The sequence below is a fragment of the Beta vulgaris genome, chromosome 2 (genome assembly GCF_026745355.1).
Source record: "Beta vulgaris subsp. vulgaris cultivar EL10 chromosome 2, EL10.2, whole genome shotgun sequence".
Lineage (NCBI taxonomy): Eukaryota > Viridiplantae > Streptophyta > Magnoliopsida > Caryophyllales > Amaranthaceae > Beta > Beta vulgaris.
In genome coordinates, this window is record NC_079203.1 from 43,295,811 (window position 1) to 43,417,706 (window position 121,896).

A 121,896-nucleotide genomic window follows, 5' to 3' on the forward strand; every position below is an offset into this window, starting at 1 on the left:
GTTGCAACAGAATAAAGACCTAAAAGCAAATTAAACATGACAAATCAAGTAGTAGCATATAAACAAAATAGAATTATATGATTAATGCCATCTGTTCTTCTTATACTTGCTACTATACTGTTTTAATATTTAATTGTTCTGACTTATCAATCATAAGCTCTTGCAAATCTTGAAATAATACTTTGTGCGACTTGTATGATATATTAAGTTCGGGTATCCTGACAATGCCTTCATAATAGTTCTGTTGCTGCCTTCAGAATAACAGTATTTTTTAATTCTCTTTCTTTGGATATGCTTGTAAACGCCTAGGCTCACCCACGATACTATTTTCTTAAAGGAACGCTTTGTAATTCCTGATGGTCCTGAATACGAGAAACAAATCCTCAAGCGTGCTAACAGAAGTTGGAGGCATTTTAAACACGAGCTCAAGTCACATTACTACAAACCAGATGACAAGACTCTCGATGAGATGTGTAATTTGCAGCCACCATACGGAATTACTAGTAATCAATGGATAAAGTTGGTTAAGCACTGGCATTCAGAGCTAGGGAAAGTAAGTTACTTAATAATATTAATTTCTATGGAGTCATTAGTTTACAAATAGCATCATTCAAAAAAGCTGACAAGTGATGACATAATTAATTTTATCTTATGGTAATTGGTTTGATCATTTTTGTATGCTGTATGTACCATATCATTCCAATCAAGTCTATAAATAGCCAAAAGGTATAGCTTGTTTCATACTCAGCAGAACACACAATCTTCTATTCTTCTATAGATTATGACTAACTGTATGAATGATTGAATGTACACATGCATGCATATTACATACACTGAACTAGTGAAGCTAATGATTGACATTTGATAAATCTTTGTTCTGTATTTTTGATAAATATTTTTTTTTTTAATATGAGTGCAGAAATTGTCAGAAGCTGGGAAAGATGCACGAGCTTCCCTAAATCAACTTCACAGATGTGGCTCCAAGAGCTTCGCAAACAAGCAAGCTGATATGTATGATTCATGAATATTAACATAAATATAATATATATATCTAGGAAAAATCTTTTTGGAATATATATATGTAATAATCTTGTAGAAATTTTCTATGATTGTTTTTACATTTAAAAAATTATTAGGAGGATGAGCATGGAGAAAAAAGAGTTTATTAACTCTTTGGAAAAAAGCTCATATTGGAAAGGATGGAAGCTTTCTACCAGACACACTCACAGAAGAATTTATGGTATAAGTACAGATTAAAATAAAATAATAAGCGTGCTTCCGTTTATTGTAAACTAATACTTCTTATATTTTATATCTTAATATTTGTGTAGGATGATGCATATGCCAAGTTTGAATCATTGAAGCAAGCAAACCCTTCCAAGTCTGACTTAGAACTTGAAGATGAAGCTTTTGAGCACACCATGTATGATGGAGAGATTCCCAAACGTCCCGTAGGTTATGGACTTGGAGTTCGAAAGGGGGACATTTACGGGGTGCATGGTGTCCTGAAGAAGCAAGGGTGTGGAAGAGTTCGAAAGACGGCCGTGTTCATGGAGAATGATAAAGAAGAATTGTCCACTCTGAAGAAGGAAAATAGATTGTTGAACACCCAAGTCCAAGAGAACAAAGAAGAAGTGTCTGTTCTCAAGAAGGAAAATAGCTTGTTGAAAGCCAAAGTTCAAGAGAACAACTCTCTGCTCAAAACTCTTGTTGGACAATTTTCTCAACTAGTAGGTAAAGTTCGTAAAGGAGAGGCTTCAATGCACCTTTTAGATTGTGCACAAGCAGTCTTGGAAGTGACAAACCAAAAGGTACCTTCCTACTTTCAAACTTTATCTAAATTCCCCTTCCTTATGAATGAGCTAATGTACCAAGCAAGAAAGTTTCTGCCCAGAGTACAGCCCTAGTACTATAACCTTTATCTTTTTTATCAGATACATTATTTTCTTCTTTGACATCAACATTGATAAGTTGCTTGAGTTTTACATGATCATTCTTCTGATCTGAACCTTTCGAGGCGGTTGCACGCAGCATTTACTTTACTCTTGTTTATACTGAAGAGGATTGAGAATTATTGGCTGCAAATCTGTGAACACGCACCCATCTATCTGTTTTAATTTTATCTTTAGTTTGTAGTATTACATGACAGTATATTGAAACAAATATGTGGCTATCTAAGTGAGTTTTTTATTTTTCTGTTTTTGAAATGGATTTGAGTTAATTCCGTTTGCAGTCTCTCATTTCTCCTGCCACCAATTGGGATAATACACAAACTGGGAGTCAACAGCTTGGTTTTTTTTAGGGTGTCTAATGTTTATAATGATGCCAGGGATGCTGACAGCTTAATGAAGTTTAGGACATGTGAATGGCCTTACTGATATGCTGGATGTCACTTGATCTAAACATGTTACTGTTTTTCCTAAGGGATGAAACAGTAGTTTGATGTTATTCTAGGAGGGTAATGTTTATGAAGTTGGAGAATTTTGATATGGAAATTGATTTTGCTAGCGCCTGTAGATGGAGACAGCTTATCTCATGAGACTTGAGTTCTTTTGTTGTCTTTGTTTCTTCTTTATTCTTCTCTAGAGCTATGCACTCTTATGTGATTCTTCTTTATTTAGTAATTAGAAAGTTTAAGACATGGAATGAGTAGAAATTCATATATAGTGATGCCTGAACATTAAATGAAACGAGAGTGGAGTGGTAAGAAACACGAATGATGGTGCTGGACTTTCCATGTGATGCTTTTAAGGTCATCTCATGGCGCTCTGCACACTTTGCCATAATCATCTCTCTACCTGGTCACTTTTCACAACCTTCATCTTTTTTATCAGCCAGATACATTATTTTCTTCTTTAATTTGACATCAATCATTACTATCGTACTGATTATATTGTCTTTTTTTTCTCCTTTTGAAGGTACTCGAAAATAATGAAGGTGCAAAAGATCAAGAACGGATGGCTTCAAAGTAGCTACTATCGTATCGTCATCTATTTTACTAGCGCGCTAGATCTTATTGTTAGCTTATTTTCAAGGTTACTTCACTTTGGATATTTTTATTAATTAGCTAGACTTAACTACGACATACAATTTGCAATTATGTTTGTAGGGATTTTAGTTATCTTAGTATATTTACATTTATAATATATTGATCAAAGTATTTTTTTTTTACCTTAATATATATATATATATCTTCAAGTTTATAATGTTTGTTATAATTTATTCTAGAGTAAATATACGTACATATATATGTGTGTGATAATATATATATATATCTATATATATATATTTATATTATATATATATATATAATTCGGAAAAATAGCAAAAGGGACTACAAAAACGAAAATACATTTTATAGTCATCATGAAATTTTGCCAAATAATTAAATATTAAAATTTAAATCCAACTTCTCTTTTAACGACGCCAAAAAGCGTCCAGATTTAGAGGCAGCAAGGTGCTGCGAGTCAACGGGAACGGTGACGCTTTTACGCGACGAGACAATTGGGGACTATGTTAGGCGTTGAGAATGGCGACGCTTTTACGTGTCGTAAAATACCTACTCAATTGACGCAACGCTTTTAGAAAGCGTCGCAAGCAAATTTAGCGACGCTTTTTGGCGTCGCCAAATGGGTTAAAAAGCGTCGCGATAACACTCCTTTTGTAGTAGTGATTAGACATACGAAATATAATTGTTTTTAGTTGCAAATTTTTTATTGGTTTAGTTTCTGTCACTTAAGTCTCTCACCATTTTTTTTTTACTTTTTAAAGCTAAATTCTATGAACAAAATAGAAATTTTATTGAATTTATTTATGATTTCTAATATAATAATTTTTTAGTTGATTTTTGAATTAAGTACAGTAATTTTCATAGGTTGTAGTTTGTAAGTGAATTTTTAAGTTTTTGTAAAGTTTCTTTATTTTAGTGATTTGCATAACGTAAATTATGCAATTTTATGATTTTAGTTGACTTGTGAGTGATTGTTATAATTATATTTTTGGTATTTTTGTTTGAATCCTCCTTTGATTTGTAAGTGAATTTGTAATTTAGAATGGGAAGAGGGTAACATAGTCTCTTCATTCGGGGACACCATAGCTCCCCCATTCCCTAATATAATATATATATATATATATATATATATATATATATATATATTGTACTTTTATTCTTGATTGATATTTTACATAAGCCTTTTTATCTTGATAATTAATCGCTATTATATAATAAAAAAAGATAGGTCCAAATATATGTAAAAGTTTCATTATATATAGGAAACACTATAAAAAAGTAAATAATCTTTTCCTTGTCTAACTTCTAAATTCTGATTTCACTACAAATACACCTCTATTTTTTTTATCATGACCCACCACTAATTGTGAATGGTTCTTGAGAATAGTGATTTGTAAGTACATTTTTGTAAATGTTTTTGTATGTATTGACGTTCTAAGTTATTAGTTTTAGTTTGTATGTTAATTTTAAGTTTTAATAAAGTTTCCTGATTATTTGAGTGATTTGCGTGAATTTTATAACGTGGTTTTCTCAATTGTATGAGTGATTTGTAAAGTTTCTTCTTTTAAGTGATTTGTAAGTGAGTGTTGTAAATTAATTTTCGGTAGTTTTCTTTGAGTGCCGGTTTTGATTTTGACATTCCTTTTGTAATTTAGAAAGGAAAGAGGGCAAAATAGGCATTTCAAAAGAGGACACAATTGCTCCCCCTTCTCTTATATAATAAAGATAAGGTTTAGAGGAGGTGGGCTGACCATATAGAACCCTTGGAGAACTTGCAGATTCCGAAACTCCTTGTTGTTTAGAGGAGGTGGGCTGACCAGAACTCACCCCTTTCCGTTTGCGAGAGTGAGAGGCGTCAGGAGGTGTAGCAGCGGAAGTGGTCGGAGATCGCGTAGGACGGCAAGGAGAAGTCGCGGACGGTTTTTTCTGGGTCGTATTTTCTTGACCGGAGGTTTTTTTTTTTTGAGTGGTGAGGTGGGGTTTTTCGGTGATTTTGGGAGAGGCGGTGCGGTGATGACGGTGGATCTGGAGAAGAAGTGGCAGCGGCGGTGGGTTTCTTGGGGAACCGCCTGGTGGTCTTCCTTCCCATGGTTAGGGTTTGGAGGTGAGGAAGGAGAGATAGAATGGGGAGGTTTTGAGAACTTGAAATGGGTTAAGGGGGAAAGGTTTTTTTTTTTTTTTTGGTGGGGATGGTGTTTGGCTTAGTCCACTAGCTACTTCTAATGCCTTGCATAATTTTAAAAATTTTGAAACAATTTTTGAAAATTTTATATTTTAAAAGCAACATCAATGATATTTTAGAAAACATGATACTTTTGGAGTTTTTCATAGAATTTTTCTAGACAACTTAGGTGTCAGTTATCAGGACAGCATCAATAGCCTTTTCAGGAGTCTTGGATTAAATCAAAAATCTGACTTAGTGTAGATAGAATCTTTCGAACTCTTAAGCATGTAAAGGGGAAATAAGCACATAAATCAACTAAGTACCAGAAATCAATCCCAAAGCTAATCTAAGTTTTTCAAATCTTTCACGAGCAAGTGGTTTAGTGAAAATATCAGCTATTTGGTCTTCAGTACAAATAAATTCAAGGGCTTCCTTTTTTACATGATTACTTGTTTGTTTTAGGAACCCATATTTGCTTGGGTCCCTTTTTCTTACGTTGAGCATCTAGTATGTCTTTCCTAACCCAGATTTGAGTAACATGTTTGACATTCTTTGCAATTCGATTTTTCTTTTTGTTGAGTCGTCAATTAGATGACCATTATTACCACAAAAATTGCAAATTAGATATTCAGGAAGGCCCACGTATTTTCTCTTTCGAAAGTCTCTTTCGAAGGTTCTGGCACTGAGCCTGGCACTGGGTTGCTGGTCAGTATATCCTAATCCAGTTTTGTTCATGTTGTTTGTGGTGCAAGTTAAGTAATTTAGAGCATTCATCCCATTAGTCCATTTTTCGTGCATCTTTGAGCAATAGAAAGTTGTGATTCCAAAAATTCAACTGAGGTATTTAAATCACTACTTCTTTTTCGGGAAGTCTCTAAGTCTCTTTTAACTTTATCCAACTCTTCTCTTATCTTTGCATCACTAGGCACATTAGTGGAACAATTCTAGATTGTTGTCTTGAGTTCTTAAGTCATTCAACTCGTGATTTAATTTTTCAATTTGTTCCTCAAGACTAGATTTTTCAGCTTCGAACTCAGTGACTGGCACTGAGCTATTTACGAGATTATCAACTAGAGTCTTTTCTTGTTTTAGTGTGTTTATCTCTAAGTCTTTCTCGTCAATCCTTTTCATAGAGTTTTGTTTTCTTTCAATAATTCCTTATATTCTGTTTCTAATCCAATTTTTAGCCTGGTCAAATTTTTTATTTCCTTTTTCATGATCAAAATTATCATTCATGTTTTGACAATCATCAATTACGTTTTCAAGCAATATACAAGCTACTTTTTGGAAAGAATGAATTGAAGGTTTTAAAGAAGTTAGACTTACCTCACTGTCTTCTTCCTCTTCAAGAGGGTTCGAACTTTTAGCCATCAAGCATAGATGTGAGTCGTCATGGCTCAGTGCCGTCTTCAGAGTTGTCTGTACAGCATTCAGACATAATTTTGCTTCGTGGCTCTGAGCCTGGCACTGATCCTCGTCAGAATCCGAGTCTCCCCAGACTGCTGCGATCATGCTTTCTTGTACTCTTCTTACTGCTCTCGTTTTTCTCTAGGCTTTTCTTCATCCACAGAGGCATTCTTTAATCCTGTGATCAACTCACCACACTTGAAACAACCAGAGTTAGTAGCACTTTTCTTAGGGTTAGAAGTAGTGCCTTTACCTTTGAAGTTTCCACTTCTCCTGAAGTTGTTGCTCCTGTTCTCTTTTAAGAAATTTTGAAACTTTCTAGTTAGAGACGCTACTTCTTCATCACTTTCACTATCATCCGTTTCTACTTCAGTTTTTAAGGCCAACCCTTTATTCTTTGGTTCATTTGATTTAGGATCTAAAACAAGTTCATGGTCATTAAAGAACCAATTAGTTGTTCTAGTGAGAGTTTTGTAATCTTTAGCCTCTTGAATAGCAGTTTTTGGGAAGCCATTTATTAGTCAAACTTCTTAACACTTTTCTAACTAAATCTTCAGAAGAATAGATTTTTCCTAAGATCTTAGTTCATTAGTTATTAGTGTAAATCTGGTAAACATATCTTTAATAGATTCGTCCTTATTCATTGTGAACAATTCATATTGTTGGACTAGTAAATCTATCCTAGACTGTTTTACCTCGTTTGTACCTTCATGTGCTAATTCCAGTGTGTCCCAAATTTCCTTAGCTGTGTACATGCGAGATTCTTGAATATTCATCAGGTCCAATTCCAGATTGGAGAATACTCATAGCTTTGAAATTCTTTTCGGCCTTTCCTAGTCAACAGAATTGTACTCATCTTCCTCCTTGTCGATCAGGTTTCCTTCATCATCTTTGTTTTGAATAGGAAGAGGTCCAGTCTTTATGATTCTCCAGCATTGAAAGTCAGAACCTTGAATGTAGATCCTCATCCTAGTCTTCCACCATCCATATCTTTCCCGTTGAAAATTGGACACTTGGAATACTTGTCACGAAAGTCTCTTGTGTGTTCATGTTTCTATTCTCTAGATGTGAGTCTTACGAGAATAGCCTGCTCTGATACCACTTGTTGGAACCAAGGGAACACTCAAGAAGGGGGGGTTGAATTGAGTGGTGAAATCTAATCGATTTTCGCAAAAATCCTTTTAAGCTCAGTGCCAGGCTCTGAGCTGAACACTCGAAAATTGCTAATTTCGTTTTTGCGAATAATAAACTTAAAAGATATTAGATTTGACACAAGATATAACGTGGTTCAATCTCACCTCTGAGATCTACGTCCACAAGAAACAAAAACTCTTTTATTTCTTTGAATCCTAAAATATCAAACTCTTGATACAATACGATTCCCCTCACTACTAACCCTAGTAATGACTCCCAACACTTAACTCTAAGTGTTGACACTCTCTATAATGTAAAAGTTACAGAAAAGAACGATCCTCAAAGATGTGCTTCTTAGTCAAGCAAATAGAGGACAATTACAATTTGAAATAGTAACTTAAACCTAACGCTCAGTGCTATGCTCAGTGCCAAGGAAATAGTTTTCAGCTTTTTAATTAGACTCGATTTTCTCTCTGAAAACGTGAGATTTAAAAGTGAATTCTGATTCCCTTTTATAGACTTGGTTAGGACGAAAATCACTTAAAAATATCTTTATCTTTTAATCCTTGATTTAAGGGATAAAACTTTATCTTTTTCTATCTTTATCTTTTAAACAAAAAGATAAGTTTTCCAATTAGATTTTCTTTTCAACTCAAAGTCTGTTTTATCTAAAAATTATTTTTCCAAATCCTTTTTAGAAAATCAGAAAACATGTTTTAATAAAATCTGTTTTATAAAAATCTTTTATTAAAACACGTTTTTATCAAAACGATTTTTTATCAAAATCTTTTTCAAAAAATCGTTTTATATAAACACGTTTATAAAATCTTTTTCAAAACTTGTTTTTATCAAAATCTTTTCAATACACGTTTTTATCAAAATCTTTTATAAAATTGTTTATTAAAATCTTTTATACACGCAATTTTTAGAAAATCTTTTTCTTTAAAAACTCGTTTTCCTAATCCCTTTTGATTTCTGATTTTGAAAACTTATTTCCTTTTTATATAGAAATATAATTTTAATATAATTATTTACTTTCTTAACTCAAAGAAGATAATAATTATATAACTTTATATTTCTATATTGAGCACATTGCATATTACTAAGCATATTACATTTTAATCTAAAGTTACTATTCTAAGAAATTATAAACTCGAATTCATTCTTGATTCTTCTTTTCTTCAAAGTCTTCGTTTATCAATTTCTTTCTTCTTCATGCATCTGTTGCAACTGTTACATACTTTCATGCTATAACATATTATATTAATTTTCATCATCAAAACATAACATGTGCATGCACAACACATAAAAATCCCAAATATTAGAGGTTTCTTCACAAAATAATTCACTAACTTAAAAAAACTAATTTAAAAGACAATAGCAATTTCAGGTGAATAATGGTGTCGGTAAATTAACCAAATTGATTCCTAATGATCCAATGATGAAAATGTCGCACAGACGTGTACCCAAGTCTTGAGAACAAATTGTCTCATGAAACTTTCGAATTTGTTATTTTTATTAACTTGGGAAAGAGATTTTTATTTACTCATAATGTTTCCAAAACCAAAAAAGTTTCTTAGGATGACTAACAGGTTATTGAGACTAACCACATTAATTACATTTTACGACTATGAATTATATTCTTGATCACTAGTGGAAAAAGGTTGATTTGCGTCGGACCCGAGACCATTATTTGGAAAAAATTTCGAATTTGTTGTTTTTATACACTTGGGAATGTGATTTTTATTTACTTGGAATGTTTTCAAAAACTAAAAAAGTTACTTAGGATGTTCTTGGTTATCATGCTGAGACAAGTTGTTGTGGTTATGTAACATTTTCTACAATTCTGTTTAAAAATGAGTGAATTCAATTACAATCAGTTCGCCAGCAAACTAACCTTTGACACTCACTGAAAGACAAAAATAAAGCTTAATTTGTTGAAAGTGACTAAATCGAAAAGAAACGAAGGGAATATAATATAAGTATTCCAAAAATAGTTACTTAGGATGACTAACGGGTTATTGAGACTATCCACCTTGGTTATATTTTTACGACTATGAATAATAATCTCGATTGGCATCCTAATATCAATAATCTTATGTTTTCCGACTTATATTTACTCGTTTCGATAGTATATATGATTTCTAACGATATCTAAACATAATAAAGCTCATTTCACAAGTTTTTTTACTTCATGAAAAGTGTCTCAAAGTTGTATACCATTGTCTATGATCTTTTCACATTTTGGGACGAAAAACGTTAATTCAAGAATATTTTTTCCTAAACCTTTAGACTCTGTGAGGCGATACATGGGTTATTGGAATAATATTTCTTGATTTAACAATATTTTTTTACGCTCTTTCTTGTATGTTGTGTGTGTCAAACAAATGCTTATTTCACATGTGGTTGCATCGCGTACCCGTGTCTTCAAAATCAGGAATACCTTTAGTTTTTGGAATCAATGTCATCTGTATATATGAAAATTTTGACTAATTTCGGGTGAATAATGGTGTCGGTAAATTAACCAAATTGATTCCTAATGATCCAATGATGAAAATGTCGCACAGACGTGTACCCAAGTCTTGAGAACAAATTGTCTCGTGAAACTTTCGAATTTGTTATTTCTATTAACTTGGGAAAGAGATTTTTATTTACTCACAATGTTTCCAAAACCAAAAAAGTTGCTTAGGATGACTAACAGGTTATTGAGACTAACCACATTAATTACATTTTATGACTATGAATAATATTCTCGATCACTAGTGGAAAAAGGTTGATTTGCGTCGGACCCGAGACCACTATTTGCGTTGGACTTAGGTCCGACAGCACAGGTCTCGACGCGGATGACCTATCAATGGTCTGCGTCGGATGCAGATCCGACGCATATTTTCATCTATTTGCGTCGCACCTCGTATACGGTGTGACGCAGATGGCTATCCCAGCCCAATTCAGAGTAATGCAGAGGGTAATGTGCGTCGCACATTGCCTAGGATGCGACGCACATTAGTGATTTGTGTCGCACCTCGGGTCATGTGCGACGCAAATTACTATTTTAATAAAAAAAAATTATTTTAGAACTAGGATATACTGCAAAGACGATTCTCGAACAGTAGAAGATTGAGAGAAAAATTACCAACTGAAATCGAAGTAGAATTCAACACAACGAAATATACCAACAAAAGTCAATAATTTTATAATTTACAACTCCAACACAAAACATTAAACCACCAAAATTCTATAATTTACAACTCAAACACATCTGCTACTTTATTATATATAAATTTAACAAGTAAACTATACTTAATTAATATTACTCTTTAGTTGATATATTATAATTATATGAAATATAATATTAAGAATTATCACATACTACATCATAATTTAATCATTTATTAGTCATAATCTAGTCTCACAATAATCAAATTGCAAGGATTACAATTTATATAGTGAGTTTTATTATGTTTTTAGTTACTAGCTAATGAAATCGTCAAGATAATTACTTAATCATTTCAAACAGTCCATCCATTTTCTGATTTAATAAAATCAGCCCAAACACTAAGCCCAATAATAAGAGTAATTTAGAATGAAAAATATTGGACTTCAAGTATCAAATGAAGATTAAACATATAAGCAGTAGATGAGGAGGTCCTCATACCTCTGCTTCAATCACGACGTCGAACCAGAGAGCAGAAGCATGAAGCTCCGGCGACTGAAACGGCGAGGCAAGGCAGAAAATAAGGTGGTGGTACGACGGGATGGCGCGGGGTGCGGTGGTGCTGGGCGGTGCGCGCGGGTCAACGACGCGACGAGGAGGGAGACACGAGAAAGAGGGGGAAACTGAGCGAGAGGAGGGAGATATGATGCGAGCTACGGAGAAGGGCGACTGGGTTTTGCGGAAGGTGGTTGGAGGTACAGTGGGTGGTGCACAGGAGGTCGTGGTTATGGGCGTCGGTGGTTGTCGGCGGAAGGTGGTGGTGTTGCGGTGGTTGAACGAAAACAGAGGAGAGAGAGAGAGTTGCGAAAAACAGAGGAATTTGAGGGTGGTTTGGGTGGCGTTTTCCGGGCGATAACTCAAGAGGTTTTAGTGAATGGTTTGAGGGGATAAACATGGCTATTTATAGTCATTGTTGAGCTTCAATTTCTGCCCAATTGGATTGATGAATTGGGTAATTTGGTTTGATTAATGAAATTTATTTGCAAATAAGTTTGTTTGTGTTCAAGAACCCATTTTGATTTAGAAATCCATGGGTGGGTTTTTGTGAAGAGAAAACTGAGAGGGAGCGAAGGAGAAGAAAACTCACGCTTTCTGTTTTTTTTTTCTTTGTTTTTTTCTTTTCTTTGTCTTTTCTCTTTTTCTTTTCCTTTTTATTAACAAAACCAATTTGACCCAACTTGTAAGGTTCAAGTAATTGTTCTGTTTACTATTTTGTTTTCTTACTAATGTAATATTATTGCTTAATCTAACATAACTTGTTATTATATATAACTCTTAACCATACATAATATATACTTCCTCCGTTTCTAAATAAGTGCAACATTTGCATAGTGTTTACTATTCACAGTTTAAACTTTAATTAGCTTTGGTGATTTACATTTTAGGAAAAACATAGTCATGTGGGATCTTGTTAGAATCATCTGAATGTGAATTTTTTAATATCAACTTTTTATAATTTTTACTTATTGATAATTGAAGATATTAATGGTTAAAATAATGCATTGACAAACGTGAAAACAAGAAATGTTGCACTTATTTAGAAACGGAGGAAGTATTATCATTACTTGGACATAAAATAACAAAAATTTTGATTTTAACTTATGATTAAAGGAAAAATTTAGCCACTAATTATTATTATGTAATTTAAGTAAGTTTAAATTTTCGAGATATTACAAACACATTAATTTATGGAGTTAGATGAAGATTCTTTTATGGGGTCGATAAGGACTAATACCATTGAAGTCCAAAAATTATTTATTGTAGCTGATCAAGCACAGATAAACAACTTTCAAGATCTTGTTCATCTATGTATCAGGTATGAGACTCTATTGAAGATTGACCAAAGTTTTAAGATGATGGATGAAGATAGTGGTTTCCTTGTCACAAGTGAGGATGTATGCACCTTTACTGCTTTTTAAGCATAAAATTAGCAAAATTTCTCCTAAATCAAATGAAACTTGGTGGCATGCTATAAAAGATTTATTTTGGAAAGTATTCAGGTATTAAGTAATATTATGCTAAATTGTTTTTTGGAATGGTCGGTTTGTTATGGGTGTTTTACGGGTTAACCTTGTTTTCTTTTGTTTATTAAAAACTAGAGGCGTGAATCGGGGGCTTATGTATTTGTTCGGCAAACACAAATCCTGCGTGAATTTAGTTTTCAGTTCTTTTGTCAATTCTGAATGAGAAGGCAAAATTCTGCCATCTTTCGTAACGGGGAAACAAAAAGAGGACTTAATACAGTTGGTAGATTTAATGCGGAGTGTCATCAAACTTGCACTTCTCAGCCAAAGTGGTATTTCTTTTCTCCCATATCATTTGGAACATTTTTTTTGTCACAGTCACAAAATTTCATGAGTAAGTTTCTATGCATCAAATCTTGGCTGGAGAGTTTTCAACATGTTTACAAAAACCTTTCTGACAATGTGAAAAAACACAAGAAGACTATCAAAAGTTAAAGGAAGAATATTGATATGGTCCAATTTTATGGAGCAGCCTATACTCATATAAATGAGTCGGAGTACAAAAAAGACCGAAATGACAAGGTTTGAGCTTTTGTTTTAATTTGCTATACATCCCAATGCCTTAACCTTTCATCTATGACAATTTTTTTAGGGTTGAGATTTTGTGATGAAAAGATCGAGACAGATTTGGCAGTTTTTCCAAATTTTTATGTAGACATGTTTTGGTGCTTGTCCAACCAGAAAAATATGTAAGTGAGAACTTGATTTTGTTTTAAAAGTTCCACTGTTGACTGATTCTAATTTGTACTTTTTACCTCATGTTAGGGATATAACCGATGACGATTTGAGGGGTTTATCCACAGTTCCTTCTTTCAGTGAGTTTTTAAATTATAGTCAATATCAGCAAAAGCCTATTTTGCCTCTCTCACCTTTCTTTTTCTGTCTGTCTCTCGCAGGAGGGAAGTAAAAGGAGCAGGATGCTGGCACGAGCGGTAATTAATTCTTGTACTCCAAAGGTTATTTGAATTTATTGAACTATCAAGAATTATTTACACGGTTGTATGCTACCTTATCTTACACTATCATGTAGGATAGCAAAGATATTTAATGCTCTCTTTTTTTTCTGTACCTAGGCTGTTTTGTTTGGCTGATCCCACTCACCTTGGGAGCCATTATTTTGTTTCTTTCTGTTTTGTCTTGTTATACAGCTCCTACAATGTTGGTAGGGTTTCTTTGGTGTACATAGTATATATAGGTCTCTCTTGTATAGGTATCAGCAGAACATAGAGAAATATTGTAAAGTTTCATAGATGAATGAAATAGAAAATCTGGAAATCTTTTCCACAAAAATCAAAGCTTGAGTTTTTACTTCTTTTCATGGTATCAGAGCAAGGTTGATTGCTCCTGTTTTTTTTAAAGTTGTAAAAGCTCAAGGTTATTTATCATGGCTGGTGGAGATGCAGCAAAGAATGAAGGAAACAACAATAACCCTTATAAGGATCCCCTTTTCATAGCAGTGAGTGATAATGCTTCTTCATCCCTAGGAAGCATTGTTTTTGATGGAAGCAACTTTATGAGTTGGAGCAAGAGCATTAAGATTGCTCTTGGAGCTAAGAACAAACTGGGTTTTCTTGAAGGAAAACACAGCAAACCAACAACTGGTTCTGAAGAAATTCAAAAATGGATAAGATGTGACTATATGGTCAGATCTTGGATTTTGGCAACAATGAAGCCAGACATTGCTGGAAGCTTAGTTAACATGGATTCAACTAAGCAGCTGTGGGAAGAAATACTGGAGAGATATGCTCAAACAAACGCTCCACAACTGTTTCAATTAAAGAAAGAACTTTGGGAGTTGCAGCAGAACAATATGAGCATCAGTGAATACTACTGCAAGCTCAAAGGTGTTTGGGATGAGATAATGGATTTAGAAGGAATCCCTGAATGTAACTGTGGGGCTATGAAAAAGTGCACATGTGAGTTAGCAAAGAAAGTTATGGACCTTCAAGCTCAAGAAAGATTGATTAAGTTTGTCATGGGTCTAAACAGTGGGTATGACCAAATGAAAACAAATCTGATAAGCAGTGATCCTCTATTAACTGTTAATAGAGCCTATAACTTGATGCTTCAAGTTGAAAGACAAAAACAAATTACAGGAGAAATCACTACTGGTGTGGAAGCAAGTGCTTTAGCTGCCACCAGAAAATTTCAACCTAAAAGCTTGGGACCTCTACAACATTTTCAGAAGAAAGACTATTACAAGAAGTTTAAAGAAGAGAAAATGGGAAGAATCTGTGAACATTGTGGGAAGAAAGGACATTTGAAGGTAGAATGTTTCCAAATTGTGGGATACCCTGAATGGTACAAGAAGCCAGATGAACACTACAAGCATGCTGGAAATGTGATGAGGAATGCAGAAGAAGAAATGGAGGACAATCCACTGAATTTCAACAGCAATGGAAAGGAAGCAAATGTAACCAAGTTAGACAACACTTTTGTGAACAACATTGTTCAAGAAGTGCTCAAGGCCATGACTGAGAAGCAAGCTGGAACAAGCTCCCAAGCTAATTTTGCAGGTAAGCTTTCTAATTCTAATGCTGTGGTTAAGAAACTTTTAAAAAAATCTCATAACTGGCTTATAGATTCTGGAGCCAGCGACCATATGACAGGTAACTTAGACTTATTAATCAATATCAAGAAGTTGAAGGGTAAGATAAAAGTTGGACTTCCAGATGGAAGTGAAAAATATGTCACTGAAATTGGTGATGTGGCCTTAAACAACATGATTACTCTAAAAAATGTGTTTTATGTTGAAGATTTTCATCACAACCTGCTCTCAGTTGCTAAATTATTAAGTGAAGGAGACCTTAAGCTTCTTTTTGATAAAAATGGTTGTGTCTTACAGGGCCTTTCCATTGAGAAGGGTATCTTGTTTGGAACAAAAGAGCAGGACCTCTATAGACTTGTGAAGAAGGAAGAGGCAGAGAAGAATGATGTGCTTTATGATTCAAAGTTTTTGAAGAGTTGTAATAGTGTAGCTAACCTGAATATTATCCATGCTAGGCTAGGCCATGTTTCTTTATCTAAAATGCAACATTTGGATTTTTGTAAGTGTGAAAACTTGAAAGACTTCTTTTGTGATACTTGTTCTATCTCTAAACATCACAGGTTGCCTTTCTCTCTAAGTAAATCTATTGCTAGTAATTCACTAGTAGAAAAAGGACGATTTGCGTCCCTTGATTTGCGTCGCACAGACACGGAAGTGACGCAAAAAACCTATTTGCGTCGCATGACAAACAGAGTACGACGCAAAACATGGGTACAAGTACCAGATACAAGCTATATGCGTCGCACGTGCCTTAAGTGCGTTGCAAAAGATCAATTTGCGTCGCACCTCAATCAACGTGCGACGCACATACCCAGCCCAATTTGCAACGCACCGTATTTAAGGTGCGACGCATATACCAAGGCCCACTCATTTTTCTTTCAAAAACCACGCATGCCCTAATTCTCTTTCAGCCGCGTCATTTTTACTTTCATCAGCCGCATCATTTTTATTTCAAAAGATAACTCTCTCTTCAACCGTTTACTTTCATCAGATCTCCCTCTCTCTCCACCTCCACCTCCCTCTCTCTCCATCTCCCTCTCACTCTCCATCTCTCAGCCGTCTACTTTCAGCCGTTTACTTTCATCAGCCGCGTCATTTTCCGTCGAATTTTCTTCTTCACCAACACCAACAACAACACCGTTTACTTTCATCAGCCGCGTCATTTTCCGGCGAATCTTCAGCATCGAAGACCCGAAAACACCAACATCGACGATTTTTCATCGTTTTTTCACCGACGAGTTCGAGATTTGAAGAAAGAACGAGATTTCATTCTTGGTGATTTAGGTTTTTTTTTTAAATATATTTAGTGCAATTTCATTCTTGTATGTTAGATCTGATTTTGTTTTTTAGGTTCATTTTATTAATTTCGTTTTTTGTATTTTAGATCTGAATATTTAAGTTTTTAGTTTCGTTTTTTTTTTTTTTCTGTTTTTATTAGTTTGGTTGAATTCGTTTTTAGCGAAGGAAGTTCATTCAAATTTCTCTTTGTTGAATGCGTTTTTTCTGTTTTTATTAATTTTTGTATTTAAGTTTTTTAATTTCGTTCCAGATCTTGCTTGGCTATATCTTTTATTAGTATTGCTGAATTTCGTTTATGTATATTGTAATTTATGTATCTGTTATGTAGGCTTTTTAGTTTTGCTGAATTTCTATTCACGAATTTCAGTTTAGATGTATGCGCATACGTTTGCGTTTTGTTATTTTTAGGATTTGTTGTTAGTTTGTTATTTTTTTCTATGTTATAGTTTTAGATCTGATGTTAGTGGTAATGTTGATATTTTTTTCAATTAAAATTATATAAATCCATGTAACTTCTAGTATTTTTTGTTGTTTTTCTTGTATTTTTTTCTTGTATTTTAGATCTGATGTTCTTCTTCTAGTTTTTGCTGTTTCTGTACCACTACCAACTCCACTTTCTATGATTTCTAGTTTTTTTATTAAAAAAAAAAATTTTTTTTTTAAAAAAAATTGCAATTTGCGTCGCACGTGGCCCAAGGTGCGACGCAAATCACTCATCTGCGTCGCACCCTAGGCGATGTGCGACGCACATTACCCTTTTAGCTTGGGCTGGCAAGGTCCACTTGCGTCGCACCGTATACAGGTGCGACGCAAATAGGTGAACCATCTGCGTCGTTTTCGCATACGACGCAGATCGATCTCCCTCATTTGCGTCGAGGGCTTTGGCGTCGCACCAAAGTCCGACGCAAATAGGCGCCTCACATCCGACGCAAATTGCCATTTCTGTACTAGTGATTGCTTTGATTTGATCCATGTTGATTTATGGGGTCCCTACAGGACTAAAGCACTAAGTGGTGCCAGTTATTTTTTGACAATTGTGGATGACCACAGTAGAGTCACTTGGACTCAGCTTTTATCTAACAAAGAACAGGTGAAAGGAATCTTGTTAAACTTCCTAAACCACGTTGAAAATCACTTCAACACCAAGGTAAAAACCTTGAGAAGTGACAATGGTACAGAGGTCTTTCAAGATGAATGTAAGATAATGTTTGCAGAAAGAGGAATTTTTCACCAAAGAAGTGTGGCAGGAGTACCACAACAAAATGCAAGAGTGGAAAGGAAACATAGGTTTCTTCTTGAAACTGCCAGAGCACTAAAGCTTCATGCAGGTATGCCTAACTATTTGTGGGGTGAATGCATTCTTGCAGCCACACATTTAATAAACTTATTGCCTACAGCTGTTCTTAAGTGGGACACTCCTTACAAAAGACTCATGAAGAAAGAACCCACCTATGAACATCTTAGAATGATAGGTTGTCTTTGCTATGCAAGTCCTAACCAAAGGCCTAGTGACAAGTTTGCTCCTAGAGGAATAAGGTGCATCATGTTAGGATATCCCTACTGTCAAAAGGGGTATAAAGTGATGGACCTGGCCACTAGGAAAGTTTTTGTTAGCAGAGATGTTGTTTTTAAAGAGAAAATTTTCCCTTTTTTGCTAAAAAAGAATGCTTCAGGTAATAACATCCATAATGACAGATGTTTCACTGATGAAAGTGAGAATTGTGATATGCAATATGATGAACTAACTCACATTCTTCATGAAGTTAACAGACAAGAAGAAAATGAGATTAATGTGGCAGGTATAAATGAAGAGGAGATCCCTGAAGCAACTGAACCTGTTACAGAGGAAATCACAACCCTTCATCAGCCTGTCACAAGGAAATCCTCAAGAGAAAGTGAGATCCCAGCAAGATTCAAAGACTTCATATATGCAATTCCAGGCAAAGGAAGTACAGCTGGAAATGCCAATGCCTACATAGAGACCATGAAGGATCTGGAAACAAGTGGGATTTTTAGTCCAGAATACTTATGCTCTCTCAACAATGTATTAAGAGTAAGAGAACCTCTTCACTACAATGAAGCAGTGAGGGATGAAGGCTGGATTCAGGCTATGCAAGAAGAGCTAGATGCTCTTGACAAAAATGACACATGGGAGATGACAACTCTACCAGCAGGAAAAAGTGTGATTGATAGCAAGTGGGTATACAAGATAAAATTTCAACCTGATGGAAGCATTGATAGGCTGAAAGCAAGGCTAGTAGCCAGAGGAGACAAACAGGTTGAAGGGAAGGACTACAAACACACTTTTTCACCTGTGGCAAAGTTCACTTCTGTAAGGACTTTGATTGCTCTAGCAGCTAGTCAAAAATGGCATCTTCATCACCTTGATATCAACAATGCCTTCTTGCATGGATATCTAGATGAAGAAGTTTATATGAGGCCACCTAAGGGTTACAAGCATGCTAAAGGGGACTTAGTTTGCAAATTAAAGAAAAGTCTTTATGGCCTAAAACAAGCCTCAAGACAATGGAACATTGAGCTAACTAAGTTCCTCATTGAGCATGGTTATGAACAATCCAAGAAGGATTATTCTCTCTTTACTAAGAAGCTTCAAAGGACACAAGTAATCATCCTTGTGTATGTAGATGACTTGCTTGTCACTGGAAATGATCTTACAGAAATTTCACAAATCAAGCTGGCTTTGGATAGTGCCTTCACTATCAAGGACCTTGGCATCATGAAGTACTTTCTGGGAATCGAAGTTGCTAGAAATGAACAAGGTATTATGTTAAACCAAAGAAAATTTATTCTTGATATTTTGAAAAGTACTGGCACTGAAACTTGCAAGCCTTGCAAATGCCCTTTTCCTAAAGGACTAAAGCTCTCTATTGATCAAGGTGAGCTTCTTCAGGATCCTGAGTTTTACAGAAGCATCATAGGGAAGCTTCTTTACCTAAATCTGACTAGGCCTGATATATCCTATTCAGTTCAACAATTAAGTCAGTTCATGACTCAACCTAGACAACCCCACCTGCAAGCTGCCATACATGTCATTAAGTACTTAGCAGGCACCATCAATATGGGATTATTCTACTCAGCTCAATCTGAAGTCAAGCTACAAGCCTTCTGTGACTCAGATTGGGGAAATTGTGCTTTCAGTGCACGCTCTCTCACAGGTTATTGTGTTTTCTTGGATAAATCTCTTATCTCCTGGAAAACTAAAAAGCAAAAAACTGTGTCAAAATCATCCACAGAAGCAGAATACCGCTGTATGTCTCAAACCACTAGTGAGATTGTGTGGCTAGATGGCATCCTCAGTGATTTGGGTTTTCAGATTCCTACTCCTATTGATCTATATTGTGACAACAAGTCTGCCATTTATCTAGCTCATAACCCCATTTTTCATGAGAGAACAAAGCACTTAAAGGTTGATTGCCACTATGTTAGAGATCATCTCACTTCTGGGTTTCTGAATGTTCTTCATGTTAGATCCTTCCTTTAACTTGCTGATCTTATGACCAAATGTTTAAGTGAGCAGCAGCATAACTTCCTTTCTTCCAAGTTAGGCCTGTTCACCACTAGTCCAACTTGAAGGGGGCATATTGAACTATCAAGAATTATTTACACGGTTATATGCTACCTTATCTTACACTATCATGTAGGATAGCAAAGATATTTAATGCTCTCTTTTTTTCTGTACCTAGGCTGTTTTGTTTGGCTGATCCCACTCACCTTGGGAGCCGTTATTTTGTTTCTTTCTGTTTTGTCTTGTTATACCAGTCCTACAATGTTGGTAGGGTTTCTTTGGTGTACATAGTATATATAGGTCTCTCTTGTATAGGTATCAGCAGAACATAGAGAAATATTGTAAAGTTTCATAGATGAATGAAATAGAAAATCTGAAAATCTTTTCCACAAAAATCAAAGCTTGAGTTTTTACTTCTATTCAGAATTGATAGCTAATGATAAGAGGATGGATAGTTAGCAAGTGCAGGTCTAGCTATAGTTTAATGCACAATTATTTATGTGCTTCTCACTGGTTTTATTCTTTGATTGGTATTGGTTCTAAATTTTCTTTGATTGAAAGTAGAATAGTGTTGGACTACCTAATTTATGGATGAAGCTGTCTTTAATTAAAAATTTCGAGCTAAATATGTTTGTCATTTGCAATAATTTAGCATGAAGATTGTTGGTAACAAATGTAAGCGGCGTATCAAAAGTATTAGTATAATATAAGCGGGAACATTATAATGTTTTACATTTTTGCATTTGAGCGCGTTGGGCTAAAACAAAAATTGATAGTTATTTTTGCGTTACACTTAATTTGCAACAAAGTTGTAGTATATGTTTGCATACACTCCTTCTATAAGAGAAGAGAGAGTGGAGTCTTTGAATATTAAAGAACTAGCCTTCATATGCACGCGATGCGTGCATTAATTTCAAAATTTGTTATTCTATTAGATACTTCATTCGGACTTTATTTATGATTAAACTTAAATGTGAAAAATTCAACCGTTAGATAATTAATTCGCTAATGTAAAAAAATAAAAAGGTTGTGAGTGATTGTTAACATTAATTTTTTGTGAATGAATATTGAACAAAAAGAGCAAAAATAATGAGTTGGTTTAACTAAATTAAAGAGTATCATGTGCACGTTATGTATGCCATACTTTTTTTATAAGGTATAAATATTCTGTCCATTTAATTTTTGATTGAAGTATTTGATGCATATACCATTTTAAACTTGTTTTAAATGGCAAGTTGGAATGAGAATTTTTAAATGATTTGCTTTTGTAATTTTTTTCATTCCATTAATTAGATCATTAAGGATATTTTAGTCACTTCAAAAGAGGACACCACACCTCCTCCCTTGACTTATATAATAGAGATCTGGAAAATTAAGCCCTTATCTTGGATTTCCATTACTTGATGCCTTGACGGTAGACCTACCAAATCTAAAGTGATGTTCATTGTTGATAAGGTTAAATAGAAGCTGGGTTGAAAAGCTGCTTGTCTTTCTAGGGCCGATAGACATACTCTTCTCAAGCCTACTTTAAACACCATTCCCAACTATTGTAGCTATTGTGGCTTCCTGCTTCTTCCAAAAAAAGAGATTAATAGATTAATGGCTAACTTTTTGTGGGGGAAGAATGAGGAAAAACAGAGAATGCACTTTGTTGGAAGAGAGTTAGTACCGCCACTACTAGAGGAGATTTGGGTGTGAGATGTTTGGATTCATGGAAAGAGGGGACAACTTGGCAGCTAGAATCCTGAGAGATAAATTTTTAAAATCTGACTGATCTTTCAAGGCCTTTTCAAATGGCTCACATATTTGGAGAGGTATGGGTAGAATGTGGGAGAGCTACCTTTCAACAATCTGCTGAAAAGTAGGTAAACAATAACCTAATGGAGCATATGTATGAAAAATACTAAGATTAAAATGGAGGCTAACAGGATAAGAAACTCCCTCTACACTTAAAAGACACCACACCTCTTACCAACAGTACATCCCTGAACCACCAAATTCAGCAGCAAACAAAAGCTTCATTCACAACAAGAGTTGATTCACACAAAAATCAAATTAAAGAAACAAAAAAAAGGTTTATGAACGAATGAAATTCCTAATGTGAAACAAGCCATTGGAGAAAAATAAAAAAATCTTACATGTTATGAAAATTGCATTGTAATGAATCATTATTATCAATTAATCCACCGAGCCAACACCAGAAACAATAATTTATTGCCCTCCAAGGTAAACCAAGTAAAACTACTGACAACTTAAATAGAAGGATGATGTCAATGAGCCAGTAAAACTAATACTTCTTCTGTTTTTTGTTTTACTTGCAACACTTTACTAAAAGGGAAATAATTTATTACTTGCAACACTTTCTACTTTTGCTTTTCCTTTCTCTCTATCTTTATCCAATCACATGGGGCCCTCTCATTTTTTTTCCTCTCTACCTCTCTCTCCTACCCAAATTTTGCATTGGAGTTGATGAAAAGAAAGTGTTGCAAGTAAAAAAACGAAGGAAGTATTATAAACCTAGGGACCTTTCATACTCAATATATATCAAAATACAAAACTGCCACACACATGTGACCCAAACCTGAAAGCACGGGATAATCGTATGAAAACATACACCTTAAGTATTTTCATCAAATAAGAACTCAAATGTCCACAGCAAATCACAACCAAAATCCGAGTTATATATTCAATACAACAAAATATTATAGGATAATAGTATGAAAACATACACCTGAAGTACGTTCATCTAATATGAAAAAGAACTCAAATGTCCACAACGAATCACAACCGAAATTCGAGTCGTATATTCAATACAAGAAAATATGAATATTAAGGAAAGAAGAAATGTAGGTAGAAGTATTAGTAACCAACACAAAAAGGAATAGGAACAAATAAAAAGGATTGAACAAGGTCCTCTTGCAAACCTTTTCCTTATCAATCGAGTTGCACTATACTGGTGTCAAGTTTCAAAACCAAAATATTTTAAAGAAGAACCACACAAACGACCCTCAAAGATAAGACTCACCCGAAGAGCATGTGGACAAAATAAAGTCGAGAGCTATTACCGAATGAAGAGAACAACACAATAGGAGTTAGGCTATTGTTCTCCATCGACCTTCCCACATATCAAGGAGCACAACATCTGCAACCAGAAAAACAAGGGAAAAAAACAGTTCGCCTGTAAGTTAACCCAAAAGGCTCCTCAACCCTTATAACCCCAACTAATAATCTACGCCGCTTGCATTAATCAAAAACTTATTAGAAACATGGTGAACTTGGAGATTTCTGCAAACACCAATTTAGCACGGACCTCCAAAACTGAGAAATAGATAGAAGAAGCCTAATTAAGCAGTATGCCACAAATTATCTACTGATCAAAACAAAACCTAAAAGGGGGACCAAATATGTAGAAAACAAAAGTAAAGACTAGTGTTGTCACAAGACCAGAACATGGCCACATGAGAGTAGGCTAATCAAATGAGAGCATTCACAACGTGAATAGAGCTAGAAGCAGGAAAGAAATACGCCAGCACCATATACTCAACTAATAATTCAGTAACATCAAGATCAACACAGGCCTGAAGCAGACGACTAAATTAGGTGCACAATATCAAAATTTAATCAAAATGCATAAAAACTAATATAAAGTTATATACTTAAAAACTTCAGCAAAATTTCCTAATCCCTCAGCATTATAGATCTATATCACTAATCTCATGACAAAGATTTCAAGAAATAATATACGGCACATATAACTCAAACAACTATGGTAATATAAACAAACCAGCTAGTATAGGAAAGATCAGTCAAAGCCAAAACATCATTGCAATAGTCATGACCCACAATCGTAAGATTATGACACATATCAGAGTCACATTCACATGGAACTATGTCTGAGAAATCTAGAACCAAAATCATCTCAGATCAAGATGAAGCAAATCAGAGTCCAGAATTAATTGGAATATCAACAAAAACTATTTCCATATAAGATACTACAGAAGATCTCTAAAAAGAACTGATAATACTCCTTAACTCACAAAGACACCCCCAAGCGTCAATCAAACAGAAGGTGATGATACAAGAATGAACCTGAAACAAAAGGAAAATCCAACCCAATAACTCTGAATGTTTATACACATACCAATTTAAGATAGAACCAAAAGTGAGAGACGGATGAGCAAAGCCCCTATATTAAGCAGTCTGCAATACCACCATCATATCATCGATCACTAGGAATAAATATTGGTCTGCCTTTGAATGCCTACACCTAATCAAGTAAATTAAAAGTAATTGAATGGACAATGTATTTGCAAAACAACTAACTTTATATAGTACTTAAAATTAAAAGTAATGGAGTACTCCTTCTAAATGTACTATTAATTTTTATTTATTTATTAGTCAATAATACGTCAAACTAATAATACATTTTGAACGAGTACTCCCTAAGTAAGTAAGGGAGTATTATTTATTAGTTTTTGTTTTTGCAAATATTGATATCTTTTATTTTAGTTTGATATATTATTGACACTAACATCATAGTAACTTATAAAAAATATATTGTCAGTTAAATTAGAATATGGCATTGATTTGGAAAAAAATTGAATAATTGATTGATATATAAAAGGTACATATGAAACCATTATGAGAAAAATAACGTATGACTCATGGAATTATAATATCATAGTAACTTATAAAGAACATATAATAATAATAAGAGTTCGTATTGTGTCGGACTCGTCCGACACAATATTCTCGTCGGACGATTTCAGGTAGTCTTCATTTTTTTCAGTTAGTCTTCTTTTTTTTCAATTGGTTTCAATTTTTTTTTTCAGTTAGTCTTCATTTTTTTCAGTTAGTCTTCATTTTTTTCAGTTAGTCTAAATGAAAGTAACTTATTAGGTCTAAATGAAAGTAACAGAGGTCTAACTGAAAGTAACTTATGTCTAACTGAAAGTAACTTAGGTCTAAATGAAAGTAAGTTACCTCTAAATGAAAGTAACTTAGGTCTAACTGACAGTAACTTAGGTCTAACTGAAAGTAACTTAGGTCTAAATGAAAGTAAATGAAAGTAAGTTAGGTCTAAATGAAAGTACCTTAGGTCTAAATGAAAGTAAGTTAGGTCTAAATGAAAGTAACTTGGATTCTTAGTTTTATTATTCTTTCATTTAACAACTAACTAATATTAAAAAAAAAACACTAACCTCTTCCTGTCACTTTCTCCTTCTTCTTCATTCCTCTTATAGCTGATTTTTTCCTCACTTCATATGAGAAATCATCTAAGTAGAACTAATATGAAATCACCACGCACAGATATCTAGTTGGGGTTGGAGAAGACCATGGTGGTGTTTGTGTATTATTTTTTCTCAAAACATATATTAGTCTTCGTCGGCGAAGTAAGAAGGACAATCATCATCTTCTGCTGAGCTTGGTCTTCAACCTCGCCATAGTCGACATTGTTGATGTCGGCGAAGTAAGAAGGACAATCAGAACTTGTCGTCCGACGGAAAGTATTGGGTCAGACGGTCTGACCCAATACTTTCACTAATAATAATATAAAGAACATATTAAATTAGAATATGGAACAATGACTATGGAATTAGAGCACAGTAGTAACTTGTAAATCATCCACTAATAAAATAAAGAACATATTGTCAGTTCAATTATAATATATTTATCGACTTGTAAAAAAGCATTATATAATTGTTTGGTAAAAGGTACATATGAAATCATTATGAGAAAAAGAACGTATAACTCATGGAATTATATCATAGTAACTTATAACGTATACATAATAATATAAAGAACATATTGCCAGTTAAATTAGAATATGGCATTGACTTGGAAAAAAATTGAATAATTGATTGATAAAAGGTACATATATATGAAACCATTATGAGAAAAAGAACGTATATATGACTCATGGAATTATAACATCATAGTAACTTATAAAGAACATATAATAATAATATAAAGAGCATATTGCCAGTTAAATTATATATTTTTTTTTAATTAGAGTAACTTATACGTATCAAGGGATTTTTATATTATCTTTTTTTTAAAATCAGTTTATATTATCTAATTTATAGAGATTAATTTTTTAAATTTTTTTTTTCACAAAACATGCGTTCTTTTTTTTTATTAAATCAATTTTTGGTTTAAAATTTTGTTGTGAAAATTTAATCCTATGAGTTTAATCAAACTAATAGATAATAGTATTTACCAAAAATAAAAAGTAATAGATAATATTGTAGTATTTATTTTAAAAAAAAAAATTATAGCGATGTTGGTGGAGTTCAGCCGCAATTTCTACGAGAATTTCAATGTTTTCTGCCATTTTGTTTTTTTTAATTTATTTAAATTCATGGGGTTTTGTCATTATTTTTAATTTATTTAAATTTATTGCGTTTTGTTTGTTACTTTGTGCGTTCCAATACAAGACCACAGTGCACATGGTGGTCTCGAGTCCACCAACAAATTTGCGTTCATTTAAAGGCTTAGTCATAAGACATTGTGACTCATTAGAGGCTCAGTAATAATGTTGCGTGTTAAGGGATCGCATTCAAATATATTTTAATGAACATGAGTCGAGCTAAGCAGAGTTCAAGCGCTACTCGCTCAATAAGCACGCCCCTAGTGATGAGTGAGTGATTCTAGGATAATGACTTAGTGATTTTAGAACAATTATGACTGAGTAACTTTAGGGGTAATATTAAACCCTAGTAGCTCACTAAAGGACACTCACATCTATTATTGGGCTTATAATATGTTATAGCCCAACATCTTAAAACATCGGAAGATTTGAAATATAACCGCAAATGACCACTACTTTTCTCAATGGGTTATTCAGGTTGAAGAGCTCAACCCTAACCTGACTCGTTTATTATGTGAGTTGTGTCGACTCGTGCATTTAAAGAGGTCATGTCACTTGACCCAAACCTGCTAATAACGGGTTGAATTTCAATCTAGTTTACAGGTCTTATCATCATTTAACACCTCGATCGATTTAAATAAAATACTACAAATAATAATTTTTTAAAAAAAATTTCTTGTTTACTATTTCTAAAATAAGAGATATTTACTAATATAATTAAGTTGAACTAATCACGACGTCTCTACTTTGTCGGTCTCGGTCCTTCAATGAACAATCCACAAGATCACAATCAAGTGATCAACTAATAATGGAACAACATCGTACATGGTGTGAATGCATGTGTGATGAAACTGTGGCAGCCTTTAAGAAAAGCAACATGGTCCAAAAGACCAAATCCCTGATCCCTCTTTTTATCCTTCCACCAAACTCTCCTTGCATCATCGTTCTTTAATTTCCATATTCCGAAGACTCAAATCCTCGATCAATATGATGAGCCTGCATGCGTACGTTCATGCACGTAATGAATACAAGTATTAAGCTATCTGATGACATTCTGACTCATTAGAGGACCACCACTACCATCTTAACATGAAAAGCCATGCCAAAGGCAGATTTACGTAGCATGAGAACCACCATTTCCATTTTGGTGGATGGAAAAATGAGATGAAGTCAATCATTGTACGTTCATGGGATCCTAATTGTGTTCCACTAAAGATCAGAAGCTCATGCAGTCATCCACATATCTGTTAGGTTGTCATGTAGGTATACCTATAATAATTATTCCTAACAAAACCTTCTAATAATTTAGCCGGATTAGTAGGATTGAATCTAGTGAAAATAATCATTTAAAATCACCTTATTTCTATGCATTGTAAAAATTAAACTAAGTCACATATTTAAGAATTCAAGGTACATAATCAAACTGAAAAATATAATAGAAAAGATAGATAAAGTAAAAAGATCTAAATAGGACAATGGTCCACCATGCTTATAATTCAAATTCCATTTAAATAAGTTCGATGATTCAATTAGTTAATGAACCTAGAGAAATTTTTAATCCAACAATCAGATATTAATGCTCTCAATTCAACATATCCAGTAGGATTGATAACATGATAAGGATTAATAATTGTAGGCAAGCCTCTAAAAGTCGATCTTCTAATTCATTCCCTAATCAAGCATTGATCAATTGTAAGACTATATAGTTTAGGAACTAAGCAATCAGAAATATCAACGCCTAATTAAACAAACCATAAACAATATTTTAAAGGGTTAATTGGCCTGGCTAGAACAGCACAACCTTTGGCTCAAGTGCAAGGAACGGCACAACCTTAAGCGGTGCAAAGCGTAGCACCAACTTAAATACGTGGTGCAGAAAATAGCATAAATGGCACCGAAGCACACGGAGATTCCGCCGGAGATTCCGCCGGAGATAGGGGGTTATTTAAAATACTTCATCCGTTTCAAATGAAATGCAACAAATGCATGTTGTATATCTCACAAATAGTACCCGTTTGTTGCATTTAATTTGGAATGGAGGAAGTAAAAAAAGTTAGTAAGGGTTCTTTTGAAAATGGTGCAACTTGTTGGGGGTTATTTGCAAAAAAAATCCTTATAATGGAGATGGGTCAAAAGACAAAAATAGAATGGACAGAGAATGTGTAAATGCGGATAAGTAATGAAAAGTGGTAGGTCCCCTCATTAATTAAAAAATAGTAAACGCATGTTTCAAAATGGAATAAAACACAATGTATAAAATAATATGGAACGACTTAATGGAGAAAATGCACAATAAAATATGTAACAGAAGGAATATATAAAATTAGATGAAATACTTAATTAGAGTCTATTGTCTTCAACTTATATAATAAAAATCACACCATCGTTAAATAATACATATAGCCCTAATGCGTTCGTTCAAACAGTTACACCACATTATAACTGCCTTTATTCTAATAGCTGAAAACAAGGCTAGTAAGTAGTACACATATTGTAGCAAATGATATAATCATTAAAGTTGTTGAGCATTAGTTGGTGCAAATCGAAACTTGCCCTTTTTTTCCACGGAGAGCTTAGTAGGAGCCAACGATGGATTAGCCATTAGGGTAAAAAATTGTTGTTTCTCATCTCTAAAATAAGCGTCAAGAAAAGCCACCATAATCCCACCCAATGTTCTTCTCATGGTAGTTTTGGGGCCGAAACCAGAAGTACACATAACTGACATAGAAACAGCTACCGGATCAGTTAGAAAATCATTCAACATCTGCATATGACCATATTTCTCAATCACAAAATGTGAACCTTGTTTCAACTCATTGAAAAACTGCTGGTGGCTCACATTGGATGGCGCGCAAGGAGGGATCAGACGGTTGCGCTTGCTACCCAATCCAGTGCCAATTACAGTGCAAGGAATCGACAAATCGAACGAGTTGTCGATGTAGGTGAGAACATGTGGCTCAGTTTGCGAATGGTTGTCTGGTCCAGCGACAGGATCTACACCGATGAGTGCAGATATGTTGAAGTTTAGCTTGGTTTTGGACATACCAAGTGCAAGAGCAAATGCTGATTTTCCTCCTCTACTGTGACCTGATATTGCAACTTTCTGGAGATCTGCACTCACTTTCGCATTGACATGGTCTCGTAGCACTTCGTGTAGCTTTGAAGGTAACCAGTTTATCATAGATGCTGCCATTTCGATTTCGTCTGCTTGACTTGGCGGGAAGATGACCAAGGGCGGGAAGAGCTGAAAGAATTAGATAGTAGAGGCCAGAGGGCAAACAACACACATTAACACCGATAGGATAGCATGCAAGTTTTACCTCATAAAGATTTGATCTTGATGGGAACATATATAGCCAAAACAAAGCCAAATGATACAAGTTCAATTCAACAAATGATACATTCTTGTTACCTTTTATTATTTTATTTACTCCCTTCGTCCTCTATTAGTTTACCCGTATTCCTTTTAAGGGTGTCTTTTATTAGTTTACCTCTTTCTTTTTTTTTTTGGCTATTTTTGGAATGGGACCACGAACTTTTCATTACACGTACATTCAACTTTAATATAAAATAATGATTTATCTTTCTTTCTATATGACCCATAACATTATTTCTTCTAAAACTCTGTGCAAAAGAAAGGGGTAAACTAATAGAGTACGGAGGGAGTATTATACTAAATCATTTTTTGCCGGAGTTTTCTCATCTAAAAGTAAAACTACACGTGAACAAATTAGGCAAATGAAAAAAAATAATGTGACTCTAGCCATAACCATTTGTGCTATAGAATTTGTCACAAGGGTAATCAAAATAAGGCCATATATATTATTCTAGTATGAATTTTATGTCAATACAGTTCATTTTAGTTCAGGTCAATTTTAGACCTCAAATACAGGCCGGGCCTAAGTAAAAGTTGATTAGTACATATAGACAATTATATAAAGAAAGATGAATGTGGAAAATGAATTTACCAGAGGAGCAACTACAATGAAGCCATGAGAAGCAACATGTTTGAAGAGATGAGAGTAGTCTTGATTAGAAATCAAGGTGCCATGGATAAAGAAGAGTATAGGGTATGACCCTGCTTCTTTTGGTGAAACAATTAACAAAGGCTCAGGAGTTGAATACTGTGATTTCCTCACCAAAATAGGGTTTGTAACTTGATATTTTCCTGTTTCAAAAACAGTTAGCTTTTCTGATACATGAGAATTATCATATTGAGAAATGCTCTCTAGCAAAAAAGATGGTGTAGTAGTAGAAAATTCAGCTTCAGAATAGTCAAGTATGGTTAACATCAAAATCATTATTACTGAAATTGAAACCCAAAGACTTCCCATTCTATTATGAGCGCACTCTGTATTATTTTATACCACGTGTTTGTTAAAATCTTATGTTGTAACTTGTAAATATTACTCCTCAATCTTATTTATAGTAACACCTACTCACCTAGGAAGTAGGAACCTCATTTTACCAGAGATGTCTTGGCCTAATGGTTAAGATTGAGGTGATGTGAACGATAGGCCATAGATTCGATTTCCCCTCCTCTTCTTTGGACTTTAATTTGTACTGCCTCCGTGGCTCATATGGATAAAAAAAATCCCTAAAAACTCCCCTTTTTCTTTCTCCTTTTCTACTTATCTATAAAGATGATACAATAATTGTTTGAAATTTATAACTTTTACCTTTATACAAGTGGAAGGACCGTAACTTTACAATCTTTGATAATATTTTTATTGATGTAAATAAATTGTTTTCATTATTGTTAAATGTTGTTTTGATTGAAATCATGGAGGGTTTTTTTTGATGGGAGAAATCTCACACGAAATTAAAAGACATACTTCTTTCGTTTCATAATACTCGCTACATTTTCCATTGTGGGAAGTTTCACATTACTTGCTACACTTCCTTTTAAGGCAATAAACTCTCTCTATCTCTCCTCTCACATGAGTCCCTCTTCTTTTTACTCTCTACCTCTCTATTCTTCAAAAATTGCCTAGGAGTCCGTGAATTGAGAAATGTAGCGAGTAATATAAAATGGAGGAAGTATAAAAATAAAATGCGAAATTTTCCTATCACTGAAGATTTTATGTTAACGGAGATATAAAGTAAACAACATACTCCTCACTCTCTCTCTCTCTCTCTCTAAAACTCTTTCCCCTTGGTTGTTAGTCACCCTAAGTGGGTTAATTGTCAGGTTGTTTTTCAGCTTTCTCTGGATGATTTTCAGGTTGTTCAGTATGTTTCGTAAAAGTTTAGGAGTCACTTGGTTGGGTAAGGCATGGGGTCTCATACCAGTAGAATTTGTGGTCTTTTTGGAATTTGTGTTGTGGATACAGGTGAATCAAGTAGATTGTGCGCGTGGTCGAGGAGATACACGTTCACTAGTAGAATAAATGTTATTTGGTGCGGTGATATTGCTGCGATTTTACCTATACGCAGCAGTATAACACGCAAAAAGAAAAAAAAAATTGAAATTGACAATATTGCTGCGGTTTTTATAAAAAAACCCGCAGCAATATAGTATTAACAGAAAATTTTTTGAAAAAAGGTTGACTATTTTACCAGATATATTGCTGCGGTTTTTATCAAAAACCGCAGCCATATTTTAAAATAATATTAAAAAATAAAACTTTAATATATTGCTGCGGTTCTTATCAGAAACCGCAGCAATATCATTTATTTTTAAAAAAAAAAAATATAAAGCCTACATGTCATGAGTTAGGGCTTTTCTTTCTCACTTCTATCACACCTACACGTCGTTTCTCTCCTCCTCTCAACCCCTCTCTCTCTCTCTCCTCCTCTCAACCTCTCACTTCCTCTCTTCCTCTCTTCCTCTCAACCTCTCTCAACCTCGCTGGATCTCTCTTCGTAACTTTCTCTTTTCGTCGACAGCAAAGCCCTCGTCGCCGTTCTCTTTTCGTCGACAGCAAAGCCTTCGTCGGCCGTTCATCTGCTCGCAAGTCGTTAGCGGCTCAGCGCCTTTCATCTGCTCGCATAGCCCTCCGTCGTCGCCGCAAGTTCGTTGTCAGCCCTTCGCTTCATCGGCCGTTCATCTGCTCGCTTGGTGTTGTCAGCCCTCCGTCGTCGCCTCAAGTTCGTTCTCTTTTCGTCGACAGCAATCTGTTGGAGTTCGAAAAGATTGTCGATTGGTGTTTTTGTTCGATTTATTTTTATTTTTCCTTATTTTTCAGTTTCAGTTTTAATGGAAAGATAGATCTAGGGTTCTTATTTGGTTATTGTTCAACATTTTTAATTTTATGTATAGTTTAGTTATTTAATTTCCATTTTAATTTTGTTTCCAATCTTTTCGATTGTAATTATGGTACTTATCTCATTTTTGTTTGTTCATTGTAATTATCTCATTTTTGTTTGTTAATTATGGTGTAATTCTTGTTTTTTGTAATTTTTCTGGATCTATTTTGTTGTTTCAAGATCTGTAATTTGTTGTTTACCTTTTTCTCTATTTTTTTTCGTTTTTTTTTGTTTTAGAATTTTTGGTTTTTATTTTCCTTTTTTCCGTTGGTTTGTAGTTAGATTTTTTTTATTTTTAGTTTTTTATTTTTTAGTATTATTTGTTTTTATTAGTCATTTATTGGTAATTTTTTCATTTTGCTTGTCTATTTTACATTGATTCTTTTGTAATATTGATGTAATTAGATTTTACATCTTTATATATTAATGAACATTTTATCTTCAGTTTGTCTGTAAATTTAATGTATAGTGAATATGTTAATTGTTTGGTTTTAATATTTCAAATTTAATTGGCAAATGCAAAAAAAAAAAAAAATATTCTATACCAGGACATATTGCTGCGGTTTTGACCAAAAACCGCAGCAATATACTTGATTTTTTCTGATAAAAAATGATAATATTGATGCGGTTTTGTGCTAGAAACCGCAGCAATATGTTGAGATATTGTTGCGGTTTAAAACCGCAGCAATATAATTAATACCTATTGCTGCCCCCTTAATTGCTGCGCGCCCAAAACCGCAGCAATAAGGCACTTTTTAACCGCATCAAATAGCATTTATTCTACTAGTGGTTTTTCGTGGTTGGGATCTTTGTTTTTCGATTTCACAAACCGGCAAAGTGTTCGAGAGCTCACTTTTTTTAGGTCTCTCCCTAGCTTGGCATTGATCTTTATGATCATTGCCTTGACAAAAACAAATCTAAAGGCGACGCCCCAGTTGCATCTGGTGGTTTTCAGCACGCCCACTTCAATGCATTTCTCCCTTCGATTGGAGAAACATGTAATACTCTCGAGCGAGAGTACCGAGCTAGTCACAAAGGAATGTGACTCTTATCAAGATCATGAGCTCAGAATTCCAAGCAATATCAATTTGTTAGGATTGCTCGTGCGGCGAGGTACGACGCTCACCGTTGGTTGCTCATTGTCTGAATCATGAACGACAATCGTTCCTCTCACCACTTTCATCAGCGCTCCAAGTTTTAACTCCACCATCACTAGCTTTGACCAGCGATGCCCTCCGTCATATGCGATTCTTTAGTTTTTTTTGTTGGTTTTATTTTATATGTATTGTAAAAGCTCGTAAAGCTTCTTTCAGTTTGTTTGGTTATCTTAGATGTGGTTGTATTAGCATTAGAATGTACTTCCTCTTTTAATTAATGTACGATTTTCCGATGTAAAAAAAAAAATCATGTTACCAAAGCATATAAAAAGTTAATTATCCTTTTAAATAAATCAAAGAGATTGCAATGTTAGTGTAAATTGAGTTAATTTTATGTGAATAATTTCAGATTAATTACATACGAAAGTAATTTAGAGAAACACCAACTCAAAAAATCAAAACTTTTTTAGGAACAAGGGAGTATTTTCCAGAGAGATGATTATTATTCATACAATGTGTATGGATTTTGCTCCCATACAAAATGACATAATGGTAAATAAATCCAACTTTTTGTGGGGTTTAGCATAAATAATGCTAAATTATTTGTGGACCTCACCATGTGATTTAAACTATATAAAAAAAATCTTGGTGAATAAATATGGTACATAGTAAACACAATAACTTTCTTGGTGATTAAGTAGCAAAATACCTATGTAATTAAGAGGTTAAACCATAACTTGGCAGCAAATAGGCACGGACAGCTTCGCACATCACAAGCAGCGACGAAAAATACAACCTTGAAAGAGGAAATTTTTTTAATCGTCATAGAAAGAGGATTTTAGATGAGAGAAATAGGGAGGTACCCTAAATTTTTAATGGGTTGGAAGATAGAGGAATTTCTGATGTTTCCAAAACTTAGCAACGAAGATGATTTATTTCTGTCGTTAATTTATTTAGCAACGAAAAATCTAGACTCAAATTATCATTTTTAAGGCTATGTTTGGTAAAACGAACTGAAATGAAGCTGAAACTGATAAGGTAACTAAAAGTGATAAAGTGCTGAAACGGATAAGGTGCTGAAAATAATAAGGTACCTATTTACATATTATAGTGTTTGGTAAATGTTTACTTAGCTGAAATACTTCTATATTTTTCCCTTACAAATATACCTCTTTTTTTTATAACCAAATATACCTCATATCTTATTCTTATATCTTATTTTTATATTTATAAATAAACAAATTAGAAACAATAAGAAAATATACAGTGCATGACAAATTAAAGAATAAGAAAAGCAAGTCATGGATAACAGGATAAGTGCATTAGATGGGCCCCCACTTTACCATCTTCTTCCGTCCTTCACCAAAGCTATAACTCAGCAATTGCCACTGACAAAATTATGACTTCTCAATTTCGAAGTTTTCCATCAAAAGTTGGTATCCAATTGAACACTCTTGAAAGTCCCTAATCTCCAATCTTCCATCACCGGCTTCTGTAAATCAGTCAAGCACACACAACTAAAGGTGGGCATGCGCCGGCACGATTTGGGCCCGGTCCGGCCTGGCCCGTTGTCCGCTACGTGGGCTGCGGGCCTGTCACGGTCAAGAAATTTTATTTCTGGTCTGCACCGGCATGAGCTTGCGTGGGCCGGCCCACGGGCCGGCCCGCGACCGAACGCTCCTTTCCTTTGTTTTTTAACCTAAAACTGTCAAAAATATTAAAAAAACAACATAAAACATGGACCAGGCCCGCGGGAAGCACGAGTCCGACCCAGGACAATTTTTGGAATTTTCAAGCCCGGCCCGTCATTTACCCAAGCCCGCTGGCCGAGCCCGCAAACAGGCCCGGCCCGCCCATGCCCACCTCTACGACACAACCTACAAAAATAAAAATCCAAAATTCCCTATCAATTTAATACGATATAAACAATATTTTCTTCTCTCTTACAATCTTACATGTCTTTTATGCCGATATAAACTTCCCAACCTTCTGTTTGTTGGAGTCGCGACCATCTTGTAGGTGATGCGGCTGGTGGATAATTAACATGCATCACGAATGTTAATATTTTCTATGCGTGAAGTTGGTTTGAAGTTTTGAACTTGGAATGAAGATGAAAATTTCAGGTACTGAAATAGAGACGCTATTTTGAGCAGTGTTTCAATTTCAGTCAATTTTGCTAACGGAAATTTCATTTAAGCTACATTCCAAATAGTTCTATCTATTTAAGGTGACTAAAACATTCAGCACCTAAGTATTTAAGGTAGCTGAAATGAGTCACCAAACATAAAGTCTGGCAACTAATTTTACCTTTTTCGTTGCCAGTTAGCATCGAATTCGAAAATGGAATCTTGCTAATTTTTGTAGTGTCATTGGCTATTCGGATGGTACCTTTGATGTTGGGATCACTAAAACTTGGTCACACTAGAAGGGTTAATTGAGAGAGAAGTAGGAACTAGGAGAGATTTAAAAATAATAAAAAAAAAAACATCAATTTCAAGTCACTGAAGCCCGCTAAAAGTTAAGACCCCTTAAAGTTGGGACATACACAGATTAATCAATAGTTCAAACCCTTTAAAAATTATCGCCCAAAGTTCAGACATTTATTGTCAATTTTTCCTAAAAATTTAAATATAGTATAAATGGATCTTATTTTAAAGTACTTTTTAAACACTTTCCAATGGTACAAAAATTATAATTTATAAATTATATATAAAAAGTTCTAAAAAATTTACTATATTTAAGTTTTTCATCGTAAACCCAACTCTATTTAGTTTTATCATAAACTACATTTGTATTTTAATCAATTTAAAACTCTATTTATTAATTTTAAATATGACATGGCACTTAATGAGCGCAAGCCAAATGTCGCGGCCCCTAATCTCAATTGCAGTAGGTTACTTTAATACTTTAACCCTACTTTTAATTGAATCACTAATTCCAATTACAGTAGGTTACTTTAATACGTTAGATAGACACTATTTTCTTTTATATGTTACTTAATATAAAATTTTAAATATATTATAAATGGATCATATTTTAAAATACTTTTAAACACTTTCCAATAAGTACAAAAATTATAATTTTAAGAACTGTATATTAAAAGTTATAATCAGTTTAATATATTTAAAATTTTCATTATGAACACAACACTATTTATTCTTCTCCTAAATTCTATTTGTATTTTAATCAATTTATAACTCTATTTATTTTCTAAAATAAAATAACATGGCACTTAATAAAGCGACAAATGGCGTCCAATGAGGATGACAAATGACGCGACCCCTAATTTCAATTGCAGTAGGTTACTTTAGTACTTTTATCCTCATTTTAATAATTGAATTGCTAATTCCAATTGTAGTAGGTTACTTTAATACGTTATTATAGTCAATATTTTATTTTATATGTTACTTTAATATAAAAATTTAAATATAATATAAATGTCAATTAATGAGCGCGTGTCTAATGAGGAAGCCAAATGTCACGAAATTGTAATTGAATCGCTAATTCCAATTACAATACGTTACTTAATACGTTAGTATTGTCAATATTTCCTTTTATATGTTACTTTAATATATTTAAATATATTATGAATGGATCTTATTTTAAAGCACTTTTTAAACGCTTTTAAATAGTACAAAAATTATAATTTTACATATTAAAAAATTATAATCAATTTAGTATATGTAAGTTTTCAATTGTGAACCTAACTCTTGTAAGATATTTGGGGTAATAATGTGGAAATAACAACAAATAAGTGGATATAAAAATTAAAGTGTTGCTCACATCTAAACACTAAACACACTTATATTATTTAGTGATAGAACACTCTTACATTAAATTGATAGAAATCACTCTTTACCAATTTCTCTCCACTCACAAATAAGCTATTGTAGTACTACTACTACTTCTTGTAGCTAGCACTCAAAGTTGGCTGAGCACTCTTCCAATGGACAAGCAAAGCCCCTATTTATACTACCATGATCTACTGCTCATAATGTGGCTTTCACTAGAGGTGATCATGGGCCGGGCCGGGTTCGGGCCAGGCCGCGGCCAAAAAAATTTGCCCAACGGTCGGGCCGGGCCTAAATTGCGGGCCGAATTTTGTGTCCAAAGCCCGCTATTTCGAGCCTAAATTAGCGGGCTTTTGCGGGCCAAAACGGGGCGGGCCAAAAAATAGACTAAAAAGTCATTTTTGGCTTGCCCAAAGCCCGCCAAAGCAAAAAAAAAATACACCCGGCCCGCGGGCCGAAAAATTCAGCCCAAAAACGGGCCGGGCCAAAATGATCACCTCTACGCTTTCACACATCCTACTACAATTTTCTACTAAGGTGGGCTACAGTATAGAGGGTGGTGAACCTAGCTAGTAAAATTTTCTACTCTATGCATTTATTTAGTTGGTAATAATTGACTCAATCATGTTGTAATTTGACAAGGAGCATTCATCTAGAAGCTAGGAGAGAGAGATAGTTGGTGAGTTTTAACACTCCCCCTCAACGACTACTCTCTCTCTCTCAGAGATAATCGAGAGGTCATACCAAGTTGTTTTCGAAACTTTTCGAACTTTGGTCCTCCAAGACCGTTTGTGAATATATCTGCAACTTGGTCCTCCGTGTTCACTTGCTCAAGTTCAATCTCACCCCGTAGAACCTTCTCTCGGACAAAATGATAATGTACCTCCACATGTTTTGTCAACAGGATTCTCCGCTAAACGTATTGCGAACTGATTATCACAAGCTAACTTGATTCCCCGATCAATTGGTTGATGCAAATCCTTGAGTAATTGCGTCAACCACACACATTCTTGTTTAGCCATAGCTGTCGCTTTATATTCCGCTTCCATATATACTTGATGGTGACACTGTTGGTTGTCTCTTGCTACACCAAGAGACTGCTCCAGTACCCAGATCGAACACATAACCCGTAGTTGACCGACGTGTGTCGAGATCACCAGCATAGTCAGCATCACAATATCCGACAACTTCAATCTCTTTATCATTACGGTACAAGATTCCATAGTCAATGGTTCCTTTCACGTACCTTAACATCCGACGTACGGCCTCCAGTGACGTTTCATAGGTTTTTGCATAAACCGACTAATCACACTCACTGCATATGTAATATCTGGTCTGGTTAACGTGAGATAGATAAGACTTCCCACGCACCAATTGTCTGTACATAGTCACATCTTCTAGATCTTTGCCTTCGACTGGACATAACCTTGCATTAACCTCCATCGGAGTTAACATAGGCTTGCAATCGACCATTTCATATTTTTCTAGAAGATCACGGGTATACTTCTGTTGGCATAGAAATATCCCATCCCTAGTCCGCTTGACATAGGAAAATCTAGGCTGTTACTAATCTCCTAAGGTCAAACAAAACCTAACTAAATCACTAAACTAGGTAAAGTGATAAGTAAGGGTCGAATCCACAGGGACTAAGGAACACCAAAATGTATTGATAAAACAATAAACTAGGCCGGAATCAAGTCGGAAATTGTCAATAACCAACTAAGAACTACGAAAAAGCTAAATATCAAAGATAACTAAAGTTAGGAGATAGGATTAAACACCAACTAACCATGAAATAGGCATAAGAATATCAAACATAGAGATAATACATGAACACTACTTGAATTAGCTATTGACCCAACACACAATTCCCATCCTACTCTCATAGGCGGAGAAATCCTCAAAGACATCAAATAAGGACTCTCATCCATTACTAACATATCCCGAGGTTCAAAGTAACCCAAGTCAATAATAGAAATCAATAGGTCACACTCTCATGCCAACCTAAATCAATCAACTCCATCTAATACGACATTCAAGTGATCAAAGAGAATGTAACATAGATTAGAAGAGTTAAACAAGCAATAATTTAATCACGCAAATCTCTAAATCCAATCTCAAATGCCCAATTCAATCATGATTGGGTTTTCACTGTAACATCCCGATAATTCTCTCTTTCTAGAAAATACTTTTATAACGAATCTAGAGAATTACCCAGGCATTATCGCCCGTGTGAAAACGTTTCGGTTTACTCAGAATTTTGCAGCGAAAACAATTACTAAAATAAAATCAACTTTATTAAACTTATGAAATAAATGACAACTGTTTCGAAACTAAAGCACACCAACTAAAACCTCAAACTTAGAAAAGATGTCCCTACGAAAACAATTCAACTATACTAAGTATAAGCCTCTCCATTCCAGATTCCCAATGCAATGCATCTGCAAACCTGTAATGTCAATGCAATACTGACTCTGCTCACCAGAAGGATCATCACAGGATCAATAGGCAAAGCCATGATCACACACACAAACACGCACGTAATCAGCAAAGCTGAGTACTACATATCAGGCATAAACTAATCCTAAACATGATACTACAACATAAAAATAATAAGCATATAACAAACTGCAGATGACTCTTACTGAACTAGACTCTAAACTTTTATTTCTTCTTTAAATGGAATAGTTATGGGACGAGTTGTCTATACTGAAGTAGGAGATATGGGAGCTACCACATATTCCAATTGACCTGCGATATCGAGGAACCTTTGAGCTAAAAAGGAAAGGTGATCAATCCAATCCTAGGAAAATACATATCACGGCGGACTATGTATCCCAACCCTTAGTGTCCAACTCTAGACGTGCACCAGTCTAAAGTCTATAACCTATCTCGTTTCACTTTACGTTGCATTCATTTTAATACTTGTGTTGACACCAACCAAGCACACAACACAATAATAATAATCACATAAATCACAAAACTCCTTTTTATCTTAGAATTAACAAGTGTTCACAACTTACATTCAAGACTCTTTTAACTTCTTTTATTCTTTCTAACTTGCCTGTTGAACCTAGCCAACAGTAAACTGTACCTTTATATAGGTATAACTCAAATTACCAAATAAGATCCACGGTTCTTATAAGATAAATAAATAATCTCAAAGAATCTATGTAACACATGATTCCAACTTACTACATTAACATAATTCACTCACGAATTAATACCAAAACTAAACTTATTGCTTGCATCAAACTTCCATACAAACAATCTACTCATACATATTCTTAGTTTACATGTAGCACACAGGCAAGTAACATGTAAAGCAATTTCAGTAAATCATATATATGAACAACAAGGTCCTATACATGATACTACAAAATAAAAACATCCCTAAGGATGTTTCTAACCATATAGCACGTAGACTATGTACGTACCTTGTATAAACGCAACGGTAGGCCACTTTTATGTTCTAAAAGTCCTACTATAAATTCTCCGCCTACAACAATAAAATAATCAAGTAAATACTTGAACTAAAAAAAATACAGCAACTTTAAAACGTCCCAAACCTTTTTAAACGTCTTTAAAAATCGTTTTTATAATTTAAACCCTCGTTATTTTTAATCCCTAGTATAGTACAACTATTCTAGTGATTAAAAATCATTAAAAACCTTAAAATACTAACTTTCTGAATTTCCAGCATTTATAAAATTTTCTAAACCTTCTGAAAATATTTTAAATGCATATAAAAACGTATTCCAATCAAAATTCATATTCATACTTTAAATATACGGTTTCTAGTGATTTAAAACCCTAAAAACCATATCTTTCATGATTAAAACTAAAAATAATAAATCTGAAATTTTTTCTTTTATACATATGAAACCGAAACTAATTCTTCATAATAAATAATAATTCATATCATAATCATGTAAATAGTAATAAAATAACAATAAAAATTAGGACTTTAATGGAATCTTAAAGGAGAAGAAAAGAAAATAACCAAAACAAAGGAAAGGAGCGCCGCGGCGTGACAGCAGCACAGGTGGCGCGCGGCAGTTTCGGCTCAAGGAAAACTTTGACGTTTCTTGTTCAACAAGAAACGTTACTTAGCGAAGAAGAAACAATTTTTGAGAGAATAAAACTCACGCACAAAGAGAGAGGAGAAAGAAAATGTCGAGTGAGAAGATATGAAGGACGTGATTTATGAAGAAAAATTGGGTTGGATAAAATAATTGGGTTTTAGGATATTTACAAAAAGACTAATCCTTTTTGGTTTAGGAAAAGAGATAAGATTAGAATTTAGGAAAAGAGATAAAGATTTAAAATTTATTTGATGACTAAAAGATGATCAACTTAGACTTTAATCATCCATAGGACTCTTTTCCTTTTTATCCTTTTAGGAGTTTCGATTCCATTAAACTTCTTTTTAAATAAATATTTTTAATGCTTAAAGCTTTTATTAAGACATGGTTATTAACATTTTCAATTTTATAAGTCATAAAAATTTTTAGTTGACTTTTTAAAATAGTCAACCCTTTTTAAAAGTCAAATCATTTTCCAAACTCATTTGGATTTAAATATTAATAAATACTTTATATATTTATGAAATCTTTAAAAATGTGGGGAATAATTTTCACCCAACCTAACCAACAAAATACTCATAATACAAAATGGAGGACTTTAGAGAAATTAAACTTTAATAACTGATAATAATCATAATCTAACATTAAACTATAAATAAATCATAAATAATTAAATAATCATGACAACTAATCTAAGAAAACAATTAAAATAAAATATTAAAAGAGGAGATGAGTAAGAATGCTCATTGATTAATGGTTGAAAGTTCCAATACAAGTGTCACTCTTGAATCTACAATCTTCCACATTTTTTTGAGTTTTCTCTCTTTTCTCCCTAAACTAAACTATGGAGGTTAAACCTCTTTAAAACCCTAAAAACTCTTCTGAAAACTAAGAGTGGTGAAATAAAAACTTGACTAAAAAAACGAGTTCACTCATGGTACACCCGGGTGTACCATGAGCATGGTACACCCAGGGGTATTTTTGTAATAAATTAGAACTTTAGGTGCTCATTTGACACCAAATTTGTTCATGTACTCTTTTGCTCACTTTTTGCTCATTTTCTTAAATGAGTAGAAATTTTTGCTCATTTGCTCATTTGTTCATTTTGCTCATTTGTTCATTCGTTCATTTTGTTCATTTTGAGAAAATAGTCTTGGGTGTACCATGAGCATGGTAGACCCAGGTGTACTATAAATATTCTCTAAAAAAACTCTTTCTTCTATTTAAACTAGTCCTAAAAAAAAAGGAAATAAAAGGAGAGGAGTGAAAAAGGAAGAAATAAAAAGGAAAAGGAAAATAGAAAAGTCAATAAAAATACAAAACCGAAAAGTCCAGTAGAAGTGGAGAAAAGAAAGGGAGAAAGAAAAAGGAAAAAGAAATTATAAAAAGAAAAACAAAAGAAAACTTTTTTCTCCTTCCACTGCGTTGTTCCTCCTTCTCCAATTGAATTTAATCCCCCTGCATCATCATCAATGTCCATCCTCATCATCATCGCCCATCCTCAGCAAAATCGTGGCCTTTAATTCGCTGCAACATCATCATCTTCATCATTAGCGCAAATCGCGGCCATTGATTTTCATGGCTTTGATAACATTTTTCTGATGTTCGATTTTCACCATAGATTAGATCCAATAAATCACAACCCTTGATTTATTTAATGAGTCTTTGAGCACGTTTTTTTTGAACGACCGCTCCGTGATCGCTCATGGGTCGCTCATAGTTTCTGCCTACATTCTGTTTTGTGGCAAATTCAAACGGAGCGACGCTCCGTTTTAACTGAGGAGCGCCCGCTCCCTTTGGCTTGGACAGATTGCGGAGGTGGTGTCTGGCGTGGGTGATGGCGGTGCTGCGGTGGAGTGATGCTAGCTGTTGAGTGGTGCTGTTGGTGTTATGGGTTAGGAAGATGGTGGTGATGTATTGTGGTGTAGCAAAGGGTTAGTGTGGTGTAGGATATGCAATGGTGTGGTGTAGGTTAAGGTGAATAAGGGAGTTGGAGTGAGTGTAGGAAAGGTTGGGGGTGTGGTGTAGGATATGCCTTGTATTGTAATTTTAAATCTCACACCATAACTCCAACATGCTCACCTCAAGCAACATCAAAACACAAGGGGAGATACGAGAGATAAAAATAATAAAATAAGAATTAAAAACTAGTAGAAATAACTAATTAATCTAATTAAGCCATAAAATAGAAAATAAGAATTGAAGATTTAAAAAGTTAAAATAAATGAAAATAAACTACAAAAATACTCTAAAAATTACCCTTAAAAGTGACATAAACGTCACTTATTACCGCTCCACTTCAAGACTAAGAAAATGTTTTAATTCTCCGAGCTCCTTCATTTGGAAACGTACTGAAAGATTAGCTGTTTGTTTGGAATGAATCTCCTCTTCAAAATCTCTTGTGATGATAAATCAATCCACATATACAAGAATTATTGCCAACTTTCTATCTTGAGCTTTCACAAATAAGCTCGAATCGGCTGATGCTACAGAATAACCACTCTCTAACAGAAACTCTGCTATCTTTCCATACCAGGCGCGTGGTGCTTGCTTTAAATCATAGAGTGCCTTCTTCAACTTGCATACATGGTGTGGATAAGGCTGACTCTCAAATAGGGGTGATAATGAGCCTGACAAGCTCGCGAGCAGCTCGGGCTCGGCTCGGTCAAAGCTCGGTCAAAGCTCGGCTCATTGAAGCTCGGCTCGAGCTCGGGCTCGGCTCGAGACTTAAACGAGCCGAGCCGAGCTAGGCAAAGCTCGGCTCGTAAAGCTCGTGAGCAGCTCGTTTATTATTTTATATTAAAAAAAATATTCTTATTAAAAAATATTTTATATTAAAAAAATTTAATACTAATTTATATTTTAATTTAGATTACAAATTATTATATTTTAATTTGTGATCCAATTCTATATACCACTAGGCACTAAAGTCCCACATTGGTTAAGAAAACAAGGATCAACCTTATTTTCTTTATAAATAGCTACTATTATTCCTTACTTCAACTTAAAGTTTAATTTTGTATCTCCTTGGTTGGGAAAAAAAACTATACTTTTTTTTTCATAGAGGGAATGAAGTATAATTTTAAATGTTGATTATTTAATCCTTAAAATATTTGATAATTTTTTCTTTAGCAAAACATGGAGTCCCACATTGAAATTTTAACAATGCTAGGAGGGATTCAAGTTATAAAAGCATATGTAAACAAAAAGGGTATAATGAGTTTGTTTTCTTAACAAAATGGAGTCCACATTGAAATTTTAGCAATGCTAAGAGGGATTCCAAGTTATATATGCATATGTAGAATGGTTTGTTTATCTTAAACAAAACATAAAGTTCCACATTGAAATGGGGATAGTGAGTTTGTTTTTCTTTAACAAACCATGAAGTTCCACATTGAAATCTTAGCAATGCTAAGAGGGAAATCAAGTTATAAAAGCATATGATGGGTGAGTGAACAAGCTCACCTACTTCGAGCCAAGCCGAGCTCATTAGTCGAGCCTAAACGAGCTCGCGAGCCGAGCTTAAGCGAGCTCGCGAGCCGAGCCTAAACGAGCTCGCGAGGCGAGCCTAAACGAGCTCGCGAGCCGAGCTCGAGCCCCAAATTTCCATCACGAGCCGAGCTCGAGCTCGGCTCTCCAAGCTCGGCGAGCTCACGAGCCGAGTCGAGCCTGGGAAATTATAAACGAGCTCGAGCCGAGCCCAGTGCTATTCGGGCTCGGCTCGCTCGATAAGCACCCCTACTCTCAAACCCCTTAGGTTGATCCATGTAGATGTCTCTATCCCTCTCACCATGTAGAAATGCATTTTTGACATTTATCTGCCAAAGCTTACAAGAGTTACTAGCTGCAAGTGCTAGTAAAACACGAACTGGAGTAATCTTGGCAACTGGACTAAACGTTTCATCGTAGTCTAGCCCATATTGCTGAGAAAATCCTCGAGGTACCAGTCGTGTCTTGTACCATTCAATGGTACCATTTAGGGGTGTTAACGAGCCGAACCGAGATCGAACAGGACCAGACTCGGCTCGGCTCGAGAATGTGAGGGTCCGAGCTCGGCTCGAGCTCGAAAATCTGGGCTCGGCTCGAGTTCGAAAAAAAAAATTCGGCTCGGTCGAGGCTCGGCTCGAAAAAGTTCGCGAACTATTCGGCTCGAAAGGCTCGAAATATTTCTAGTAATTAACCAAACTTGCTTCCAATATCGAATTTCTAGTTTTTTCCAACGAACGAAATGCATACTTCAAAGTTCAAACTTTAAGAAAAAAAAGTTGATAACAAATTTAACAAAGTTCACATCAAAAACAAAGTTTACAAGTCACAACAACTTTGACAAAGTTTTACACAAACACACAAACAACAACTCCTCTTCCTTTGACATTCATTTCCAAGTCCAAGCCAATCTTCATGTTTTTTTTTCCCATAAGACCTACAAAATATGTTTAACACATACATTAGAATAATATTATGAAGATATAATTTTATAAAAACACAATGTAATAAAAAGTATAAGATTATAAATCAAGAGGATTAAACAATTTTTGCAATTATACCAAATCCCTCTTTTGCTGTTTAATAATGTTATAAATCATTTTATAAGCATCCGTTAGAAAAACAAGGAATCTAGTAGACAGTAGACTGATATATAGTTTAGAATTTAGAAGGATTAATCAATAGAAAACCGTGCAATATCAAGAAGACTGATATATAGTTGAATGATACAATTAGGAAATTCAGAATCATTAATATATCAAGTGGTCTAAATGTATAAACTCGACTGAAATTCAGAAACATCAATTAGGAAATTCAGAAACATTAGGAAATTACAATTACTTCATGTAAGACTCGACTGAATAGTTTTTCAGTAGAGAGATTGTATAAACAAGTGCAGTAAATCGAAAAATGTATAGACAATACATAAATAAGCAAAAACCACTCAAACTCATTCCCACCCAAGTGCAGTAAAACCATTCAAACTCAAAAAAAAATGTATAAACAACATATAAAAACTCTGAATTCATATTAAATCAAAAAACTTCAAATTCAGATTAAATAGAAAAACTTCGAATTCATCATACAAAGGCACATAGAAATTTCGAATTCAGATTATTAAATCGAAAAAAAAACGAAAACGATGCACATTACCTGTCATCCTGCTCGCCGCCGAAGACGATGTTGCTCGCCGACGCAGTGCTGCTCGCCGCCGAAGACGCTGGTCGCCGCCAAAGTTGCGCTAGTCGCCGCCGTCAACTGGACTGGAGATTGGGGATGTAGGGTTTTCGAAAACCCTTGAAGAAGTGCAGCAGTGAACGGCTGAATGAATGTTGAAGACTTGAAGTGCTTTTTTTTGTTTTTGGTGTTTTAATGGTCGGTTTGTTTTAAATTTTAATTGGGCTGAGAAAAAAGCCCTTAGTTTGTATCTTTTAATTGGGCTAAAACTTTTAATTTGGTATATATTTTTAAAGTGGACTTCAAATTGTAATTCAAGTTGGGTTAGAAATTAATGTATAAAAATTTGTACTTTAAAATTTTTCGAACATGTTTGCGAGCTTTCGAGCCGAACTCTATTAGGCTTGGCTCGGCTTGTTAAGGTCGCGAGCCGATCTCGAACTCGAGCCGAGCCTTCTCGAGCCGAGCTTTGACCGAGCCGAGCTCGAACAGATTGCGAGCCACCCTGGCTCATTAACACCCCTAGTACCATTAGGTCTAGTCTTCACTTTGCACTAGTGGAAAAAAAGGAAGGGCTGCGCAGGGTGGGCTGCGCTTTTTCTATAAGCGCAGTTCTACTAGTGAAGGGCTGCGCTTTTCTTCAAAAGCGCAGCCCTACATAACAGAAGGGCTGCGCTTTGAAGAAAAGTGCAGCCCTTCACTTAGTAGGGCTGTGCTTTTAAAAAAAGCGCAACCCTTCTTACCTTCTAAGAAGGGCTGCGTTTTTTAGACAAGCGCAGCCCTTTATGGGCTTTTTTTTATTTTATTTGAAAAGAAGTGGCATTAGGCTTGTAAAGTTAATAACAGGCCATTTTCTCTCCTCGCTCTCCCTCCCTCATTCTCACGCTGCCCTCCCTCATTCTCTCTCTCCCTCCCTCGTTCTCTCTCTCCTCTCTCACAAACGCTGCTTTCTCTCCCTTCACTCATTTTCTCTCTCTCACAAACGCTGCGTTCACTTGCGCCTACACCTGTTGCACCTCCTACTGCTACCCCAACTCCTTCCCCAGTCGCTACTCCAGTAGCACCACCAACTGCTACCCCATCTCCCGCACCAACCACTGCCACCGGACCCGTCGCTTTCATCCCAGCTTCTGGCCCCGCAACTGATGTTCCCTCCACTTCAGTTCCAAGCGCTTTAACTCCCGCTGCAGGTCCCGGCGCTGACAGCCCAGTTTCTGACAACCCTGCCGGAAACTCCGCTGGAAGGTCCGTCGTTGCTGGCGCTGTTCTCTTCTGTGGGTTCGTTGCTGCTTTGATGGTTTAATATTATTGAGTTTTCGTGGCTCGTTTCTTAGATCTGTGGTTGTGGGTGTGGCCGTTTGGGTGTGTGAAGGATTCATTTTTCGTCTTTGAGATCTGTTTTTTTTTCGTTTTTTTTTGGGGTGGAGGTAGATCTGGTTTTTTTTCCAATCATCATAGGTTTAAGGAGTACAAAGTTTTGAGATGAACTTTTTGATTTATTGTTGTTGACATAAAAAATGGGGAATAGTAGACTGTTTCGATTGTTTAATCTGTTTTGATTTATTGTTGTTGTAATTTAATTTTTAATTTTTAATTTTTCTTAGATCTGGTTCGTTCATATCATTTCTTAATTTTTATTTTTGTAATTTATTTGTTTAATTATAATATTTTACTTTTTGTAATATATTCATCTGTTTTTGCGATAATATATATAGGCTGAATATCTGTTTTTGTGATTTTGTTATAATTTTATTGATTTTGTGTCAATTTGACAAAAAAAAAAATGCAAAAAAAAATTTTTTTTATTTTTTTTTTGGGTCAAAAGGGCTGCGCTTTTAACAATTAGCACAACCCTTCATGCTTAAAAGGGCTGCGCTTTTTAGGTAAAAGCGCAACCCTTCGTTGTAAAAGTGCAGCCCTTCGTTGTGAAGGGTTGCGCTTGTAAAGCGCAGCCCTACTTAAAAAGTGAATGGCTGCTATTGCAAGGGCTGATGTCAAAAAGCGCAGCTCTAAGGGCCTTTTTTAGCGCAGCCCTTCCTTATTTTTCCACTAGTGTTGTATATCCATTTGCAAGAAATAGGTTGAACTTCTCGAGGCTTTGGCACTAATTCCCAAGTTTTGTTCTGGTGTAGAGCTTGAATTTCTTCTTCCATGGCTTTTCTCCAATCTTGGCTTCGAGCTGCCTCATCATAGCTGCTTGGCTCTTTTACATCCTCAACCATTGCAACATTTGCATATCTTAGATTTGACTTTTTCTGCCTTGTGGACCTACGTAGTGCTGGGTGAGGTTCTTCTTCTTCAAAATCTTCAGTTTGACTTGGCATTTCTTCTTCGATATTTCTGTGATGTGCTCCCGTTTGCCATGAACTTTTCTCTCTTTAATTCTGCTGGTGTAGGTTGAGATATCTCCATCTCAAGACTACGACCATCTTAACTAGCCTGGCCTTCATCTTTCTCGTCCATCTTTTCTTGAAGCTTTTCCTCGATCTCCTTTGAGTCTGGCAATAATACAGCTTGTGGTGACCGCCAAGATGATGCTTCATTAAACACCACATTTCGTGACACGTGACATTTATCTGTTGTTGGATCGCAACACCTCCAACCTTTCCTCTGATCATCGTATCCCACAAAGATACAACGAATAGCCTTTTATCAAACTTGCTACGCATATTCTCAGGAACAAAGACGTAATAAACACATCCGAAAACTCGGAAATGGCTCACTGCTGGCTTCATCTTTGTTAGCTTCTCAAAAGGTGAGACAAAATCTAGTCTCGCCTGAGGTAATTGATTTGTCACATGTGTCGCTGTCCTCATACACTCAACCCAAAAATGTGATGGCACGTTCTTGGCATGTAACATGCTTCTACATGTCTCTGCAAGATGCCGATTCTTTCTTTCAGCTACTCCATTTTGTTGTGGAGTATTTGGACAAGTGAGCTGGCATCGGATTTTGCAATCTTGCAAGTATTAGGATAATTCTCTGGATGTATACTCTCCTCCGTTGTCTGTACGTAGACACTGAATTTTACCACCAACTTCTTTTTCTACTGTTTCCTTAAAAGCTTAAATTTGCCAAATGCTTCAGATTTCTCTTTCATGAAATCAACCCAGACATATCTTGAAAAATCATCAATAAAGGTGATCATGTAGCGTAAGCCACCACTAGTGGAAAAAACCTCTTTTGCTACTTTACAAATGCTTGGGTTGTTTTAACAGCCTGAGCATTTGACAAGTTTTTGGAAAATTAAAAAGAGAAATTCACAAATGCTTGGGTTTTAAAAAATAACCCGAGCATTTGACTAATCTAATACTTTTTTTTAGGAAAGGAATTTAATACTTGGAATTGAAACAAACTCACAACTATTTCCCTGTAATCTCTTTTCTCTCTCTCTTTCCTAACTCTCGATCTGCTTCTCTTTTCTTCTCTCTCTCCCCTCTTCACTCACTCTCGATCTGCTTCTCCCAATGCATGTCCAGGTAATTTCTTCCAATTTTTATTGCTGTATATTAGTTTTATTGTTGTATTTTAGGTTTTTTTTTGGTTTTCTGGATTTAGGGATTATTTTAGGGTTTTCTTTTATTCTATAAGGTTTTGTTCGCGTCATCGACCATTGTTGCGGCCTCGAGTAGCCGTTGCTCCTCCTCAAATGCCGGCGACGCTCTCATCAAATTTCCAGGGTTTTTTCTGCAACCATTATACATATTTTTTTGCCCTAATCTTGCTGTAAATATTGTAAGCATGAGAAAATTAGAATATTTAGTGTTTGTGTAACTGATACATGTCTTGCATTTGCACTAATTTCACGTCCTTCTACTTTTAAATTACAAATTTTGATTTCCTTTAGTTTTGAATATCATCATACACACTTGCAAGTTGAGGGTTTTCATCAATCTCATATGGAGGTTCACAAGAGTATCTGATGGTTTCCGTCACAGCCAACCTACACCCGTTAGATTCGTTAGAGCGGGCCTCATCATATTCGAAGGACTGTTGGCCTTCACCGTGATCCTGTGCCCAGTCAAAACGGATGAACTCATCCAACTTGGCAGCAAGCTCAGACTCGAAGGAATCAATGTCTTGGTGGACATCACGATAACCATTACCGGCCATTTGACCTTTTCTGTATCATGTAAGTTTCCAATCATTTTTCTACTGCTAAATCAAATTGCATAGACTTCGTGAAATAACATCACAACAAACAAAGTATGCATGGCAAGATGCATCGGCTAATAACATGGTTGCTACTAGGCAGTAAAATGATGATTTTTGTTCATAGCTTGTTCTTCCTGTAGATTCTATTTTTTTTTACAGTTATCAATAGTTTAGTGTTCCAGTTCTTCTGGGCTAATTTGCGATTATCAAATCAGTGATTTTATCATTTGGTAAAGGTTAGAGATTTTGCTGTAATGGTACTTTAGAATCTTTGACGGTTTGGAATCATGAATTTCATAATCATTTTAAATCCTGAGAGACAAAGTAGTGTCAGACTAATATTTGTTGTCAAGTGTACAGATTTTCAATGATATTAAGCCTGCTTAGGTGAACCTTTTTAGGCTGGAAACTGATAGGATGGTTGAGAAATCTAGTTTCGAACATGGTTATATGAATGAGGAAGTAGTGGAATGACCTTGTGCCACCTCAATTTAAGGTTATCTCAATATACGCACGAAACTTCAGGATAATTCAGGGTGTTTCCACACATCCATCTCAATATCCATCTCAATTTTTATTAAATCCACATTTATAAGTTGATCCACTAATGGGTTTTTGACTAGTAAATCTTTCTATTTTGCAAAAGGCTCTGGATATTACTAATACTGTAGCCTCTTTCATTTAAAAAACAAAGGTCCAAAAGAAGCATAAATCCTTTCATACATGTTGGGGTATCCTGAACATCAATGATAGTTGATAAAATCCCCGAACAGTTTGTGTATTACTAGATACAACCTTTTGTTCTGGTATTGGAGGTGGATACATGGCTATGAAAAATATGTTTGAGATAATGGGCTGCGAGGGGATCTATTTTAGCAGATCTGCAAGTTACTCATGTAGACTATCGGGGGAGTACAGGATGCAAGTTCCTCTGAAGATTGACAGGCATAACTATTAGTTACATACGTTATGCAGCTAGAGTAAAGCAATAAGATTTTCATTCATAGATGTACACCATGTGAGTTTTTTTGCACAACAGAGTGATTTATTTTTGAACATTTAATTTATTAGTTTGGGGTAGGGTGTACAATAAGATCTCCCGAGTATCTATGGTACTTTATAGGGTGTACTTTTCCTTGTGAACATTTAATTTATTAGTTTGGGGTAGGAATTATTTTGTATTACTTCGTGCTAGTGGGGATACTTAACTGTAGAGTCTTATATTTATATATTGATTAGTATAGTTATTTCGACGATCATTCATTAATCTCCTTTAGTCTTACCATTATTAAGAGCTAATCATAGAACAACTTCTCTCTGTGGGATCGACTCTGACTTACCTACTACATAGTTGGAGGATTAGTTAGGTTATTTATTTTTGTTATGTGCGCGACACGCCTACCAAATTTTGGCGCCGTTGCCGGGGAGACGGTTTTGTTTTAGTTAGTTTTTATTGTTGGTGAGACTAAATTGTATATATTTTTTTTCCCTTTTTGTGAATATTTTTATTTATTTATTTTTTAATTTCTTTTTGTATCATGGAGTCATGTTATTTTGATGATGGGGATAATTATTTTGCTAGGCAACATAGTAATAATTTTTGGAATTCTCATGTTTACAGTTTTGATGCATCATATCAAAATCCTCCCAATTTTTGCATGAGTTCTCTTGAATTACCTCATATGTTATGTGAATCCCATGTATATGCTAGTAATTCTAGAACAATTTTTTCTTTTCCTCAATATGAGAATGAATTGTTTTGGAAATACTATCACAGACTTGGTGATTTTATAGGTCCTAATCATGGAATTGAATTATGGGATATGTGCCTAGTGATTTATGAGGGGTTAAATGAAGAAACTAGGATGGTGGTAGAATCTATGTGTGATGGAGTATTTCTATTCCAATCGCCTGATTATTGTTGGGATTTAATTGAGTAAAAAAACTAATATGAACCCGGTGCACACTAGTTAGTGTGCACCCGATCCATATCACGTGAGTTTATGATAGTGTATATTGATATGATATAGTGTATGTTAAAATGATATAGTGTATATTAAAATGATATAGTGTATGTTACAGTGATATAGTGTATATTATAATGATATAGTGTATGTTAAAATGATATAGTGTATGTTATAATGATATAGTGTATGTTAAAATAATATAGTGTATGTTAAAATGATATAGTGTATGTTACAATGATATAGTGTATTTTTAAGTGATATAGTGTATGTTAAAGTGATATAGGGTGTGGTAAAGTGATATAGTGTGTGTTAAAATGATATAGTGTGTGTTACAATGATATAGTGTATGTTAAAGTGATATAGTGTATGTTAAAAGTGATATAAGGTGTGTTAAAGTAATATAGTGTATGTTATAATGATATAGTGTATGTTAAAGTGATATAACGGGTCACGTGCCTGGACCTGGTCCACACTATTTTTAGTGTGAACCGGGTCCACGCAAGTCGGATTGTTAATTGAGTGGTTGGCTAGGGATACTTATGAGTGGGAGATGTCTTCATCTGTTTTTTTACCCCAAACTTACATGACACCACCATTAGTAGATGGGTTTGTGACCTCTCTTCCCAATTTGAATGTCAATCTGCTCAGAATTCTAGCCCCAATTCGTTTATTTATGATGATAATGAGGGGTGAATAATAAATGAGAGCTATCGGGATGATCAAAAGATTGAAATAACGACTACTGCGATGGATGTTTTGCAGGAGGAAGAAGCCATGGTTGAAATTTCCTCTTTGGAGGAAAGTCAAGTTGAGTGTGAGGTGATTTATGAGTCTTTATCGGTATCACCTATTGTTTTTGAGTCTCATGTTCCATTCTCTGAGAAACTTGATATTATATCTTCTTCCCCTATATTATATCCTCCATCGTTCTTTCTTTCTCCCCTTTTAAATAACTTTCATGATAATGTAAATAATGTACAGTTAGTTTCTTTTCCTTCTTTTGAGTCATGTAAAAAGACTAACAATATTTCTTCTTTTTGTAGTTTCAATAATTTTTTAGTACTAACTTTTTTCATTTTTCCTTTTCACTCTTATATAATATGCTATGAGATGTCTGCAGGAACATATGATAAGCTTCTTAGAGCATTGAATTATTATGAGTGATCTACTAATCTTCAGCGGTCCTGCAAGACTTGAAATTAGCGCTTCTTGGGAGGCAACGCGAGTTTTAACTTAGTTTATTTCTTCTTTTCTTTCCTTTTTATTTTTTTTCATTCTTTCTGTGTGACTTTTGGTGTGTTGTTGGTTCTTGTGATTGTAGGTGGAATTTGAATTTGAAAAGAATATTAAAGAAAAAAAAAAAAAAATCAAAACCGCACGGAGGAGAACCCCTGCACAACCCCTTCCTCTCCGACGAACTGCAGCCAGCACGCAGTTCTTGTGTTCTCAGGCACCCCCGCCACCACTGTCACCTTTTCCGTTCACCGGCGCCTACCATCACCATCGGCACCGAACTCCTTCGCCGGCACCGCGCCTGTACGCGCGTCCCTTCCCCCCCACTCCTTCGCATCTTCATCAACCTCCGACACCCTGCCTCAGTCCATCCTCTCCTGCCGTCCTTCTGCTTCTTACCGGCGCAACACATCCCCGACCACCACTGCCAGACCACTGGCCTTTCTCCTATCCGCGTATCGCCACCACCAACGAGTCTCCCTCCTTTCTCGTCTTCTCCCAATACCATCCCTGCGTCCTCTGTCTCCTCTTCACAACCCACCACGGCCCTACAACCGACCACCACATCGCAACGACAGTCCTACCGTCCTTCTGCTACCCACCGGCCGACACCCCCACGCTCCCAGTATCGCCGGAATCCCGCCGCACTGACGCACCACTTCCCCCCTCCTTACCTCCCCATCTGCACCGTACAACTCGCCTGCTTCTTTTCTTTCGTTCTTTGTTCTTCTTTCTCCTATTTTTTTTTTTTCATCTTTTTTTTTTCGGTTGTATTAATCTGATTTTCCTATCTCTTTTAAGTTTTTTGTTTTTTTTTTTGTTATTATTTTTTTCCCGATAGACTTCTAATTTTTTTTGTTAATGGTTTTTATAGGATTCTCTTAAAAAGACATCAAGTTGGTCGAAGTTTGCGTTCGTGATGCATTATAACATGATTTTTGAGCATATTTGACTCTTCTCCCCAATTAATTGGGTAGTAAGCATCTTTCTCACTTATATTTGTTGTTAATGTTCATCTCGAATTTTTGCTTGGATTTTTGTTTCGATGCCATCTTATTGCGAATCTTTTAAACACATTGATTAAATTATTAGTTTATTGGATTGTCGGAGTTTGTGTGTGGTCTTCGTGGTGTGTTGTGGTTTTTGGTGGACGACTTTGGTGATCCTGGGTTGCTTTTCGTTCCTTTTCTGAACTGGTTTATGTAGTGAGGACACTGCATATTCTAGCTTGGGGGAGGAATATTCTATCCTTTATTTGCTTTCTAGTGTAGATTTCATTGCTTTCGTAGGATGTTGCACGGTTTGTACTGCTTATTAGGAGTGGGAGTTTACGTGTAACCAAAAAAATTGTAATGCTTTCTTAGTTGCATTAGCATATATTATCTCATTTAGATTCCATCTCATTTCAATTGCATCTATGGGACTACTGCTAAAACTTTTTGAGAACCTTGTTGATATTTTACTACATTTGTTAAGTGTAACTCATCTTGTTCATGATACTTCATAGCATGATTGTTTCGCAACTGATTGTTTGTGGTAAGATTGATGGATCTTTCTCTGGCTCGATTTAACATTACTATACAGACACCTTAACCTAAGTGAGCTTTTGTGCCTATAAACTGACGTATCTGTGTCAGTTCTATTCTTTCATGTGTGATTAGTTCCTCGTTGTTGCATTGATCTTGACTTTGACTTGGTACTCCTTGATATTTGATAGTGCATACATTTTGATATGATTGAGGCGTTTCATTTGATGATCTTAGCTCCAGAGTTATTCTTGTTTTCATAATTATCCTTCCTCTAGCCCCGCTGAGCCTTTTCTGACTTTGTTTGATTGATACCTACATTACAAGCCATTGGCCACATTTGATTCTTGTCCCAAGCCTAGCTTGGGGGAGCGAGTATTAGTTTTGGTTTAGTTTGTATTGAATTAAAGTGCTCTATTTGTGGTTTAGAAGGATGGAAAAGTATGTTTAGTGAGCTTGGAAATTGAAAAGAATGTTTGAAAAAAAAAAAGAAAAAAAAAGGTGAAAAATGAAATGAAAAAGATGTGAAAAAGAGTTGTGAATAAAGTGAAATAAAAAGGGTTATGATTGAGTTTCTTAAGTGAAAAAGGTTGTTGATTAGATTTGGAGATTGTTGGTCGTTGCATGGAGTTGTTGTGATCTTTCATGGTCATGTTTTCAGTTATATGATGCTCCCCCCTTCTTGGTTTTTCCACCACAATTCCCAAATTATTTCCATACCTTTAACCTCAGCCCCATTACAACCCCTAAAAGTCCTCTTGATCATTATGTATTGTTGTTGAGTACTAAGTGAGTCAAAAAGTCAAAGTTAAAGAATATTTGCTTCATCTGAGTCGACTGATTTAGGTTAAGAGTCATTATTCATCCCTTAAACACATGAGTGATTTGAGTGCACATAACTATAGTGAGGTCTGACAGGTTTGGTTAAATCCAGTTTGGGAGAGATGGTTTGTGCTTTGATTGGAGAGTCGATTGCGATACATGACATGCTATGTGGCTTTGTTCGAGCTTGTTTCGATGCTTGGCTTATGTAGTGATTATATCTCTTGTGTTTTCAATTGAGTGTTTAGCCCTGTTGTAGTCATATATTGTAGGTTGTCTAACTTTTCCGATGTATATGTCTTATTGCTTGAGGACAAGCAATGGTTTAGCTTGGGGGACAAAATTTGATAAGCGTGTCGCGCACCTAACAAAAATAAATAATCTAACTAATCCTTTTAACTATGTAGTAGGGTAAGTCAGGGTCGATCCCACAGAGAGAAAGTTGTTCTATGATTAGTCCTTAAATAATGATAAGACTAAAGGAGATTAATAACAAGAATAATGGTGGAATTAAACTATACTAATCAATATATAAATAAAAGACTCTACAGTTAAGTATCCCCACTAGCACGAAATAATACAAAATAATTTCTACCCCAAACTAATAAATTAAATATTCACAAGGAAAATTACACCCTATAAAGTACCATAAACCTCTCCCGAGTATCTATGGCTTCTCTAATATGCATTCAAGCCTACTCCCGTGAAATCATGCAAATTAAAGACATTAAACACAACACTTTAACTTCATAACAATCCATTCTACCTACTCCCGTGGAGAACTTCATGTCCTTAATTGAAATACTCAAATCCGTCAAAATCCAACTCCCGTTGTGATCAAGACAATGGAATCATAACAATACTAGTTATCCCTAATCTAGTATTGGCATATGCACAATCAATTAAGCAAGAACAATTAATAATTAATATGAGAATTTAAAGAAACAATCATGAATTAAATAATACTAGGATTCAACTTAACCATAGATAAAAGAAACTACTCTATCATGAAATAAATAATGAAATCTAAAACTATAAAAGAAAACATAATTAAAGAAATCAATGAAAGAAACTAATAGAACTCGTGAATTAATGAAAAAGAATAAAAACTAGGGTTTACACTAAAAACTAGAGAGAAAGAGAGGAAGAGAAAACTAAACTAAAACCTAAAAAATAACGTGAGAGGGAGGGGGAGAGAGAAAAAGAATGAAAACCTCACTAAATAAATATTCAATAACCTAATATGACTTGAAAAGTAATTTACAAGATAAGGAAAATCTTAAATAAATCATTAATACGCGGATTAGTAGTCCGCACGTACGCGTGGCATATTCCAGCAGAATTAGTGCAATCTTCTGAAAGGCATAACTCCTTGACTAAAAGTCTCCTCGGGGCGTGCCACCTATCGTTGGAAAGCTCTTCAAGTCTAGTTTCCAAATATGCTGGAATTACTCGATTTTAAGAATCACATCAAAAGTTATTATCAGAAGAGTAAATATGACTCCTTTTTCACATTTCTTCTAATGATTTTCCGCTTCGTTTTCGCTCAAATTCGTACTATAAAATATCTATGACGATCCTTATGCATTGTAGCTTCCTTCCAAGTGTTCCTAATCCTCAAGCTTAATTAATCATACTCCAAATATGTCCTCAATGCCTGAAATTCATCAAAAACAAGAAAACATACCGAATAGGAGTAGAAAAATATAACTTAAGAATATAATGCATCAATGAACCTAAATATGAAACTAAATCATCTAAAATGCAACATAAATGCAACTAAAAACTATATATAAATATGACTTATCACTATGATAGTCCATTGGAGATGGAGGTACTTATCTTCAATTTTTTTTGGGGGGTGGGTGGTGTCTAGAGTACTCAGAACAGTAAAGAATAGGTATCAAAAGCATAATTTCATATAGCATGTGCAGTTGGTTATGTATGACAACTTCTGAAGAACCTACATTTCTATTTTGAGTTAGGCATCAATAATTTTCTAAGAAAGCTTGTCCCATCCCTAGAATACATGGGCCTATATGTGGCAAGATTGGAATGAGGATGATGAATGACATTTGTGTAAATACTTTGTACAGTCTTCATATGACCAAAATAGAACTCCAAAAATATCTCGTAATTCGTATTACCTGTTCCAAGCCAGCTGGGTTTTTAAAATGTTGGGACTCATCCATGATTTAACCTCGCCAATTTAGGCTGCTTGACCTAGAATATTTGAACGAATCAAAACCCCAAGTTTGCACCCTTTTTCTTCTTCCCAGCTTGTGTTTCTTGATCTAATATAATTTGTTCTAGCATCATATTTTGATATTGGTTCCTTCTTACTCATACTCAGTTATGACACAGAATTGTGTCAGATTGAGGAAGCTTCTGAATGTTTTGCACTATTTGGCCCTATGTTAAGTGTTGGTGGAAACAGCCCTCAGAGTGTTGGAATTTTAGGCCGTGGAATGAACTGTTGGACATTCTTAGATGTTTGAGGGTTGAATAGTGTTGAATTTCCTCTCGCCTTACCTGTGATCCCTGGTTGAGGTAAAATTAGCCTGTAGTACAGTTACAACCCCTTTTGTAGTAATAACTGACTACCTTCTCTGCTCAATTTATTATTTGATTACTTCAAACTCAGATGCTAAACAAAAGCACTACAAAGTTAGATGCCAAACAAAAACACTACAAAGTCAGATGCCAAACAAAAACACTACAAAGTCAGATGCCAAACAAAAACACTTCAACCTCCATTCCAAACAAAAACACTATAAAGTTACCCTTATTTGGGATAAAATGCAATTTGTCATTATATTATTAATGTTTGAAGCTCATTGATGGAATGAGGAGCAAGACTGAGAAATTTAATATATCTATATATTTTTCTTGAATTCTACAGCACCCCTGTGACTGGAAATTGAGAAAGATCTTGAAGGAGTTTACCAATGTGGGGGGGAAAGCTGTTGAATGGTAAATCTCGGGCGACGTTTGTTGAATGGTAAAAGTCTCAAATGCTCGGGCGACGTTTGCTACGCGTCAAATACGGAGCATTTGTGGCCTAAAAAACTGGAGCATTTGAGGTTTTTTCTACTAGTGCACTCACGGAATGTTGCTTTACTGGACCAAACACATCTGAGTGAATCAACTCCAAAGGTTCCTTCGATTTGAACTTTGAATCTTCATATGGAAGTTGATGTGCTTTACCAAATTGACATCCAGCGCAAACTATATCTTCCTTGACATCTAGTTGAGGAAGACCCTTGACCATTGACTTCTTCATCATCACCTTGAGCTTGTTGTAGCTCATGTGACCCAAGCGTGCATGCCATAAATCAGTTGTCTCATTTTTCCTCGCTTTGTCTACATATGCCGTTTGAGCAGACATTACGTATACTGATTCAAAACGTCGTCCCTCCAATATATATAGGAGAAGAATTTCCTTCCATCATCTTGTACACCTTCACGTCACGAGGCCCGAAAACAACATGGTTTCCGGATGCTGTCAGTTGTGAAACTGACAACAGGTTCTTTGTCATACCAGGAACATGGTAGACATTGTCCAGCTGAACTTGCTTGTTGCTAAATCGTGGAATCACCACTGCCTTGCCAATATGGGTTATTGGCAATTCTGAGTTGTTTGCTGTTATTACAACTCGACCACGCTTGTACTCGGACATACTCAGAAATTCTCTTTGTCTCCAATCATATGATTGGAGCAACCAGAATCGATGATCCAATCATCTTTGTAATTGATCATCTTGTCGTTGACTACGACAAGTGCAGCTTCCTCTGGCTTCATGCTTCTGGGTGACACTACCTCCATGTCGAAGATTTGTTCCTCTTCAACTGCGTAGGATGCCTGTGCACCCCACTCGACTTCGCTTTGGCTTTCATGCTCCACCAAAGTTGCAGCATTCCCTTCGACTGGTTTGGACCAACAGTCTCGAGCATAATGTCCCTTCTTCTTTCAGTTATAACACACGACATCTATCCGTGTTTGATTTTTCCCTTCCTTCTCATCCTGTTGTCGATCTTGTTGAGCTCCCCCTCGATGGAAGCCTCCTCTACGTTGTCCTTTTCTGAATCCCCATGACTATCTGTTGGACTTGCCTTGTTGATTACTTGACTCGCTTGTCTTATCACCTCCCTTATTTGACTTCTCTTTCTCTTCATCCTTGACGGAAACTCCGGACATCTGATTTTCTAGAGCCTCCTGGTTGGCTAACACATTCTCAAACTCAATTAGAGATGGTTGTGTTGCCCAACCTCGGATCGTCGTGACAAGACTAATATATCCAGGCTTTAAGCCACGAACAATAATCCTGCGCGTCCTCGTCTTTGTGATGGGATTTTCAGGATCTAACTTTGTGATTTGCTCACACAAAGTTTTAACTTTGGTGAAATACTGGTTCACTGTCATGTTCTTCTGTTGGATCGACAATAACTCATTCTCGAGAAGCTGAAGTTGAACGTCGTTCTTCTTAGAGAATAAAGCTGCAAGGATGTCCCATGCCTCCTTGGGTGTCTTCGCATCCTTGATGCGGTATAGCAACTCGTCCTCGACGGTTGCTGCTAGCACGTACATGGCTCTTCCGGCCCTAATCTTCCACTTCTTTAATTCTTCTGGATCGGTCGGTATTGTAACTTCACTACCACCGACTATACCCCCAAAGATCTTGTCCCAACAAATAGAATTGCATATGTGTACTCCAGGTACTGTAATTTCCATTGTTGAGTTTCTCAATATTACTAGATGGACTAGCAATATCCGCCATTTTTGACTTGGTGTTGCCCGACAATACACAAGTAAGCTTGGTCCCTGACCCACAAGCTTCACGGTCTCGGACTGTGCACTAATGGAAAATCACCTCGCAATACGGTCCCCGATCGTTAAGACAGCCAAAAATATTTTTGACTATACCGTTGCGATAATATCGGTCCCCGACCGATATTTGCCAAATAATGGTCCCGAAAAATTTAACGAAACGAATGGCTCTTGATACCAATTGTAAGATATTTAGGGTAATAATGTGGAAAGATTAACAACAAATAAGTGGATATAAAAATTAAAGTGTTGCTCACATCTAAACACTAAACACACTTATATTATTTAGTGATAGAACACTCTTACATTAAATTGATAGAAATCACTCTTTAACAATTTCTTTTTTTTTTTTTTTTTTGACAATAAACGACGTAGATTAATCAAGTTAAAAGTCTAGCCCCCATATTGGTGGCTTGTCTACAGCTTGAGCCATAAGTGATATGAGTTTCCGGCTCTAAATTGTTATCCTGTTTAACTAGTTTCATACAGACCGGGGAAGGGGTCAAAATACATTCAAAATGAAAGAAGTTTCTACTATCCAGCCTGGCTTGTTTTGCTATTTCGTCCGCTGGAGCGTTTGCTTCTCTTCTCTCAAACCTGAAGTTTCCTCGTAGTTGCCCAAGGAACGTCCTGCACAGATTTGTCAGTCGTGTTAGTTGGTCTCTATTATCTTCAGATGAGTTGATTTCCTCGACTATTTGTTTACAATCCGATGCAATGATCAAGTCCGTCCACCCTTCATCTCTTGCCCATTGTAGTCCGATGATCACTGCTTTTAGTTTTGCTTCCTTTGAGTCCCTGCAATAGCATTTTTCTCTAAACCCCTTTACCCAGTTACCATTTCCATCCCTGCATAAACCCCCGAAGCCGGTTTCAAGGGAGGCGATTGAGTGAGAAGCATCCACATTTATTTTTCGGGTCCCCCTGGGTGGAGGAATCCATTTTGGTATTTCAGTTTTTTTTGTGGTGGTTAGTGTGTTTTTGTTTGGTTGGGCAAAGAACCACTCTTGAGCAAACCATATTAAGTTTTTTAACACAATTTCAATGTTCTCATTTTTTTTCTGAAAAATCCAATCATTTCTTCTTTTCCAAATAGTCCACAATGAAAACACAAATAAAACATTCCAGGGAATAAAACCACATCTGATTTCGTTCAAAGCCAAGTTTTCTTTCAACCACTCATGCAAATTAAGGTTCTGAGTCCAAGTGGGTTTGTTTAGTTTTTCCCAAAGCTCGCTAACCCTAGGGCAATCACGAAGGATATGAATCATATTTTCCTTAGGGTGGAAACACAGGCGACATTCAGGAGCTTCTAAGCAATTTCTTTTCCACAAATTTTCGTTTGTTGGGTTTCTTTCCCACCAAGTTTGCCAAAGAAAGAATTTTATTTTGGGGTGACCTGGAGCATTCCAAATGATGTCCCAGTCGGAAGTGTTTGTTGTAGAGTTGGTTGTATGTAAATTTTGGATGAAATTTGCGGCCTTTTTGTTGTCAAATTTTCCGGCTTTTGACCAACTGGAGTAAAGGAAGTCCGGTTCGTCATGCATTGAGACAGAGAGGATAGTGTTTTTGATCTCTATGGGTAATTCATGATGAAGGAGGTCCAGACTAATAGTTCCGTTCACAAATTTTTGTGCTAGAGTCTTTTCCCCCTCTCCCTCCATCAGTGGTCCGTTAATACAACTTCGAAGCGAGTGAAGGCCTATCCAATTATCATGCCAAAAGTTTATGTTTTCCCCCGTTCCCGGATTCCACATAAGACTCTCTTTGTATATTTCACAACCCTTTCCTATGTTCTTCCAAATGAACGATCCCTTTTTAAAGGATAAAGGATCACCATTTTTCCTAATGTATTTCTCCCTCATAATCTTCGCGGCCCAATTTTTTTGGTTATCCATAATCCAACATTGTTTAACCAACCCTAGACTGTTTAGATCCTCACTCGTCCTGAAACCTAGTCCACCCATGTTCTTTGGTTTGCAAATTTTTTCCCACGCAATCCAATTTATCCCTCGTGAATTCCCCCGCGAACCCCAAAAGAACTTTGCAGAGATGCTATCCATTTTTTTCAAGAGAGATTTAGGGAAGTAAATTCCTTGCATGAAGTACCTAGGAATGGATTGAAGAGTAGAAGAGATTAATATGCTTCTCCCTGCTTTTGTTAGGCAGTTCGTTTTCCAAAGGGCTAACTTATTTGAGATTTTATTCACGACGTTTTGAAGGTGTTGTTTTGCTGGTCTTTTGCTTGACAAAGGAAACCCAAGGTAGATTCCAAGGTCTTTTGCAGCCATCACATTTAGTTCTTGTTCGAAATCGTCAATTATATCTTTTTGGGTATTGGGTGAAAAGAAAATCTTACTCTTGGCATTGTTCATTTTTTGACCCGAGATTTCGAAGAATCCATTGAGGGTGTTGTTTACAGCATTGAGTGTTTGATTTGTAGCTTCCCCAAAGAGTATTAGGTCGTCTGCGAACATTAAATGTGAAATTTCCGTGGTTCCCCCTCTTATTTTAAAAGCTTTCCACAATTTTTTATCACAACTATCATGAATAGACCTAGAAAGCATTTCCATACATAGTATAAAGATATAGGGGGATAGGGGGTCTCCTTGTCTGATCCCTCGTGATGGTTTGAATTCAGTAGAAGGGATTCCATTTATGAGGATTGAGGTGGAGGTTGTAGAGATGCACTCCATGCACAGGTTGGTAGTTTTGTCGTCAAAACCTAGTGTGATTAAGCTATTTCTAACAAAATCCCATTCTAGCCTATCGTACGCTTTTTCTAGATCGATTTTCATCGCAAACAGGCCTTTTTTTCCCTTTTTTTTTCCATTGAGTGGAGGATTTCAGATGCAATGATAAAATTAACATCCGTGCCTCTCCCCGCTATGAAGCTGTTTTGGTTTGGGGAAATAATTTTTGAGAGGATAGGTCTCATTCTATTCACCAGAATTTTTGTTAAGATTTTATAGCTAGTGTTTACCAAGCTGATGGGTCTGAACTGAGTTATTTTTTCAGGATTGTCAGATTTCGGAATTAAGGATACTATTGTTCTGTTAGTCTCTTCTGAGATTTTTCCAGAGTGGAAACACTTTTGTGTCGATTCAATGCAATCCTTGCTAATAGTATCCCAAAACTTTTGGAAGAAGATAGCGTGGATACCATCTCTTCCAGGAGCTTTTAGTCTGCCTATGCTGAAAAGGGCCTCTCTAACCTCAGTCGGTGAAGGTATGTTAGCACACGAGAAATGCTGGTCAGTGTTAGGTCTTTGCGCTAAAGGAGAGTACTCAGAGTGACTTTTTTCAGTAGTAAAAAGGTTTTTGAAAAAAGTGGTTATATGGTTTTCAATCTCATGGCTCTCCCAAAGTTCCTTCCCACACTCCGTTTTGATGAACTCAATTTTGTTTCGTTTTCTCCTAAGAATTGTGGAGGTGTGGAAAAACGTTGTGTTTCTGTCACCTTCTAAAATCCAGTTTGATCTTGCTCTAATGTTCCAGAAGTCCTCTTCCTGATTCAGAATTTGGTCTAGTTCATTTTTTAGGTGTTCTTCTAGGTCTAAGAGGTACACTTTGTTTGGGTTAAAATCAATTGCTTTTTGGATACCCTTGATTCTAGCAAGTAAAATTTTTTTCTTTTTAAAAACATTGCCAAAAATTTCCTGAGCCCAATTTTTCATTTTAATCGAAATGTTTAAAATCTTTTCATGGAAAGCCGAGTTATCCGAAGCCCAATTTTGGTTTATTAAATTTTCGAAGTCGGGATCAAGTAGCCACATGGTTTCGAATTTGAAGGTTTTTTTGAGGTTTTTGTTTTTTGTGATGTTTGGCTTCGTGTTTAGTAGGATGGGGTTGTGGTCAGAGCTCAATCGTTGCAAATGGTGTAACGTAGATTCTGGGAAAGCAGTAATCCACATGTTATTAATCCAGGCTCTATCAAGGCGTTCAAAAATAGGGTTCCTTTTCCTCTTGTTAAACCAAGTAAATCTTGGTCCTTTGAAACCGAGATCTATTAGGTTGCAATTTTCCATTGCTTCATTAAAGGCAGTCATTCTATATATTTTTGGTTCCTTCCCTCCCCATTTTTCAGATGGTACAACAATCTCATTAAAATCTCCGATGCAAACCCACGGCCCATTCACAGTCTCCGCAATATTCTCAATACACTTCCATAATTCAAGCCTACCTTTATGTTTGGTAGGTGCGTAAATAGCAGTAAGTGCAAAACTAAAATTTAGGGAGTTTACCTGGACAATGCCGTGGAGAGCCCGGAATTCTTTCCTTATGGTTGTGAAGGATAACACTCCCGTGTTCCATAAGATCAAGATTCCTCCTGTGAGACCCACAGGTTCGACCAATTCTGCCTCATTAAAAGGCAAATTTTCGCAGATTTTCAGCGTGTTTTCTTTTCCGATACGAGTTTCCGAGATAATCACAAGGTCAGGATCATGGTCAATGGTTAATTGGCTAAGGTTTCTACGAAATGCAGGCCTTGCAATGCCTCTAGCATTCCAAGCAAGAATTTTCATGTCTTTTTTAATGGGGCTTAGTTTCTTCAACTCCGGATGGAGTTCTTCGTTGCTCAGATTTTTTTTCTCCTTCCATTCTTGCGTCTTCAAGCAGAAGAAGGAGTTTCGGTTCGCCCTTATCTTCATCACACAAAGTCTCCCTGTTTTCTTTGTTCTTTTCCCCCACTTCAGAGATACCGACAGTTGGTTTTCTACCCTTGTTATTGTTGCTAACTTGAGGGTGTTTGTTGCGCTTCCTGAGATTATTTCCAGCCAATTTGGAGTAATATTGAGGAGTTCTCTTAGCTGCGGAATTACGGGAACTGGATCTACGAAACTTTGAAGCTCCCATGGAATTGTTATCATGCTCTGAAGCTTCTGGAGTTTCTTTATGTACCACGTCATCATTACAAACAGAACTGGGCTTAAGTCTTCGATGTCCGAGAGCATCGGTATGTGCGCTGGAGCTAGAACGCCCGGGTTGGAAGGCATTGCCATCATCATGTTGATAAATGGTGGCGTTACTTCCTCTGGTAGTAGTAGAGCTTCTCGGATCGTGTTTTTCGAGATCATTGCCCAACCCGGCCTCAAGTTCAAAGGTTTGTAAAAGTCTATCATATTGATCCAAGTGTCTGGGAGGGTAGGAGATGGTGGCGTTATAGAGAGCTGAGAGGATCTTTGTAATGGTATAAGAAGAGGATTGGATGGTAATGGAATCGGTGGGATTGTGAAGGTTTTGGTTGTGGTTGGATCTTGGAGGAACTTGTTTAGTTCCTCGATTTTCTGCCGGTTGTGACCCATTAAAGCGAAGGAGTTTTCCCAGTTCATTTTCTTCTGGATTTTTGAAGATTTTTGTTTGTTTGAGATTTGGGTGAAAAGTTGGAGCTTGTCTGAGGTTTAGGGTACAAGACGGCTGTGAGGATGTTTTAGGTTTAAAAAATTCAGTTGGGTGGCTAAGATCATTTCCCATCATATCCAAGGGTTGGGGTGATTTGTGGGGTTGTTCAATGGAAAGTGTCCAGGTGTCGGTACCCTGTTCGTGGCTTTCTGCCAATACATTAAATTTATTGGCACTATTCCCAGAAAGTGGCGTGTGGGGCTTCTTCTTTTCCCACACTTGGCGGGAACTTACTGTTTTTGGTTGTAATGTATTTTTTCTCTTTTGAACTTGTTGCCATTCTCCGTCTTCTTCCTCCGGCATATCCCTGAATTTTTTCCCGGCGCGTTGGTCCACTTTCTCACTTGATTCATCTGCTTTTATTATTCTGCAGTTCTTTTGTACGTGGCCAAGACTATTGCAACCTTCACATCTTAACGGCCAGTCCAAATATGAAATTTTTTGTTTGACGTTGCCCAGCCAGATGTACTCTTTCTGATGTGATTCAATGTCTAACAGCACTTGAAGTTTTCCAAACCTCATTTTTTCTTCTTTTAGCGCATAAAGATCCGCTTTGATGAAGGTACCTAAGTTATTCCCTATCCTCTCCAGGAAACTAGGGGTTTGGAATTCCACAGGTAGGTAATGTAACCCAGACCGGATATTCGTTCGTTTTCGCTAGAGAGGGTTTGAATCCAGGATACCATTTTTGGATATGAATAAATATGTTTGCCAAGAACCATGGTCCGTTCTTTACAATTCTATCAACATCCTCTGAGATACCAAACTTGAATATAAAGAACCCTTTCCCAATGGGAAAACCTTAGAGAGGGCCTTTTGGCTTCCATATTTTTTTCATCGAGTTTATAAGGAATTCAGAGGAGAAGGATTTTCCTACCGGCTTGACAATGATGGTGTCATTCCATTTTTGACACAGATCGTGGTATTCGTCGCGGGAGATTGGGATAAAAATTTCAGAGTCTGGGTTAAAGTTTTTTGGTGGTTCAGTGGCTGAGGGTGTTTCCAAGGGTGGGTTTTTGGTCTGTGTAGTTTGGGTAGGTTTTTCGGAATTTGAAAACAACGCTGCGAAACTGCTTTTTTGCCTCGTAATCGGAGATTCGGGAACGCTCTGGTTCTCACCGGTGCTATCCACTTTGTCCGGTGGTTCAGGTTGAGGGGGTTGTGTTTGTGGGGTTTGGGGAGGGGGCATTCTCTCTCTCTCTCTCTCCTACCAATAAGAGGGGGTTTTGAATTACTCTTTAACAATTTCTCTCCACTCACAAATAAGCTATTGTAGTACTACTACTACTTGTTGTAGCTAACACTCAAAGTTGGCTGGGCACTCTTCCAATGGACAAGCAAAGCCCCTATTTATACTACCATGATCTACTGCTTATAATGTGGCCTTCACACATCCTACTACAATTTTCTACTAAGGTGGGTTACAATATAGAAGGTGGTGAACCTAGCTAGTAAAATTTTCTACTCTATGCCTTTATTGAGTTGGTAATAATTGACTCCATCATACTGTAAATTTGACAAGGGGCATTCATCTAGAAGCTAGGAGAGAAAGATAGTTGGTGAGTTTTAACAACTCTATTTATTTTTATCTAAATCTTATATATATTTAATCGATTTATAACTCTATTTATTTCAGATATCCTATCCTATATTGGCTATATATGTATATATCCCCTATGTATATATACACTTGCCAGTTTGTTTTATAATCTCTCTCAAGTCTCAACCGTGCTCACAACTCACAAGCACATAATACTTCGATATACCAAATTAATTCGCCGCTTCTTCTTTTCTATCTGTTTTCTTCCTTCTAATAAATCAAAAGAATGGTAGAAATAAAGGAACTAGTGATGTTGTTTGATTTTGATAAAACGATAATTGAATGTGACAGTGATGATTGGGTTATTCAGAATCTTGGTTTCACTGAACTCTTCAATACTCTTCTTCCTACCATGCCTTACAATTCTCTTATGGTCAGTTATCTCCCTTTTCTTTAAGTTCTTTATTTTTAGTGCGATTTTTATTTAAGTACATCAATCTTTTTAATAGATTATACTATTAAACTATTAAAGATTATGATGATCAAATATAAAGTCAGTTTTTGTTTTAAAGATTTCAAAATTCATATGATGTAGGTTAATAATTAAGTTCAAAGTAGTCATATTATTTTAAGGGTTTTAAGGGTTATGCTATATGCAGTCCTAAGGGCGGCATATAAGACATAAATACATTGTTTAAAATGGAAATTAGTTGTTAATTTATGATAAAAGTTTGCATTAATTTATATAATAAATGATCAATTAATGCTTGTTTTTTCTATTTTTAGCTTCTTATATCAGCCCTAAGGACTGCATTTATCTTTTTCCTTATTTTAATCATAACTAATTTGAAAATTGACAATAATTTACTGTATTGTAATTTTTTAATTTCCATATAGACCATATGAGCTGAGTTAAAATTGGTATTAGTATTGCAAACTAACGCTTTTTTCCACTTGAAGGATCGAATTATGGGGGAACTTCATTCTCAAGGAACAACGATACAGGATATTGCAGAATGGTTGATCAAAGTTCCGTTATCTCCTAACATTACACACGCCATAAAGTCGGCTTATGCTTCTGGGTAAGTATTAGTCAACCCATGTACTCGTTATGTATTTCCCTTATCTACGCCCTCTATCAAACAAGTACTGTATTTAGATGTTCGGAAAAAATTGGGGTTGGCTTAAATGGTGTGCTTTTTCATCTTTCGTAGTAATGTTTACTTATCAAAACTAGTTATACTATATGTTTCTCAGGTGTGATTTAAGGATTGTAAGCAATGCAAATACATTTTTTATCGAGACAATTTTAAAGCATAATGGAGTGTTACATTGTTTCTCTGAAATCAACACAAATCCGGTATCTATTGAAGAAGATGGGAGGCTTAAAATTCTACCATATCATGATTTTAATTCATCTTCTCATGGGTGCAACCTCTGTCCTCCCAATCTATGCAAGGTACATATGCTTCGAATTACTAGGATGTGTTATATTCAACTTATTTTGATTTATCTGAACAAGTTAATTAAAACACTACCTTTTATTACTATGCACAAATTTGCAACAGTGTAATGAACCCTATAACTAGTTTTTTTTTCGTGCGATACCTTTACAATAAACAAATATGTTATTATTTTTAAATCTCATAATTTATTTTGCTACTTTTCGTATGTTTTGTCCATTAAGAAAATGAAAAGTTCACATCGTCGTAAAAAAGAATTGAAAGGTTTGAGTCTGAAAACAATACCTTAAAAGGAATGCGGTAAGAGAATATGAAATCAATATTCTCTTGTAAGTTATGTAATAAGAGTGTTAGAGATGTATATACTTGTTTAAGGCTTTTTAGTTAATTATAATTATTATAAGACTTCATCATATTTTATTTGAAACATTAGACAACAAAGTCATAGTGTATATGTATTGATGGTTAACTCTTACTTTTTGTTTCAAAGGTCACGTGTTCGATATCTTACACTTACACATTTTTTTTTAAGTGAGGAGTATACATAATTACATAGACATAAAACATTTGCATTAGAAATTTGAAGAGTGTCATGTGACGCATAGGCTTTCTTTTGCACATCTTTTAATATATTTGTATAGATTTAGGCTATGTTTAGTTCACCTTATTTTTGCTTATTTCAGATCTAATCAGATCATATCAGAAAAAATAAGTTCAGATCAGTTCAGTTCAGATCATGCTTATATTTAAAAATCATTATTACTATTAAATATCTTTCAATATATATAAGTAAAAATTACAATAATTGAATATTAATAAAGTACTCATTGACGAATCAAACAAGACCCCACATGACTATATTTTTTCTTTTGAACTTCAAACATCTAAAGATTTTTGCTGATGATGACAGGGGTTAGTCCTTAGAAGAATTCAAGCTTCTTCAGTCAAAAAGCGATTCGTCTACGTAGGAGATGGCAAAAATGACTACTGCCCAAGTTTAAAGCTAACAACAATAGACTATGTGATGCCAAGAAAACATCTTCCTCTTTGGGATGCAATTTGCAGCGATCCTACTCTTATAAGCGCATCGATTCATGAATGGGAGGATGCTAATGAACTTGGGAGGATGTTGATTAATCTAATTAGTATTTTAATGATGAAACCAAATCATGATCTTGCATTTGAAGATTATGTATCAGGTGATTGCAAGTCTAGCTATGATTCTGCACATGGGTCCTCTTAGAAGGTTGTCCAACTCTCTAATTCCTCTACGAGAGGAACATATAATTGTTCATACCATGAACAAAATTGAGCAATTTTTTTTACTACGGTTTCTTTTTGGTGAATTTTTGTACTCCCTCCGTCCCATAATATAAGTCCTGATTCTGTTTTTAAGGTAAACTAGAATCTTGTTTTATTTAAATAAAAAGATTCATTTTTATTGGGAAACACTTACATTGTTTTTTTCTTTTTAACAAAAAATAAAAACTTAACATTAATATTGCATAGTTTAATGTGTAGAGGAGTTTAATGGGTTATGAGATTCTATTTTATCATTAATAATGGTGCATTGGAAGCTGAAATTATGAGGACTTTTTGGGAGTTAAATTATTTTGATGAGGGTATTTTGGGTATAATTATTGATTGAAAATAGAAACAAGACTTATATTTTGGGACACTATAAAAGGAAAGGGGACTTATATTATGAGACGGAGGGAGTATAATATTATTAATATAGTAACTTTTTATGCAATATTTGACAATCAGTATTAAAATTTATTTATTAATCTTTGATTTCTTTTTGAAACAAATTTACTTCAACTATTTTCAAAAGGTCTAGGAGGAATTCTATATGTTCCTCTCTAGGAGGAATTAGTAATTTCCCATATTTATTTGATTCAAAATTATTATTTGCTTAAAAATTTATGAATTGGTATTGGTTATATGTTTTTAAAGAGCAACACTAGTGACCCTAGCTTATTTGGGCAACTTTTTCTTGTATTAAAGAGGAGCAATTTTAGGCCCGGTTTTTTTTGCCTTATTTTCAATTCAATATTTTCAATTTAGTTCAACTCAATTCGATTCAGTTCAGTTCAACTTAATATTTTAATTATTTTTTATTTATTTTTAATATTGCTAATATTATTATTGTATTATTATTAATATTATAATTATTTTCGTATTACTATTAACATTATTTTTATTTTATTGTTATTATTTAAATGAATTATTATTATTGTTATAATTATTAGTATTATAATTATTTATTATTATAATAATAATTATTATTATTACTAGCATTTACATCACCACCAATAACAATTTAATAAACAATTTAATAATCCTCGTCTATATATTAGCACGACAAACTCTATTTATAATTGTTTAAGAAAATTGAATTAAATACCAACAGGTTGATGGTCATATTGATCCCTCGCTCCCCTTCGGTTGGAAGTCTTCCTTCTCCTAAGGCTCAATTTATCTCCTAGTTTCCCCTACCCTAGAATTGGTTTAAGTTAAAACTAGTTATTAGGCCCGGGCTATGCCCCGGGTAAGAAAAAATTTCATTTATTAATATAATACTTTATGATAATAACACTAAATACAACTTAGCCTAGTGGTTAAAACTTTAGTATATGTATTTGAGGTCTCGGGATCAAACCTTATACTATGCAATTTCTTAATTTTTTTATTGTACATGGATTACATGAACTAAAACTCCTTAGCTAGAGAGAGCGCTACGTGGCACAGTTTCTTGTTTTCGCACGCCTTTTAATATATTTGTATAGATTTGATGGATCGAAACTTGAAAATGGTAAAACTTCTTTTGATTTTACAATCCTTAATCATCTTGGTAACCTTTGTCTTGCTGGGGCCAATGCTTTGACCTATTAATCATATAGTTTACTCGAAGTGTCTTCCACCTGGTCTAATTAGAGGATTGAGAGGTAATTAGTCAAGTTAACCACTAAATTTCAACTTTAACCAAAATAAACATTGGTTTTAACTTTTAACAAATGTAGAATATTATTCTACCCAACTATTAATCTATTATATAGTACCTCCATGTTTTTAATTGTTATGCTTTGACATTCTACATTATTCATAAATTTCATTTTGACCATCATTTGTGATTTATAAGTGAATAAAAACATAGTCATGAAGGTGGAGTCTTGTTAGATTCGTCTTAATGCGTATTTTATTGACGATTTTTCTAACCTATGCACCTAGTGCAAAGGTTAAGATTTATCTATTAAACAAATTAATTAACTAAAATAGAATATCCACTAGTGAAAAAAAAAACACAAGAGTTGCGGTGCAAGGGCTGCATTTTTTGAAAAACGTAGCCCTTAATAGTGAAAGGCTTCGATTAGCACAAAGAACGCGCCCTTCATATACGAAAGGTTGTGGTCAATGCAAAAATTGCAGCCCTTTTAGTGAAGGGTTGCGGTTATCGCAAAGATTGCAACCCTTTTTCATTAATTTGGTGAGCTTTTTTATTTTGAAAGTAGTTCGCGGTGGGCTTAAAAGGTTCATCCTTAGGGTTTACGATCACAATCTCACAACCTCACCATCTCCTCTCCCTCATTCTCTCTCCTCTCTCATAAATTTCACGACGTAAACCTCAACCACCACCACAAATCTTCACCCCAGGCCACCACCACAAATCTTCACAAATCTTTGCAGCCCTTCATTTTTTTGCCGAACGCTGCTACGGCAAGGGTTGTGTGCCAAAAACGCAGCCCTTAGGGTTGTTTTGACCGCAATCCTTGCGTTTAATAGTTAGTTTACTTATTAATATATATTTTATCTTTTCTTTAAATCAAACCAAAATTATCATTAATATATACTCCCTCCGTCTTTTATTAGTTTACCCCTTTTGCCTTTTGACACTATTCACATACATGACTTTGAGTATATCTTGTAATTTGTATTTAAGGAAAAATATAGTCATGTGAGATCTTATTGGATTCGTCTCAATGTGTATTATCAAAATATCAACTTTTTGTAATTTTTGCTTATCGAAAATTAGAGATATTAAGGTTCAAATTAGTATCTCGGCAAATGTGCCCCAAAGAAAGGGGTAAACTAATAAGAGACGGAGGGTGTATTTAACATAATTGTAGGGAGGATATTATATTTTAGTTAATTAATTTTTATTTAATAGATAAACCTTAACCTTTGCACTAGGTGCATAAGTCAGAAAAACAGTTGCTTTTTTAAATTTTAAAATTACAAAACTAGAGGTATTAGTTCTTAAAGTTTGTGTTGGCACATGTGAAAGATATAAGTGTAACAATTATTTGTAAATGGATGAAGTAGTTGACAATGTTTTTTTAAAAGGAAAGCAGATAAATAAAAAACATTAGTCATGAGGGGGACCACCTAATCTATTATTTTAAAAAATTGAAGTACAAGGATAGATATAAATAAAAAATAATTAACTAAAATATCCGCAACTCTATTTGCTTCCTTGTAAATGTGATTAATCGCTGCTCCAACTAGTAAAAGACTGCAACGTAACACCACATACTTTCGCTCCGAGTTTTTCACGTTATTTTTCCCTAAACTTGTGTGCTTTTAGAATTGAAATTATTTAAAATATTATTTTCAATCAGTTTCAAATTATCTTCCAAAATTATAAAAAAATTGTAATATTTTAATTTAAGTTGTGTTATTTATATTTTATGTTATTATTTAGTTTATTTATTATTGCTATTTAGACGCGTGACTTTTGCATCATTATTTTTATCGCATTGGCCGTTCTTGTGACGAACTCTTAGTCCGCCATAACTCGTGGGTGTTGTGTGTGAGTTGGCAGGTTATAGGGAGGAAAGTGAAGAGTTTGAGAGCTCATAAGTTGAGGTTTTCCAGTTTTTGTAACCGCTCCACTTACTGTGCCATTATCCCTTCTCACCTAATGATTGTATTGAGCTTCCAAAACCTCCCAAAAATCTGATTTTCAATCAAAATTTGTTGCACCCTTCATCATCATCACACGCCATATATTCGAACCCTTGGTGATGATAAAATCGCTTCTCTTCGTCACCAAAAATTCAAGCATTTGGCTACTACCTTTCATCATCATCGTGGAATTAAGCTTTAAACTTTGTTCTTAGGATTATAGGAGATGAATTGGAGGATTGCTAACCCCGCGAACGAGGAGCACGCCTAGCGTTGTTGATTAACAACACACCAACCGTTGTTCCAAGTAATCCTAGAATGCTAGATATTACGGTTGCTTTTAGGATAGGAAAATTGGACAGGAATAATCCCACTTTCGTCCGATCTGCCAAAAATAATCCCACCTTTGGATTATTTTGAAATAATCCCATATTTGCTTACTAAATCGATGTTTTGGTTCCAGAACTTGTAACTTGGCAAACCGGTAAACCAAGTTAATTTTTTATTCCACCCCAACCACCAGGCCACCACCCCCTTTCTTTCCCCGTCGCCGATTCTCTCTTCCTCCTGTCTCTCTTCCCTTTCTCTCTCTCCTCGAATCGCTTGTATATGTTGTAGTGGTTGTACGATCTCTCTCTCTTCGAGCGATGGTCGTGTGTGGTGGTGGTGGTGGTCGTCAACAATGGTGGTGTTGGGAAAGCTCGGAGAGAGGAAATGAGAGGGGGTAAAAAGATACGAAGGGAGAAGAGATGAGGAAGAGTGCTGAGGTCATGGGGCGAAGGGGAGAAGGGGGAGGGGTGGCGGGGTTGGCTACACGCGAAGGGTCAGGGGTTTGCAGGGGAACCAAGGTGGGGAGGGTGTCGTGGGTTTTGGGTTGGGGCAGCAGGGGACTGGGGTAGTGGTTAGATTTTGAAGCGGACTGAGGTGATGAGGGTGTGGGTGGGGTTGGGTTGTGGTGTGGCAGCAACAAATTGGGGTAGTGGGGGGTCAGGTTTTGCAGCGGGATAGGGTAGGGGTAAGGGTGGGAGAGATGAAAGAGATGAACATGGAAGGGAAAACCGGATAAATGGCATAAGTAACTTGTTGTTACCGGTCATTATGTTCCTGGGACCAAAAAATTGATTTAGTAAGCAAAGGTGAGATTATTCTAGAATAGTCCAAAGGTGGGATTATTTTTGGCAGATCAGGCAAAGGTGGGATTATTCTTGTCCAATTTTCCTTTAGGATAAGGTTTAATTGTTAAAAAATATCTGGGATTTCTTATTATATGATGATGTTAGAATTTTTGTTATGTGTCGTGTGTATGTATTTGTGGGAGGAAGAAGATTTTGTGTTTAGTTGTTATATCAATTATTGTAATAATGATACATACATATATACCTGTTAATTCTTGTAGATTATGTTTTAGGATGCTTGTTTTATTTTGTGCTTATTATGATTATTATCTTTGATTATGAATGGAAACTTTTTTATACTTGAATTTTATGTGTAAGTGTGTGTTTTAAGTTGGAATGATTCTTGGCCCATGCAATTAGGGCAACAGAATAATAGCATCCCCAAGATATAAGGTTCCCAAAATATATTTGTTTTAATTGTTTGAAGAAAATACAAAAGAAAAATAATTGGATCAATAGTGACACTGTAAAGGAACGAACAACGAAAATATGAATTCAACTATTGGTATCACCAAAATTCATTACAATATTGTTGTTTAAACTTTTGAAATTTGTTCTCATTAGATAGCTGTAAAGACAAACTTCATATCTTTTTTGAACTGCAAATGAAGGTCCAATAATAAGAAAGTGTAGAGGGCTCTTTTTATATAACTTTTATTTACCCATATTTACCCTGCACTAGTTTTGAGAGTTTTGATCACGTTTCGATTATGTAATTTATGCTGCTATGAGTCTGTGTCATTTCGTGTAAACTATTTCTCGTTAAATTTGGACAAGTTTGAGCCACTGATTGTCCGGAGTTTTACTCCCAGTTATGTTAGGCGCATTGTTGTTGCTCCAGATGCAACGCTAATGCATTGAATGCATGAGTCTTGCACCGAGCACATGCACCGTACGTAGAGGCGTAAGCTTATATGCCAATTTATTTGTTCGTGTGTTGTGAGCGTCAATGTTATTGTCGTTTCTGCGGTTTGTTGCTTTTGTTGAATTGGAAATGTTATTTGTGCTTGGTATAATCATGTTATAAGTGATTTATTAAACTCTAACAGCAAACTCTAAACTCTAACAGCTAAACTCTAAACTCTATTTGCCAAACAAGGGATCTTTCTCAAAATGTGTTATGCTATACTTCATTTGGTTTTGAATGTATTTTTCGAGTGAGAATAATTTTGATCGGTTGATTATTGTCTATTTATTCATGAATCTTTATGCTCGATTCTTTGATCTTTTATGGATAAGATGAAATAAACTTGTCATTAACTTGTTTATGTATTGTTGTTGTAACGATGTGTTGGTTTCTTGGTTATTAAATCTTACTTTTAATGCTATAATTGATTTTGTCTATTATAGGAGAATTGTTTATAGTTATAAGGGCCTGTTCTCTTCGGCATAAAACAGCTGAACTGAACTGATCTGAACTGAACTGAATTGAACTGAACTGATTTGAACTGAACTGAACTGAACTAAACTGAACTGAACTGAATTGAAATGAACTGAACTGAAATGAATAGTGATATGTGAGAGTAAAAGTATTGTCAAGAGCTGAACTTAACTGAACTGAACTGGTCTGAACTGAACTGAACTGAACTGATCTGAACTGAACTGGTCTGAACTGAACTGAACTGAATTGATGAACTGAACTGAACTGGACTGGACTGAACTGAACTGAACTGAAAATAAGCTGGGGAGAACAGGCCAATATCTGAGGGTGTATGCGTAAGTATGAATATTGTTGTTGCTGTTGTTGGATTTTGATCTTTACATTATGTTTATGAAGGTTTATGAAATCCATGTTTTAATAACCATTTGGTGAGACTTAGTTATATTTGGGAGTTTTGATATGTACTTACTACTTGTATATGCACGCGATGCGTGCGTCGACAATTTTATGTAGTTATATATAAATGGATATGTTTTTTTTATCTAAAAATATTTTGATAGTGATGTAAATTATTTTGAAGTTCTTTTGTAGATGTTATTATCTTTTTAAATTAAAGGTGGATGATTTTTAACTGTTCAATACCGTCACTGTAAAATTTGATCGATGATTTAAAACATATTTTTTGAACTTTGTAAATATGAAATATTATGTTATCACGATATATTGCTAACTTTTTTTGGATGAAGATTTTAATTGATTTCGTGAATTGATTGTGTCAATCTAGTTTGTCAAGTTACTAATGGTATTGCATATTCCATTTTTGACCTACTCATATGGCAAGTTTCATTGATTCTCATTTTTCAATATTTTTTAAAAAGAAAATCATTGTTTTAAATTATTAGAGGGTATTTTAGTCACTTCAAAAAAGGACACCACACCTCCTCCCTTGGCTTATTATATAATAGAGATTATACTTTTAATTTGATGAGAAGAATGAAGTTTTTATGATGAGTTGAATTACTTGGGTTACAATTCTATTTTTTCAGCAAATTTGGGTATAAGGTCGTTTGGGCATCCTTATTGATATTTTTTATTTGAAGAGTTATTTAGATGGATTTGTGATTTTTATTTTTGAGAAGTAAAATATCCGGTAGGATATGTGTAGTTTTTGGTAAAAGAACATGTCAATCACCTAGGTTGCGATCTAGGGTGTTACCTAGGTTAATTGTTGTCGTCTAAGAGGTCATGAAGTACGAAGGTGAGTACTATCCTGCATCTCGAGTTTATCCGTTCTTAAACAAAGGCAGTAGGAAATGTAAGCCCATAGGCTGTCTGGAGGTTGCGATCTGACAAACCTTAGAAAGCGTGTTATGGGGGTGTTTGGCAATTAGAGTTTTAGAGGAAAAAGAGAGTTTTAGACCAGTTTTAGAGTTATGACTAGTCAAAAACTCTAAAATGGGTGTTTGGTAAAATAGAGTTTTGGAATAAAAACTCTCAAAATGAAAAAGCTCCTAATAACTCTTTCTTTAAAGGATTAGGTAAAAGTATATTTAATGACTTTTTTGCCTTTCATAATAATACTATACACATGTATTGAAATGTGTACAATTTGTCATTTCACACAAACACATGTTAATAAACTTTTAACAATTAGTTAATTAATTGTTACCGAACATATTTACAAAAGAAAATTGTCAAATCAGCGGTCAAATCTGTTGAACAAAAAGTTAGAACTCTAACAGCAAACTCTAAACTCTAACAGCTAAACTCTAAACTCTATTTGCCAAACAAGGGATCTTTCTCAAAATGTGTTATGCTATACTTCATTTGGTTTTGAATGTATTTTTCGAGTGAGAATAATTTTGATGGGATGATTATTGTCTATTTATTCATGAATCTTTATGCTCGATTCTTTGATCTTTTATAGATAAGATGAAATAAACTTGTCATTAACTTGTTTATGTATTGTTGTTGTAACGATGTGTTGGTTTCTTGGTTATTAAATCTTACTTCTAATGCTATATTGATTTTGTCTATTATGGGAGAATTGTTAGTTACTCCCATGTGATTGTGGATTACTTGTTTTATATACTTTTGTAAATGGAGTTGCAAGCTAGACACATTTCTTTTTATAATAGTGATGCATTTAAACCCTTTAGAGTGACATATTCGTTTCGGGTAATCTCCACTATCCACTATTTATTATTTTTAGTTGTTTATTTCTTCATTGTATCTTTATATAAGGACGGAGTGTCACACTAACAATATGTGGATATTTTCGATAATATTGGCAATTTGATATTTTTTGTAAGAAGTAACGAGAAAAAAAATTAAGAGATCCCTCATGCAATCCTGACCCAATCAGGATAATCCTACAGGATTAATTAACCATGTATTGTCTTTTCTAGGGGTGTCATTGTTGCGAGTCGAGTTCTAGTTTGAGATAAGTCGACTCGACTCGTTAGCATTTCGAGTCGAGTTTGAATTGAGGCGAGCTCACTCGAGTCGAGCATTATCCGAATAGATTTTGAGTAGCTTACAAGTGTCTCGTATTAAAAGCAACAATAAAGTGAAAAAGTGTTGAATTCAGATATTTTGCTATTGATAATTGGGTATTCAAGCTTCTTACGAGTTTTCTCATCGAGTTTCGAGTTGCTCAACTCGACTCACCAACATTTGGAGTCGAGATCGAATTCAATTTGAGCTTACTCTAATCGAGTTTTGACTGAGTCGATCTCGAGTAGCTCGCGAATTGTCTCTTATCATTTACAACCCTAGTCCTTTCAAAAAAGAAAATTGCACCATGTATTGCAAGTTTACCATGTACTACCCATATCATATGTATTGCAAGTTTGTTATTGGACATGGGCCAGGTCGCCAACGCCATAAAAAACCCTCTCATGAATTGAAAGCCGACTAAAACTCTCTATTGACTCTCTCACTGCTTTTCTCTCTCCTCTACTTCTTCTCCAATTCAGATCAAACTCACTTTCAATTTCACACGCTCACAAACACTTTCTTTCTTCGATTACTCTTAAATCGCTGCAAATTACTCGCAATTTATGCTGGAAAATTTTTCATACTTGACATCTTTTTGTAAGTTGCTCGAAATTTCTTTGCTTCACAAATATCTGCTTTAATTTGCTGCAAATTAATAATTATTTTATTATGTTGTTGTTGTTGCTACTCCTGATTTACTAATTTAGTTCAATTAACTTTTTATTTTATTTTCTTTAACTCGTAGAGTCGTAATTCAATTTTCACTCGCTAAAACTGATTTTTTTTTTCAATGATCGAATTCCTAGGTTATTCGTCAGTGGTTCTGTAATTTGTTGAACCTATGTAATTGCAATTATATGATTGGAACTGGTAACAATTAATCGTTGTTTGTAATTTGTAAGCATTGGATGAAATCGTTTAGTATACTTGGCTTTTGTTTACTGTTAGTGTTTTGTGAATATAATGACGTCTTTACTTTGAAAGTAAAATATTTATGTAATGATAAATTGATCATTAGGTATATGTATCTTGTGAACAAGCGCCTAGTTAAAGGGAAGATAGCTCGAAGTTCGAATTTTAAATGTTGCTTTACTTAAAATTGAGAAATAGTTGACACATTTGAACTAAGTTTTTTTTTTTTTTGTCAATATTCGACGAGTAGAATTCCAAACCTACATGCTTGAGTTTATCATTTATGTATGCCCATCAATTTGTTTCTACGTATTGCATATGGTGTTTATGCTATTTGATATGGTGATGATAATCTATACAAATATATTAAAAGGCGTGCAAAAACAAGAAACTATGCCACGTGGTGCTCTCCCGAGGAAGTTTTAGTTCATGTAATTCATGTACAATAAAAATTAAGAAATTGCATAGTATAGGGTTTGATCCCGAGACCTCAAGTACATGTACTAGAGTTTTAACCACTAGGCTAAGTTGTATTTAGTGTTATTATCATAAAGTATTATATTAATAAATGAATATTTTTATTACCCGGGGCCCGGGCCTAATAACTAGTTAACATGTTAATTGTCGACCTTTTTGAATAACTCTATGTGAAGGTTTTAGTGATAGGTTTTAGTGATTTGGATGGTTATACTTCACTCGTCGTACTTTTGTGATTGGCATGCATCTAAAGTTCCAATTTCTTTGTCCTTGGTTATAGGCATTGATTATTTTGACCCTGTTTTCTCTTTAATGTGCTTTATAGGACTTAATGGGGAAAAGGGTGAAAAAGAAAGCGGCTCATAGTGCCCATAAAGAGAACCGCGTTTCTACCTTTTCCCCCAAAACTGTTTCTCAGGAAGATAATCAGAGCTCTGTGGTTTCTGGTGATGGATCTGTGGTACAAAAGGAGAGGAAAGTCTGTGTCCATCTTGAGAAGGCTGTTGATGTGGGAAGAGTTTCTTCACAAATCGAGCTCGCAGAGTCTATTGGCTGTGAGTATTGCAGGGAGAATGTGAACGACCGTAAGGCTGGTAAAGGGAAGGGGAAACACGGTAAGAAGAAGGGTGCTTCTGAATCGAGAGCTGAGTTTAAAGCCACTTGGGTTTGTTTACAATGTGGGCATTTTTCATGTGGAGGTGTTGGGTTACCGACTAGCCCCCAGTTTCACGCGGTTAAACATGCGAGACAGACTCGGCATCCTTTGGTAATCCAATTGGAGAATCCTCAATTAAGGTGGTGTTTCTCTTGTAGTACACTTCTCACAGTGGATAAACTGGAGGATACTAGTGAACAGAAAAATGCCTTGTTAGATATAGTCAAGCTTTTAAAAAAGCAGTCTGCAAAAGTGCCTACAGTGGATGTGGAAGATATTTGGTTTGGCAGTGGAAGTGTTATTAGTGAAGTGAAGACGGAAAGCAAAGCAGTCAATGTAGCAAATGGAAAAGATTTTTATGCAGTTAGAGGGTTGATAAATCTTGGAAATACTTGCTTTTTTAATTCTGTCTTGCAGAATCTCTTGGCAATGGATGTACTGCGAGATTACTTGCTGAAGTTGGAAGGGTCCATGGGTGCATTTTCGAGTGCTTTGAAGAAACTTCTTATTGAAACTGACCCTGGATCCGGCTTGAGAAATGTGATAAATCCCAAACCACTTTTTGGATGTGTGGTTGCAAAAGCTCCTCAGTTTAGGGGATATGAGCAGCAGGACAGTCATGAATTATTGCGTTATTTGCTTGATGGGCTATCATCTGAAGACTTGCATGCAAAAAAATCAGGGGGTTCTTCACCTGAAAACGGGAGATCTCTACTTGGGAGTGCTCCTTATGTTGATGCCATATTTGGGGGACAAACATCAAGCACCGTCAGCTGTGTTGAATGTGGGAACTCTTCAGTGGTGTATGAGCCTTTCCTGGACCTGTCACTTCCTGTGCCGATGAAGAAACCTCCCTCTAAGAAGGCTCAACCAGTTCCTCGAACAAAGAAGACAAAGCCGCCTCCTAAAAGAGGCGGAAGGACTCGCTCTAAACTGACGAAAAACGGAGATCTGGGGCCTGCTCCTAGTGCTTGTAATACTTCAAGCACCACCAAGTCTTCATCTGATTTGAAGAGTGATTCACTCAGCTGTTCTCCCTCAGAGGACCTTGTTGAATCGAGTACCATGGTTCATGGAGGAGCTTTTGTGATTCCAGATAGTAACTTAACCAGGGAAGGCCATGCCAGCTCTCAATTACCTGAAAGTGATGCTCAGGTTGATGCCACGCCATGGTTGGACTATGTTGAACCTGTGTCCCAGGGTAATGGTGTCCAAGAAGCTGATAGTTTTGCTTGGTTGGATTATCTTGAGCCAATGTCATTGTCAGATGAGCCAAATTTGTTTGTTGAGAATGAGAATAGTTCTGTCACTCAACATCTTGGTAGCTGCGATGACAATCAAGGCACTGTTACTTTGCAATATACAGCCAATTCAAGTCCTGAAGCTAGTTTATCTCAGGATTCTGGAATGAAGGGTGACATTCACTATGCTGTTTCAGTGCCAAATACAGCCAACTCAGGTGCTGAAGTAAGTGCGCAACCGGAGAATGTGAATTTTAAGTCGGAATCTACAGTTAATGATTGGGTTGATGAGTGTCCGGTGCAGGTACAAAACAATGAAATATTGTTGCTTACCTACAAGGAAGATGGTGCCATGGAAGGGGAAGTGACGAAGCTAGATGCTGATATAGGCGGTGGAGAAGACACTCTGGGATTTGGTGGTCTAGCTGATTTGTTCAATGAGCCCGAGGCTGTCGAGGGAGGCGTGAAAAATATTCAGGTAAATGAACATGTTGGGAATGGTTTCTTAGTTGGGAGCAACAGCGAGTCTGATCCTGATGAAGTTGATGATACAAACTCACCAGTATCTGTAGAGAGTTGTTTAGCGCATTTTACGAAGCCTGAGCTTCTGTCTGGTGAACACGCCTGGGATTGTGAGAACTGTTCAAAACTACTAAAAGAAGGAAGGCAAAAAGTTAGGAAGAATCAACACAAAACTGATGTGATGCAGAAAATTTCTTCCAGTGATGAATGTTCAAGTTCTGAAAAGGTGCAAGCAAGCACTCCTATTTCAGACTCCTCACATATCTTCTTGGCTACTCACAATAATGGCAACAGTGATACAGACGAGAACTTGAAGAGGCTTGGTGCCAGACAAATCAATGGGCTTTGTCTAAATTTACCACCAGAGGATAAGGAAAAATGTGTACAAGAAACTGCACATCTCAATGATTCTGGTGCTGGTATTTTCTTTGGACCATCTAATGAGACTAATTTAGAATGCAAGTCTTTGGATGGCTCTGCTCTGTATGATAATGATGTTGCTGTTGAGAGGCCAATTGGGCTGAGTGAGGAACATGCGTCGAGAGAGGATGAGGAGGAAGAAACTGATTTGAAGTGTGTTAAGGCAATGAGAGACGCAACTAAACGGATACTTATCAGTAAGACTCCTCCAATTTTGACTATTCACCTGAAAAGATTTGGGCAAGATGCTCGTGGCCGTCTTAATAAATTGAATGGCCATGTTGGCTTTAAGGAATTTCTGGACCTTGGACCTTATATGGATCACAGGTGTGCATCTATTCCTAGACTTGTGTTTGTGCATGCATGTTGATAAGTTTGTTTTGTTCAATATGTTCGTACATGTACATTTAAATTATCCTACTTTGCATCCATGCACTATTGTTGTTTCAAGTATCTCTGTTGTACATTTATGCTCCGTAGATATCAAACTTAGAGCTGCCTACCTATGCAAATGAGATCTGGATAATTTGTCGTTTTCAAATGTGTGCTGTACTGTCCAGGCATTAGGTAGTTATAGCACGTGGATATTATCTTTTAACATAAAAGCTTAATTTTCCATGATTCCATGAAGCATTCACTTCTGATTTGCAGGGAGAAGACGTTTGTTGGTGTTTGGGTACAAGTCAAGTGATACTACCGCATACTAGCACCAGATTTTTTACTGACTTTAGGGGGAAGTAACTAAGCAGTTGATTCAGAAGTAGAGCCTATGTTATGCATTTGTCATTATGTGGTCTGACCATACATATATAGCTAGAATTTTGCTGTGAAATTCAATGGAAGATGTGGCAAATACAAATGCTCTTACCCTTTTGTCTCTCTGTTGGGGACGAGAGCAAATCATGTTGCTCTGAAATGTTCCCTTGGGTTGTGCTATTCGCTCTAGTTAGTGTTATTTTTGTTTGATGGCATTAGATAAGTGGCACAATTTAAGTTACCCAATTATGCGTATTGGATGATGATACCCAGTAAATATGAAATGAAGGAACTACAATACGCGTTTTAGGAAGTTTCTACTATTCATAAATGCAAAAGGACAAGGATGGTCTTATATCTTTTTAGCTATAATTATATATTTGAAGAATGTAGAGAATAGAGATACAGAACTAGAGAATATTGGGATAAAATAGGTTAGTTGAAGAGTATATTATGGGAGATTTTGTAACTAGCTAGCTTTTTCTCTCATCTTTACGGTAGCTAGTAGCTACTGTCGTCCAATTGCCTTGTTTTCCTGATTGCCAAAGGAATTTAAATGTTTTTAATAATTAAGATAGTTGAGGACCGCTGACCGCTGCTATAGGTGGAAAAATTTGAAGTTATAGATGGTTAGTTTTGCCAATCTTATGTATGTGTTAAGTTAATATAGGATTGTACTCGTCCAATTTCATAATTGTTGCTCCTAGGGTAATCTTGTGATAAATGAGGTTATATGTACATCTTGAAAGGCTAAAGAAATGGCATTAAGCAGCTCCTATCCAAAACATGGTTTAGTGAGAGTTATTCCTCTATCTTCCCCATTGCAGAATAAACATAATATTCTGGAATAGGAAAGAGACCGTTTCCAAATTTTACAGGAACCAGAGGGTAAAAGTAAATCATCAGATTACTGGTAATAGGAATGGGAGATTACTTGATATCAGTGATGATTATGAAGGATCTGATGTGTCACTAGCTCAAGGAGGATGCACAATATCTCAAGTTGGTGGTTTTTTTTATGATTGGTTTTCATTGATGAGCTGATGTATCTGTTGATCTTAGTACAACATTTCTGCATATTTATATATGACACAGCCTGTTAAAAGTGAAAAGTTGCTCCACAATCCTCCTAACAATCCTTCTAACCCTCTTAGAATTTTTTTGTTAAATACATTTTGATAAGAGGTAGTTGTGCAACTTGCATAACCTTGATATATGTCTTGCAATTGAACGAAATCTTGGTGTTTATTTAGTTCATATTGCAGTTCCAATTCTTGGATTCATTCTTTGTATATTGTCTTGTATTATTTATACAGCTCCACCCGCCTCTCTCAAAAAGATAATCCTCTAAAAAGTAAAGAAGAGGGAGTTTTAAAGCTACTGTTGGTTGTTTGTGGTGGCTGGTGGAAATAGGCTATTATTCCTTGCCCTGTGGTAGAGGTTACTTCTCTTAAGCAATATACTAATCAACATGGACCGTCCCTGAAGTCAATGTGAACTGTTTATTATCTTTAAGTATTCGTCACAGATATGCACGCTTAGGTGCACTTGTTGTAGTTGCTACCCTTCAAGTCATTGGATTCTACTCTCTTGCTGCTTGGTTTTGAATCTGAGTTAATGGGTTGCGAATACTAGGCACATAAATAAAAGAAATAAAAAGTTTGTGGCTATCTGAGGAACTGTTAAATTATTTTTCTCTATTGGGGGATAGGTTTTATCTGTCTAAACCTCCCTGGAGTTCCAATTAGAAGGGGGAGTTGATTTGAGGTATGAGATTGTTAAGATTCCTGGATGTAGATTTTTTTTTCCAGCTCTGGCCTATAATACAATTTATTGTAATATACTGATATAGTACTTAATGATGCAATATGTGTGCATTCTGTTCCATGATAATTTCATCGTGAAGTTCTGGTAGTAAATTGGATTATTGGGATTAAGTATTAACTTGAACAAACATGCAGGTCCACAGAGAGAGACAATTGCATTTACCACTTGATTGGGGTGGTGGAGCATTCTGGGACAATGAAAAAAGGCCATTATGTGGCTTATGTCAGAGGAGGTGACAGACGAAGAAGAGGATCGGAAGAAGAAAATAGACAAGCACATTCAGTATGGTATCTTGCCAGTGACACGAGTGTTCGTGAAACAACCTTAGAGGAGGTCCTGCACTCTGAAGCTTACATTCTGTTTTATGAGAAAGTTAAGCTCTGATGAAGGTACTGCTCTTTTGGTTAAAAATCTATGCTCCTTCCCTTTTTCCAGATTGGTCAGAGGGGGGCGGGGTTCCCGGTCTTAAAGAGGGAAGAAAAGGAAAGGGATCAGAAGAGATACAGCTTGAGGTCGCTACTACTACGTAAAAACCCCCGCCCCCCCAATACCCAAATTACCATTTTATTTTTTGGAAGTTCCTTATTTTATTGTTTGTATGGGAAGGGGGGGGGGGTGTGGAATCAGGTGATATTTTGTGGGAAACGGAGTGATGTGGGTTTATCGCTCCACATTGTTTTGAAGTGACATGATCACTGAAAAGAGTCATTGTATTACAAATTCACGAGATCAAAATTTTACATATACAAAATTGTGATTAACTTTTTTCCAGATCCTCAGCAGAGTAATATATTCACAGCTCTTTTTGATTGATTGTTTCATTGAAAATTTCTCCTGCAATGATGAAACATTTTACAAAGGAGGAAACTAAATTGTTCTTTGCCGAGTGTGTCTCATTTCATGTTCGATACCCACTCGTTTGGTCGGTTTGCAATTTACAAAGGACAATGCGGGTCCTACCAATCTAGGAACCCCCCCCCCCCCCCCCTGTTTCATTCATTTTCCTTTTACAAGGTTGTGTCTTGCATGAGGATTATTTTTTCAGGAGAGGCAAAATTAGGTGGTTGAGCTACAGATTAAGAACTTCTATTTTATTTTAATTTGGATCATGATCTGATCAAAAAATTGAGCTGGGACAATGTGTGAATCTACCATCTGGATTAGGTTGTTCATTATCTATTAGTAGGGAACGGCCGGTGCTACGACGTGAGCCTGAAGAAAGAAATTTGAATGTAAAAGCCATATTCTATCTACCTTAACTTTGCCGGAATTTGAAAAATTGAGGTGAGATGGTGTACCTATGAAGCTTATGCCTGATATGTAATAATAATGTATTTGTAGTAATGCAACACATGCTAATTGTGTGCAAATTCTTGCATACAATTGAAAAAAAAGGGACGAAGAAGATAAGCTTCACAGTAGGATGTACTTGGAATGTGTGTCTTCGCTATGTTCCTCTTTTCTTTCCTATTCTTTTCTTCTCATCTTTTCATCTTTGCTTCCTTTGGATGATAATCTTTACTTTGAGATGTTTGAAATTTTCTTTGATTTATTCATTGCTCTGTTTTGAGTTTGATGTTACTTCCATTATTTGATTATGGAGTGCCTTTAAATTTATCAAAATTTTGCACATTTTTTTGAAGTTGCATTTGCTTCAGTATGGCTCATTTTAAGAGAAACGCGGGTAGATCTACTGGTGGTAAGACTCCTAGAAAGGAATTTGCTACTGAGGTGTGTGAATTCATTTTTGGTATATGAAATACAGATCTTCTGATAAAAGATTTTAGCACCGCAGTGTGTGACTGCACTTTTTTTCCCTATTTTTTCTTTTGTGTGGTGTGGGCTCTAGTGTTGGTGAGTGCTATTGGTTCTGCTCCCATGTTGGTCTGTTCTCTCTCCCCTTTTTTCAGCTATAGCAATCAACTGAGAAAATTGTATCCTTTTTAAAATTATTTATCAGTTCATTCTTATATATGTTGCTAATTTGCAGTGGTCAGTTTACAAGAATATTTGTTAGTTAGTTTGAGCACAACAATTAATAGTAATGCCTACCTTTCTTCATGAAATGTATCAAAAATTGAGTTTAAAAATAGAAATCTGGTCAAAAGTGTTGGTATATGAAGTTGCTTCAAAATTCAAATGCATCATTTTCTCCTTTACTTTCCTTTTTGTGCTTAATATTAACTTACAGCCATGGTAGTTTCTTCAAGGGAGAATTAACTACAACGATTTCTATATTCCGAAAAGCTAAGGAAAAACGTCAAACTAAGCGTCACCCCAAAAGTATGTTTTTTGGAACTGCTCTGTAAATATGATTTCTATTTTGTGTTCCCCCATCCTTCTCCTTTAAAGTGAAGATCAAGTTATAATGTAGTTTGGAACATTCTATTGTAAATTCACATGATTTACTGGACCAAGAAAAGTTATCTGTCTCTAATTTCTTTCACAATATTTATAATCTTATAATCAAAAACTAATAATTAAGTCGTGATGTTGAACAGATCCTTAATCTGCCGTCTTGTGATTTTGAGTGCCTCCTCCCCACTCGTCCCTTCAAGAATTATAGGAGACCTATTCATATTTGGCTTGAAGGTGCAATTCACCGGTTGCATTTCCTGTTGCTTAAGGTATTTTCTGCAAACATTTACGGTCAAAGTCTTGTGGGCATGGAGTACTCTACTGTTCTTTGTGAGATGGCATCAATTATGTAACAAATCTGATGGAGTTTGAACTGATTAATAAGTTTGGTAATATAGGTTAAGCTTTAAGGTAATCTTAATTATGGATTTTTGAGATATTGAAGTGCTGTGAGAAACTCTTGACTGTCTGAAGAGAAAATATGTTGCACGCTTTAGACATTGCCATTGTAGCTTCACAACATGGTAGATTATTAAGCATGATCATGAGCGTTGTGTTGTTTTTCCTCCTTAATTTAATTCTGATTGTGAACATAGATAAATGTCAATTTTATTTTCTTTTTTATCTGAATTTTTATTTTGAGATTTGTTCCTTCCAAGTTATGGAATACAATTGTTTGATTTATTTTATTACTTCTTACTTTTCATCTTATCTTATGAGTATTATGATTCAGTATTCTATGGTTTAGTTCTTGTACTTAGTTGTTGGTAAAACCGTAAACATTCTTGTGTTATGAAACATTTAGGATATATTGATCAGAATGTAGAGCAAATAATGGCCCTGATATTTTTTTCCCATTGTTCTCTCAGTGTGCGCCTTTTGGGTTCCGTTTTGTCTATTTGTTTGGTGATATTAGTAGTTCTGTTGCCAATATGTTGGTATTGAACATATAGCTGTGTACATAATGTATGTGTGATTTTTATGTGATACTAAGGGAACACTTGATTAATTTTAGCTTTATGTCTTTTGTGCTTCAAGACTGTAATGTCCTCTGAATCATAATTTCAGATAAAAAAATAACAGGACAAAGGGATTGCAACTCTACGTGGTCAGCTCATGCTTATTTCATTCAGTGAACCAAAATGAAGTCTCATTTGTTGGGATGGGGGAATGGGTACGACAAGGTGATGGTATTTACTAAGGTTGCATGTTCCGTTGTGGATTTCATTCATTATAATGACATTCGTTGGATATATTTTCTTTTCTCTTCATCTGCTTTCTGTCCTTTTCATCTACTATCTGTCTTTTTCATCTACAAGAACATGGGAGGAAGTAATCCTGATCTACTCCTTTGAAAGTCAAGGTCTTTCTTTTTGATACACTTTATTTATTATTCGAGATCTTGTAGATTGGCAATATTTCTTCAAATAACGAAATCTAGAGATTAATGTAGACTGGTGAATGTGAGCAAAACCATTTTTTAGGATAATGTGTGGCTTAAGTATGATCAATGCTGTTGTTAAATGATTTTCTTTGTTCCCAATCAAGCGATTTAACCCACGGACTTTTTTATTAGTAGATCATAGCATCTCGTATTTTTCATTAATATCTGATACTTCATCAAATCTCTTAGGCCTTGTTTGGTTGTATATAGGAAGTCATACTTCCTAGGAAGTTATATTTTCCATGTATTTGAAATTCCTAGGAAGTGTAAAATTGTGTTTGGTTGATAATGGGAAGTAGAACTTCCTATGGGGACCTAGGTAAGTAACTTCCTCCATTTTGGAGGTAAGTAGAACTTCCTAGGAAGTGCAAATTCCCATGGTTTTGCCAACCAAACAACTTCATATACTTCTACTTCCTAGAATTTGCACTTCCAATGATTTGTTTTGTCAACCAAACAAGGCCTTAGTATGTTCTGTTATTGCCTCTCTCAATCAGTATAGTCCTGCTCCTTTGTGATGTTAGCTGGACTTGTGTTGCATTCTGAATTGCAGGTATTGCTGTCAAACATAGGTTCTGAAAAATCAGTTATTGGTTGTGTGAGGTTTTTAAAGAACTAAATGAGTTATGATGATATTTTTTCTTCATCATCTATTGCTCTTTCTGTTTTTTTATTTTTTATTTTTTATGCATGGTCGTTCTTTTCCTTTCATTAAATTTTCCTCTCATATACTCAACTTATGCAAACCATTCTCGTTGGGGACGTGAAGCAGGTGGTGCACCCATCACCCTCAATTCCCATAGTAAAGTGAAAAGATTCCTGTTATGATGTGGGATCATAATTGAGTCAACCTGCACTCATGAATCTGTCAAATTGATTACTGCTTTATAGAAAAGCCTTTTAGCAGCATATCTTCTGTTTGATTCATTCTAACATGATCATAGTGTACAATAGCTAAATGCTTCTTTTGTTTCTGATTTTTTGGCCAACCCCACAAGAGCAAGTCTTTCTAGGCTCTCAGCTTATGCTCCTATTGATGATGAAGTTATATTTTTTTACTTGAGATTTGGATACACTAGAGACATCAGGTTCTATCTCCTTATTTTTTGTCTCCTTTCTGCAGATATTCAAAATCTGCCAGCTGAATATTATGAGTGACTAGGCAGCAGAGGCTGACAAGTATAAAAAGGTGAGTTGTCAGAAAATTGAGATATAGGAAAGAGACTTTCCTATAGATGCGGATCATAATGCTGAAGGAACAATGTGTTCATACTTCATTCAGTTCCATACGCAGCTTAAGCTTGAAAGATCACGTTAGATGATATTTTGCGCTGTTTGCACTTAATTGATCTACTAAAATAGTAACTATAGCTGTAATACATGCTCAAGTGTTGGAAAGGTTTTTTATACAATTCCCATAATCCATTTACAGAAATGAAAGTATGCATAATACCCTAAAGAAAGTCAGGATGAGCATAAACCAAGTGTTATGCTATATTCTACATATATTGCTGCTTCTCGTTCTCAAAATGTGTTGGCTTGTACAGTAATATTAATTGCATTGAAAAGTGATGCTTTGATTTGATTATGCTTTTATGGTTAAGACAAGAGAACTATGACTACCTTTTAAGCATTATTTTCCCGTTTTCTGTTACTATGTAAACAATTAGTACAAGAATGAATTGTGCGATGAGATATTTATATATACATGAAATTGTCTTATTAAAAATATACAGGGTTATTTGTGATATTTCATGGATTTATATCAACTTTGCAGATTATTGGAACTTCTTGATTGGCCACGAGGACCTTGTTACTGAAGGTAATCCATATCTCTTTCCTACTTCCTCTTTCTTGATTTGGTTTTTGTGTGTATGAGTGGCTCGGTACTGAAATTCATGTGAATTGAGGTCTACTATTGACACTTTTCGGGTAAGATTTTGGTGAACGATTGTGCAATCTTTACTATAAGGGAGACAAAGAGGGGGGGACTGGTGGAGTGGGTAAGGGGAAAGAGGATAAGAAAGGGGATGAAGATGATGGGTACCTCATTTGTAGAGATATTGAGGAAATTGAGGGTGGGGGTGGGAAAAGGGTCTTTTTGTTGGGCTATGAGCATACCGTTTGAATTTTATTTTTCTGGTTTGATATTGGTAACAAGCACAAATCAGCGTATATTTGCTATTTGTGCTTGCAACTTGATTTTTCTCCATTGATTAGAAGGGAGCCTTTCATACTTGGTGCTTTGTTGTTTCTTCATTACCTCGGTCTTACTTTTCAGAGTAGAGAGGATTTGTTCGAACTTAGCGTTGACTTTTTTTATGGTAGGTAAGATTAAGAGTCCTACTGGGCTGAAACCTCTCGCAGATCAATCTGACCCGGATTAGCGGACAAGAGCTCGACACTTTGGGAGCCGTGGGTGGTGGTAAGAGGATCCTTTCCCGCAAAGTGTTCCTAGTGGGGAGTGGGTTGGAACCTGGCGACTTATCTTTGTTGATTGTGCTCTAAACTGCAATTTGTGATGTCTTCAGTTTTCTCCATCTCCACTTTCCCCAATAATGCATATAGTATTTTGAAAGGACTTTTAAATTGCCATAGCTCAAGAATCAAATGCATTAGCATGTGTAGCAATGTCGCATTGTTTCTCCTCTTGAAGAGTCTATACTCTATAGTAGGTTGCCAATACGGTACTTGCAAGTTGCAACTACATACCAGTATGAAATGTGGATGTTTTGATCCATGATTTCCCACTTCTTGCATTACCGAACTTTCACAATCGGGAAGATCTTATATAGAAGTTGATACTATGTTAAACTTTCTTTTACGGGTGTGGATCCACCACACAGATCCCTTTGTACCTTGCTAATTGCTAATGAGTCTGAAAGTTTGTTATCATTCCCTACTTTCTCCCGTGGGCTGTTCTGTCTGAGCCATGCCTTGTTTGGTCATTATAGATTAGTAGTTTACCACACCAGATTTATCATACTCCCTCTGTAACGAATCACTAGCAACAATTGAGTATTTTACCTCTCACAAATAATACCAAATGTTGCTAGTAATTTGTTATGTAGGGAGTATATCAAATCATATGTGGTTTGAGCTTCATGCTCAATTCGGATAATGTTTCAATTTGTGTAGGAATTGGGAGTCTATGCTCACATCATGGATGAGGGAGCTGACTGAGCTTGCAAATGGCTGGTGAGGGTCAGAAGAATATAATTTGTATGCTCTCTCGGGTTTTTTGACTTTTTCATCTGTCTTCACATACATTAGGTTTATTTCGTGTGTTCTTTAGTTTTGGCTTGTTTTGCTACTTGCTCAGGTGACAAAATAAACTCCTATATATCCGCCTTTCAGAATTTAAAAATTGTTTGCATCAGATTTGATTTTTCCTTTGAGATGTCAACCATGTGCTGTTAATTAGGTTGTGTGTGCCTCACCTGTCACTTTTACTTGGCAATTTTGAATTCTATTTCTAGATTTATAGGTTACGGGTTACCGGAAGGGGAATAGAACCATACAGATAGTTCTTTTTCATTTTATTTTATGCTAGACGGCATCGGTATCATAAATGCTCCATTTTTTGTTCTGCTTGTCGATTGTTTTGGGGTAAATAATAACCAGAAGCAAGGAAAATTTGGGGAGTAGGCTGACTAGGCTCTATTACTTGTATATTTATCTTACTATCATAAGCAAGGAGCATTTGTGATAATCACCTCATATGTAAAGGCCCTGCTGCTATAAGCCTATAATAATCTGGAATAATATAATTATACTTGGGGCCTCTTGTCTTGACTAATATGGTATATGTGTGGACATAATGGTTCTAAACCATGAATCTTCTCCTATTAGTGCTTAGACATACACTCCCTCTGTCCTTTTTATTTTTTCACACTTAGGTTTCACACAGAGACTAAGATGACGATAGTAGTAGTATAAAAAAATGGAAAATTGACAGGGATAGAAAGAAAAAATTAAGAGGAAGTACTGGGACGGGTAATGAACATGGGTTGATGCGATGGAGTGATGGGGAAAGGAGTGGATTTTATTTTTTAACGGTAAATGGAACTGTGTAAAACTATTTGAGAAAATCTAACCAGAACTTCTGAAAGAGGCAGGAGTATTACTTTAGCTGAGAGCATGGCTTTAAGACAGTCAAAGAAATATTTGTGACTGTATTTCCTCCCTTTTATTTATGCCGAAAAATGTTCCAGTCCGTAATTGCTCACCTCACGTTGTCACTACAATAGACTGAGTAACACAAGCAAGCAGGAAGAGTGTTTCTGAAATTGGGAAACTACAATAGACGAGTGGAGAGAGGGGAAGAGAGATTGGGGGAGAAAGATAGATGGGGGGTGAGGGAATGGAGAAGGGAAAGTGTGACACCTGACCCATACGAAGTCGAGTATATTGTCACTAATGTGCATCTGGGACAAACAATTGTACTCAATAACCAACACAAGTTCTTCCGGCGCATTTTGTCCTCACTCATGAACCTCGAGAAACTTCCAGCAGGTCACCCATCCTTGGACTATTCACACCCAAGCACGCTTAACAGTGAAGTAACTAAGGAATAAACTCTCTAAAAGAAAGATGCATCTTGTTGGAATGAGTAGCCTGCTAACCCTTCAAAATAATCATGAGGGGTATCATAGAACGAGTGAAGATGAAGGAGAAAAGGGGGGAGGGGTAAAGAATAGCACTTGATAATAAGAGTTCTAAAAGAGCAAGATTCACTATTCGTTAACATAGAATAGTACTTGCTAGAAATTATTAAGTATTACTTATCAATATACTAGGGATTAATTATATTATGGGGGTTGCTTATTATATTAATACACTAGGGATGACTTATAATAGTTGGGGTTGCTTGTCTTAGAAACTGTTAGGGGTCACTTATATAGATTGAAAGGGTTACTAAAATCTTAATATAGTTAGTTTGTCTTTCGCGCGCGCGGCCACATGGTTTGTTAATCATGTGGCCAGAAAACGTGCTGCAGATAAGGGGATCTTAATGTACTCGATCCTTTCTAAAATATATCATTTGTTGTTTACTAGGTTTTTTTTTTTTTTGGTAAGTAAATGTATTCCACCAAAAAACTTGCATACAACCTAGATCCCCAGAGAAAGGACTACACTAAACAGGCCACAGAAGGCCAAAAAAATCACAATTACAACTCATCCATCCATCTACAGTCTATACTACTCCACTTTGCAAATTTACAAGCATTAATTCTGTGTTTAACGATACATTTTGTTTCTTTGACTATCTAATCTATACTATACACTTTTGAATACCAGTAAGCAGCATTCCTATTTTTCCATATCTCGTATTGCAGCAGCAAGCACAGCACACATAACATTCTTTCTCATTTTTGAACCATTATATCTGCTCCTGATCCATCTAAACCATTGCTGAATGTTTTTGTTTGCATAGTTTACTCCCATCCAGTTGAGCAAATGCTGAAGCAGATTCTTGCTGTAAACACACTTGAAAAACAGATGATCATGGCTTTCTGTTTCAACTCCACATAAACAACATCTGTCATGACATTGAACTGATATAGTTTATCTTTTGTTCCCAGTCTTGATTGAATGCCAATCCAAGCAATGAATTTATGCTTTGGTAAACTCATTCTGTTCCACACTGCACTAGCCCACTGAACTTTAGGCTTTTCAGTCATGAGCATAGTATACCCATTTTTTGATAGAATAAGTATGCTGAGTATTCCATTGTGACATTCGTATTTGGTCCAGCTCATTCTTGATCTTGCACAGATGCTTAATGACCCAACTTGCTCCTGGTGGGGCTTGTCATTCCCACCAATTGTTATTTTTGTCATAAACTGTATGAACCCACCTCATCACCCATAATTCATCTTTTTTTCTTCCTATATGCAAAACCAATTTTCCAATAGCAATTTTATTCCATTCCTTATACTTCTGAAGCCTAAACCTCCCACCTTGTGATCACACACATCAGCCCAGTTAATATGTCCTGCTTTCTCCCCAACAACTTCCCGCTCCAAAGAAAATGCCTACAAATTGAGTTTACAGCATCCAAAATTGAACTAGGGAGAATGAATATTTGAGCCCAATAACTATGGATGCTCAATAATACTGAATTAATCAGTTGAGCTCTACCAGCAAGGGATAGTGTCATCTTCTCAAATAAGGCATCACAATCACTGGCTTTCAATTTCTTAGAGTTTATGGGAACCCCAAGATATCTGAAAGGCAAATTTTCATGCTTGAACCTTGAGAACTGCTCAATCCTAGTAATTTCAGCATTATCCATCGCAGTTCTGTAGAAAGCTGACTTGTTACTGTTAGCCTGGAGACTAGAAGTTTCTGTGAACAATCTAAACCCTTGTAAAAAGAAGATAGGCAGAGATAGCCTCCGCTTTACAGAAGAGAAGCAGATCATCTACAAAACACAAATGATTCATCTTCAAATTGTTACAGCCTGTTGAATTTGAACTCTTTTAGATCACCAATGTAGCTTAGAATTCTTGTCAAGTAATCCATACACAGGACAAAGGGGAGACATAGGGTCCCCTTGTCTAAGCCCCTTCTTTGCTGCAATGTGAACTTTGGAGTGGTAATACATTCCGTCACACAATTGATGAAATGTGTTGAAAATTTCAAAGCTTGTAATAAATCTCTCACAAAGTTCCATTCTATAGTCATAGGCTTTTTTAAAATCTACCTTCATGAGCATGCCATTAACTTGATTCCTAGTCTTCCCAAATCTCATCACAAGGTCTTGACATAGCAGAATATTACTTATAATATTCCTGCCAGTAATGAAAGCACCCTGATTTTGAGACACCACCTCTAGAAGCACCTGACTAAGTGTTGAACATATCAACTTAGTGATGACCTTATAGACAACACAGCAGCAAGCTGTAGGTCTGAAGTCCCCTACAGAGGCAGGGCATTTTACTTTAGGGATCAATGTAATGGGAGTCAAATTGATCTCCTTAAGTAATTTATGACTTCTGAAAAAATCTTTGATAGCAGCTATGCCCACAATATTCCAACTCTTCTTGAAAAACCAGCTTGAATAGCCATCTATACCTGGTCACTTGTCATCAGGTATAGAAAAAAGAGCTTTTTTTATTCATCGTCACTAAAAACCAAATTCAATCTTCTTGTTGAGCATCAGAAAGGGGTACAACCTTTGTCAATTATGGCACTTTCAATCTGCCTTACAGCACCATCACTTCCAAGTAAATCATGATAGAAGTCTAAGAAAGCAGCAGTTACCTCATGAAAGTTATGATCCCAGGAACCATCTGCTTTTTTTATAGTATTTATTCTGTTCTGCAATCTTCTAGTTCTGATGCTTTGATGGAAAGTTTTGGTATTATCATCACCCTCCTTGAGCCATCTGATCTTAGGTTTCTGTCCTAGGAACTGAGCGTAGCTCCTATGAGCAATGTGATATTCCTCTCTGGCCTCCTTGTCAGCACTTCTTAGATCAAGATCTTCAGGTCTTGGTCTTGTGTATATGCTGTGCTAAGATCATTCTATTATACTTGAGAGAATGATGTTCTGAATCATCACCAAACTGGGTATTGTTAAGCTTTTTAAATTCTTTTTCCAAGAATTTCAATTTGCTAACAATCTGGAACATTTTAGTTCCTGCAATAGACATTTGCCAGCCTTGAGTTACAATGTTGTGGAAGTCCTCAGCTTGACACCACATGTTGAAGAATCTAAAAGGTCTCCCCTTCACTTCAGTGACAAAGGATTTAAGTATCAAAGGACAGTGATCATAATCTCCCTCATGAAAAATAATGACCTCGGTATCACACCATTCATTCACCCAGCCATCATTGCCCAAAACTCTATCTAATTTGCAAAACATCCTATCAACCCCTTCTTGTTTATTGTTCCATGTGTACAATTGCCCACTAGCTTTCACTTCTTGCATTTGGCAACTGTCCACACACCTTTGCGTATCCACAATTTCTCTTTCTCCGACTGGTTGACCAATCTTGTCTTCAATGAACATGAGAGCATTGAAGTCTCCTAGGATGATCTAGGGAGAATCATCCTTAGCAAGGCTGACTAGATCAGACCACAAAATAGTCCATCTATCATTCAGGCCATATACAAAGGTACATTTGAAAAAAAATCCTCCATTAATCACCTCAACCTCAGTATGTATCAATTGGCTAGTACACCTAAGAATATTAACATTGAAAGCACTAGGATGCCACCCAAGAATTATTCTACCATTACCATGCCATTCATTATTTGTTGTTAAACACCAACATGGACACACATTTAGATAAATGTTTCCTAATGATGGAGCTTTTATCTTTGTTTCTAGGAAGCTAAACAATCTAATATTGTGAGAAAAGCAGAAAATTTCTCACTTCACCTTGCTTCTTTATGCTGTTTAGCCCCCTAACATTCCAACTGAAAATGTTATCCATTCATGGTAGGGGGCTCTCCCTCCCCCTCACCATGTTGGACCCTATCTTGTCTTTCCCCAAGATCATCATCGGCAGCATGTTCATTATCTTCTTCTACCACAGCAAAAGTATTACCAGTAGTCACAGGCAACTTCTTGATCATCACCTGAGCTTGCTTCTTTGCCAATTGAAACCATCTGCATCAGTTTGCACTGCTTTCTGCTTAGGTATCCATTTCCTCTGCACCTTAGATTGTTGCCTATGCTTACAATTCTCCTTAGTATGACCTACTCCCTTGCATAACTCACAAGAAATAGGTTTTCATTCATGCTTCACATCTTGAGTCATCAATACCTATGTTACGTGGACTCAGCTAGGAGTGTCGGATATGGGTACGGATCCGAGTGTCGGGTACGGCAATTCCAAAAATTCAGGACACGGGGACTCTGTCCGAAATTTGGACACGGGTACGGGTACGCGAAAATAATATTTAATAATATAAAATTTAATAATTAACTAGCTAATTTATATTTTATAATTGTCTATTTATAATATATTAATTTAATAGAACAACTTAGCCATAGGCTAAGAAGAAGAAATAATGTTTTAAGAAAAGGAAGTAGGGCAGAAGTAGGAAAGGAGAGAAGGAAAAGAAAAAAGAAAAGAAAAGAAAAGGGAAAAAGTCACGTGAACTTGTGACAAAAAGAAAAAGAAAAAGAAAAGATGAAAACTGAAGAGACGGAAGTACAGAACACGAAGAGATAGAGAGGAGAAGAGGAGAAGACAAGGAAAAGAAGTGAAGACGAAGAGACAAACTTACCAGCGAGTTCGAAGCTCCGGCGGCGTTGGAAGCTCCGGTCAGCGAGTCAAGGTGAGTTATCGCCTTTTCCTCTTCTCCTCTTCTTCTTTTCTTCTCTTCTCCTCTTCGAACTCTAGGGTTTAGAGCCGCCGTGTCCGAGTGACCTTTGCCGGATCCGACACGTATTTCGTACCGGTGTCAGTGTCGTGTCGTACCGACACCGGTATATGGCAAAATTTGCCGAGTCCGGGTAACAGAGATCAATACTCCTTTTTCGTTCTCAAAGGTAATATAATGATTCATGTTAGCTTCTACTCCCTCCGTCCCAAAATATAGTTCCTATTTATATTTTGGGTGTTCCAAAATATAGTTCCCGTTTCCATATTTAGTTCCACATTTTTTCGTAATTTGTCTAGAAAAACCGTGTCCCATCATTTATTTGCTTCTTGAATTTGGTTTTTTTCCTTTGTTTATTCAACTAAAATGTTACAATTAATGCTCTTTCACCAATTATTCTCCGCTCTCTCTCCTAAAATCATCTTTTCCCATACAACATTTATTTAAATAAACAAAAAAACTTTACTATCCCTCTTATATTCTACTTGCATAAATTACCGTGAAAAAAGGGAAATGAGAACTATATTTTGGGACGGAGGGAGTATTATAATTCTTGCAACTAGTTTGCAAAGGCATTTCTCTCCCCGATATTTCAAATTCAGAGCAGGTAATTGTATCCACATGGGTACTGTTTTTAGGTCTTCCTTCTATATGTTCATCTCAGAATCCCATTTTTTCACAATGAGGGGTTTCTTATCAAAGAACTGAAATCCATCATTCAAGATTGAATCACGTTGATCAACATTAAAGAATCTAATAATGAAACACCTTTACTAACAGCCACAACTTTCTCTACTCCCTTTTTATCCCAAATTCTTCTCAAGAATCCATCCATCACAGGAAATCGAGGATTAGCCCCCAAAACATAACAAACGTCAGAAGAATTTTAATACTCAATTTCATCTTTGACATCATCTAGTTCAATTTTAATGACGGATTCCTCAGCATTATTGTTCAATGTATCCACGGTGCTGTTCAATGTATCCACCGTGTCAAATTCAGACAATAATTGACGAGAATGATTATTACCGTCAGCAATGGAATCCATTTGATCTTGCGTTTTTTGCATTATTGATAGCCATTCAAAGAGTGCCGCCTTCTCTTTTCATTGATTCTGCAATTCAATTAATGAACTCCGAGGTGTTGATGGTTCTTCAATTTCGGGGATTTGAATCATCATTGATGCAATTCCATGAAGCTTTGTTATGGATTTGTGTTTTTGACCAGTTATTGGACTCGTAGGTCCCTTCTTCCTCCCTTGAGTATTGTTCTTTCCATTGGATTTCTTCGAATTAGCCTTCGAATTTCCTGCCATGGCGACGCCAAGAGAAAGTTTTATTATTAATGAACACATTATTTTTTTATTGTTTACTAAGTTCTAAAGCGGTCTTTTATGGGTATGGGGTGTTTTACGGTTATGAATAGTAATTGGTCGACAAGTAATGCATGAGTCTCTAAGTTCTAGAGCAAGGTGGCATGGTTGAGACTTTGAGGGAGTATGACTAATACCTGAGGCCAACGAGCAACAGAAATCAGTGGACCTTTGATATTGGAATTAATTTTCAGTACCACTGTCCATTAACATATGTGAGGACAGACTGCACCCTAAATTCCTTGTTATCTTATTACCTCGTTATTTGTCACATAACAAGCAAGTTTAGATTTTTAGTATCAGAAATTACCTCTATTTTAGCTGTTCAAACTATGCAGGCTGGTTAATCAGGTTTGTCTAAAGGATTCATAGTTTTTTTGTGCACATCTAATTAGACGAAGGTATGTTACATGACTTGTATGCTTTGTGTAATCTTTGCAACAGCGAGATTTTCCAATCGCAATATCTGATAACTCTTGAACATAAACTGTAATAATGCGGTTAACAACAATATCCTACATTGCATCAGTTGTTAAATTACCTTTCATACTCTGGAGGAACACAATTAGGGAATTGTGCTGAATTTTCTAGACGCACACATGAAGTTTATGACTATAAGACACTAGGATGTTTGGCCTTTAGGGCTCCTTGATGCTAGCTATTACAAGTTTTGCTTATAACTTCTTTTTATTGAGAGACTCGACAGAATTAGTTTGATAGATACACCCAACATATTGGTTTCTGCAATAGTTTCATGCTTGAGCTAGCAAAGAAGATGCATATACTGATGAGATCATGAGATGTGAAAAGCTCACTCTTGTAATCACAAATTTCAAGTTGTATTATTAATATAGGGGTTTTCTACCTTATACTACTACTTTGATTTATATGCTTTACCCCAACACATGATATCCTTAAACTTACCACATTTTATGCACTTTGTCCTTAATTAACTCGAAGATAAATATTTTGACTATAATTTGTAATCTAATGAATTAATCTTGCTTTGCATCCCATTATTAGTAAAACTGTAAACAAGTTAGGGAATTTCATGAAAGATCACACAAATTTTAAAATTTATGACACATAGTCGGCAATCGGGTTCTATACATTGAAAAAGCTAAGCTTAAGAGTATAATGTAGAACTTTTAAAAGACTGGGGTGTAACACGTTGTGCATTACTGCATATAGCCAATGAACCAACTACTACTACTATGAGAAATATTTCCCTTTGTTCTGCCAGTTGAGAGCTACCTTGAAACAGAGTTTAGATATTACAACGGCTTATAAACAATCTGCCCAAAAAAGTTAAATATTTGAGTTTTTGTATTTGCAATGTTTTTCATTTTACTCTTGAGTCCAGTCGTATTGTTTCTTATCTCTCATGTGAAATCAAGATTCAAATCTTGGTCGAAGTTTAATTTCAATGTTATTTGGGGGGGGGGGTTGGGGGGTGCTTGTTGGGCTTTTTCATGAGGGTTTTGTGTGAAGACATTCTGAGGTAAATTCTGCTTACTATGGGGTTTTTGAAAAGGGTCCCAAAAAAATAAATATATTACTTGTAATATTGACTTTTTTTATAATATATTCCCGCATACCTCTCTCTTATCACAAGGAATCTTGTATTTATCTCTTTTTTTTTTTTTTTTTTTTGATAAGGAAAGAAAACTAGGAGATGTCTACACAAGAGACACCCCCTAAAGCACCCCATAAGGGTGGTTACAATAAGCTTCAGGTACAGAAATATCGAAGAAAAAGGAACACTAAGGAACTCGAGTAAATGCTCCGCCGCGGCATCACACCATCTCCCCAGGCCCAAATCGACGTCGAACCCTTCTCGGGGGGGCAAGACAAACACTACCGAAAATGAATAAGCTCCCAAATCTTCACAAGATAAGCACAATTACTTGAGGCCACAAGAACAACCACAAAGCTAAACATCTAAATAACAAAAACTAAATAGAACAGAAAATAAAATAAAAAATAGGAACAAGAACTGAAAACCCATCAAATAAACCCGTTGCGGACAAACCAAGCACCACGAGCACCACTGGCCGAGCCACCTTCGCCGAAGATGCCACCGAGCACTAGCAAAAGAAACCCAGTGAACCTCGAGAACAAATGCCAACGAACCAGACGAACGCTTCCCCGCGGTGCAAAGCCCAACCATTTTTCTAGAGGGAGCTTTCTGGATCATCATCCACCATCGCCTGGGAAGACACGAAGACGAAGACGACGACTTTGATGAAGAGAAGAAAACAGGCAGAAGAAAGGACTGATTTAGAAGACTGCATTTACTAGATTTCGAAAACAATTTCGGGGCGAAATTGATCGAATTTGACGAAAAAATCTGGAGCTTTGAATTTCGCAACTCAACACAAAGACCAAAAACAAGCCATTAATGAAGCGAAAAGACTTGAATATCAATAATAGGACTGAAGATAAATTCTAAGAGGAGAAAATACTTGAAAATTGAATTGGGGGAATTTCTAGGGTTAGGGTTTTATAGAGAGAAGGTAGAGCCTATCTCTCTAGAAAACCCTATCAGCATATCTTGTATTTATCTCTTTATCTCTTTATTCTCTTATATTGTTGTGTCATATTTCAAAAGTGTAAGTTTTAAAAGACGTAGGAAGTACTATATATCCTCAAAAGCACTGTATTCCTTGCTTTTTCTTTTGTTGTTTACACTAATTTTTGTATAGTCTCTCATGCACTAGATTAACCATTAATGTCTTTAGATATACATTAGTAAACTTCTATTATATGCACAAGAATGAATTTCACATAATTTAACATGATTTTTATTTATTCTATATATATTCCTTAAATTGTCACCAAGTAATACTTGGTCTAGTGGTAAGGTTTGTATCTCACATTTCTTTTCGTTGTGAGATCGAACTCCACTCAGTGGCGGATCCAGAAATCTGGGAATAGTTGGTCACACTCTAGGTAGCACGGAAACGGATATAGAGACGGTCATATGGGTACAAGGATGGAAAACGTCAAAATTAAAATTTTAAAAATGGGTACGACATAAATTCAGCTAAAAGAAAAAAAACAACCAAATCAATGACTTTGATCAGTGGCGGAGCTACACATGGTCCCTATTGGTCACGTGACCAACTATTATTGTGGAAAAAAAATGTAAATTAAAACTCTCTCTCCTTCACTGACCAAAAAGAAAAATATGGCCCCTTTCTTTCTCTCACGTCTCTTTCTCTTCCTCTCTCCTTCAACCCCAAGTTGTTAACTAAATTCTTGAATTTTGTTTTACATGAATATCCTTTTTCATTCAAATCTTCAACTAAAATTATCATCTCGTCTTGATCTATCGATTGATACCCGTTTTGCATTTTCAGAGATAAAAAATTATCATTCAAAACCCTAGAATTTGGGGAAAAACTCTTAACTATGGTGATTGGTGAAGTGAAACTCGATGAAATTCTTCTTCTTTGAATCGTCCTCTTGAATCTCCTATTTTTCACAGGTTAGGCTTTTCGTTATACGTAATTTTTTTAAAATTAGATGATTTTGATTCGAGAATTCTTGGATTTGTTGTTGTTTGTTAAATTAATTGATTTGGTTGTTGATTTTATTGAATGAATTGGAGGCCTTATCAAAATTTCAGTTTCATGGATTTAGGGTTCTGCTTTTGCATTAGATATTTATTGATTTTTTTGGTTAAAGATACTATAATTAAATTGGTCACTATGACTTTTTTTTTTTTGACGGGAACTATGACTTATTTATGTTAGGATGGAATGAATATGATTTCTCTAAGTTGTTCATTATAAAGTTTTTAACCATCCAATTATGCAGGATTTGCTAAAGAAATGTATATTGGACTCTATATTCAAAGTTGGTTTTGGGGTTGACTTGAACTGTATTGAGGGATCACTGGATCAGGCAGAGAAGGGGTTGAATTTATGAAGGCTTTTGGTGATGCAAATGCATTAGTTTATTGGCGATATGTTGATCCAACCTGGAAGCTTAAGAGAGCCCTTAATATCGGCTCTGAGGCTGCACTAAACAAGAACATCAAAGTCAGTGGCAGATCCAGGAATTTGGGAATAGTTGGTCACACTCTAGGTAGCACGGAAACGGATATAGAGACGGTCATATGGGTACAGGGATGGAAAACGTCAAAATTAAAATTTTAAAAATGGGTATGACATAAATTCAGCTAAAAGAAAAACAACCAAATCAATGACTTTGATGTTCTTGTTTAGTGCAGCCTCAGAGCCGATATTAAGGGCTCTCTTAAGCTTCCAGGTTGGATCAACATATCGCCAATAAACTAATGCATTTGCATCACCAAAAGCCTTCATAAATTCAACCCCTTCTTCGCCTGATCCAGTGATCCCTCAATACAGTTCAAGTCAACCCCAAAACCAACTTTGAATATAGAGTCCAATATACATTTCATTAGCAAATCCTGCATAATTGGATGGTTAAAAACTTTATAATGAACAACTTAGAGAAATCATATTCATTCCACCCTAACATAAATAAGTCATAGTTCCCGTCAAAAAAAAAAAGTCATAGTGACCAATTTAATTATAGTATCTTTAACCAAAAAATCAATAAATATCTAATGCAAAAGCAGAACCCTAAATCCATGAAACTGAAATTTTGACAAGGCCTCCAATTCATTCAATAAAATCAACAACCAAATCAATTAATTTAACAAACAACAACAAATCCAAGAATTCTCGAATCAAAATCATCTAATTTTAAAAAAATTACGTATAACGAAAAGCCTAACCTGTGAAAAATAGGAGATTCAAAGAAGAAGAATTTCGTCGAGTTTCACTTCACCAATCACCATAGTTAAGAGTTTTTCCCCAAATTCTAGGGTTTTGAATGATAATTTTTTATCTCTGAAAATGCAAAACGGGTATCAATCGGTAGATCAAGACGAGATGATAATTTTAGTTGAAGATTTGAATGAAAAAGGATATTCATGTAAAACAAAATTCAAGAATTTTAGTTAACAACTTGGGGTTGAAGGAGAGAGGAAGAGAAAGAGACGTGAGAGAGAGAAAGGGGCCATATTTTTCTTTTTGGTCAATGAAGGAGAGAGAGTTTTAATTTTTTTTTTTCCAAAATAATAGTTGGTCACGTGACCAATAGGGACCATGTGTAGCTCCGCCACTGACTCCACTAGTGACGCTTTAGAATTTGATTATGTAGTTCAGTTGTAGCCATTATGTTTTCGGAATCACAAAAAAAAATTGAATACCCTTTTTCCGCACTTGAGAGGTTCCTGTGTTGATGGAGTCTAGACAACGCCTTTGACACTCACATGCTATTATACTATAATCACGCAAGTAATAACACATACGAGAACAAGAGAAAGAACTTTATTTCTTGACCGAACGACTTTTATACAAGGCTCAAGTGTCTACTGAATCATCTGCCAAATGCCTAAGGCAATGCATGTATTTATAATTAGAGGCGATCAACATGGGGCTGACATGGGGATGGCTCGAGAATACGCGGGTTTGTGCACGAATTTTCGACCTGATTTTTTGGGAAAAAAATCCAGGCCACGGGAAACATAAATATGAAAAACTAGTCTAATTTTTTGCTAGCCCGGCCTGAATTAATGGGTTTTGGTGCCTGAATTTCGATCCGGAGTTTAGCCCAGCCTAAAGCTTTGGTCCTAAATGGACCATATTTTTTGGCAAAGGTCCAGGTCGGCACAGGAGCACCTCTATTTATCGTACAACATAGCTAGTGGCTACAGCCTAACCACATACGCAAAATAATCGCCCACTATCTGATAACCATCCATTAAGTTATCCATTATGCATGCACTCCCTCATACCTGGGAGATCCTCCACTATTCTATTTATTAGGCGCCTTATATATTAAGGAAATTATGAGAAACGTCGGTGGTTACACAACTGCCCACTTCCATCACTCACTGACCAACCGCAGCCGTCGCGACTAACTGCTCGTCCGGTAGAATGCAAGCGTCTACTATGCTCGTTGTAATTGCTCACCTAGTCAAGTGTAACCGTATGTGATTATTGACGCAACTGCTACCAAGTCACACGTAACCGCTCGTGACCTTGGACACAATCACTCATTAGTCAAGCGTAATTGCTCGCAACGTTAGCGTAAACGCTCCTTAATTTTAGGAGTGTGCCTTCTCACACTCCTAATAATCGTTCCCCCCTTTTGAAGGAACATGAGGCAGCGTGGGAGTTATGGTGGTTAATATGACCACCCACTACTCTTGTTGCATCCCATAACCGCCCTTTATTTCAAAGAAATAACTGCCAGCACTAGGTGCACTCTTACTAACTGCCACAAGGTCACACAACCACCTAGTTTATAACCGCTGGTAACCGCATCCCATTATCCTTCATCCTTCGTAGTCTTAGTAACTGTCGTCAAGTCACCAAGCCACACATTTTACAATTGTTGGGTGGATACCAATGCATGGTAATCGCTCTCCATGATCCCACATTAGCGATCCTTTTACGCGGTTGTAGTCGTAACTGCCATGCTAGGATCCTTTTACGCGGGTATAAGGATAAATCCAGCACCACCATGCGTCATACCACCATACGAGACTTGTCGAGACCATCGGGGTTCGTCCACACGTTCTACCACGTGCACCTATCTTGACTTTAGTCCATCTCCTAGGGCACCCACTTTGGACACCCAAGAGTCAAGTTTAACTCCTTAGTCGCGTGCGATTTTCATAAGTTGTATAGCTTAACGATCATGGCTTCGTCCAATGTCTAGCATTGGGCCTAGACGTAGTCGACCCTTTAAGTAGTGCCAACAAAAGTGAGGTTTTGATCTAGTAGGGCATGTCTCCTTACCAATAGAAAGAAAAAACCTCCTTAAATTGCCAACAAAGTCTTAAGATTTTTTACCCTAAGAAATTTAGGATAAAAAGAAAGAACATGATCGGAGAATCATTTAGTGTTTGAGAAGTGCAATTGATTTGGGTGCTTTCTTTCACCTTAATCTGCTTGAGCTTATCTTAATTTATTATAATTTATTTTATACTTATTGGATCCGAATTGGATTTATTATAATTTATTTTTACTTACAAGCTTATTTTATTAAGGTGAAAAGAACACACCTTCTAGTGCTAGAGTTAGCTACCATTGATAATTATTACTACTATATTCTTCCTGCCTCTCATACGCAAGGATATATCACCATCTTACAAAGACGTTAATAATTGTTGAATTATTCATGCACCATCTTCATCACTGAATCTGAGTAGGGTGTTGTACAGAATCCAATGGAAAGTATAAACTATCACAACTTTGGAAAGATATAATTTTTTCTAACATCTCAAAATAGTCTACTGTTTTCATGTAAAGGCGTAACTGCATATCTGGAAAGTGGAAACACATAGCCGTTCGTGCATTGATGAGGATACAAGGATCAATGAAAGTACAATACACCAAATTACCAACTAGTTTCGCAAAGAAATATAGAGTAGAGTTTGTCTAGACCGCTTATTTTTAAATTAAAATTAGGCAATGATAAGTCCAATATTACAAAAGAGAATTAGTCTATTAGTGAGTAGGTTAATTTTTTTCGTTGACTAGTTTAATCTATTTAGTGAATACTGACTACGTCTATTTTTATATTAAAATTAGACCGTCTTTTTTAATAGTTTTTGTATAGCATATCATGGCGCTACTGCTGCATGGGCGGTTCTTGTCCCATGCAATAGGAGCGACCACGTAGGGTTCCAAAAAAACAGGGGGCCCTGATATATTTTAGACTGCTGATTGAATAATTGACAAAAGAGAAGTGTTTGGAGCCGTGGTAAGATTGCTCACCTAATGGACCGCTAGGTATGGTGATCAATACCTGTACCCATTATCTAAATCTAATTAGTGCATTACAAGAGTATACTACTATTTTTTTTCAGCTTATGGTATTTGAAGACATTTGACAAAATACAAATAAGAAAATTTTATTATTTAACTATGCCATACTTTTTAAGCAGATAATTTATTTTTTTGATATGATGTAATTTGACATTATTTAAAGTATAAAAGTAGGTTTTGTCAAAATAAAGAAAATTCTACACTCCTAAAGTCAACGCCATTGCAATATACTATATGACTTCTACTCTTCCACATGAGAAATCAAAGTTCAAATCTTAATGTAAGCAAATTTCAACATTATGGGAAGGGTTAGGCTTATTTGGCCTCAAGATAAGTGAATGTATCGATGACAGTTCAAAAGAAAATTCTTCTTGATAAGGAGTTCGCGAAAGGAAAGATAAAACTGACATGCATATAACTACTCATTAATTCTACGTGTAAGTAACATGTCTAGAGAGAGAGAGAGAGAATGAGAGAGAGAGAAACCCCTTCCAATGGACCACCGTGACTTCAAGGAAAACAACCAAAACACATCCACCATCATCAAAATCCTGTTTCATAGACAATCTACCACAAGACATATCCATCCCAGTACTGGAGAAAATTTTCAGCCACCATGGAAACATAACCAACCTTTTCATCCCACCAAAACTTAGACCAAAACGTACACTGAGATATGCATTCGTTCAATTCCAAACCAGAGAAGCCTCATTGCGGGCAATCAACTCCGAAAATGGCCGGAAATTTGGCCACCACCAACTGCGAGTCCTAGCTGCAAAACGGGACGGACCCAAAATGCATAAATACAACACCCCAGCCAGCAGAAAACCAAACCCAAATCCAAATCCCCACCCCCAGCAGAGGTCGAACAAATATGGTGCTCTCAGGGACCACCGGTCGTACAGTGATGTGTTCGCAACTAACCAGCACAATAACCTCACAAACAACATCTCACCCACCCAAATAAGTAACCCAAACCTCATACCCATCAAACCCCACCACAAACAACCACGCCACGTTATACCACCACCAGATCCTACCCCCCAACCTGAATGCTTTCATTTTATCCCCACTGAGGCAAGGAGGATGAGTTCCAGGGTTCTTGGCGAAGATATCGAAAGAACCCGGGATGAGTTGCAAGTTCAAAAAGAGGATGATGAGGAGCTGATAATGTTAGATGGAGTGAGAAGCATGGAAAACGAGGAACTTTTTGGGAGAAGCATGATAGGGGTTGCTCTCTCCCACCTCTCGTCAAATCAGATACTAGATCAAATATTGGCTGAAAATGTCAATTGCCTCACAATCAAGCCAATGGGGGGTTTTTTGCACCTGATTATCTTCGAATCCTTTGAAGACAAAAAAGAGATCTATGAGAGTCAATATCTGGAAAGATGGTTTTCGGCCATAAGAAATGTCAACACAGAATCATCATCACTCTGGATAGAGACTTGGATTAAAATATATGGTGTGCCGCTTGCTGGGTGGTGCTATGAAAACTTCTACAGAATCGGATGCGTGTTTGGGAAAGTACTATCAATTGAATACTCGAGTTTCAATTGTGCAAAAATCTGCCTCACCACAGACTGCTTGTTCTTCATCAATTGTAAAATGTTGATAAACATTGATGAAACTCACTCAAGAGTATTTGTTTTTGAGGATTACTCAACTGGTCTGGAGCCCACCAATACCAAAAAGCCAAACCTGACACTGTCTCCATCAGTTTCAATGGATTGTCTGCAAAAATCCAAAGATGGCAACTGTACCCCCAACCAGGTCAACTCTGACATGTCTCCAACCTCTTCGCCTACCCCTTTGGCTTCACCCAAGAAAGTTGTCGGTTCCGAGGCTGAAAAGGACCTAGTCAGTAATGATTTGCTCTGTCCCACTAATAATGAGTACACAACTCCCAATAAAAACCCCCCAACCAATGATTCATCACAAGACAAAAATAACTCTCTGCACTCAACCTTTCCTTCCCCCACAAAATCTCCCTCACCTGGGCCAGCCAACTCTACCTTAGCCCAAACTCCGCCCAAATCATCTCACACCCATACTAACCATAATATTCCGTCCTCTGATACCAGGCCCAATGTTCCCCTCTCAAATAAATTCAAAGTGCTCATGAGGCCCAAAACATCTAGCACATCCAACTCCTCCCTTTCGGGTCCTCTTTTCCCTCCTGGATTTGAAGCTGATATACCAACAAGCATTAAAAAAGCCCATGAACTTAAAAGAGCAAAAAGAGCACACAAAAAAAAGTCCAAACACACCCGAAAACAGGAAAACATCACCCACAATATCTTAACCTCATCTCAGGAGCAGGAACTTGAGGATATGTCTGCCACTGCCATTATCGATCTAGCAAAAAATTTCGGTATTCGCTTTGAAGGTCCCATGTCAATTCTCCATGGAAGAATAGTAGAGATTCTCAGAACTCAGAAGTCGAATTGGGCTGCAAACCAGGTCTGATCTACCTCCCTCCCCTCCATTAACAACAGTAAGTCAAATGATTCTCTTATCCTGGAATATCCGTGGCATGGGTGCAAAAATAAAGCGAAGTGCCCTTCGCAAACTGATTAACCAACATAATCCTGACATGATATTTATTCAAGAAACCAAGATTGAAGAATTAAATTCCCGGATCATGAAAACACTATGTAAAGATGACTGTTTTGAATGGTTCTCGTGTCCTTCCCAAGGAAATTCTGGAGGTTTACTCAGTGTTTGGAACAAAAATTTCTTCACATTTGATTCTATTAATTGTGATAGGAACTGGATTGCTCTTTCAGGCCATATTCAGCCTCTCAACCTCAAATGTTGCATTGTGAATTTATATAACTCCTGCCATGAAGGAACTAGAGCACAAATCTGGACTGATCTATTGCAACTCACCTCATCCTTGGATGTGCCCTACCTTTTAATAGGAGATTTCAATGAGACACTACAAGCCTCTGATAGAGGAAGCCAACACATCTCTTCTGGTGGCTCGAGGGACTTTAATCAATTTATCCAGGACTCACAGCTTCTTGAAATTACAACACACAATGGGAAATACACCTGGTTTAGGGGCCAGTCAAAAAGCAAGCTGGATAGAATTTTCGTGACATGTCAGTGGATCTCATCAATTCCCTCTCTCAAGGCATCAATCCTTAAAAGATCCCTTTCGGACCACTGTCCCATATTAGTCCAATCATCTCAAAACAATTGGGGGCCTCGACCTTTCCGGTTCATCAACTGTTGGCTCACTCATCCGGGGTGTCTCAAAACTATCAAAGAGACTTGGTCTCAATCACTCTCTCTTCCTTTGATGGACAAACTAAGGGCTGTAAAATGCAACCTGAAAAATTGGAACCGTGTTGAATTTGGGGTCATTGATGAAAACATCTCCAGGCTCGAAGAGAAAATCCATGATTATGATCTCTTGGCAAATGACAGAATGCTTGATTCATGTGAACTTAATGGCAGAAAATCAGCGCAACTAGAGTTATGGAAATGGTATAGACGCAAGGAGGCCTATTGGGCCCAACAATCAAGATCAAACTGGTTACGCGAGGGTGATAAAAACACGCGCTATTTTCATACTGTTGCTTCTATAAGGCGCAGAAAAAATATTATTGAGCTCACTGATGCTAGGGGTGAAACCATCACCGCCCCTGATGATTTAAAACAGGAGGCAGTATCCTTCTTCTCCAAAATCTTCAAAGAAGAGCACCATCTACGGCCCACATTAGAGGAGCTCGACTTTAAGCAACTTGACCCCTCACAGGCCACTCTCCTCACGGCCCCTTTCACTCATGAAGAAATAGATGATGCAGTTGCTTCATGTGATAGCTCCAAAGCGCCGGGCCCAGACGGCTTTAATTTCAAGTTTGTGAAAAGCGCCTGGGAGGTAATAAAAGGGGATTTCTATGATATTGTGCAGGAATTTCATGACAATGCTCGTCTCCCCCGTGGGTGTAATAATGCTTTCATCGCATTAATACCAAAGTCGGACTCTCCTAATGGCTTCCATGATTATAGACCTATTAGTATGGTAGGTTGTGTGTACAAAGTGATTGCCAAGATTCTAGCAAGGAGACTTCAAAATGTAATATCATCTCTCATTGGGCCCGAACAATCCTCCTTCATAAGAGGAAGACAAATCCTAGACGGAGCACTCATTGCTAGTGAACTAATAGAATCATGCAAGCGCAACAAAAAGGAGGCAACAATCCTTAAATTGGATTTCCACAAGGCCTTTGATAGCGTATCATGGGATTCTTGGACTGGACACTTGGGAAAATGAATTTCCCCCCTCTATGGAGGAAGTGGATAAGAAGTTGTGTGATGACGGCCTCGGCTTCTATTCTAATAAATTGTTGTCCTACAAGACCATTTAAGATCGCGTGGACTTCGGCAGGGTGATCCACTATCACCCTTCCTTTCGACATCATTGTTGAGCCGTTAAACCTCATCATCCAGAAAGCATCTAGGCTTGCACTTAAGAAAGAAATTGGTCACAAGGGTCTAAAAATCTCGCACTTGCAGTACGCGGACGACACAATTATTTTCTGCCCACCAAAACTAGAATACCTGCAGAATATTAAAAAAGCTCTAGTAGCTTTCCAGCTTGCATCAGGACTACAAACGAACTTTCACAAGAGCTCGCTAATAGGGATCAATGTCCCCGAGTCATGGGTTAAAGAAGCTGCCAAGGTGCTACATTGTAAAATCGGCACACTGCCCTTCTCTTACTTGGGTCTGCCAATTGGGGGCTCGGCATCCAGGGTCAATCTTTGGGATCCAGTCATCACAAGATTGGAGAAAAAACTAGCCACATGGAAGAGTAGTAGCTTATCTATCAGGGGACGGGCAACGCTCATAAAAGCGTCATTATCTAATCTACCCCTATATTATATGTCTCTTTTCCCCATTCCTAAAGGGGTCGTAGAGAAGATAATAAAAATTCAAAGGAGGTTTTTTTGGGGAGGAAAACCTGAAAAGTATAAACTTCCGCTGATTGCGTGGAAGTCTCTCGAAATTCCAAAAGATCTTGGGGGACTGAATTTGGGGAATTTGCACCATAAAAATGTGGCTCTTCTATTTAAATGGGTTTGGAGATACTTCCAAGAACCCAACTCTTTATGGCATGAGGTGGTTAAACACAAGTATGGCTACAAGGCCTCTCTCTCGATTCATGACATTACTCTCCCAAAAAAGGGTGGTCCTTGGAAATCCATTTGCTCTACGATTCTCACTCATGATATGGCAAAAACCTTCATTTCCAACAAGGTTCGGATGCAAATAGGTGACGGTAGCAAAACACTATTTTGGCATGATTTATGGGTAGGCGAGCATCCTTTAAAGATGGCATGCCCTCGCCTATATTCCATTAGCCAATTCCCTGATGCATTAGTGGCCTCATGCGGTTTCTGGGATGGTAATATATGGCAATGGAGCCTCTCGTGGAAAAGGGCTCTAAGGCCTCGGGATATTCAGGAAAATGATATGCTAAACTCCATACTGGGAAGAGTTATTCTTCGCGCCAATGGGGATGACAGTCTCATCTGGAAACCGGACAAGTCCGGTTTATTTTCTGTAAAATCCTGCACTAGAGAATTGGCAAAGGCTCATTCACACTATCATCTTGATGCTGTAAAAGGTATGTGGCGTGGACTTGTCCCATATAGAATTGAAATCTTTACATGGTTTGCTATCCTTGGCAGGTTAAACACCAGATCGAAACTTGCCGCAATGGGCATTATTTCGAGTGAGGACTCGAATTGTATTCTATGCGGAGCAGCTCAAGAAAGCCACAATCATTTATTTCTGCATTGCACCAAGTCATGGGAGATATGGGTATGGTGGTGCGGTTTATGGAACCTCAATTGGGTTCCTCCTTTAGACTTGAGGCACGCCTTTGACCAATGGCACTATCCAAGCAAAGGCATTTTTTTCAAAAAGGTGTGGGCAGCTAGTTTTTTCATCATATTGTGGACAATTTGGAAGGAACGAAATGGGAGAATATTTGAGAACCAATCATCCACGCTGAGCCAACTAAAGGATCTTATTCTCTTAAGGTTGTCATGGTGGATTAAAGGGTGGGGGGATCCCTTCCCGTACAGTTCAGACGAAATCCTTCGGAACCCCCACTGCCTTCTATGGTCCACTACGGCAGCTCGAGTTGCGCCGCTTTCATCTAAGCCCAGTGTGATCGCATGGGCCCCCCCACCAAATGATATTCTAAAGTGGAATGTTGACGCGTCCATGGATCCACTTCGAGCAAAAGCGGCTGTTGGTGGGGTATTGTGGGATAGCTCCGGGTCATTTATATGCCTTTTCTCGACACCCATACCCCACATGGAGATTAATTGGGCCGAAGTACTAGCAATCCACCGAGCCATAAAAATACACCTGGGCAGCAGCCGCACCGCAAACTCGAAATTTTGTATTGAATCCGACTCGGCTAATGCCGTCAAATGGTGCAATGCAACCTCTGGAGGACCTTGGAATCTAAACTTCATCCTAAACTTCATTAGGGATCTCACCTTGAGGGGTGTTATTGAGGTCGCTTTCAAGGGAAGGAGCTCAAACTTCGTAGCGGATTCCATGGCCAAACAAGGGCTATCAAGGAGGGACGAGTTTTTGGCTTGGGTCTAGCATACAACCTAGTTAATTTTCCTTTCATGTAATATAATGTACCGCCTGGATGTAATTTCTTTGAGTTTGAACTTAGTTTATGGCTGCCAAAGTCGGTTTGTCAGGATCTAACAACGGATCGATTGAGACTATTGTTCATTGAAACTAGGATGTAATTTTATGGGGAGGGACTCCTCTCTATGGGGTGTGTATGTACACTATAAAAATGCCGCCCACCTAGTGGGGGGATACCTCATTTTGAGTAGAGTCCTTCCTCATTGTGTTATGTTTCAATGAAATGAAATCAGCAACTTATCAAAAAAAAAAGGAGTTCGCGAAAGGAGGCCCGAAAAAAAAATGTTCTGAGTATGAAAAACGAAAATTTTATCATACATCTGAATGTATCATGAACAGGGTGAACCCAAAGCTATTTTTTTACTCATTGTTCATTTGAAACCATCCAAACGCGTAATACGTACTAAGAAAAAAGAGTTCTACATGAGCGAAATTCAATCTTAAATGTATCATGTACAAGATACACTCCAAAGATATGATAAATTAACTCCATGGGAAAAAAAAGGTTCAAATAAAAGAGACAGATTATTCGTTCCCCAAAGGCCAAAAGAATTGCACTTATTATTATTTCTTTCAGTAAACATAATGATTATTCCAAAGATTTACACACAACTCAACTCCCCATCAAATCTATGATTACAAAATTAACAAATAATAAATCTCTTAACCTTTCCAGACTAATTTTAATGCCTGTCCTGTCTTCTATAGTTTATATTTATCTTCTTCTTTCTTATCTACAGCCCCTCCTTGCTCCTGTACCACCTCCTCACCTTCATTTCTAACCAAACAAAAAACTAACATGGCTCCTTACAACGAATATAAATAACGTTTACAACAACTCCTCCAACTATACCTCTAGTGAGATGCGAGTTTTGATGGGCTTTAACTTTAAACCCATACTTTCCGGAGATAGCAGCTCCGGGGAAATGCAAGACGGACTTAATGGACTTCTCGGGCTCAAACTCATGTACGATTGCCTGTAGAAACCGTAGCCCATAAGAAAATACTCTAAAGGGATTAACATGGCATGTGGTTGCTCCTCTGTAACCAAAGACCCGCATGCCTGAACCTGTTATATATTTTCACAGGAAAAACTAGTGAGCAAAATAGCAGCATATTAAGTGTAAGTATAACATCAATGTCACCAGGCAACAATAGGATACCTCCACTAAAGCACTAAATCTTCTATCTAGTTTTGTGGCCATGTGTACTGCTTCCGAATGGAAAGATGAGTCCTCTCCAACAACAATTAGTGAACGGCATCGTAGTTTCTTCAGTCCTTCACTTATGTCAGGCCTCCTGATTAGAGTAAGAGAGAGAGTTTAGTACGTAAACTACTAAATTTTGAAGCAAAGTATACTTGATGACTTGGCAAGACAGATTCACAAGATTTCAATTTTGGTTGCCATATTCTAAGGAAAAAAAATGGGGAAAAAACAAGCCTGAATGACTTCTATAATTGATGACTTGGCATGACAGACACAAGAATACAAAATTAGTCGCGATATTTTCGGACAAAAATGGGGAAAAAACAAGCACAAGTGACTTTTATACATGATTTGGCAAGACAAGTACACCAAAATACAAATTCAGTTATGATATTTTCGGGAGAAAAGGAGAAAAAGAAATCTAAATAAACTTGTATACTTGATGAGTTGCCAAACTGGAGACACAAAAATACGATAACAGTTGCGAATTGTGATACTATTGGAGAAGGAGAGGGAACATAAAATTCATGACTTTTATTCTCACCACTTAATTTGCTAGAAGTATGGAGAGGTTTGAAATTCAAAGACATGAATACCAACTTTAAAGGAAACTTCTAGTACTAAACTAATCATAGTTGAAGCTTAGATGACATATCAAAACACTACACCTTTTTCTCTGGATAGCAAGCCATACTTTTATTCTACAACATCCCAATATAATAGGCTACTAACAGAATTAGTGAGTTAAAAAGTTCAGCTTGCATATTTGCCCTTAAGGATACCGTTAGTTGAATAATCTAACCACAAACTATTTACTAAACATATAAATTTATTTTGAGAGGTGATGAAGGATTACATAGAGTAGGACATTCATGGTATTTCAATTCAGGTGCTTTAAAAATGACTCTGAATCAGTTGAAGCTTATTAGAGAGAACAGGTGAGTAACTATATATTCATATGCAAAGTTACACTCAATCCAGCATCAGATCCTGGCTCTATAATTTTCGAACACGCACAGTGAACTAGTGAAGAGAAATAAAGTAAAAGAAGAGAAAACCAAGGGAAATAAAGATCATATCCAAGTCATCCCCGATTTTCCTTAATAACATAATCAAAATAGAAGAGGAAGAGAGTACCTGTTAATTGCTTCCAGAATATGCATGACATTAGTACCATCTCTATCATCCAGCCACTGATCAAGACCAAAGGAGTAAAAAGATCAGTACTCTCACACAAATGCCAATAAAAGAACTTCCAATCATGTCGAGCACCATCAGCCCAAAAGATGACAATAAAAAAGAGCAGGACAAGAAATGAAAATATGTTATAGCTGAAGCACTCACTTTTCGACATGCCTGAACTAAGTCTGATTCTGGTACAAGAGAATTACCCCGAAGTTCCTGCTACAGGATTTGCAGCGCATCGTTAAACAACTCCGTGCAAGGAAGACATTCAAAAGATTACAGATTACGATACTAAATACAAGCAGAAGCCTGTAATTACCTTACTGAAGTACCGTTTGAGCAACATCTCTTTTACAACACTACACATGCCATAGAAGTAAAGCAGATTTGACATCACCTACAAGAATTACAGAGCTTTATCAGGCAAAAATTCCTTCCTTTAAACTATTTGTAGGCAAGTTCAGAAAAAAGGACCTTATTGTACAACCATTCTGTCCAAGAAGGTGCTCTGCATAGAGGAGAGATTAGTATCAGACCAAGAACACGCTGCTTATATTTTGTCTGCACGCAAAAGGGCAACAAAGCAACAATTAGTACAAAATACAAACAATTATTTGAGATATTCTGGGCACAAATATGTATCAAGAAAACAAAACTTACAGCAAACAAAGTTAAAATGTATGCTCCAGCAGTCACACCCATGCACATAACTTCGCCAAGTCTGCAACAAGTAATAGTCTCCCGAATAAGTTAAACCAATCACATCATTCGATCCTTATATTGAAAGGACAAAGATGGCAACAAAGGGCTTATGTCGTAAATTTTCCACAATCATATATTAAGCAGTGGTTTTCCAACCACTTAAGTTCATAAACCACCAATTCTGCCTAATATAAGACTCTAAGCTTGAAGAAATTTCTGCAGTGGAAAATTACCCGAAATAGTCAAGAACATCAACTATCTGGTCAGCTAAATCCTCCACCGAAGGTGCGGAAGTAACATGATTGATTGCAGCAGCTCCCCACTGAAACAGCTCTTAAAATAAGTTCTATATCAGAAACAATGTAAACACGTTCCTTCAACAACTTTCATATGAGAATCCGACCAGAAAATAATAACTATACTAAAAGAATTAACAAAGATTAATTTGACTAAGTTACAAACCTCATGGCCAGGAGGGCTGATGTGGTATATGCAAAAGTTGTGAAGCAGCAACGATAATGCCTCAGGACACATGAATAATCCTTGAAAACAGGATGCATCTGCTCAACATAAGGCGGACCGTAATCAATAATAATAATAATTCATCCTCCAACACAAGTAACTTAGGCATCTTATTACATATTTAAAGATTAACAACCATCTTGAGTATTACGCAACCGCCCAATTTTTTTTTGCTAGTATTAGTTCCTTATCATGCTTAGTAAAAAAATATACAAACCATATGAAAGTCATCAACAAGTGAACTTATACCTAACACATAAACAAATGCTAAACCATAAAGAAGGTACAAGTACAACTTCCTACCTTCGTCACAATTTAGTTGTCACATTACTAGTTCAAATTATACCATCAACGCGACAATTAATTCCGAACTAATGAAGTACTTAAATCATAATATTAGTACTTACAATTTAGAGCTAAATCTGGGTAGGTAATAAGAGCTGGCTTATCTTGATCACCATAAACAGCTACCGACACTGGACCGGAACCCGTTTTTACATAAAATTCCTGGATAATTACAGCATAAACACTTATAAAATGCACTTAACAAAGATTAATGCACCCTAATATTAACAACAATCAACCTAAAACAACAACAAAAACAAAAACAACAACAAAAACAACAACAAAAATAACAACAACAATAACAACAACAATAGCAACAAAAAATTTCTAAATGAAGCAGCTATTTGAATTTGCACTTGGTTCCCCCACCTATAAAAATTCATATTACCAATTTTGTAAAAGTGTAAATTTGAAGAAACAATTTCCCAACAAATACATAACTAAAATTAGTTCTCTGAATTCAACATTTTTGCATTCCATAACCCACAAAAAAGAACAAGCTAATATTAACATCCTAAATAAATTTCATTCTTAACTAACTAATAATCACAAATATTGGAAAATCGCAGAAATATTACATTAATAACAACATTATTACAAGAAATAAATGAAGAAAAAGTTACATAAAAATGCACCTTGTTATCAATGGAGATTGGTTCAATATGAACAGAAATAGAATCGCTAGAATCTCCCATTTTTCTCTCTCTACTTTCTCTCTCTTCTCTCTCTCTGATTTTTAATTTTTTCTGGGTTTTTGTTTCGGTGGAGGGTTTTTATATATATGGATCAATATTTTCTCTCTCCTCGAATTTTCTCTCTCCTCTGCTAGTAAAAGAGTGCAGTGAGTCACCGACGCTAGGAAAAAGGTGATGAGGTCAGTGTTAAGAGTTAACCATGGTTAAGAAGGATTGATATAAGAGTACCGACAGTTTTTGTGAAGTTACTAAATTAACCTTGGATTTATATGGTAGGTTGTGGATGTTGAATGTTGATGGGTTATTTTTGGAAATTAAGATGGAATTTATATTTGAGAGAAGTTAGAAATAGAAAGTTCTTTTTTTTCTTTTAAAACTGTGTATTAATTATTGGTGGTCAAATAGTCATGTGGATCTTGAGGTTTAAGCTCCAAATTTCACTTTCAAAGATTAGAAAATTTTAATAAATAAAAGACAAGAAAAGAATGAAAAGAAAAGGTGAAAAGTGTTAAATCTATCATTGTTGGTTGGTGTATGGTTTTTCTTTTTTTCCCTTTATATCATTTTCTTTTCTTTTTTAAAAAAAAATATTAGGAAAAAGGTTGGGAGATTGAGTGTGAAATTTTTTCATGAGGAAGTCTTGAAAGAGAGTAATTGAGAATATGTTATTATGTTATTAAAGGAAATTTTAGATTTATGATCGTTATGTTTCATTTTGTTATTCTTACCGTACTTTTGGAAACTAATCGATCAAAAAGTATTTTGAAGTGAGATTATGGTAAAACTATAAATTTTTAATATGAACTCGTTAATTGAATGTAAAATAACTTGATTGAAGAAAAAAATTAAGATAATATTTCACGAAAACTGACCAGCTGGTAAATATCAATCCAAACGTATTTAATTATTTTTCTTATAACTTATGAGGATGATTGAAAATCAAAAGCGTTAATATATTACAGCAAGAATCTTTTCTTATATAAAAAAAAACTTAAGAAGATATGTCATTATTTTCAATAGTTATATAGGAGAGTTAACATTCAAATTATTATTATTATTATTATTATTATTATTATTATTATTATTATATACAGTGTGTGTATATATGTGTGTGTGCATGCGCGCACGTGTATGTGTGTGTGCATGCGCGCACGTGTATGTGTGTATATACATGTATAAGAAATGACACTATGAAAAGGCTACTCATATGATTCCTCTATTTCTAACAACATGCAACAACATTTCCCATCTATAGGTTGTCTAGAACAATGCACTATTTTGTTCGTTAATATCCTTATTTATGTATAAGTAAATATTATAATAAGTAGATATTGAAATATGCATTAAAACGAATCAAATAAGACCACGT

The 121,896-nt window shown here is 36.0% G+C and overlaps 6 protein-coding genes and 1 long non-coding RNA gene across 30 annotated transcripts in view; 4 read left to right on the forward strand and 3 right to left on the reverse strand.

Annotated features, from left to right (window-relative positions):
* The window catches only part of LOC125494890 (proline-rich extensin-like protein EPR1), a 4,180-nt gene extending 3,156 nt beyond the window's left edge, over nt 1–1,024 (forward strand). The window contains exons 3-4 of the mRNA XM_048638758.2: nt 338–553; nt 920–1,024. Of these exons, the coding sequence (XP_048494715.2) occupies nt 338–553; nt 920–1,024 (321 nt within the window). The remainder of the gene's footprint in view (nt 1–337; nt 554–919) is intronic.
* Nucleotides 1,025–1,144: 120 nt separating this feature from the next.
* Nucleotides 1,145–3,008, forward strand: LOC125495219 (uncharacterized). The gene is made up of 3 exons (XM_057393104.1): nt 1,145–1,240; nt 1,332–1,811; nt 2,919–3,008. Exons 1-3 carry the CDS (start codon nt 1,238–1,240, stop codon nt 2,970–2,972), a joined length of 537 nt encoding a protein of 178 aa, XP_057249087.1. The 5' UTR covers nt 1,145–1,237; the 3' UTR covers nt 2,973–3,008.
* A 19,978-nt stretch (nt 3,009–22,986) lies between these two features.
* On the reverse strand, nt 22,987–24,742 carry LOC125495006 (uncharacterized). 2 transcript variants are annotated; one of them, XR_007271451.1, is made up of 2 exons: nt 24,468–24,742; nt 22,987–23,468 (listed from the first exon to the last, which is right to left on the reverse strand). It is a non-coding gene; the product is annotated as an uncharacterized LOC125495006 (long non-coding RNA). The 2 variants fall into 2 exon arrangements; XR_008968463.1 differs by having other exon boundaries at nt 22,987–23,644.
* Nucleotides 24,743–29,019: 4,277 nt separating this feature from the next.
* LOC104886508 (chlorophyllase type 0) lies at nt 29,020–31,074 on the reverse strand. Its single transcript, XM_010670955.4, has 2 exons — nt 30,665–31,074; nt 29,020–29,940 (listed from the first exon to the last, which is right to left on the reverse strand). Exons 1-2 carry the CDS (start codon nt 31,028–31,030, stop codon nt 29,209–29,211), a joined length of 1,098 nt encoding a protein of 365 aa, XP_010669257.2. The 5' UTR covers nt 31,031–31,074; the 3' UTR covers nt 29,020–29,208.
* A 37,586-nt stretch (nt 31,075–68,660) lies between these two features.
* LOC109134396 (inorganic pyrophosphatase 2-like) lies at nt 68,661–71,344 on the forward strand. Its single transcript, XM_019248126.2, has 4 exons — nt 68,661–68,987; nt 69,515–69,636; nt 69,812–70,013; nt 70,928–71,344. The coding sequence occupies exons 1-4, from the start codon at nt 68,841–68,843 to the stop codon at nt 71,258–71,260; spliced, it is 804 nt and encodes a 267-aa protein (XP_019103671.2). The 5' UTR covers nt 68,661–68,840; the 3' UTR covers nt 71,261–71,344.
* Nucleotides 71,345–80,349: 9,005 nt separating this feature from the next.
* LOC104886507 (ubiquitin carboxyl-terminal hydrolase 2) lies at nt 80,350–103,709 on the forward strand. Of its 22 annotated transcripts, none has more exons than XR_008968176.1 (10): nt 80,352–80,574; nt 81,692–84,531; nt 86,922–87,176; nt 88,988–89,070; nt 89,289–89,414; nt 90,184–90,329; nt 91,713–91,778; nt 92,367–92,411; nt 92,918–93,811; nt 96,027–96,410. XR_008968176.1 is itself a non-coding variant. In XM_057392665.1 (4 exons), exons 2-4 carry the CDS (start codon nt 81,698–81,700, stop codon nt 87,169–87,171), a joined length of 3,006 nt encoding a protein of 1,001 aa, XP_057248648.1. In that variant the 5' UTR covers nt 80,352–80,574; nt 81,692–81,697; the 3' UTR covers nt 87,172–87,608. The 22 variants fall into 22 exon arrangements, 3 of the variants coding, with proteins under 3 accessions (XP_048495113.1, XP_057248648.1, XP_010669254.2); XR_008968173.1 differs by having other exon boundaries at nt 93,728–93,811; nt 96,027–96,384; XR_008968174.1 differs by lacking the exon at nt 96,027–96,410 and having other exon boundaries at nt 92,918–93,014; nt 93,728–93,968.
* A 12,693-nt stretch (nt 103,710–116,402) lies between these two features.
* LOC104886505 (protein NDL1) lies at nt 116,403–120,661 on the reverse strand. 2 transcript variants are annotated; one of them, XM_010670950.4, is made up of 11 exons: nt 120,468–120,661; nt 119,895–119,994; nt 119,428–119,525; nt 119,199–119,287; nt 118,924–118,984; nt 118,738–118,824; nt 118,583–118,660; nt 118,423–118,482; nt 118,216–118,271; nt 117,034–117,169; nt 116,403–116,939 (listed from the first exon to the last, which is right to left on the reverse strand). In XM_010670950.4, the coding sequence occupies exons 1-11, from the start codon at nt 120,525–120,527 to the stop codon at nt 116,718–116,720; spliced, it is 1,047 nt and encodes a 348-aa protein (XP_010669252.1). In that variant the 5' UTR covers nt 120,528–120,661; the 3' UTR covers nt 116,403–116,717. The 2 variants fall into 2 exon arrangements, with proteins under 2 accessions (XP_010669252.1, XP_010669253.1); XM_010670951.4 differs by having other exon boundaries at nt 118,423–118,479; nt 120,468–120,659.
* Nucleotides 120,662–121,896: the final 1,235 nt, after the last annotated feature.

What these genes read in the sequence shown, in the direction of transcription:
- LOC125495219 (XM_057393104.1), top strand. An exon ending in TGGAAGTGACAAACCAAAAG is followed by an intron (nt 1,812 to 2,918) that starts GTACCTTCCTAC and finishes CTCCTTTTGAAG; the next exon opens with GTACTCGAAAATAATGAAGG.
- LOC104886508 (XM_010670955.4), bottom strand. Translation starts at nt 31,030, where the DNA reads ATGGGAAGTCTTTGGGTTTCAATTTCAGTAATAATGATTTTGATGTTA. An exon ending in TCATTGTAGTTGCTCCTCTG is followed by an intron (nt 29,941 to 30,664) that starts GTAAATTCATTT and finishes TAATTCTTTCAG; the next exon opens with CTCTTCCCGCCCTTGGTCAT.
- LOC109134396 (XM_019248126.2), top strand. Translation starts at nt 68,841, where the DNA reads ATGGTAGAAATAAAGGAACTAGTGATGTTGTTTGATTTTGATAAAACG. An exon ending in AAGTCGGCTTATGCTTCTGG is followed by an intron (nt 69,637 to 69,811) that starts GTAAGTATTAGT and finishes TATGTTTCTCAG; the next exon opens with GTGTGATTTAAGGATTGTAA. An exon ending in GTCCTCCCAATCTATGCAAG is followed by an intron (nt 70,014 to 70,927) that starts GTACATATGCTT and finishes TGATGATGACAG; the next exon opens with GGGTTAGTCCTTAGAAGAAT.
- LOC104886507 (XM_010670952.4), top strand. Translation starts at nt 81,698, where the DNA reads ATGGGGAAAAGGGTGAAAAAGAAAGCGGCTCATAGTGCCCATAAAGAG. An exon ending in GGACCTTATATGGATCACAG is followed by an intron (nt 84,532 to 86,921) that starts GTGTGCATCTAT and finishes ACAAACATGCAG; the next exon opens with GTCCACAGAGAGAGACAATT.
- LOC104886505 (XM_010670950.4), bottom strand. Translation starts at nt 120,527, where the DNA reads ATGGGAGATTCTAGCGATTCTATTTCTGTTCATATTGAACCAATCTCC. An exon ending in CAGAATGGTTGTACAATAAG is followed by an intron (nt 118,661 to 118,737) that starts GTCCTTTTTTCT and finishes TAATTCTTGTAG; the next exon opens with GTGATGTCAAATCTGCTTTA. An exon ending in TAGTTCAGGCATGTCGAAAA is followed by an intron (nt 118,272 to 118,422) that starts GTGAGTGCTTCA and finishes GGTCTTGATCAG; the next exon opens with TGGCTGGATGATAGAGATGG.